Genomic DNA, 144179 nt, shown 5'->3' with positions numbered 1-144179 from the left:
TTACAAAAATCAGTTATGGTTAAATTTAATGTTAAATATGGACCAGTAAGGAGACTTTCTGAATTTTCTTCATTTACAGTTTTACTTTAAATAGTTGTCTAGACCTTCCCTAGAGTGTATTAATCTTTTCTCACTGTTGCTAGATGGAACCAAAAGTATTTGTATCGAAGCTTTTCACAGAATCATAGAATCACTGAGGTTAGAAGGGGCTTCTGGAGATCAGGTAGTTGAATCTCCTTGGATAATACTCCCTTGCTTCTTCTCTTCTTGAACGTGAACAGTCCCAACCCTCCCAGCCTCTCCTCATACAGTGCTCTAATCCCTTACTCATCCTGGTGGTCCTATGCTGGACTTGCTCCAATTTGTCTTGTACTGAGAAGCCCCAGACTGCATCCAGCACTCCAAATGTGTGAAGTCAGGACTGAGCAGAGGGAAAGGATCACATCCCACCCACTATTCATTCATCTAACTTCGGCAATTTGTCTAGAGAGGTGTTATAGGAGACCGTGTCAAAAGCCTTACTAAAGCCAATATAAACAGCAACCTCTGCTTTCCCCTCATCCTCCAAGATGGTCCTCTCATCACAAAAAGCTATCAGGTTGGTGAAGTATGATTTCTACTTTGTAAATTCAGAATCCACCATGTTTTCAGAAATGGTTTGCAGGAGGATTCACTACTTGACCTTCCCAGGGACTGAGGTGAAGTTGACCTCAGTGCACTTTGTGTGTACATCCCAACAGTCCCATGGACTCCTGTATGTCCATTTATTTATTAATCCCTAACCCAGCCCTCTTCTACTGAGGGTAGGTCATCCTTGCTCTGGAACTTTCATTACTAATCTGATGAAGCTGAGATTCCTTAAGGTCAGTCTTGACCTATTTGTTATTCTTTGGCATCAGATCTACTGTCCCATTCATCAGAAGGCTTGCATATTCCCTACAGTCTTTTGCTGGTGATATACTAGCAGCAGGTCTTCTTGTTGCCTTCACATACCTCACTAGATTAGATTGACCTTGCTTTTTCTTACCTGGTCTTTGCATACCCAGACAGTGTCCATATATTCTTCCTGGGTCACCTGCTCCTGCTTCCACCTCTTGTATACTTCCTTTTCACATTTGAGTTTTGTCAGAAGCTCCTTGGTCATCTGTATAGACCTCTTGCTACCTTTTCTTTATTTCCTGTTCATGGAGATAAATCACTGGAGAACGTGATCCCTCATAATCAATGAGATTTCTTGGAGTGCTCTTCTCTCCAAGGCCATTTCATAAGCAATTTTTTCAAGTAGATCCCAGAAAAGGCCAAAGTCTGCTCTCCTGAAAGCCAGGGTTTTAATCCTGCCTTTAGGCTTTGAGGTGCTTAACTTTTAGCCTTGTTATTTGACTTTTCCCAAGTAATTTTGTTTCAATGTCAGGAAAAAGGGACAATGCTTTACAACTCTAAAATGGCAGAAAAATTGCTGTGATTGCAAATTGTCCACAATACAGGATTTTAAGAACACATTCTAGACCAGTAATGACTCAGCAACCTTTCACCACATTAATATAAATACAATGCCCTCTCTTTCATTTCAGTTATGTTTCTAACAAAATGACCAAGAAATCTACACTCTCTTGTTGTTTGGAGCAGGAGATAAAATGGGCACCTCTGTATTGCTTTCTGATCTTAGTACCCAAAAGAGGGATTGAATGCCTTATTTTGGTGCTTACACTTGCATACTAACTTCCAAAATAGAGTTATCACTAGAGTTATAGACACTGGAGAAAACTGTGTATCACATGAGGACTGTACAGGACAGAGAGATGAAGCATTAGTGTTTACCTATGACATGAAGCTGGAACATTTTGTCTACACATACATTTCAGGAGGAAAATACATTTAACCACAAAAATCCATTTAGAAACTGTGATAACGGATGTCATAGACATGACTAGTAGTGTCCTGAAACAAGTTCCACTTGTATAAAAATTTAAATGTCTGCACACACTTTGTCTAGCAATGCCTTTAGTTGATAATATTTAATCGTTGTGTGCAGGGAACCTAGGGATTTGCACAGTTATTTTTTGATCTTACTGTTGATTTTAAATATCATCAGCAGGATGTTTGCCATGAACAAAAGATCAGCCTTAGCACAATACCTTTTGGCTAATTGAGTTTAGCCTTCTGATATCTTCCTGAACATCAAAATGTTAACCATTTGTAACAGGTAAATCAGTATGTCAGGCTCTCTCTCTCTACACCAAGATAGGGGATTGAATATCTGTTAGCCTTCAAAGTTACCTGCTTTGGGCATTCATTGTCCTGCTCTGCTTTGCACTGGGGCAGCCTCACCTTGAATATTGTGTGCAGTTTTGGGTGCCATAATATAAGAAAGGTATTCGGCTATGTGGTAGTTTGGGCTAAGTCTTCCTTGGTGACCAGTTTGTAGCCAAGGAAGGGCCCAGATTTACCCAGTATTCCCTACGATTTTTACGTAAGCCAGGCTATAAGAAGAAAGGAGGAGAGGCCTTCGCTCTCTTTCCTTCTGGCAGCTTGGAGGTGCAGGTTCCCTGCTGTTGAGTCTGCCGTGTTGGGGAGCGAGGCCTGGTAAGGCCTTGCCGACCTTGGGAGACGGAGGTTGCTGGCGATCGTTCCAGAATGACTTTCTGTTGTTCCAAGGAGAGTAGCGAGATAGTCTTTTGCTAATTTCTTTTAGTTGCTAGATCTCGGGCTACTGATTGGGATATATATATATTTTACTTTGATTTTGTTCCTTTTCCCTTCCCCCTTCCCTTTCCCTTGTGAAATTGTATATATATTTCAATTGTATATATATTTCAATTGTATATAACTGTAATATAAGTGTAAATATATCTATATATATTGCTTTAGCTGTCTCTCTCTCATTTCAGTTTTCTTGGTTGTTTTTCTCCCTCTTCTCCCTGACGTTTGGGGGGGGAGGGGGACTTCTTGTGGTAAGGTTTGGAGACTTGGCAGGGAGCCAGCTTCAAACCATATCAGGCCATTAGAGAGCATCCAAAGAGGATGGTGAAGGGGTCTTGAGAGGAAGCCATAGGAGGAGTGGCTGAGGTCACTTGGTCTGTTCAACCTGGAGAAGAGGAGACTGAGGGGAGACTTCATTGCAGTTACAGCTTCCTCATGAGGGGAAGAGGAAGGGCAGACACTGATCTCTTCTCTGTGGTGACCAGTGACAGTTCACAGGAATGGCCTGAAGTTTTGTCAGGGAAGGTTTAGGTTGGATATTAGGAAAAGGTTCTTCACCCAGAGGGGGGTTGGGCACTGGAACAGGCTCCCCAGGGAAGTGGTCACAGCACCAAGCCTGACAGAGTTCAAGAAGTGTTTGTACAACATTCTTAGGCACATGGTTTGGCCCTTGGGGATGGTCCTGTGCAGGGCCAGGAGTTGGACTTGACGATCCTTGAGGGTCCCTCCCAACCCAGCATATTCTGTGTTTCTATGAAAACTGGCCTACACATAAAAGTTCTGTGAAAGTGTGACTTTCATTGGTAACAATATGGAAGTGACACAGCTAGGTGGGTAGAACTATTAGTGTAAATGTAGTTATACAACAGACATAGCCTTCCTGCTGCTTCTTTCATCTACACGTCCTGTGTAAAGCTTCTCAGCAGAACCACTCTTTTACTAGTACAGGTAGATTAGGTGTACACCACTCAGCAAAATGTGACTTCTAATATAAAGCCCAAGTAAGTTTCTGGGTTGGACAGAGAAAGACCAGTGGAAATCTATGGCATAAATATGTCAAAACATAGATGATTATACCTTTAAATGGTGATTAATGATACCATGAACTATGCTAACCTTAGATTTCAGTTTCAGCAGCCTCCAGTGGTATGCTCCCTTTTCGGTCTCAGTGGTAAACTTCTGTAAGGTTCTGTGGGTTATTTGGCTCTGCAGATGTTAGTTTACTATGATGGTGAAAGCCTGAAAAGTCAGAGAGTATCACAGGTGAGCGTCCTTCACTTTTCCTACTGAGTTAAACCAATTTTATGTGTTGGCAGGTGCTGACTGATCTTTCAAAGTAGGTTTGAGGTGATCTCTCAGAGAAAAGAGGTCTTCCCTTATTCTGAAGGAGGACAAAATATTTTGCTAGTCTTGGTACTGACACAGAGCAGCAGAGTGTTGCTACTAATAACATGTTAGAAATTGACATGATTTCATAAAGAGGGAAAGGCATGTCTTGTTTTCCCCTGTTCAGAACAGGAAATTCCACCATGCCTACTGCATACCATCTGCTGCAAAAAATCTCACAGAAAACATTTAAAAGAATTTATTTCTCTTAAACCAGTCTTTGGGTTGATTCTTCCAGGAATCTGCAGCACTACAGATGGATTTCTGTTTACCAGAAGAACTGAATTTGAGAATTAATTCTAAATATTTATTTAAGCCAATATTTTTTTATCCTTTTTATGCTTTCATTTTTTTATAGGTTCAGTTTCTTAGGACTGTTGTAGAAATGGCTTTCATGGGCATATCCAGTGTAGTGCAGAGCATAAGGAGATTCTACAATCATGTTTGTAAAGCTGCAGCAATAACATATCTATCATCAGGCTATACTGATATTTGCAAAATAATATACAATTAAACAACTGAAAAATTATTGAATGTGCAAGCTAAAATTCACTAATAACTAATGGTAAAGCTTTTAACTATGGAATTTGATCATGCAGTTTTTGTCACCGTACTTACTATTATTCCTCTGTGATTTTCTGTTTTAAGAAAAGGCATGGTGGGAAGAAAAAGGAAAATAGCTTACAAATTTCAGAGTTCTTTGACTTCTGTATATATGAGTACCTTATGCAGATATTACTTGATCAGGCACAGCCTGGAATATGGCCACCCCAAACAAGGCCACAGAAGACAAACTGTGAAGCTTAAAAGAAGACTTACTAAGGTGTTCTTAAAGAACTTGGGCATTTAATGAACATTGAACTACTAAGGTACAAAAGAGCAGTGCATCTTTTCTCCAAGAGTTAAAAAAAAATAGTAAAAAAAAGAAAACATTGCACAAGCTCTGTTTTACAAAATCTAATTTTCTCAAGTATTCACTCACTAGTTAAATGAAAGCTATTTGCTATAGAATGAAAAAAACTAGTGCATCTCCATACCATGCCAAATACTGACCTTTTAAATTCTAACCTTTTAGCAACATGCTTGTTTAACCCAAAAACATGACTACTCTATGAGGAACGTAAACCAAAAAAAACCAAAGTATAGGAGTACTAAAGCTAACTGCTTCACATCTCTGTGAAAAGCCTGTTAGTTTTCAAGTTTGTCAGGAAGAGACAAGTGTTGGAAAATTCTTTGTGACTGATTCTAGATTTTCTATATAATTTGGAAAACTGGTGAGCTGAATTTGGAGAGCTTCTAGCCGTTCTCCCTCTTCTTGATTTCTGGAATGCAAGGAATAACTGGTATCTACTGGAATGTTCTTAGATCTGCAGGAGTGGAAAATAAATTCTTGAAAAGATAGTCAGTGATCAGTAGGACTCTACAAGTGGACCAGTTGAACTGAGTTATGTTATTATTGCCACAAGCCAACAATAAGTATTTTTAACAAATGGGGGACACACGGGGGTCTTAATTTCATTTGAAACAGCAGCTTAGCAAAATCCATAAGTGCCTGAAATTGCCAAAAAGAGATCTGAAACAAAAGTAAATTTTCTGATAAAAATCAGTGAATAAAGAAATGTTGGACTCCCAGTTAAGTCAAAAGGATAGTCTGCACCTGCAGAGGTACATTTGGTTCATTTTATATAGCAGCAAATAACACTTTCCCTGCATTAATTTGAGGTCAAAACTGCTTAAGAGAAACATTTTCTACTGACCAATCCCTTTGAGCCACTTTTTCCTCTGGTAATCTTGCAAAAGGACTCAGTGGAAAGTTGCTGTGGTCATTCTTATTGCTCACAGAAAAAGCTGATTGAACTTTTTACCTTTTGGTTATGCTTTTGATCTGTAGCCCACATGATCTCATTAAGATCATATTATTTAGCTTAAACTTCACATACTTGACCATTTCTCACAGTAGCCCCAGGCTGGGTGCAGTGTAATATTGTTCATGCCGGCTTCCTGGCATGGCAACATGTCATAAAGTATCTGCTGGGATATGACAGAAGAGGTAGGTTGGGGGATGGAAGATGGAATAAAGAGGCTCAGACACTTAAGAGAGATTGCAAGGAGAGGTCAGTGCCCATCAGATGGTAGGATACTGAATACCAATTACTCAGGAATGCTCAGCGTGGGCTGCCTGATGTAGATTGCAATAAATCTTATGGCAGGCATTAGGAACACCTGGTTTCAGATGAGAACACTTTTCTTAGGTTCATCTAAATCAATCCTCTTTCTTCCCCTTGCCTGCACTGATCTCTATCTGGTGGGGGGAGGAAGGGGAAAAACAACAGGTAGGTGATCTTATTATGGGTCTTGTCAGCTTCACTAATGCAAAACAGATAAGAGGCAGAAGACACAAAAACAAGAGGGTTTAACCAGTGCAATAGCTCCTGTCATCCACCTTGCGATTTGAGAGGACCTTCTTTAACAACTGCCTTCAAATTGGCACATGTCACAACACTGGATTTTGTCTAGCCCACACTCAGATGTCAGATGAGCTTGATGGTCATGAGTCCATCCATTAAAAGCTTTTAACATTGCTGACCTCCTGGATAGCTTGGGTCCATTGTTCTACCAGGAGAAGAAGCAGAGAAGTAAACATAATTCAGCCACTGTCAGCTCTACTCATCTAAATCATAATAGTGATTTCAGGGAACTGACTTCAGCCACACTCACCATGGTTCTACCCTGCTTTTAAAAGACAAAAGGATAGCTCCCAAATTATGCATATATTTTAACAAGTTCATGAGCATTACAATTGACTGTTTATAGATTTGTATCTTTTTATTTTGCTGTCTGAGAAGGTGTAAGGTCTGATTTAAGCATTTTGTCTGGACTGAAATATCAGTAGGCTCTTTCTCCTGCAACCTGCTCTCATAAAAGTTGCTTAATCTCTCAGATATCTCTACTGTTCCATGAAATTCTGCTGATATTGGTTAACAGACTTAAAATTTACCAAGGCAGGAGAGGTATACACACTTGCACATGAAGAGATAGAAACTTATTTCATGAAATTGTTCCTTGGCAAGTAGCCTGAAAATCAGTCATTGGCAGATGGGGTCTTCCCTTTTGAAGAACTCCCATGAGTTTCCCTGGGAGAATTTCTCATGCAACGGATAAACATACGACCCAGTTACAAATGAAGAATGTATTAATGGATTCACAGTGGCCTAAAGACACGTGACTGTCCCAGCATTGTTGTGTATCAGCATCCATTGCAAACAGACATCCAGTTCCGACCCTGGCAAACACAGCCGTAAATTTCCATCATCAGAAAGGCCAATTTAAGGCCTTAAGCAAGGAAGTAAACAGAATACAGTCCTCACACTTGCACTTAGTGGCAGTTTGGAGCTTGCTGGGTTCCCCATTCCACCTCATGAGTATCCACTGTATTCCCAAGAGCTCCAGGCAGAGGGCACACTTCACGTACCAGCCTGAGGCACATGTAACTACCCACACTAGTGGCTGTGTGTAATAAAAGCACTGGAGACTCTGCCACATACGATCATTTCAGTAATGGTTCTCACCGGGCTACCTCACTCATAATCTTCTCCCCCTGGTATATACAGCGGCACCACAACTCAGGGTACTCAAAGCTACAGGAGCCACTGAAAAACTTCACACTAAATTAAGTACAATTAGCAGAGCAAACATCACTACTGCTAGCCTCATAGTCTTGTAATTATTCTGACAGCACTTATTATTTGGGCCATTTCTCAAATCAGTGGTCTTTGCAAATGAATATCATAATAATTAAGTCATTTTTCAAGTAGAGCATCCCAGGGTACAGTGGAGTTTGGGGAAGAAAGAGTTAGATCTTCTAATTCAAATAAACATTGCAGTCCCACTCATCGGACTCTGTCAGGTGAATGCCAGAAGGACAGTTACAAGAGGAACTCACGACCTGGTTCTTCCTGAATAAGTGTTACTGAATTTTTGAGTCGTGTCCAAATGGCACTGCTACACGGACTGCAGGAGAAAATCTGGCTAGCGATGTAAATAGGCATGTGCCAGACTGCCCCTGTCCAGCAGTAGATCTCTCATATATGTTGGTCCTCAGTGGGTCTGTGAAACTCAGTGTCATTATGGGATGATGTAACTGAAGTGCACAACCTTTCAAGCACAGCTTAAGGCAGATTTTCTCACTGCTTGGCAGCCCCTGTTCCATGCCCATTGCTGCCTATGAAAGCACTCTGCACTTAGCCTCAGGCTTATATTTAACATCCCTCACCTAAAGAGTTTGCTGGAATAGGAGCCAGCCTGGCTAGACTGAATACTGTGTTTTAGTGTCTAAAGTGCATCACTGGAACCACAGGGATACAATGCATTCTTAGGACCACAATTATCTTGAGATCAGATGTAGGATGGGTTAGCACTGTCAGCATCTCAAATTCCTTCTGAAGCCAATTGGGTCTGTCCATCTTTGCGGCTCTGGGAACTTGTTAGCTCTACTGCTGTTTTAGTGTCCAAATATAGATGGAGGTGACTGACTTCAAGCAACAAGGGTCAAAAAACTGCAGCTAGTACAGCTAACAGTGTAATTATTTGAACAGGTTCATCACCTTTCCTACTATATACTGACTTAGTTCTGCTGTGTGACAAAGTGGTGGCAATTTGTTCCATTTTCAACAACCCCAAGAATAAGGGTGAACTGAGGACTCATCTGTTGAGAGCATCAAAATATCTAAGTGTGAAGTGACTAGAAATGACAAGATCTCATCTCAGAAATAAACTCCAACAATAAAAAGATTCACATTTGTGGTAATTCTGAGGCCAGGCATGGATAAGTGCCTGCAGTGATGAGGGGTAAATGGCCAAATAAAAACTACAAGAAAAGCTATCAGAGGATAATCTTCATAGTTAAAGTGTGTAGTTTTGACTCCTCAGCTCACAGTTTATTACTACTGAAGGTTTTCCACATACTTAAAGACCAGAGGCATACAGAGTCTTAGACAAGGGAACACCGGATGTATTTCTCAGAGAGGAGGGACCACTAGGTGGCACAAAAGTTGCCTAATTTAAGCAAATTCTCTGGTTTTGAGATTGGAAAACGACACCTCGAAGGGGTAAACTACAGTTTTATAAATACAACACTGTAATGCAAAGAGCAAAGGAAACTTTCTAAACTGATATTTAGAAGACTGAGATTCCTTAGGTCCATTCTGTACATTGTAAGATTAGTGTAGTTCTGCTATTAATGTCTCCTCTCTCAAAAAAAAAAAAAAAAAAAAAAAACACTGTTTTGTTTTTCAAAATAAGGAGAGAAGAAAAACATAAAACCAACACAATGCTTTTTGTATGACAAACAAAAAAAAATGCATAATCAGAAAGAGCTGACATTGATAGCGCTAAAATGTGTAAGTAAATATGATGTGCTAAAAAAACAGTATTGTGCACTGCTGTGTGGTACAGTCTTCAGAAAGCTGCACTGGCAATTTATACTGACCTCAAGGATGTAGGATTATTTTTGAAAGAGGTGAGAATGACATCAGGAAAAAAGAAGGAAGAAGAAAATTATACATAGTGGAAGAGGTGGTAGCAGTGAGAATTTATAATCTGAGAGGCAGTCAGCCATTGTAGAAGTCATCCTTACCAATCATATCTCTGAGGCACTTAAATATTGCCCTCATTAATAAAACAGAAACAACTGAAGACCAAACACTTTGGCCTCAGAGGACATGCAAGGAACATCCCAGAATTCATCTGACCCTCTGGACATACAGAATGTTGCACAATTTGCTGCTGGGGCTACCAAATGTCTGAGCAACGCTTTATACGCTACTTGAACATCCACGGAGTCATTCTGGTCAAGGAGAGTCAACTTACAATCTGAAATCGGTTTTAATGAGAAGACTTTGATGGGCATTATGTCAGCTTCTTTCAACCTTGGGTTTTTGATTGACTGCTGAGGACTGTCCTTTAGATGATAACAAGGATGTTGTCAGCCCTGCACAGATAGCTGGCACCAGGCTTGAATGCAAAAGCAAGTAGTGTGTACATCATACATGCGCTTTCTACATAAGAATGAATTTCAGCTGGAATTAATTTCACTGTAGTACTATTTACAAAACAATTATGGATGACACTTTAAAAATTAGTTGCTCCTTCTGAGATGAACTATGGGTCCAATCACACAAGTGTAGCTCTTGATATCAGCATTGCGGTAGGCAGAGCCTAGCATGATAATATTGCAGTCACTAGCATTGATTACAGTAGCTTGTGAGCTGATAATATGAAATAAAGGAGAGAAGGTTGATTTCCTGCATTGCTTATGCAATTTTTGGAAGGATTTTCAGAAGCACTTCAGTGCTCTGTCTTTGTTTCTTGAAATTCAATCTAAAAGGGAACTGCATTGCACGAGGAGTTAAGTGTTTAAAACCAGAGGAGAGGAAAGGAGAGAAGGGAAGGGGAGGGGAGGAAAACCTTTGTCAATGACAGCTTTTTCAGAGAAAACAGAGCTTTTATACTGAATTTGTGTTGAATATTCAGAGTCCTAGAAACATGATAACATGTTGGAAAAGAAGTACTGTTTTTATAAAAGGACTTCTACAAATAAGATTTTGAATTCTACAGCAGCACATCTAAGTACATAATTGCTACACTCACCAAGCCATGTTTTTAATGATTGGAGCTTAAAAGCTATGACTGGAATGCACAAAAAACATGGATTCTCTCCATACTTTTCTTCATGACATAAAGAATCATCACATGATCAGTCTGAAAATACCATTTATCTGCTGGGAAAAATTATCCCCAGTTCCCACTAGATTGCATTTGATATTAGCATTCTACTTTTAAGCAGTTTATAAAGGTTAAGAAATAATTAATGGATGTTATAAGCTCATTTCAGATATGATCAGTGTACGTAACAGATGCATATCAGCATGTGCATTTGTGGTTGGTTATGTGCTATTGGGTTGGTGTAGTCCATTTATTAAAACAGCTGCAAATAATTTAGTAACCCTTTCTACACTTCTTGTATCTGGAAGAATAACATGAAGTGTGACCAAAAAAGGAAGAAAATTCTTTCACTTCCTCAGCAGTACAAACCAGTTTAATCAGACTTTGGATTGGTCCTAACTAACCACTCAGCCTTATCATTATTTTAATTCTAGAATCTATTAAATGAGATACAAATCTGTAAGATTTAAAATCTTTAATGTGGGAGAGGAACAATCCTCTGAAACAACAAGACAAATTAGCATTTGACAACAAATCTTAAGGCATTAAACTTACATATTGTAAATGCAGACATATGTAAGAAAGATTTGTGGTACAATGCATCTTGTCCTTTTCCCACTGTGTCACTCACTGGGAAACTGGAACATACAAGAATTTTTGGGAGCTGTTGAGCATGATATAGGTCAAGTATAGAATTTTCTGCCCATTTTTGATATGCCCAAACCTGAGGTGGTTTTTTGTTTGTTTTTGTTTTAAAAAAATATATTCCGATCAAAGACTCTAAGTAGGTAGAGGCAAATAAAAGGGGATATACCTGTCTGGACCAGCTAAAATTATAAATTCTGTCTTATTCAAGCTAGAAGCGAAAAAAATCTTTCTTCTTGAACTGGCTGTTGGCTTCAATGTTGCTCTGCCTAGGGACTCAGACAGACCAGGATGGTGAGATTTGCAAACTCTTTTTTGTTAATCTCCCTCAGGAAAACAAAAAGTGTCTGATATCATGTCCCTCATATTTTTCTTTCTAACCTAATACTTACCTTTGTCTTATTCTTTAGTTCATCATGATATTTAGGATCTTAGTCCCACAAAGGGCAATATCTAAGCTTCTTCTCAATTAAATCCTTTCTGGAAGATCAGGAACTCTGCCCAATGTATTTCTGTGAAACAGGGACCAAGTTTTTCTAAATACTTTTGCCAAACATTAGTCAAAGTGGATTTATTGCTTTCAGAAATACATATTCATTTAATGATTAACAGCAACAACCAGCAGTAGTAGCAGTAGCAGCAGCAGTAGCAACAGCAGCAGTAGTAGTAGTAAAATAAATATACCTCATCCTTGCCTGAAGGTTAATTTTTTTGGGTTTTGAGAAAATAGTAAAAACTGGTTAGTTGAATAGTAACCAGGAAGATGGCAGCAGTGAAGGAGAAAAATGAAATAAGGGCCACTTGAAAATCATTGCCTATTTTAGCTTAGAACAGGATCCAGACTTAAGTCTGAACTGACCAAGTAGTCTGCTTACTTAATTTTGTCCACTTAACAGCCACCAATAATTGGAAATTTGTTTCACTGCTCATTAGGGGCTCATTAAGATTTTATTTTGACCAATACACCCCACATTGCTTGCACGTGCAATTTCTCCAGTTTGAGTTGTTGGAAACCTCAAGTCCCAGCATTTCCACAGGGATTTCTGAGATCCTGTAACACTCTGTTTTTCTGCCATGAGGACTAACAAGAAAACTCTGGCCCCTGAAGCCAATAACAAAACTGCAATTAGCATAGTGAAATCAGAACTTGAGTTGCACAGTATATCTTTCAGATTCTTATCTCTATTTCTTCCTGATTCCTCAGATTTATTGCACTTCCAAAGGATGATGTGTTAATTAACTAATCAGTGCATAGCATTTTCTTTTTAACATAAAAAGCTATTGTTTTACTTAATCATTCACCATGTCAAGGAGCTAAAAAAGAATATGTTGAGGGGCTTGTCCTTGATTAAAACATAAAATGTGGCAATAAATATTTTTTATTGGTTGTAATACCTTTACTTTATTAGGAAGATAACAGACTGCTGCTTAACTGAACATGAAATATTCATTTAAAAGAAAAATATATGATAGGGAGTTATTTCTGTTGTGTCTGCCTGTTTTTTATGTCTTCTTGTCTTCCTTTAAAAATCTGAGTTTTTCTAGTTTGTTTCATATTAACTAATTGATATGGTATTACCCAAGTCAGTGCAGAGAAGCAGCAGATTTTGAACTGATGTTAGCACTTGTTTTACTTGCTTGTCAATGGTATACCATCATCATCATCTCTCTGGTATATAGATTTGTTAAGAGGAATGAAAAATGAAAAATAACTTCCAGCACTGATTTCAGAAAAATCTTAAAAGTATTTGATATAGAGTATATATACCCTGTATTTTATATATGCTCTGTCTACTTTATATCTGATGTAAAGTATTTGAAACATGCACGTGTACGTGCGCTTAGTGCTTATAAGGATGAATTGAAACATGTACCAAAATACTTTACTGAACTGGGGGAGGACAACACACATCTCATTTCAAAAATCAGCTACAAATATGTTGTAATTATTTTGATAAAAATCCATCTAAAACTTTATAGCAAGTTCTACATTTTGAGAAAAACCTTAGTGATCTAAGAGGTTTATTGCATATTAACAGTGCATTACAATATTTATAAAATCAAACAAAAGCTTATTTTTCAAGTATGTTTTACAGGATCTTTATTTCTAACTCCACCAATGCTACGTAGTTGGGTCTCTTATATTCCTACTTCTCATTTAATAAAAAAAATCTTATTACTGTAAAATTCCATTACTCTCATGCCTCCCTATGTAGTACAATGTTAAGTACACTACAATACCGAGTCCCAGATGGAATACAATGCTGTAATTCAATCGAGGGATCCTGCTAATGTCCCACACTGAAGAATATAGCTTAAGGGTTTGGGTATGGTAGCAAACCTCTCAGCCTGGAGACTGAATTACAACCTGACTATTCAATCTGGGCCATTGTGCCATTGTTTGTAATGTACAGGACCCTGATTATGTGTAATACTTCTGTAAAACAATTATTACAATAAAAAGGAGAAAGTAAGAGCACTGTAAATCTAAATTTGTCCATAAGAATTATGCTATTATAGGACAGTTGGAGTTACAATGAGCATAATACAGAAAGAGAACATTTGCAAAATGTGTTAAAAGTTGCATGGAAGGTCTACCAAACAAGGGTTCAATCCAGCCTTCCCCACTTCTATTAGAAAGAATCACGAGTTAACTTCTCAAAGAAGATAAATTAATTGCTGTGGATAGGTTTGGGTCTTGATTTAGTTGTGGACGTAGTCATGAGTATTATAATTTTCTTCCTTTAGATGTCTAGTCTCACATTTGACCCTGAAGCCACCTGCCAAACTTCCAGCTGGCCCTTGTAGCACCCAGAATCTCCAGTCCCACAGTAAAGCTGACTCACCACCAACAGGTCTTTCTCCTGGCACCACCAGAAGCGCATGAGTCATGACAGAGCTGCGCAGCTCATGTTGAAGGCCTTTCTGGATCTGCAGAGGCCAAATTCCTCATCATCACCTCTAAAGGTGTCTTTCTCTTCACCCTGCCAGCCACGTGCTTCTGCCTTCTCTCTTGTACTGGTCCTGGCACAGACCTTGTAAAGCCAATGCAAGGAGCTAAACCAATCAAAAATCAGCCATACAAAACCAAAGAAAAGAGTTTTTGGCTGGCTTAGTTCTTTGAAGATGCCCTTCATGGATTTATCAAACACGCAGGAGTACCAATTTCAGGGTGGCAATGGGGATGTTCATCTCGGGATACAGGAAGAAGTAGTCAAAAACCAATCTGGTTCAGTGTATGGTGTCATCATGCTGCAGTTTCAGTTGCTTTTGTTGCTCCTGCTCTGTTTTTAGTGAAATATTGAAAGACCAGTGGAGCCAGGCATAGAAAAAGTAAGCATAGCTCTCTAGCTCAGCAACTACATCACTGGCCAATGTTTATTTTAAACTGGACAAATTTAAATTGGAAAAACAAAAAAGAGAGTAGTACTGTTTCGCAGCATTTTAACAGCTCTGTGACAGAGTTAGCCAAACAGAGTTAGCCAAAACCTTCTCCATCCCTCAAACAACATTTGGCTGAACACAGGAGCTGGTTTTAAAACTATGCCAATCTGTTAACCTTTCAGTGCAGAATACACTCTTACTAGATCAATACATCCAAGTTATGCAGACACCAAGGAAAAAATGTAATTGGTTAAATGAATGGCCTTCACTGTCACAACAGAGGGGAATGAGACCTGAAAGGAGGCTTGTTATGGTGCACCCCTTTGAGCCAAGGTGCGCTGAATGTGCTGGACTGCTGGGTCATTGAGGTGTCACAAAGTTGTGGATTACCAAGTACCTCTCTTATGTTCTCCTTGTTGTCAAACACTCTGTACCTTCACAGAATTACCAATAAAACAGTCATAGCAGCAGATTAGGTTTAAAAATCTACTTAATGTAGCATGAAATTTAGAGTGTATGCTCCAGCGATCAGAGCTGCAGTGTTGACCCATTATGCTCTGCAGTCACATTCTTCCGTTTTCACCCTTTGAAGCCACAAAGGGAGGGGGAACAAATAACACACACTTGCAACCCTTTTCTCTTGTGTTTTTTTGGTTGTGTTGTTTTTGTGGGTTTTTTTTTAAAGTTGTAGCTCGTACTGCCTGTGAGGGTTTGCTTAGGGCTTTGCTTAACTTTGCTTAATAGGATACATTATGGCCATTTGTTGTGCTTTGTGGAAAAGCAGACTTGGCTTTTCAGACTCATGGAAAGGAAGCACCTTCTTAATTTTTCAGGAACCAGGGCTTAGCAAAACTGGGCTGTCATCCTATGTGAGTTAAGAACATTCAAAGCCTTATCCTTTAGCATACAGTGAAATGTACTTCACTGAAAGTCAGGGAGGCAGAAGATAGCATAGTAGCTTGTGTTGCAAGTCAGAAAGCTGCAGCTGTACTAAAAAGGTACATGTAAGATATTCTTCCCTGCTTTAGCAGTTATGCTATATTATTAAATGTGAATTGTTTTTTACATATTCATCCTCTTCTCTGGGTTGATAAGAAATAAATAACACATATTCAGTAGTCAAAAAAGTTCAACGAGACTGTTTATGTACGTGAAATCTATTTTTAATACCTAATCGGATGTGCCTCTTGACATTAGCAGCTAGTTTAACTTTGCATTTGGGAGCCTAGACTGAGTTGTTTTTCCACAGAAACGTGCAGCAGATCTAAGCTGCAGTATTATTAGGTTAACAGGAGAAGAGATCAATTTATGTCCCTATTAAAAAATTACTAGATACACCATCCTATTTGCAAAATGTAACCAAAGAAATTTCACTTTCACAGTGAAATAAAGAATTCTGAAGGAGGGAGTGGTCTTCAGTCTTTTTCTGGCAGACTAGTATTTTTCTTTTTTTTGGTTATATATTCTAGAGAAAACAGAGACCTTCTGTTCCTCTGTACTTTTTGCAAGAATACAGACCATAAACATGTATCTCACAAAACTCTTATTCCTACACAGAGATACCTTGAAAAATCAAGTGCATTCGTCTCATGTTACTGTTGAGAACAGCAACTTGTACTATTTGAGCCCTACTGCCATGTATTGAAGCCTTCACAAAAGACCAAAAATAGTTCTAATTTCAAAAAGTGGGGCTCAGAAGTGATTGCACCCTGTACATATATTTCTGCTGCATGTTTTTATTCCCTATCACAGAAATAATAGAGAATGTTGCAAAAGAAGGGTGTTACCAGTATCTAACTGTTTATACCACATATACTGATGAAAAGAATTAATACCACCGTTAAACTTTCCAGGGGATTTTAAGAAATCCAGAGCTATGTAGATATGCATTTGAACTGCTGCCAAATTATTACATTTCTTACATTTGGTAGCCTTCTCTAAGCATGAAACAATTTTCTGCTGTATCTTCAACTGTGAGAATACCATCAGAGGACAGTGATATCATTTCCCAGATTCCACTGCCACCTGTGAAACAGCTCCAGGGGTACAGAGCTGTAACCACAATCAGAATCTGGCCTTGTCTACTGAAGTGAGGACAGCACTCAAACATATGTATGATAGTATTTGGTCACAGACTTTGTGATAATAGGCTGGAGAAGAGTTAGAGGAACCATAGTACTTCCATTTGAACCCACTACTGTGACACCTACACTCTAGATCAAGGGATGCTGAAATGACCACACAACTGGGAAGTCCTTTTCACACTGCAGTGGTTCTGAGCCGCTAATGGTCCTGACAGCACTTGCAGTGTCTAATGCTTTTCTTTATACCCCCTCCAGTCATTAAAAGGACAACCTTGGCTGTCGGTGCAAAGAAATTTCCATCTCTTCTCTTTCAACAACCAAAAAGAAAAATACCAAAAAACATGGGGTTTTGAATCTCACAATTTTTAAGACAATTGGGTGATTTTGTGGAGCTTGGATCATGATTCTTCAGTGCTTGGTTATGTATTTTCTTATTAAACACTGTCAGTAAAATCACACAATAGAAGCTGGTGACATCCCTGCTGGGAAACTGCATTTTCCCCTGTGCAACAAGCTCAGGGCACTGTGGAGCCTGGTATATAAGCCAAAAGATTTCTGCATTACAGCATCAGGTTATCATAACCTATCTCCCCCTCCTTCCTACCCCCAGAACTCATCTATATGCTAATTTAACATGACTAATGCCGCCCCACAATATAATGGTTCTAATGTTTTCAGGGGAGGAAAGAGAGAGGAAAGAAGCTGATGCTCCTGTTTGATTAGTGCAGTGTCTTCTGATAAAAATCCCAGATTTTCTGATGACAAGGTCTGATTGCATCAGCACCCTGACTACATCTGGTTCAGCACTTAACTAAGCTTGCAGTTAAGTTTGAGTTTACATTCCTGTTAAGTATCAGTGTATTAAGAAAATGTTAAATACAATTTTCTTACCTGCTTTTGTGGAAATGACTAATCAAGCCCAGCTGTTTGTTTCAAGTGAAAGACACTGTCACTCTTATTGTCAGGGGCTAGCAACTACAATATTTGCATCTGACAGAGGTCCCCCCTGAGTTACAAGATACCTGAACTAGCTGGGATTTGGCTCCTGGGCCTTTCTGACTCAGTCATACAGCCTGGGGAGCTTTCAGTTTCTCCACAAACATGTGCATTGATAGTCCCTCTGCCCCTTTCCCCCTTCCTCCCTCATACTCACTGTAACACTATTAAGATATCAAATGCAGCAATTACAACAAGAAAACCCTAATTAGGCAGCAGCAGCAGCTTCTGTAATAAAGGAATCAAAGAAATCTGGAGAAAGAGCTAAGACAAAAGACAACAGAGGCTTTCAAATCACAGACTTCTTGTTCTTAAAGGACTACTCACTGCAGATAATCCTCCACAAATTTCACTTCACTTGCTTTCTCTGTACTTTTCTAGGACAAAAGAAGTAATACCAACATAGAGTCCTGTGGCCATAATCAAATAATAATTGGCCTCGGAGATCACTTATGACAATCAGGGAAGTAATAAGGTTTCTGAATAATTATGAATAATTAGGCACATTTATGAATAATTACACTGTTAATAACTATCTAACACATCCAGTTTTTAAACTGTAATTCAGTCATTATTGATTGGTTAGCCATCATCTTCACTGCTGTTTCCCTACTCATTAACATCCTGAATCAGCCAGGAGCCCTGCAAGGCTGCATTTATTCTTTTGGCATGTCAGAAAAGTAACTTCTGAATCCCAAGAAAGGGGAAAACTTGTTTCACAGAGATCATATTTCACTGGCCGTATGGGAGGGACATTTATGGAAAGAAAATGTCCTGGTTCCTAAATGTGATATTAAGACAGTGCAAAGATACTATGACAATGAGGAGTGCGGAAAACAGGACTGCAGTTTTGTGTCTGGAGCTTCTGACTATTTAACTTCCTATGTTTGGACTGTGAAGTTTTTGAGGTATGGAGCATCTTGTATGAAATGGACTTGGCAGAGCTGATTCAAGATCCCTCCAGCAGCAACTGGTAGAAAAAAATGGTGTTTCTTTAAGAGAGAAGTACCTGGTACATAAAATTTCTGTCTGGTAAGGAAAGGTCCAGGGAGCAAGGCCAAGTCATTACTACAGTCCCAGCCAGGAACTCCAGCACAGAAAAAGCCTTGCCTGCTGCTCTAGGGAGAGACTACATGCACCTGCCCATCAGCCATGCAGCTGCCACCACCTCCATCAGCACTTCTCTGTGTTCTGCCAGCTCTCCTGTGGCTCAGCTGGAGCCAAAGACAGCAGGATTGCCAGGGCTCTGGCTTTGCCCAGTAACCAGCTTTGCAAGGGAAAGCTACTGCTTCTGATGTTCTCCCAAGCTCCTCAAACATTTGTTTTGTTTATGTCTAGAGCTGCTCCTGGCTACATAAATTAAGTAGCTAAATGAATGCCATAGTTGCTGGGAAAGCCAATAATTAAAGGTAATACTAGGAATACTATCCCGAATAGCTCTGTTTTCAAGGTCATTTTATTGGTTTTACACCAATTGGATGGAGTGAAGCCAATCACTCAGAAAAAGTAAATGGAGCACCCTAGCCTTCAAACAAGGATTACTCTCTGAGCTGTTTTGTTCCTTTACCTCTTATTTACACGGCACATTTCACCCTGAAGATCTGGGTCTGACATGGAACAAATGTGAGTTATGATTTTGCATGATTTCGATACCTTGGACACATGCTACCTGTTTTTGGAAAAGCATTCAGGAGAGTAAAAGATACAGAGCAGGTGCCATGAAGGTGCCATGTAAGTCCCAGTTTGAAAATAAAGTAATGCTGCAGGATGGACATTTTGCACCAGATAAAAACCAAACCAACAGGGGGAAATTCCTTTTGTTTCCAGGACATGTGTAGCATTCTGAGTGGGTTTTGATGAAATGTCTTTATTTATTTGGTGCCTACCAGTCCTGACATGTAGGAGAGCAAATTACATGGTGGACATAATGATAAGTGCTTCAATCATTCCAAGTATTGCTTTAAAGAGTATTAACAAAAAATAGATACCATAGATGACACGCTACCTCTATGATTTTTACATTTCTATCCATTTCCCTGGAGAGAATGTTAATTCATTCCCCCTTTGGAGGAATTTCCTTTTTGCTTTTTCTCCATAGCTTTATGTGTCATTTCTGTGCTACAGTGCACTGTTTTTATATCTCAGATAAGAAAAAAAATAGCAAAACCATCACTTGGTTTTGTTAAGGTTGTTAATTTTGCTAAGGTTGTGGCTCAAACCCTCTGTCACCCGCAAGGGTCAAAGCAGCCATGATAAGCTATCTCTTTCATAATCTTCAAGCATAGTCTTTCTAATCTCCTCCTGAAGGCTCAGAAAGAAGAAAATAGAAAACACTAAAACACTTAGCAGGAAAAATGAGTGAGTGAATGTTGAATGTTTGTTAAACTGGAAGTGACCATTTCTAAAAAGCAGAAAAAGGTCCCAATACATAATTCTGAGAAGGAACCATGAAAGACTGACTAGTCTACTTTGGTTTTGACACACTAAGGTTTAGCATGAAAAATGACTAAGTAAAACTGCACTCTTCACACTTTCCCATGGGCAGAAATGACCAATCTCCATCAAAGATCTAGAAAAGTCCATTATTTTATTTTCATATAATGTCTCATTAAGCTGTGGAACTCATTACCATCAGATGTTGTGGAGACAAACATGCTAGATGGATTCAATAAAGATTGAGAAAGTCCACTGGGACTTTCCCAAAAGACTGGGAAAGGTCCATTAGTGACCTGATGTGACCTCTAGCTCACATACTTCAAATAGAAGGAGATTAAAGTATCCCAGGTTATATATAGGCTTATACATTCCTCCTCCCTCCCCCCCAAAAAAAAAAAAAAAAAGAAAAAAAGAACATTTAGTTTTCTGTAGAGGTATAGATTTTGGCTATGATTCCAGTACCAGTAGTTCATCTTCCATTTCTTTCCCTAAAACTGAACAAACAAATGGCTTGGGAATTCCCTGGTAGGACATCTGCCTCTATCATCTGGTGTAGTAGATGTATTCGAGGAAAGAATTTCCTGTTTTAATCAAAGACAATCACTGCTACTGTGTTTCTGATGTAAACCACATTAATTTTCTCTGTAATGTGTTTCCCTGATTACGTCAGTCCCCTCCACTAGGTGTGCAGCAAACAAAGTTCTTCATATTTAGGAAAAGGGAGAAGGGTGCTCTGAAAGTAAAACAAAGCTTTTGCTGGGGCTTGGAAATGTCAGGTAGCATCCAGAAACCCTGAGCTTCCTTTCTGGTATTTGTCACTCTGACTGAATTTTGAGTGTGGCAAATATTAATGATTGAGTAAACGATCAAAGTCCTGCATGGACTCACTGAGAAAAATAAGTAGGTGAATGGTTGTTCATTTCCATCTTGTGTTGTTTGATTCTGTTTCAAGAGGATTGCTTTTTGCTCTGTGTTGGTTTTGTGGTCTACATGAGAATTTTCTATTTTAATTTGTGCCAACTCTGGGCTATCATTTTATCGATCTCATTTTTCTAGAGTCCTAACTAGGCCAACCCACAGTATATATAGCATTTGACCAAACAATGCACCAAGCTGTCTTTTCCCAGATCTAGCACACACCGGCAATCACCGTTTCACTGAGCTCTGAAGCACCCCTAAAAACATTTTCCTGAGCATGAACATCTCTAGGATCTGTCTCCCTAGCATTAGACTCTACAAGGCCTTTTTGTATATTCCTGCTTTCATGTCACAGAGAAATACCATCTTGCAGCTGGTGTCTGTACTAGGGGGGCAGAGAAATGTGAAAGACCAATCTTCTTTGAAAGTGAAAAAGTCACCTGGCACACAGCCACCTGGGGACCCTGCACCCTCCTCGCCTCTCCCCAGTTGTGTATGACACTGTGCCCCAGGCCATGCTAACTTCCCCCTGCCCCCACACTAGCCCACCCTTTCATCTTCAATTTGTTCATCCCCACTCCATGAATGTCATCGAAAACAAGGGCCAATTAGGTGAATGTAGTCAGAGCACAGTGATTTGGATCCCAGTTTTTTGAAAAATAGACCCAAAAGGGTACATTCGAAGTGGTTCCTGACTGCAAACATCAGTGGTGGTGAAATGCTGGCAACCTGGGGCAATGAGAGGCAGATTAGAAAGAGGACACTGGGGGGGGGGGGGGGGGGGGGGGGGGGGGAACCATGTCCTCGGCATAGCTATGTGGGACACAGTTGTGAGACCATGATGACTTCTAGTGGGTTCTTTGGCTTCCATTAAACATCATTAATGTTTTCAAAGAAGCATGAAATCCACACTCATGCTTCCTCTGTTCCCCCTCCCCCCTCCCTGTCCCTCTTGCATCACAAAGGGGACCTTCTTTTGTTATATTTGGATAATTATTCTGCTGTCTTCCCTCCTGCTACTGACTAAACATCTGTGATTGATGAAGAGAACACATTGAGAATTTGAGATGAAAAACTGAAGAGAGAGCAAAGCTGGGCAAATGAACCAGTGGGTTGAAGCACTTGGGACATTAGAGGGTGTCAAGGATGGCAAATGACTTCATTGAAGTAATGATGATAAACATTTTATCCCTGTGCATATATGTGCATTATACCTAACGATCTCAAGCGTAAGTAAGTGAAGAAAGGCACTAAATAAATCATAAGAACAGGCCCTAAATGGGAATCCCTAAGGAATGGGATCTGAATTGTAAATGCGTGCCTGAATTTCACACATCAAATTACAATAAGGAGATTGATATTTTAAACAGCTCTGTACTTAAAGGGTACTGTATCTCGTCTTGAGGTTTTTTCTTTTGCTTAGGGTTTTTTTTTCCCCAGTTACACTGTGTGTATGTATACACATACACGTGTGTGTAAATTCATTAAAGGAGGTACTTTGCAGATCAGTGGGTTGCTCTGGGTTTCATTAGCATCTCAGAGACTGTCTAAAAAGTGTTTTCTGCTTGACTGAGATTTTTTCAAAGGCATAAATGCTCAGGGACAAACTCTTTTCTGTTACACCAAAAAAAATTTTTAAAAATTCCTTGTTTTAAATGAACTTACTCTAGACTTGGTCTGATGGAACTGAAAATATATTTTGACACGATAATACTTCTTTTATTTTTGTCTCTCCCTCCCTCAAATTGTGGAGCCAAATTCTTAACTGGTGTCAACTGGCAAAACTTCTTGAGTTGTTAGCAGAGTGTGCCTGTTGGCACGAGCTGATTTGGTCCAGTAGCTGCACAAATGGAGAATGGACTTCAGTATTAAAGGAAACAGGCCTTATGCAGAACAAATTATAGTAGAAATATCATCTTATTCCCTTTCAGTCTCAGACGACTTAAAATCATCAAAATACAACTGCAGTACTATAAACACACATTAATAAATCTAATAAGGCATGGGAAAGCTTCCAGTCCAGAAGAAATGATAATGTCTAATTAGAGATAGCAACACTATGTCCTCACAGATAGCCCTGACTCCCACTACATTCTTCAGTGGAAATACATAAGAAGATAACCATGGAGATTTAAAACCTCTGGGATTTCAGCTGTTTTCCAGGTTTTCTCATTAGAATAAAATGTTTTTTCATCCAGTTAGGAAGAGGATTCTGCCCACAGATATCACAGTCACCCCAGGACCTTCACATCTTTCTTCCCAGCAGTTGAAGGAAGGCTGGATGAAGGAGCAGGGTTTGCATGAAAGCTGAAAGTCTTTTCCCATTACATTCCTTGACAGGCAGGAGCACTCTCAGGCCAGGCTTTTGGAAATGCTGCACCTGAGTTTCTCTTTCAGCATTTCCAGAGAAGAAAGAAGCAGTGAATGAACCTTTTAGGTATCAACTCTCCTGGCTTTTTCCCCAGAGGATTGCCAGCCCTGTACACAGATTTCCTTTCCCAGGTCTTCATCTTAACTCAGAAATTACATACTTCATTTAATTGCAATATGCATTGATTCTTTGTGTTGCTGCTAAGGATATGCACTTCCATGTGCTTACATATATGTACATTATATCTGCATGCTTATTTGCATATCTACATGTATGTGTACACACACATATACACATGCAGTTATTTTGCATTTAGGAAATATTTGCACAGCATACCATGCTGTAAGTAAGAAATTTAACTCATCCCCTGATTAAGCTTTACCAATAATGAGAAATCTGGAAAGTGATCACATGAAATACACATTTTCCATTTAAATAAATACTTTCTGCTATAGATACTTATAAAAAACAAACCCATGTATTGATTTGTAACAATTTCCATGTGCTTGATGGTGTATAAAGCATAGCAAGATGTCATGGAGTAGTGTTAGGTATAAGCGGCAGATCTAGAGTTCACTGAAGTCTTTCTCTGAAGCTAATTCCAGTATTTACCCAGAGTAGAGCAATCTTTGAATACTGGGGATGAACTACTTTAACTTTTTTTTCCCCCAAACTGTATATATTTCAATGTATTGCTAAATTATATGTAAGTTTTCCCATCAGCACTGCAACCACTTTTATTTTACTGGAAATACAGAGTGACTTTTTGAAATAAAAAAGACATAATTGCTTATTCTTTACATCAGCAAGCTATATTTTCTATAATCTGGAAAAAAAAGAAAAGGTGTATTATATCCTGTAGTCCCTCCTGGAATGGTCAATCCATCACTAGACTTACTTGACTGTTGATTCATTTTCAGAAATACGTTGACACAGACCCCTCTGTGAAAAAAAGTCTTCCCTTTTCTTCCATTCCTTAACTGGCATGTCATATTTTTGCCTCTTTGCATGATTAATGTTGTTTTGAAAGCTTCAAGAATCAATAGTCTCAATTGTATACATCTGTATTTTAAATATGTTCTATTATCTTAGTTTACAAGCCAACCTGCAAAATCAGTCCTGTTGGACTTAATAGGTGTGAGTGGTGCAGCTAGTGATAATGTAGAAGGTTTTCTGATCTGAGTGAGTCCTTGCCATGAAACCAGATCCTCCTTGCAGATTCAGGAATGTGGTGTATCTGGTAAGATTTCCCACCAGATCTCCAGGAAGCGTGTTTCTTACTAGATTCCTTTTTTCCTTTTCTTTTTTTTGAAGTACCACTGTTTTGTCTTGCTCTTGCTGTCCTGGAAAGATTTTGCACAAAGGTGCACAAGACATAGCTGGTGCAACACATTTCTTCATGTCTGTAGCCAGGAGATACCTCCACGCTCTCAAATTTCTCTGTCTTCCTCAAATGTTCAGCATATCCAGTGTATTGCAGGATCAAACCTTCAGTGGATACCCCTGGGGAAATCAGAAGAAAGATTCCTTGAAGCCAGTTAGCACCATATATATTCAATGAACACAAAGGGAATGAGACAGAGCATAATCCAGTATTTGAGGAGTTTTACTGGCATGATATTGCAAAGATCATGTTAATCCATACTGAGAAACACTGCAGGTTTTGTGAGGGCTAAATGTGTGTTCTCTGTCAATGTAGGAATTTGCCCCATAAGTGCTCACAGTACTCCTGTTTTCTAACTGAGAATCAGAAACTGACTGCCCAATTGAGCCTGGCCTATCCTAATCCTTCAATGTACTGCAGTCTGAAGGAGGAAAATAAATATTTTACTGGCAGGATCCTCTTTTCACCTCTGTATTTTTGATATTATGTGCTTGAAAATTTGAAGAAGCATGGAATATTAGTCCTGATCCCAGAGAAATAGATCAGTGGATGGGACTACATAATAATCTGTAAAATCTATTTATAAGTGTTGCCAGCAACTTCTATGACATCTATGGAGTCCCTGCAACCTTTCATATTGTTATTAAAATTCCTACATATCTCTACAATACTGTGTGTGCCTCTGTGGTCTAAACCATTACTAGAAAATAGTTACACCACTGTAAATTCAGAGTATGAATGTAGAAGAACCAATCTATTTCAGGAGAAAGATGGGCAGAGGAGTAGAAGGGAAACCTGCTGAAAAGCACAGTTGAACCCTTTCTACTGTGGAAATGAATCTCGTTTTGATGCTGGGGGCTGAGTTCATGTTGATGCACAGAAGTAAAACAAGAGTATTCAGACAAGTGGAACATGATCTGATAAGCCTGGAAATAACTCTGTCAGGCTATTCAGCCTGAATGACATCCCTGTCTGTGTCCTTTCAACACGTTTGATTTGAGTACAAGCTTCCCAGAGGAAGGCTTTTCCTGTGCTTTCTGTCCTGCTTCGCTACTTCACAAACTCCCTGATGGCAGAAGCAGCGCAGGCTGATGTGAAAGAAGAGTTATACACTTTTCTAGAAGGGACAATATTTCTTCTGTGGTTTGTTTTTTTTTTTCAGCATTGTAACCTCTCTGTCCTTTCAACATGTACCAGTCAAACCTTTTCCTTACTCTACCAACTTAATAAGGTAATGAAGTTGTGCCTTTCATTTATAAGATGCTTGAACTCTGTGTGTGTACATGAACAGATAAAACTAGAAACAGGTCTACTCAGGTTTTTCCAATAGGAAGGGGATGAAACAATTTTTATAGACTTCCCAGAGTACAATTTCATTAAGGTCGATATTCGCTGAATGAAACTTTTGCAAAATGTATATCCTTATTACATGAATAAAATGCAACAAGATTTGTGCCTGAAGATTCATAGATATGAATAATGTTCACACAATACCAAATTTCACTAAACTTAATATAAAGATTTATATTTGAATTATAGTCTTCAATTTGCACGATTTATGCCCTAGTGGTTACATGACTGCATTTATCAGAAAGGGGCTGTTCTTCAGGGAGGTAATTCTACTTAAGCTTGTGATCATTTGACTCTTGATCAGTGAAGGGAACTGAATCTGATTTTCTGTGTCTGTCTCTTCATGTTTTCCACCCTCATATGCTTTAAATCTGGCAAGAAGGATACATATTTCAAATCAGGATATGAATCACCTGCCAAATACAGGTTCTGCACCTAGCACCATCTTTAATATTTCTCCAAGACATGCTAGTTGTTCTATCCACAGTATGCATGACTTTTAGAAATATGAAATATTTTTTATGGGGAAAAGTAAATACTCCCCACTCTTGTTATTTAATCTTCACAGTATATCATATTGTCTAAGTGTTTACTTCTGAGCAATCAGGCTCGTCATAGGTGGATGGGAGATCAGCAGTCCTTATGCAGTCTTCAGACTCATACTGTTATCTCCAAAGTTGTTGTGTACCCATTACCACAGACTGAATGGTATTGCCTTTGGGAGAGGGATATTGACCAAAGTCAGAAAATTGGGGAAGCATGGGAAAACTTGGATCAGGATGCAAAGGTGAATGAGTTGACTCTGCTGGGCTATGGCAAACAATGAAGATCATCAATATGGTCTCATTAATGTGGCCACTTATACCTGAAAGAAACCTTATTGACTATTGTGATATCAGTTGTATTAATCAATTAACAAATAATGTTTTCATCTTAATAAGAAAGAACAGAATAATCTCGAATAGATTTAGCATACTAGAATAGAAATAACCAGATAATCATCACTTAAAATAAAACAGGACAAAACTCTTCATGCTTTTTTCCAAAAATATAATTCAAAAAACAATAAAAATGAAAATTAAAGGGAAAGAATCACCAAAAGCCCCTTTTATTCATGAATGATGCCTCTTCTGCAGCTGCAAGCACATTTATTTCTGCATAATCCTTAGCAGTGCAGAAGAAGGAGATCCTTCAGGTGAAAGGTTACCTACATTTATAATGTCAGGTACTGAGACTGGTGAGGTAAAAGGTAAATGGTAATTTTATCATTAGCATGCCTGACCCCTTGCCCCCACCATATCTCATAGGGGACGTTAAGAACAGCTCACCTGTCAAGATGCAAACACTTAAAGGTCAATGCGCACAGAAATCTTCAAGAGCTTACAACTGAATTGCTGACACCTTTTATTATCACCGCTTAAATAAATGATTCAAGTGGCAAGACAAGGGTAAGATTGGTTTAATGTCAAGATTTGCAGTAGGAATTCTTGGAGCATTATTTTCTAACCTCTGATTACCTGGATACGATTTTTTAATTCTGGAACTGTATGAACAACCACGTGAATTTCACATCATCTAAAGGAGTTTAAACACATATTTCTCTTTTGCAAGGCTTTCCAGCGCTGCACAAGGAGGAAGTTTTACTTTCACTGGAACAATGAGTGCAGAGTCCTAGATCCACTATCATCCTAGTGTACATTGTTAGAAAACTTGGTTGACCCTTGTGCATGAGAAGTGGATAGTCATGACTTATGGAAGGATATCTTGCAACCTGATGACAAAATTTTTTAAACTCTTGCTACACTTCATTGTACATCTCAAAACATTTTCCAAGTTGTTTTTACATTGAAAAGTTCTGAAGAGTGGATACATCAGCACCAGGCTTTGGAAGTGCACCAAGGTTTACCTATGCATGGAGTATTTATAGGATCAACAAGTGTGATTCTAAGGGGCGAGTGTAATTTACTCCTGACACTACATATTACATCTCCCGTTGTTAATAAAAGGATCAGTCAGGTATACAGGACCCCTGAGCATGACCCATTTAGAGCTGATGCTCTGTAATACTAAAGCAAAAATTTGGTATTAACACTGTAATGGACAGTCAGATAGCAGTGGTGTGTGTTGATCAGGACAGAGAAATGGATCCATCTCTGATTCTGCTGCTCATCAGGCACTGTCAGACATTTCCTGTCTTGGAAATGACTGACTTCAGTTTTATGGAGCTCTCACAGCAACACAAAGAAGAAATTTGAAGCAGAATGAAGGTGGCTTATGTTACCCAAAAAGCAGATCTTACTCCTTTCTGAAGAACAGGTTAAAAATCTCATAACTCTCTAAGATCTTCTAGAATGAATCTCCTTTTCTTACACCTGTTACATTGCTTGCTATTTCCAGTAAGACCATACCAAACCTTGTGCAAGTGAGTTGCTCTGAAGGGAGAAGATATGTTCTTTTGGGGAACTGTCAATGGTGAAGCAAGAGGAAGCAGGGTCAATTTGGCACATATGTGTGGTTACAACTTGACGTTGCTTGAACGGTGAGTGGTTTGAGATTAGTGTACATGTTAAAGCTGCCTTACGTAGAAAGTTACAATACTTCATCAGTAGAGGATACCCTGAGTATCCACCCCTATAAAGTAACAATCTTTTCAGTTTGACAGTACAAACACAGCAACTGACTGTGTGTGATGCAATCCCTCTGCACCTCTCTCTTTTGTTCTCCACACACAATGATCACTGTTCTCATTAATCTGATGTCCTCTGCCTTGTCTCCATCTACTCAATCTCTCCTCAGAAATAATACATTCACTTCCTTTGACTTAGTCACTTTCAAATTTACTTCTCCAGGTAACGTTCTAGACAAATTTCCCATATATTTCATGAAACTTCTTCCTAAAACACTTACACACCACTGAAGCTTTCAAATGAAAAGCTTCATTTTTCCTTCTCACCTATCACCTATATCACTAGCATACTAGTGCATTTTGCACTTTTTTCCTGAATTATTTTGTTCTTGCCATCTTGTTGTTCTGTTGCATAAAGACCTTTACACAAGTAAGTTATCCCAGTGGGACTTAAACTTAGCCTGATGCTTAAGCACTTAGCTGAGTCAAGGATGTCATAAGTGAAGTGCTGGAATTACAGTTGCCGTTTCCTAAAAGGAATCACATAAAAATACATTCTTTTGAAGGCAACTACAGCTTCCTACCTGCAGAGCTGCTTTCATCAAATTTAATACACAGAACAAAACTGTACAAACTGCAATCTTTTTTGCCTTGCCCTTCTCTTGTGCATCAAATACTTCTGTACTATCTTGATTTTGACTATAAGCAATTAAGATAATGTAGAATGGTTTATAACCATTATAAAAATATTTTTAATATTTTACCTGACCACCTGAGGAAGACACCTGCTAGTAATAAAATTATTTTTACCACATGCCTTTCAGGACACGAGAGAAATAAAACACTTTCATTTTTATGCAAGTATTATACAACCATGCTTAACCAAAACATCTGTTATGCCTCACCTTTTTATGTTGCTTGGTTGTTTTTCTTGTTTGTTTTGAATGATTTATTTTCCACATCATCAGAAGTATTCAAAGAGTGATCAACAGGCGAGATTACCCTAGCACTCAAAAAAGCTCAAAGATACAGAGGCTTCCTCATTTGCTTACCATGCAAAGCTATTTCTTTTTGGATCACAATGGTCCCTACTTCAAATCTGATTGTGAACATGTGCAGAACATGCCACTGCCTCTGACACTAGCTGGTTACTTGCATATGTGGAAATAGAGTCTCCTAAATATGGAAAGTAAGCATCATGTTGCTGCTCCTGTCTGGATGTTGACATGTTAGATAATAAAAACAGATAGTCTCGATTTGTAATACAGTACTGCTGATGGAAACCAGCTCCTAACAGGTGGAACATGACAAAATATATCCAACTCACCACCTTTTCCCTGCAGAAGAGGATAACTGATGCACTTGCACCTCTCCACAAAGGTGGAAGATGCTTCTCCGACCATTTCCAAGACACAGAAGAAGGCAGAGATGCCTGAAGGTATGCACACTTTTATATCTGTTGATGTATGCTGCCATAAACCCCACCATGTTGTAAAACATCTCATTCTGTATGCACAAGGAAGTAAAATTGAGAAAAGCCTGGGCTGCATATTCTGAAACATTCTTGGTTTGAGAAGTTGATATTCTATTTCAAGATCAGACACCCCCCCCCTTTCTTACTATGTATCCACAGAGACTAACACGAAGTGGATACAGATCACAAGTAGTTTGATGTGGAAGTATCTGATGCTTACTTTTCCTCAATGGAAGTGCCAAAACAACAGTGCCCAGGAATGAAGCATTCGGCCATAGCGCTTCAGGATGATGGTTGTTTTTAAATATGGTTGTAAGGCTTTCAGGTAGCTCTTTCCTCCATAATTCTGCTCCCCAACAATCCACTTTCTTGTGCACATTTGTGAAATCAGACCTCAGTGCAGTAGAGGAGTAGACAGTCAGATTAATGTATTCTAATACCTCCTAATGTAGACCAATTTTTTTTGTTGTTGTTTTGTTTCTTAACAACCTCCAAATGCAAAATATGTAGGAAGCCATGCATAAATCCTGGTTATAGTGTCATCCCCTAAGAGACAAACACAGGCAGGAGCGTTTTTATGGAAGAAAAAAAAAGAACATTCAATTTTCCACTACAAAACAGGTGCACTCAGATTTTCAAAGTACATCACACTTGTCTCTCTTGTTTATTTAATCCTAATTTATTGAATCAAGACAAAGAATAGTACAGTTTGGTTTTCTGGCATGTTCATGTCCACGGCAGAAAGAAGGTCATTGCATTTGGGTACTAATCTACCAGTGCAGTAAGCCGTGATTAAAATGTCTTGGTAATGTTCTCAGAAAAGCATTACAACTGCTTGAATCCATATCCATCCATGGCCAGAGAAGAGGGGATGCTAGTCTGGTTTGGTTAAATACATATAAACTTATTCCCCAGTCAGTCAGCTAGAGCAGTAGCCCTGCATTTCAGCAAGCTAAATAAAAAGATTGCCTGGGGTCAGGATAAAAGCAAAGGTACGCAGGGCCATGAAATAGTTTTTGCTGTTATCATTTCACTTCAGAGGACCCAACAGAGCTCTCACCAGAGATCATGAGTGACCTCAGCTCTCCTTATAAGTTTTTTATGCCCTTAAATTTATTATAATGTCCATCAAGAAAGTGAAGGGTTAAATGAGAAGGGCAACTGGGGGAGAGGGGGGATGTGTGTTTTGGCTTTGTGTTATGTTCTAATTCTGTCAAGGAGACTGACCTTTGGACAGATAAGCAGGGAAGGATGGAGTCCTTAGAATAAAGTGAAATGAAGGTGCAGTGCAAAAAAGATCTCTCTGTTCAACTTCTAAATGAAGTTCTGTGTGCCTGAGCCTCGCTTCCCCTCCTGCCACTGCTGCAGCTTCTCCTCTTCTTTTTTTCATAATCGTCCCTGTTATGAGTCTTTGTTCACAAAGGTGGAAAACACGGAGGGCTCTAATGATGCATTATCACAGGTCAGAGAATGAACCACATAAATCTCCCTGGCATTTGCCTCCACACAATACCTCTAAAAGGACAGCAGCATTCCTTAAAGATGTAGCTTTTCCCCAGTCAGACAACTCAAACAAGGCAATGCACCTGTGGGCTTTTGCCAGGATAATCACCTTTTCCTCTTACTGCTCCTTGGACATCTCCGACCTTGTCCACTATTCTTCAGTCTTCCATGGTTTCTGTAATGAAGACTAAAATTCAATTGTACATCTGAGACTAATAGCTTTTAAATCTAAATTATTTCTCTCGCAGTTACAGTCAGACTGTCATAAACATGCAAGCAGTGCAGTACAGAGAGGAGAGATGCTTTCACTGTAAAAGCCATTTTGAAAGCAAAGCTTCAGTATAATTTAAAGATGTTATTGTTGTTATAGTTGGAGACTGTTGGAGCTGTCTTTGAAGACAATGTCAGTTCTGCAATTGGCTTGGTTTAAATCAAGAGAAAAGGAACCTGGATTGTAGAGAGGAGTGAGAGTAAGACTATGTGTAAAATATCAGTAATCAATGGCAGTTGCATTATTATCACGACAGTATGATGGCAGTTCAGTGAAGCAACTATGAATTTTTCACAGTACCACTGAAACCAAAGACTTTCAAAGAAATAACAAGGTTTACTATATATTACACAAACAATTACCAAGGATAGAATAGAATAGAATAGAATAGAATAGAATAGAATAGAATAGAATAGAATAGAATAGAATAGAATAGAAAAAATTAAATTTTGTCATACACTTCAAGAAGTATATCTTTCAAACCAAAGACCATTGTACAGGTTCTCAGCTGTTGTAAATGAAATAGCAGCACCACTGAAGTCAATGCACTATTTTAGACCAACTTAGTATTATAAATTTGCAGCTTAATTTTGATGACTCGCTTCACATTTAGACATTACATTAGTGTTGACTCGCTGAAGATATCAATATTGCCATTTTGTAGGAATCCAGGTCCCCTTTCCTTGCACCTTGAATTGGAATGACCAGTTGTACATGGAAAGACAATCGAGAATTGAACACTTGATTAATACTTGTGATATTGCCAAAATAATGGCAGCTGTTTTTAGGGCACCACTGGCCATATGGAATCAAGTGCAATACTGGCAGTTCCTACTAGCTTTGAGTAATCCATTGATAAACATTTATATTGTAGAACATAATCAAGTGTTAACTTAACTGGAAGCCCATTCTCTTGCAAAGAAAAAAGTCAATGCAAACAATTATGGCCTCCAGTACCTGTGCTGGTATTATAACTAAACTCACAATAGGTTCATATTGTATGTTTAGGGAATATGTCTTGTGCAGACTTGCTCTTCATCCTGACAAAGATTCTCCAGTCCTTGTGGGCATTCTGGTAGACCTTAACAAAATAATTTTCCCCTCCTCTATTTCCTTGTGATGGTTTGATTACTTAGCAATAGAAAAACTAGTAATTGGAGACAGTACTCATGAAGTAGTAAATTGGTAAACAAAGGTTGTTCTGTATATGCTATTTTGTGTGTCTGATGCAGATGTGAATTCAGTCACAAGACACAAAGCCATAGTGGACATGTTTGCCATTTCTACTGTTCTCAGAACTAATTTTTCAGAATGAAATCCCATTTATTTTGCACAATGCTCATCTATTTATTTCTCTCTTGGTTCATTTGTGTTTTATCATGTTTCCTGCAGAGCTGTTTTGCAGCTGTTAACATAAGCAGAATCTTTCCTTCTATCTCCAGACTAAAGGTTGCATATATTTCTTTTCTAGGTGTTCTCAGAACAGCATGTTTTCTCATCATGATGCCTCTAGACAGACTAGCAATCATTTTCCATCAAGTTCAACTTTTACTTATGGTTTTAAAACAAATTTATCTAAATCACAAAAGCATTTATGGCTATGTTCTTTAATCTACTTATTTTACATTCTCTTTCATGAACATTCAGATCTGATGATCAAAGGCACTTAATTGGTCCCTCGTTAAAACTCTTTGGGTGCTGGGCTTTGAATTGCTTTACATTGCACTCAGAGGATTATCTGTCTTTTAGTCATACAATATTATAAAGCTGTTGCATTTAGTCAGTTCCAAAGCAGAACTGGAATTTTCAGTGTGTTGTTCCTTTTACCAATACCAACAAGAATGAAGTTGTTCTGTATACTCTAACATGCTGATTGGATTGACTTTTTCATAAACAGCCATAAACAGATACTTGGCATGAAAAATAATAATTCTTATATTGAATTTGCATTGCACAATGCACATCTCTCCCTGCAAAGTAGCAGGTTTTGCTAACCAATGTTTCATGGCAGCTGTATCTTACTTCCTGTGAATGCAGAAAGAGGTCAGCTGAGAGGACAAGCCTTTGCACAATGAATTTAAAGTATATACATGATGAAGTGCATGAAATCATCAGCAAGTGTTGGTGAATCTGAAAATAGACACAAATTCCACACATGAAATTTTGAATCTGCCAGTAAAAATGGTAACAAAAACTGACTCCACAGAGAAGAGCAACATCTGCTGAGGAAACTCCTGTGATGAACATCAAGTTAATGATATTTATCTGTTGAGAACTTGGAGTGAGAAGCAGATTAGAGAAGAAGGTAAGAGAAAGAACAAAAAAAAATTGGGTTTTTGTGCACGCAGCTAAATTACTGAGCATTTTGGTTAATACTTGTCCTAACGAAGACCTAGTACAACTTCAGAACCAAGGAATCTCCAGGATCTAACAAATGAATCAGAACTAAAATATATTTATCCAACAATAAACAAGCTATAAGAAATAAGAAAGGAAATTTTCCTTCATTTTTGTTAACACTATAACTGTAATTGATGAAGCTGCAACTCTTATTCAGCTGTACCAACTCCTGAAAAAGCTTTTATTGCCTGCATTCTTTTTATCCCTGTCATCATGTTCTCACCAGATTTATAAAAAAGATAGCACAACCAACCTTCCACCCAGAAATACAAAAGTGCTGATCACACAAGTTTTTCCTGTGACTCTATGTATAGCTGATAAGAAAATGGTGCTTTGCACAGAAAGATGCCACCTGGCATTTTATTATTGGCTCCAGTGCCTATTGGCAATTTGAAGCAATTCAGATTCACCAAAGTAAGATGTTCTGTGAGCCTGCTCTGTCCTGTCAGAACAGTCAGGGTCTGCAAATGACCTCTTTAGGTTTCAGGTAAACTTCAGTCTTTGAGCTCAAGGTAGAGCTGGGTATCACATCTTCATATCCCACAGTATCACTAATACATTGTCTTGTCTGTTACTCAGAGTCCTTCTTCTAGGAAACTCAGCCTTAGTAAAGACACATAAATAAAATAAAGATAACAGGCAAGGCAGCAAGAGATGGACCTCTGTGCTGTGCTGGTGCTTGCAGTGGGGCAAGACTACCCAGGCACCTACCTGGTCTTTGGGTAGGCAGTGGTCAGCTTTCCCTGGTGCTATTTGGGCTGGGGTTGCATGGATAATGGGAAGTAGACCCAGCCAGGACAGCAGACCTCAACTGCCCAAAGGGATATGCCGAACAATATAACACTGCACTCACTATAACAAAAAGCATGGGAGAAGGAAGAGAAGGGGGACATGTTTGGAGTTAGGGCGTTTATCTTTCAAAGTCACTATTGCCATGATGATGGAGCCATGCTTTCCTGAGGATGGGTGAACACCTACTTGCTGGGAAGACAAATGCTGTAACCCCAAAGGTCCCCTCAGAATGACAGAATCAATTGGGTTGGAAAAGACCTCTGAAATCATCAAGTCCAACCTATGACCTAACACCACCATGGAACTAAGTGCCATGTCCAGTCTTTCCTTAAACACCTCTAGGAATGGTAACCCCACCACTTTCCAGAGCAGTCCATTCCAATGTCTAATCATTCTTTCTGAATAAATTCCTCTTAATGTCCAACCTAAACCTCCCCTGGCACAGCTGAAGGCTATGTCCTCTCAACATATCGCAAGTCGCCTCAGAGAAGGGGCTGACCTCCAGTCATCTAGGACCTCCCCAGTTATCCAGGACCAACGACAAATTATGGACAATGCCTCACTGAGCTCTTCCTAGCTGGAAATTAAGCACCACACAGCTGCTCACTCAACCCCTTCTCTTTCCCCACACACCAGTGGAATGGGAAGGAGAGTTAAAAGTCTAATAATTAATAATTTAATCATTTAGATAAATTTAATAATTGAAAATAAAGTAAAATACAATAATAATAACTATATTATAACTATATTATAATTATATTTTAGTGAAAATCATAGTAACAGTAGTAGTAATAATAATAACATTGTTCTTGTTGCTGTTATTACTATTATTACTATTATATTAAGGAAAGAAAAAACAAACAAGTAATGCCCAATACAATTGCTCATCACCCACTAACCGATGCCCGATCCCCATTCTTGAACCCAGATCAGCCCCCAGTTTATAAACCAAGAATGATGCTCTATGGTGTGGAATAACTCTTTGGCCAGTTTGGGTCACCTGTCTCAGCTACGCTCCCTCTCAGTTTCTTTTGTGTACCTTCTTACTGGCAGACTATGAGACACAAAAAAAACCCGAAAGAAAACCCCAAAAAAAACCCCAAAACAAAACAAAACCCAAACCAACCAACAACAAACAAACAAACAAAAACTAACCAAAAAATTAACTCCTTGACTTAGGGTAAACACGACTTAGCAAAAACCAAAATATCAGTATGATCTCATTCTGAATCCAAAACACAGCATTGCACCAGCTACTGAGAAGAAATTAACTCTACCTCAGCCAAAAGCAGGACGTACCCCCAGCCTCCTCACCAGCATGGCAATGTGAAAAGCAGAAAAAGCCTTGATGCTGTGCAAAAACTGCTGAGCAATAAGAAAAACATGCCTGTATTATCAACACCATTTTCAGCACAAATCCAAAACCCAGCCCCATGCTAGTCACTAAAGAAAATTTACTCTACCCCAACCAAAACTAACACACTGAGCAACAGGTTTTGAATTGATGATACAGAGGGAACAAAATTCAGGCACCAAAGCCTCCTAGCTAGTTCTCATAATAGTACAAAGGGTCATTTTTCCAAATGGTTAAACTTTACCCTCAGGCTTTCAGGATCATGTGCTGTGTCATTATTAAGAAAAATCTCAATGCATTAAGAAGCAGCCATGTCTTTTAAAAAGACAGAGACATTTTTTTTTTGCTAAAAACGACACAAAAATAAGAAAGCCTTATCACATAAGTAGCATGAACTATTTGTGAAAATAAAGTCTGTAATGAAAATTGACATTTCTTCGGCTCCTATAATTAAAAAAAGTATGTAGTCAAGACTATTTTTTTTTTACTTAACAGGAATGGTGTTTAGTTCATCTGCATCTTAAGTGTGTGCCTAACATTAAGTGTGAAACTTAGAGAGCCCCTCACCTGTTCAAGTACCTTTGTAAAATCAGAACATGATTACAAAAGCCTATCTTTTTAGGCAAAATAAAGAAAGAGTTGACAACAGTTTAGGGAGTTATCTTGCCATTCCTACAAACAAACCTCATCAAATATTTTACCCATTTACCATCCGTTCTTTGCCATTAATTTGCTTACAGACCTGTTGTTTATGCCAACTCCTCTGGATTACTGAGGTATATGTAAGAGTAGATAGAATGGAAATACGCTGTAATTATATGGAAAGGGAATGAAGACAAGTTCTTTCCTTTCTTGTTTGCTAGCATTTGGTGTTTATTGTTCGATAAATAAGAGTCAAAGCTATAAACACCAACACTCTCTTCAAACAGTGAAAAGTCATTGTAGTGGTTTTGGACGAACCACTGGAGAATTAGAACTCCAGATAGGTTACTTCCCTTTTGTTTTTTCCTCCCTCCTGCCCCATCTAGTAATGAGGTGGCAATACAGAGAAATATAAGTAAAAATAACAATTTACTGAAGCAAATAGCAGTAACTGCAAAGATATAGAGGAAAATGGTCTAAACCAACAAAGGCACAGAACAATTGCCTGGTCCCCTATGACAAAAATAAAATAAAAAATGGTGGCCAATCCCACTCTGCTGGCTCCATGTGGTTTCTCAGACAAAGACAAAATGGTGGGGGGGGTCCCATGCTGGACCATAACTATGAGCTCAGGAGAACAAAGAAACCAATATGGCAAACTAGTTTTCCATGGTTTAATGCCCTCCTGCAGCCAAAAAACAACGGAGAACAAGGGCAGAGCAAAACCTGGAAAACCATCTCATCTGAAAAGAGCTATGTTACCAAAAGTTCTAACTCCAACAGAAGCAGTGGTGGCCACAGTCCTGGCAGCAGTCCCAGCAACAGCAGTGGCAGAGACCCCTGTGGTTTCCAGTAGCAAAGAGGCATCAAAGTGATGACTTCGGGTTTGCTTGTGGCAGGCTGTGATAGCAGAGCAGTGACCTCGGGGCTGGACTGTGACTCTGGTGGGGACAGGTCCTTCCCTCTCTTGCCAGGCAAATGACAATGGTGTCCCTTCTGCTTTCACCCTGTGGAACCCATCTAATGCTAAACCCAGCCTCCTATCCCTACAACTACGACAGTCATCTTTGGTATCCAACATAAAGCAATTCAGTACAGTTCAACATGCAACAGTAAATGGAGACACTTCAGTGTGCAGATATCAAATGCAATTGCTTTTAACTGGAACAGTACTGCTTCACAAGTAATTGTGCTATATATTAGAAGAAGTCCTGAATGAGAATAGTTCAGCTTTTATATAAGCATGTGTGATGAATGAACAGTAGAATCAGCTGAGTCAGTAATCAATGGTTGACTACAAAATACATATGTCTGGGAATCCAATAAATTGGTTTATTTTCAGAAATCACATCTTATGTTGAATGTAGTGTTTATCAGCATTAATCTTCAATAGTGGCTGCCAGTGGGGCTGTAAGTTTTTCATTTGTGTGAGCTCCCTGATTGATGTTGTTCATACAAACTTCTATTCTCAAAGCAATATCTACATGGATAAAACATTTCACCATGATTAAGGGAATTATTGATGTTTTCATTGTTAGACAGTAACATCTCATCTAGGATTCACAAATAGTAGCAGATTCAGCAGCTACAAGTTTTAGGTATTTGTGGCAGTAAAACAGATTCAAATCATGGGATGAGACCCCAGGCAAAGCACAAAACTTGCAGTGCAGAGAAGCAGGAGATTCAGATAATACTAATACAACTTCATGCCTTCACAGTTCTGCTTAAGGTCAATCCCTTGACACTTGCTGGTATGAAATTCAAGATGAGGTATAGAGAAACCCTGTCCACACCTGGAGGAACAATAACTTCTGACCTGCTCACTCTGCCCTCCTCTACTGTCCCATCCATGATCTCACCTCAAAACTAGAAAGTGTGAAGGGGAGCTTCTTGGAATATTTTAATTCTTATATTAGGGACATTCTCCATATGCCACGAAAGAGGAATTATGTCTCACTTGTCTAAAGAAAATAAAGGAAAAGAAGGCATTTCTATTAATTTCTTTCTTTACATCTACTTTCATATCCTAACCACCCACCCTGCTTACATGTCCAGCCAGTTTTTTAAATTTCTTTTACAATATTTTAGCTTTCTTTCTTACAAATCAGCTTTACTTCTGTATCTTTTTTTATCTGTATCTGTATTTTTATCATACACTTAGCAAGAGGAAATTTCCTTCCATTACTGAAGGAAATCGGCTATTGGTTTTAAGGAATACTTGTTTGAGTGATTGTTGCTTTTTATTGGATGTCAAGAGAAGGGAGACTGAAAAGGGTTTTTTTATTTAAATATACTCACAGTTTGGACTGAAGTGTGAGATCTGACTGACCTGGTCAAATATTAGTATCCACAGGAAATTTAAAGTAACATCAATCTCATATTCCTCCCTTTTAGCTAGATGGTACACCTCTGAGTTCCATATTTTAGCTTCCCAAGGGTTAATTATTTTAGCTTGGTAGTCTAATTCTGAATATCAACCCTAGGTTTAAACCCTGGAGTGTGGATCTGAGAAATTGTCTTCTGCTAATCCAACTCCCCAGAGGCATTTTAGGTGATTACAGTCATTCTTGCTGTAATTTATATAATTATAGAAAATCTGATTTTTCTCGGTTGTCTTTTTTTTTTCCCATTTGTCTCCTGTTGCCTGGCCTGAAATAGAAGGTAGAGACTTCACTTATGCTGCTAGATATGTAAGTGTATGTATTTTCCCCAAGCTGTTGTATTGATCATGGGATGTTGTGGTGATGATTTACCAAGTGGTAGTTTTAGAAAAATATATTTATGCTGAATTACCCATGCAGGTGTACATGAGAGTCAAGATAGGGAAATGAAACTGCATAACATGTATCATCACCCCTGTAAAAGCATGGCAAATTGAAGGATACCACCATGTGGAGGTTACAGTTAGTGTAGGTATTGCAATAAACCAGTCCAGTGAATAGGACTGGAACATGGGCATGGTTTAACAGAGGACTACCAGTGCAGCACGCAGTGTCTTTGCACTCCAGGGGAAACAAGCATTGAAGGGAGAGGACATATTTTGTGTTATGACAATTGATAAAGTTAAAAAGAGTGTAAGCTTTCAGGCTTTAAACTGACTCATTAAATTAACATATATCCTCAGATCATCATTACTTCAAAAACCCTAGTAGGTCATTTCTGAACTCGAGTAGAGGGAAAGGCTTCAGAACTATTTCTGACATGAGAGGGAAATGAACATGGTTTAATGTGAAGATGGCAGTGCTGGGTTAACAGTTGGACCCAATAACCTTAAAGGTCTTTTCCAACTTTAATGAAAGCAAGAGGAATTAAGTGTTTACAGTGCTTTCTCACACAATTCCTGGAACATGTCATTGTGCAGGAAGAGGTATTGGTGCCAGGATCCTGGGGGTACTAATGGGCCCCTATAGCTTTGACAAGCCTCACTGGGTGCCTTCATCCTGTACCCTACCAAAATCATGACTGAGCTTCCTCTGCACCTTTCCTTCTTTGAGCTGTGTAAGAGTAGGACAGTACTTTCCCTCGTGCAGCTCCAGAGAGCACCAGACTTGCCGCATGCACCATGGGCCAAGTGGTGGAGGACAGAAGTCCTGCCTCTGGAGTAAGTAGCATGGCTGCCCATAAGGGCTGGACACTATAGCACAATAGCAGAGGAGAGCAGAAGAGCATTTCATTCATGAAGGAAGAAAACTTGAGTCTTTGATGCCTCTGAAATTTTCCTGTTTTCACAAAAACTTCTTTCCTGTCTGTATCCAGAAGAACCTATCTTGCTGCCATGAGTTGCCTAATCTCTCATTACAGCCTCACATCCTCATTTGAGACCAATTTTCTCTCGTAATACAGTACATGTAAGTAAGTAATGTGCTGGGATTTCTAGATGTCCAATTCAATACTCAAGTTATGCCAAGCGTTAAAGATGTTGTATTGAAAACAAACAAAAAAAAAAACAACTAAAAAACCCAACAACAAAAAACTGAGGTCTACAGCAAAAAAGTTCAGACTCAAAACCCCTAGCAAAGCACAGAAACAACTAAACACAGCTCAGAAGACGCCAGATGATTGACAGTTATTTGGCACTCATTTTTAGCAACTTTATCAGAGAGATAATCCAGCACAGCCATGAAGTTTGATTTATCCTCCTTTGCTATGGTCCATGCTATGGAGGGGAGGAGCATTATGGCAACAAGGTGACATGGAAAAGTCTATTCAGAGTTGTATGGACAAACAGTGAGTTAGTCAATGCTAAAAAAAAAATACAGAAAATGTACATATTTTTAATATGGTTTAAAATTTTGGAAGGGCATGGGTAAGCACCCTATCTCAATTTGAAGATTTTATTCCAGTAACATGTACCGATTTTCCTTGAGAAAGATGCAGCAGATTCACAGAACTGGGACAATTTTTTTCTGATTCTCTTGTGCACCATAGAGTGCTTGGATAGGAAAAGATCTCAATTCAAATCTCAGCTCTCCTGGGAAGGACTTGGAATATTCCTCTGAGTATCCAGAGGAGGATTTATCACCTGCTGAAAGGCTTCCACTACTTGGAGAACAAATGTTCATTAGAGCACATGAAGGAGAGTGTGAGAACAACCTGATAGCTATTCTCCAGGAAATCCTGCCAAGAAACAGAATTGATTGCATTATACAGATAGAGAGAGAGAGAGAGAGAGAGAGAGAGAGAGAGAGAGACAGATAGATAGATAGATAGATAGATAGATAGATAGATAGATAGATTGATAGATTGATAGACAGATAGATAGAAGCAATCTCTCTCCTCTCTGCTGTGCTGTTCTGCTCTGAGGATGCAGGCAGAGAGGATGCAGGAAGGACTTTAGTAGCCATTTCTAAAAGCACAGGATCTGACAGAAGAAGGAAGGGAAAGAGAAAAGCTACTTCATGCAATTTTTTTTTGCTCTCTATCCAAGTACAGATCTATCCAAAAATCTTCTGAAGAAAAGAGATAACATTTTTTTTGGGAGCTAGACCAGATCCTCATAAGTGAATACATGACAGAACTGGAAATTTTGCCCTGGGAAGGAACTCATGGCTGTAATTCTCCCTTGTACTCAGTTTCATGGCAGTGTGACACCAACTACAATGGGTCTTTGTTAGTACAACAGATAAATGACTCCTGTAGTGGTTTAGTCACTTAAAATAATCAAAAATCAACAAATAATAGTAATGGTTGCTTTAATGCTAGACTTCAAGGTGGTTTTGCTTCACAGTATCTTTGTATTTATCAGAAATTAAATAATATCATGGTGCACAAAGTAATTAACATAGCTTTAAGCCAGTAGATTTAGTAAACTTCTGGGTTTCCTCCCACTCTCTCATTCCAAGAATGAAGAGGTGAATGAGATATTTAATATATTTTTTCATCAGAAAATGTTATTCCTTATCAATTTGCTTGTATTAAGAAGCAGATAATATGTTACAGTCAGAACAATATTTATTTGTAGCAGTTCACCATCCATTCATTTATATAAATACTTCCGACTCACATTTCTTGCCTTGTCCATTCTCTCCCTTCCCAACAGCTTTATTTTTATTACAAGTTTTTATATCTGTTATTAGTTGTAAAATACTATTAATCAGATATTTAGTTGGTGTCAACTGTACCTGGCCCTATAAATTTTAGTTGTCCCAGTAAAAAATAGACAGGTATCACTGAAAAGCAGAAGAAAAGTAATAACTGTTAAATCATCAAGTAGGCTATTGCTTTTCTTACTCATCCCTCTCCACCTCAACCCTACATACTAAAAAAGAATCAAGACAAGCAAGGTTTTCAAATCATATATTCCTTCAGCAATAATAAGGTGGTTGATGCTTAAAGCCTCTCACCAACCTTAATCCCCTAAATCCCTTGCATGCCATAGCAAATCGGAATTCAGTTGGGGCTGTCCAGCCTTGTAAAGACAAACCGTCCTTCATCAAAGAGGTGTCTGTATTGATAAATTGCTCCCTTCATACACATGACACTATCTCTAAAAGTGATTTGTGCACATTAGGACAGCAGAAATAGATGAAACAACAAAACCCTTAAGAGTAAACTAAGATGAAAAATAAAAAAGATTACTTGGAGCAGTCAAGTAGCTTTTTACAGAATCAAATTTGGGGAAGAATCACTCATTGCAGTCTCTGTAAAATACAATTCCTGCATATAGGCCCAGCAGATATGACTTACCATGGATGTAAAAACCACTGTGGAATTGCTCTGATGTGCTTGCAAAGCTATTGTGGGGATGGAGTTCAGGAGGGCAAAACACCGAGCAAATAGAATGAATTCTTCTGTTGTCTGATTGAAAGCAAACATATTACAACATTAACAAGTATTTTGATTCCTGCTGTTCTAGTGCAGCTGGGATGAAATCTTAAGATGTTGTTGTGTTTTATCCAATGCACAAGCTCACTTTACTCCTACAGAAGCACAATTGTGGCTACTGCTGTTGCTGCTATCTTCCAGTTTGAACTTGACTGTCCTGAGTAGCTATTCTTTATCGCTTTCTCATAACACAATTTGAGAAAGGTTTGTTCCTGCCCTAGATTTTCACAGCAACTGCTGCTTAGGATGTAGAATGCTGTGCTGCTGCTGGTGCTTCAGGTGTCTCTGTTTTTCAGATTAAGGAGTCTAAAGAAACAAAAGCTAAGGGAAAGTGAATATGCAATAAAGTAGAGGGGTAGTAGGGACTGGACAGTAGGATGGGAAAGAGACAAATATAAGCATCTTTAAGGAGTCAGTTCAGTAACACATTTCAGAATATCTGATTAAATGTATGCAGACAATTAAGAGATTTGCTAAATCAGAAATTGAAGCTTAAAACTTCATTGCACACCTCAGCTCTTTCACTGAGCATTATTAAAACTAGAAGTGACCAGGCAACTCTGCTACTTAGGAAAAATGTGTTTTTCTGGAATGTTTATTTTTGTTTTCACCTGAGATAATTATACTTTGGAAGTAAATTCAAGATTCCTGAATTTGTTTTTTTTCATATAATCTTGTTTTGTAACGTGGTAGCAAAAAACCCCAAATTGCGTTGCTATGTAAAACTGTCTGCGGCATATTCTGCCCTATTTAAAACGCAAGTGTAAAGTATATTTGAAGCACATCCTTATCCAAACAAATTTCAATGGAATTGAAAAGCAATAGTCTGATAGCATCTGTTTTAGCAGTATCATTGTGTATTGCAGTGATTAGTAAGTGAATATCTATCTGGCAGCAATTAGGAGAAAAAAAGTCTTGTTGAAGAATCTACTCTGTAAGTTTTAAGCTTGATATCATAAGGAGTAAAAAAATGTTATTAGCATTTCTGTGTAGAAAGTCCACTCTTGTCTCCTCTCACAAAAATCTCTCAGACCTCAGGCTCTGTAAAAAAGAATGGTGACAATTTACAGTGGATCAAATTTTTCAGCTGCATTTTGAACCTATTTCCAGTCTTTTTCTTTCACTTCTCTCAGCCTTCCCAGTGGGCACTTCACAAGACTGGCCACCAGACAGCATTTGCCTGCCTAAAACAGTTCCCTGAAGAGCAGCAACAGTGAAAACACCAAAAAGAAATCCAAAGGAGAAAAAGATGATACAAAAAATAAGAACCCTTTTAGAAATATGTGGAAAGTCTATATGTATGTCCCTGAATGTAATCAGATCAGACATAAGAATTGTGCTGATCCCTACACTGATCCTTTATCTCTCCTTAAGGTTGGTAACTCACAGCTCAAAGAACCTTGACAAACAGAAGTGATTGACACTCTCCTCACTCAGACCTGATGTGCCTCAACCATTTTTCTGTGATTCAATTTTGTATGCATGATCTGAGTTCTTGTACAATGTGTTGTTCAGAGAATTCAGATGGCTTTGCACAACTGTTTAATTACTTAGCTAATCCAGCAGCCTTTTCTTTCCACTTTGCAAATCAGAACCGCTATGTGGGTTGCTCAATTCAGATGCTTATTTTAAACATAAGTGGAGATGTACAAACTAATCTATAACTTATATTGTCTGCCTTCTTAATTTGCTATTGTTATAAAAACAAGGAAAAGTAAAACAAAGCGATAATGGTGTGCAAGAAGCTCAGCTCGAGAAGAGGGTAGAAATCAGGAAGGAAGAAATGGCAGCCTAAATGTGTGCATGCTTGAATGGGTGAGACTCAAAACCACCCATGTCTTCACAGCCTTGTCACCTTTGCACTGTCTTCTATTTGTACATATATGTGTGTATGTGCATATGTTAATATCTGTAAGTAATTAAATTATGCAGTTCAGTTATTTCATTTATTTTATGCCTCTGAAAATGTTTCTTCTGATGTAGAATTTTTGCCAGCAGAGAGTTTTCACACCTACATCTTCTTTCACCTCTATTTCTGTGAAGAGCAGACAGCAGTGAGAAACCTGGCTTAGCTGTGCTTCATCTGGCTGTGCTGTGACTCCAACACTGTCCGTCTACCTGTGTTTTTAAACACAGGATGCTGCGGATGCTTCCCATCCTTCTCTCCCAGCCTCCATCTCTTTTGATGATTTAAATTATAAGATCTTCAGGTTGCAGATCATCACAGGTCAAATCAGGTCTGTGTGGAGGATCTGGTCTAACAAATCTCTCTTTGCTACCATAAAATGACTGCTACTAATGCATGACACAAAATAAATCAACATCTATCAATAGGATCAACATTTTAACTAATTAATTTTCTGAAGTTCAGTAAGAAATCCTGTGGGAGGACTGAAGTAATCTGAATATCAGAATTAAATTATAAACTAAAGAAACGAAGTTCGCAGAAGCCAGATCAGCCTACCTGAGATCTAAGTCTCTGTTGTGAATGTCTTCCCATGGATTAAACAGAGAGACAAAGGCAACTGTGCTCCCAGACAGAGAGGTTTCCTTGAGAGGCTAGAGGACAAAATTGTTTGAAGTTACATGATTGGTGAAAGATGCTGATAGCTCCACAGGGGAGGGTTCAACATAGCCCTAATTCTCCTGGAAATAAAGTAGCTAGATGGCTTTAAAAATCGGGTCTCACACTCCACCTTTCAACCATTTCTTATTGCCATAATGTTTACAGCAAAACCAATTTGCCTGGTCTTCTTTTGCCCCTGAGCAGTAACTCTCCCACTCCCCATTCCTCTTGACCTTGTCAGGCCTGCTTTAACTCTGTTACTCTCATAGTTACCTATCCCTGTTCACTCAGCCTAGGGGTTCAGCTCCAGGACTGCTCAGGGACTGGGCAGACAGCCGGCGGACCCCCTTGGACTGGCACCCATGGCAGCAGCCGTCAGGAAATGTTGAGTGGCTTGAAGCCTTCACACTTCCCAGAGGCCAAACGTGCAACACCCGCAGCCTTTTCAGTGCCAGGTATCAACAGCCCTTTCTCATCACCAAGCATTAGCCATGCCAGCCTCCTGCGATACAAACGCTTCCTCGCTGGTAGGTACAAATCCCTGCTGAGGTCTCACATTCACAGTCACTCCCCTGACAGAACTGCCCCCACCTACTCTGATATCTTGGAGTAGTAAACCATTTGTTTAATCTCTTTGCTTTTCCCTGACTGCCAGTAATGAAATGCTGCTCTTTCTGAAATAATTTCCTGACTATTTGCTAAGATTCATCTCCGACATTTCATTAAATATGATCATTTAACTGTACAAGTACAAATGTATTTTTAATTTAGCTTACTGCAGATATTATAGATGTGGGGAAATGAATTCACATTGCTCTAGGACAAATATATCATTCACATATGAATGCCACAAAAGAACAAATTATTAAAAATTACTGAAACTTCCACAAAGATTTATACTTAACATTTCCATTTTCAATCTCAGTGCCAGGGAAACATATAGCTTGTCACTATATCACACATGATATTATGAAGAATGTTTGGAAGATTTCCCTGGGAATCTTTATCAACTTTTCAGTCTTGAATTTCATGCCAAGGACCAAGCTCTGCTTTCAGGAAGAAAGGTGAATTCAGCTGTGGTTTGTTTCAGAAAACTTGGCTTTCATCAAAGAGTTCCCTGACCACACATAAAAAGAGATATTACTTTAATGATAAACCCAAAAGAATAGAAGTAGATTAAATATTGATTAATTTATCCAATGCATCTTCCATCCATAATATTTTGTCAACCATATGTTTATAAACTCAGTCTAAGTTAGAAAATAAAAACACATAAAAAATTAACCCCAGGTTGGTCACAAAGAGAGATTTGGACCCCAGTACGTGTTTCAGATATTTTTGAATTTCATGAGAAGCTGGAACTGAACCATTTTATGTTTGATTTCTTGGATTTTTTTCCTGTTTCAGGACTAAATACTGTTGTTTAGTTCAAATAGAAAGTAAAAAAATTAAAATCAATATATTGTGTGTTTTAATACTAAAAGTGTACTATTATTTCAGCAAAACTTCCAAGCATCTCGTTTAGAAGAGTGAAGGGTATATTGCACTAATCTCTATATAAAGAGGAAAAAAAGAAAGCAATCTCTGCTCCTGTAGATCACAATTTGCCTTTTAGAAGGTAAAAAAGTTAAGAATAGATTAATAAATAACAGCAGTTTACTCAACACTTCAAAGTGGCGCAGTGAAATTTTAATGATGTATTTCAGCCTGTCCTGGCCTTGATGACATGACCAAACTTACTTGAATCTTGGTCCATCATTATAGTCTTTTTTTTGTACAGTATAGGGAGCTCTTGATTATGACTCTTATGTTTATATATGAGAGGAATTGTAACAGTAACACAATAGAGAAAAAAAATCATGCTGGAATTTGTATTTTATCACGTTCTACTTCCATGAAATGTAGCATCTTCTTAACTGTGTTCCATGAATTGCATTTGGTTTTTTTTCCTGTACCTATATTAGAAATTTATTAGTATTTTGGACATATTTTCTCTACTTTCACAAAACCCAACCTTACAACACAAATACTTCTGCTGTTTTTTCCAAGCTTGAAGCATAATATTGAATTGCAGACTGGTGCTCCCTCTGTGACTCAGAGCTTCCAGTTTGCCTCTTCACAAACTGAAAGCCATCCTTTCACTGAAAAGCTTCTCTGCTTGGCTTACAACTATGTGTGACGGGTGTTTCTGAGGCTATTTTGCACAAGGGAGAAAACAACAAAAAAAGGCACTGTCCATAACAGCACAATTGCTGAGTCATTTCATCAGTTTTTTCCTCAGTTTTTCTAGATTACTTTATACCCTGTGCATCTGTAGTATAACTGAATCCTATTGTGGGTGTTCAAATGCATTTTAAAGTCTGGCCTTTTGTGTTTAGTAAGAAAACTATTGAGTTTGCTTACAACTTAACTGGAAAAACAAAGCGGAGAAACTTAGTAAGCAACCTAGGATTCAGCTCAACTGTATTTTAATACATTTCTTCTCTAAGAAATCATAAAACTGGTGTCTTGCTGGAGTGTCCTCCCAGCCTTTACCTGATATGGAAAATAGATGTCTTATCTGACGTTCCAAAGAGATGCTTGAAGAGTCCTACCATCAATTTCATTGACTGTACATGAACGTATATATCAGCTGGAATGAGAAGCACAGCCGCACAACTGATTACGTTGTTCTTGTCTGAGAAGTCAAATACCAACAATATTGACATGACGGGAATTGGAGGTAATAGGTAATGAAGACAGGATCCTTACATTTTAACTAATCCACCTCTTCCAGGGGAGATTTGCCAGAGTCACTAGTTCTGTGTGTAGCTGAGAGAACAAGCAATGCAGCCAAGTAGCAAATGTATAAGCCAACATGAGTAAATGTTTATATTATACCGGTGGATGGTTCTGGCCAGCAATAGGACCGTGTTTTGCAGTTCAAAAAATTCACTGAATAAGGAGAAACCAGAATAACAATGCTGTGATAAATTAGGTTTGTGATTAGAAAGATTGTAATTCCTAGGTAGTGAAAATAGCAGATGCTTGAGGAAATGCCAAGTTAAGGAGTTAAGTACCAAATCTCATTGAATTTCACCTGCCGTGCTAGTTATCTAATTGTACTGCAATAAGAAAGCTGCTTTTAAAGGCCCTACAGCAGGGGTTTTTTTTACATCAGAAACTTCTGACCAAGTTTACTCGGGCAATTTTTTTTCACTTTTTTTTCCCCAAGGATGGTCTTTTCCGAGCAGTGAAGGAGGAGTCCTCATGCCTGAAGTTTGCCATGGCCTCTGTTACTTCCTAGTGTTACACTTTTTTTATTTTCCAGTGTCAGTTTATTTCCAATACCAGCAAGTATTCTGCAATATGTGAGTCTGTTTCAAGATACATGGAATAGAAGAAAGCAGAGGCTCTTTTTAAAGTTTGGTTTTTTTTTCTTAGGATGGAGCTAGTGGAAGAATTGTCTTGATATTTGACCAAGCAAATTACGCCAGCTAGTAGGTGCTTTAATTTGTATGCCTGAGGCTTAAACAATGCCACATCCACTTAGGGACCTGAGTGTTACTGTTCTGTTCCTGTTACAGTTAGTGATATCGAATCGTGTTACTGTGGATGTGTGTCTGTAAGTCCTACTGGCTACGTGCGTACTTATGTGTCTATTTCTAGCACGCAGATGGGAGATGAAAAATAAAACTAAAGATTATGGAGAAGAAGTTAATTTTCTGGTTTAAATAAAGTGATCCATTGGTACATGCTTGTGGACCAAATAGACCAAGATGTCACAAGTAATCAAAAGTTTAGGGTCAAAAATCCCTGCTAATCCAAAGTGATCTTGAATGCAGGATGTCAAAAGCTTTAAAATTGATAAGAGAACAGCCCTAGATCAGCGTGACATGGCAAACAACCAGTTGAAGTGCTGAGCTAAATAAGCCACAGGAGACCCTTTTTATTTATTTTAAAATAAATTAGTATCTATAGCTTTTCCCATCAGGATATTTCCCCTGAAATGCTGTGGTTTGTTTTATGGATGTCCATCACATGAGCATATTTTAACAAGACATAGATCATCTAATTACATGTTTGTTTCGAGCACATCATGTGTGTTCTTAATATTCTGATTACCAATTGCAGCATCACAGCAGCTCATAAGTTACTCCCATCTTCTATGAAAAGTTATCACCACATTCTCTCTCACCCTCTGAGGGTAGTACTAACTGTATATTATCCATCTTGGAGAAGCTCTCTGACTGGGATGCTGTGAGGCTCCATGCATTGAGATTTTTTTTCAAAAAAAAGATCTCGACATTTAAAAACGTGCAGGTGAAGTTCCTGTGGAAATCTGATTTAAATGTTTGTCAAGCCAATTTTTTTTAGCGACAATGCTGATGTTCAATTCAGAGGCCATGTGTATGACTATGCTTCATACTGGCCCTTAGTAATGGTTGCAGTTACACCAGTGACAACAGCATAGTAACAGTATTGGTAATAGTTGAGCATACTGACCTGCACTGACGCATAGAATCCTGTCAAGTTCAGATAATTAGACTCCTTTGCCTTTTTCAGTTACTTAATGCACTGTCACACAGACATGGCTTGCATAGTTTAGTTATAAATGACCTGTTAATCCATATAGCATCATTTCAAAAGCAGAAGCTTAATGGTGATGGTAAGAGTGGTAATAGCAACAAGATGGTCAAAGAGGAAGGACTTGCTTGCCAGGAAAAAATATCTGCGCATGGCTCATAGTCAATAATATCAGCCAAAAAAATGCCAGTATTTTAACTAAGTATGCCTTAAGTGGAAATGGAGAATTCTCTGACCTGAACCATCCAAGTTACCATGCAGTTAAAGCTGAAAGTATCCATAAACTGTCAAGTTGTTGGTACTGTATTTCTCGCCAAGGTCCTCATACTCTGCCAGAACTGCACACATACTAGTTCACACCCAAGCTTTGGGGAACCCAGGCAAAGAGAGGACAGACTCCAACAGAATTTGAATGTATTGCCTTGTCATCATCTATGTGGATGATAAAGCCTTTGTAGCTGTGATCTATAAGACCATAAAGTAAGGGAGATAGAACCCTAGTAAAATTATATCAATATTTTCATTAAAAAATTGGTGAGAAGAAATACTTGATACTAAGCACAACTCTAGATTAAACATTAGCAAGGAGCGCTGGATCACCTCAGGTGTAAATATAAATATATTAGAAAGCAATCTATTTTGTTGGGGAAAATGGCTCTTATACTTTGCTGCAGAACCAACTGGGCTGAAAAGCAAGTAATCACCAGCTAAAGAGAAAGTTTTAAACCATCATCAAAGATTTGAACTTTCAGTGGTCTTGCATGCCCCTCCTTATTTTAGAAGGATCTGAAATTAAATTCTGAGCAAAATCACCTTATTTTTGTGAATGGCCTCTGGTAAAACAACAAAGAAGATACTGTGAAACCTCTTTAACATCCTGTAGCAAGTGCCCTTCAGGTCCTGCATAACAAGTCGACAGGTAAATTGTAATGACAAAGTCATTTTTAAGGGGCACTTTTTTTGTGTATTCACTTTGGTACAATTTACTTCTTGGAATTTTTTTGAAAAGTATATTACTCATCACTGATGTTTTTCTTTTATTTATAGTGATACAAGAAAATACTTTCTGCATATATCCTGCTCTTTCATAACACATGAGCAGTTCTTTTTCAACATGCCTTTCTTGAAATAAAAAAGTCATATGTAAAGTATTATTAAAAAAATCACCCAGTCTAATCCATTGCTGCAGTAACTTTACCATGTTTGCCCAGCTGCATGTTTCCAACAGAAATCCTGTTAAAATGTAAGCTGGAACTATATATTAATTCCACTAATGGGTAGCTGTGTTTTTCTGAAACAATAGTCTGACCCAAATTTGCTAAACTGCTACTAGAGTAGCAGGTAAGTAAAGCCATGGTAGCTCAAAGAGAAGAATGGGGCAGAGAAGACAATTCTACCCCAGTGCTTTTGCACTCTGCCTTGGTGACTTCTGGCAAGCCACATAAGCCCTTTTGCCTCTTTCTAACCATCTTCAAACTGTTAATTCAAACTGATGTTTAGTACCATCAGCAAGGTGACATTAAATGTATTAGAACTCATGAACTGTGCCTCTTGAGCAAGTCTGCATTGTAAAACAAAATTGTGACACGATGGTAAATATGTCTATCTGCATCTTATGAATTCTAATTTTACTGTGAAATTACACTATCATCAAACATACCAGTGTAAGTAGGATCTCCTATACACTATCTGTGCTGCATCATATATTCATCAGCCTTAAGAAAATATGACATTTTGAATACCAGTGGTCTCCTACTGAAATACACACCCTGTGTAACATTACCTGGTTGAAGTGAAGAGAGTAATCCATCCAAATTTTCTGTGAGGGGAGGAATTATAAAATACAAAACCTCTTGTAGGAAACACAAGTATTGGGTGTGAAACTCACATAGCAAGATTGGAAGCACATGTCAAGTGAGAGGATGAAAAGAATATATCCTTGTTATAGGGAAAGACTTTTAAAATCAGGCAGTAAATAGGTGCAGAGCAAGTTTACTTGGAACTCAGAGATTAAAACAGAGACTTAATGGTCCCAAAAATGCTGATTTGAAAAAGGGATTCAGGTCTGGCCTGACTCAAAAGGTCTTTTGGGATTAATGAAAAAATTGAGGTGTAAAATGTGTATAGATTTCATTGTATACAAATCTGAATTCTTCATGTTATATAGGAACAGAATAATTGGTTTTAAGATCTTGTGCAAAGTGTCTGTGTGTGTCATGTCATTTTCTATTGCTTGTCTTTGAGGGGTTAAATTATAAATGCAAAGTGCCTGCTGTGTACTCACTCCAAGAAAGAGTGTAATTAAGCTGCTGGGGAAATAGCACCTGTCTGTAAGACCTGAAGCACTCAGAGCCAAGGCATCAATTTCTGTGATAAGGAATAGGAGAACTATGTGCTGGAAATATGATGTGAAGGCAATAGGAAATGTTAGTAACATAATAGCCCAGCCTAAAACACCAACACTATTCGCCTGTCTAGCTACAACTTTGACAGGTTTTCCACGTATAAGAAAAATGCTCTCTTAACCGAGAGCATTTAAAGAGAAAAGTTACAAAGGAAGTAAATGTTTGCTGTAGAAATCTTGATTTGCATATTATAAATGCACCTCGATACTGTGTTTGATTGTACTGTTCTTTTCTTTTACTGTATCTTGCTCTATCCAAAACAGTGTAAGTAAAGCAAAAAGGGAAAATCTTTTCCCTCCAACATAGAGTGAAAGAGAAGAAAAAATTATTTTAGAAGAAACCAAAATCATTTCCTTGGTTTAACTACCAGACCAAAACTTTATCATTATCCTAGTTTTAATTTAGGTTTCCTACACAGACAATGTGCACTTGATACACACATGGTTTTAGAAGCTGAATGTAACAGAGAGGACAATAACAGAAGCAGATTTCATAGACTTAGTTAGGCTACAGCTACATTATCACAAGTGAACAGGGAAATCAGACCCCAGCAGCAGCAGGGGCAAAGGAACCCACTCCCAATAACCATGGGAACAGAGTATTCATAAGTAGTTAATATCATATGTAGCTTAGATCAAGGTGAGAATTCATGAGGCTGGTTTCAAGCCAAGGGGAAAGATTCACTTCCCACACTAAATGTAAGGTTGATGTTCTGCACTCATCACATCAGATGTACTCCCCACTGGAGCACAGAGTGGTACAGGTCCTATCTAGATATGCACACATACGTGACTGCTTTTCTGTTGAATTAGCCTGAGTACATTATACCGAGTTTATGCAAGCTTTATTTTTTATGAATGTTGGATTAGGCTGAGGGAGATCAGCAGCTAGTTTAAAGCAAAAGTTTGAATGAAGCAGGCAGACAGTATGTAATTTGGCAGAAACCCCAGCAGTACGAAATTAATACATCCAAATACTTTTACCACATTTAAATTGCTGGAGTGAGATTATCCTGGCTCAGTGCTTTAAGTCCTATAGCCAAAAAGTTTTTGATGTGGAATTAGCGCCCTATTGTCAGATTTACTGTGGCCACAAATTTATTCAGCTAATAGCTTTTCTTCTCTGCCCTGCTGGCTCAGTGTAGAGCTAGGGGGTGACCACCACCTCAGCACATCTACACACATTAAAGTGTCTTCTCTAAGGCAACCACCAGTGATTCTGGTGGGTTATTTTTTTGAGAGGAGCCTTTCAGTTGTCTCGGTTTATTATAGGGGTTTGCTGAATCTCAGGTTGCTGCTGATATTCCTGATGATACCTAAAGAAGGGGAGAAGTTAGTTGTGTAACAATAAAACAACAATTTTGTGCTGTTAATCAACTTGAGCATTGCTTATGTGTAAGTGCACTCCACTCCCATAAAAGCTTTTATCTGCTTCTCAACAGAGTTACTAACTCAGATGGGGAACTCGTTAGGCTGCCACAGCTAACCCCTTAGAACATTTGAAACTAACCTGGGTAAGCCCACGAACTTGTCCATAGAACTGATGTTCCCCAAGATATTTCAAAAGCATGGTTAAAAAAGTAAACTTTCTACAAAGCTTGGCAAAAGTTAGTCAGTTATCTTTTTTTTTTAAATCTTTCTTCCAGATGGCTAAGTATAGTCACTCTGTCCAGAGTGACCATGCTGTAGTCAGAACTCTTATATTTTTTTTATCATAAATTCGTTGTAAAAGGGACAATTTTAGTCTTATACAACACTGGGTTTATCACCTGTGATTAAAATATCAGGTAATAACGATAATGATGATTCAGCTGCATGGCAAGAAGTTTATTCCTACCAGAGAAAAGTCAGGAAAGTAGGAAAAAGAAAGCTGATATTTGGATTTATTAAATCCATTCAGATTTAATGGATGCAAAAAGATGCAGCCCTGTATTATACTCAGACAGTTAGCAACTCAGGTGGAGACAGACTGCCAGATGCAATCAGCTGCAGTGGAACCAGATCCAGCAACTTGACTTCTTTTTCTTTGCCTTCTCCTCAGCATCGGCCAAACTTTTCATAATCACTAATATCTATCATCTTCCCCAGACCAATGTGCACAGTTTCAATCAGCCATAGCCTTACTTACAGTTAATTTAAGAGCAGAGCTATCTCATTAGTTCAGTCAAGGAATGAACACATTGCATTGGGAACATTGTTTAGTTTAAAAGGTATTAACCTTATTTTCTTAGGGAATTTTGTTTGTAAAAGCCATCTTTGATTGGACTTAATAGCTGTCTCACAGTAGGAGAACTGCCAATGTGAGAGGCAAATTATGTAGAAGAACAGAACATTTAAGGAAAATATTAGGACACGCAAGGCATTTCTGTTTAGTTACTGGTTTATATGGATAAGTAAATCATCTGGAGTTCAAGATTTTGAAAAATCTAGCAAGTTGGTGCCCTGGTTGTGCCTTCCATGTATACTTAACACTTCCACTGACTTTATTAGTCTCTACTGTTTCCTTGAGTTTCACGAGTAGAATCCATACCACGAAGTCTTCCAGCAACAACAGAAGCATGTCCACCTACAGAATCTCCAATCTCTTGAGGGTAGTCAAACAGTGAGAAAGAGCATTTGCCAGTTCTCAAGCCCCATTAAGGCTCTGGTCCTGCAGTGCATTCACCCACATGGACAATCACTGAATTCAGCGTGTTCTCTATGGATATCAACATATGCTTTCAAGCCACTTTTCACAGGAGGAAAAGTTGCAGCAGAAATGGCAACACCCCTATCACAACCTGTTGGCTACACAGCAGAGAAAAAAGTAATTGAAACCCATTTTGCAGCAATGTAATTAAACTCAGTTCTTAGATTGAAGAAAACATATATTTAAGCCTTTTAACTCTTAAATTACTTCAGTTGTTTTTTATACCACATTGACTTCATGACCATGCATTTCCAAGAAATAAATTATAAGATTATTTAAGTAAGACTGTACAAGCATTCTCTTTTTTCCTGCCTCAGACTAAAGAAATGTCAACAGTTGGTGCAAACGGTCAGCATGAGACTGTGTCCATAACAGAGTATTGGAGTGGTTCTGGTAACCCCCAGATTATCCAGCTTTGCCTTCTAAAATAAGCATGAAAAGACCCTACATAATCTAACAGCAGGTATGTAGATGTTACCAAACTAAACCAATACAAACCAGGGTTTCATCCTTCATTTTTAATTCAAACCCATAGGGGGGTGTCAAAAGTCTGGTTAAACTTATATTTATTAAGTTGCATTTACTGACACTTGCTGTAAGATTTCTAAAGCTTTGCTATTGTGTTCTAGATTGCAAGAATAGACAGATCAGAGCTGAAAACAGGAATTTTCAAGTTAAGATAAGCAATTGGTAACCTTAGAGAAAAGGTAAAAAAATTGATCCCCTGCATTACCTCCTTAACTCACAATAAGAAGAGTGAACAGGAAGAGAAAATTACTCTTTTCTAAACTACAAAAGAAACAGATTGTGCACAGCAGTTGCACTGGATGGCTCTGGCAACCACCCTCACCAGTGAGAAAAAATATATACCTTTCAGATTTTGGCAGGATATACCAGCCCTGGGGTACGTTGTAAAGGCTAATCAGCCAGTTTGACAAGAAGCTGAGATGCTAAATCAGCTAAGAAGGATACTTATTAAGTATAATCTTAGTAATACATTTTCTTAATTCATCTATTTGTAATTTTATTCTATTATTTCAAATGTGTATTGTTTCCTAGCTAAGTGTAGGCTTTTTTATCCTTAAACCTTTTCAAAGGATTTAAGGATCTGACAAACTACAAAGCATCCCAGTTCTTTGTCCCTGAAGTTAGAGAGATGAAAAACTCTTTGTTGTGCTCCACTTCCCAATACCTTTATCCATGTTATCCGGAGAACATCAGAGTGCTGAACTTCTGCTTTGGCCAAGCTGAGAAAAGATGGTTTAAGGGGCACGTGAGAGAATCATCACCAGTGGCCTGCGTAAGGGAAATGTTTCCTCATTCTCGCAAAGAATTTGAGAAACTGTCTAAACAGCAGGGTCCTTATACCATCATAGAACATAGTTTATATTATAAACTCTGTAGTATGTAACTACTTCCTGGAAAAACAATTACAAAGCATTTTGTGCTTTAATAATCTATTGCTGATTGCTTTGAACAACCGTTTTAAAAGCAATACTGAAATTACTGTACTAATGTGACAAAATTGCTGCTGGGACTGTTTGTGATCAGAGGGGCCTTTATTCCTTCATTATTGGTAATAGCTGGAAGTACCAACACAGGCATTTTTCTTAATAACAATAATCACTATACTGCACATTTAAGATCTTTCTCTTACTGAAATTTGAAGTCTTGTTCATGCACACATTCTTGTCACAAGCTCTTTCATTTCTCCACTAACCACTGATAGAATCAGTGTAAGAATCTCTGCTGGCATAACCTGCATGAAATTATGTCCAGTAGTCTCCCTCATACATCTGCATGCAGGTTATTTGTATGGGTGTGCTGTGGAATAGTACTAGGTAGCCTCAAGTCTCCTCACCCATCCATCTGTCTGAAGCTGCATCAATGGGGCACCTCAGCATCCTGAAACATATGTCTCTAGGCCTTTTGGCTCTTTGGTAATGCTGATGAAGTATCTCTCTCTCTTGTATGTGCATAGGAAAAAAAGGAAAAAGAAGAGACAATGTGGCGGTTCAAAGATGCAGCACAGCTGGATACTTTTGTCCAAGTAGGGAAAGCAGTGAGAAGATATGTGCTGGCCAGATCTTTCTTGCAGATTTCTAGCAAAACTGAAGATGAAAAGCAAGGGTGAGAATGAGTAGCAATGTACAGGGGCCAGGAAACCTCAGTCACTGGATTCAAGTGTTATTCTTCAATATCTTAATTCAAGTCATAGAAAAACAAATCATATAAATTTCTTTACATTAATTTGAGCAACACATTTTTTATCTTTTTTTTAACCTTGATAAGCAGTTTACTATAAAATACTTATTGTAGGCTGTATTTGCCATAGAAAATGTTGTAAAGGAGATGTACAGAGAACTGGACTTACTAAGACTGGGGTCTCTCATATCTTCCATCAGCTCCCAGCAAGCAGCAGCCTTCTCTGGTTGGTGCTAAACTAACAACAGAGAAGAGGTGACATTAGAGACTCCCGAGCGGCTTTTGCTACTTAACTCGTTGGCAGAAAGTCACAGTACACATCAGCAGGAACACAGCCACAAAACAACAGGGGAAGAAAGCATGCATCAGATGATTGGAGAGGCCCATCAAAGAGAAAAATGAAAGAGAAATAATTGCTAGGAAGTTTTCTTGGTGCGTTTCCAACTTAGACACATGTATAGAGCTACTGAAGACAAAGATGACAACCAATAATAATGCTTTGCTAGAGAGGCAGGTCTAGGTCACTGCTGCATTCATGCTGGTCAGATCTGATTGTCTGTGACAAACAGTGCTGAGTAATTGCTCTAATCACTCCGGTAGGCATTGTACCTTGGCCCAACAAAAGGGTGATGCAATAGCAGCTTCAGAAGCCTGCCAGCCCTTCAACCTGACATCTCTGACAGCAGCGCATTGGTTTTAATGGGAGGGTTATTTGGAGTTGCTGCTGTTCAACAGGGGAGAGCCCAACGAGTATTCCTAAGTTGGCCAGAGATAAGGGCCTCATTAAAGTGCTCAGGAGTACTTATTTGCAGGTTGACTTGCTGTGATGATCAGTTGGTGGAAAGCTATAACAACGAGAAACACAAAAACATGTCATAGAGCATCGGCTGCAGGTTTGTGCTTCTCTAGAGCAGTGAACAATTAGGGTGGTATGTCGTCAAAACTTTCACGTCAACAAAGCAACACATTTGCTTTAAATGAGACAAAGTCAAATCTACTTAGAGGAAACAAAAACTGGAACATTCTTTTGAAGCGTATGCCACTTCAGGATGCCAGGCTGCTTGAGAAGAGTACTGGGTGAAAGACTCCATGAGGAATCTGTAATTCCCTCCTGTAATTCCTGGTTTTTTCCTCCTTCATGTTTGCATACTCTCTACTTATAGTAACTAGGTTTTGTGAAATCTACTTTCCCTTCTAAAGCAGATGAAGCAGCCTGAGCCATCTTCCTCTTTCCTATTACAGGATGTCTTCAGAATGACTGTTGTGTAGAAAGGAGCAGTTCGTTTGCCTAATTGTAAAGGGATGCTACATTTCTTAAACCCTTCAGCCATCCACTCTCCTAACCACTTGCTGCCTCTGGAAGTCAAGTATGTTCAGGGCTCTTCATAACTGAGCAAGTCTGATGCACACATTAAGTGCCTGAGATGAACTTGAGTATCTGTTTTGCTGGCTGCTACAAGACACATCTGCCTCACAAACCGTATGCCCTGCATGATTTTATTGCCCACTCTCTCGGTATCAAAAGCAAACACTGCTTGCTGGGATGCACTCCCAAGTATCTCATCTGTAAACACTAAGTGAATTGTCATTGAAATATACAGCATAGCCTTCTATTACAAGAGCTAAAATGTTTAACACATGGGTGAGTCCCCTCTGGGGGACTAACACTTGGCAGAGCTGGCCTCCCTTAATAACATGTTGTTCTCCAATGGAATGACTACAATAGATAATACTAAGTGGATGTAAGTGAAAGGCACGCTGGTAAATACTTTGTTTATTTTTACTTATATCTGTGTGTGTGTGTGTGTGTGTGTGTGCGTGCACATGCAGCAGTGTGTCTGCAAGGAGGTCAGGCTGCTTGACCTTCAGAAAATAGGTGGAGCTGCAAATTCAGCAACACTGTTGTTTGCACTGCGTTAAGCATTCATCCCCCTGTAACAGAGGAATTCCAGAGCTGACCCTTAGGGCATATTTATAGTTTATATCACCTAGATGCTGCCAGGCAGTAGGAGTTGTGGTTCAGCTTTATATTTAAAATGCATTTTTGTCTTAATTTTTTGCTTTTAAATTACGTTCTCATCATTTTGCAGGAGTGTGTGCATGTGCATATGTTAGTGTGTGTGAGAGAGAAAAGACTTGGAGTGTGAGACTGAGCGTCAGCCCATTTAAGGAGGGTTGTGGCTTCCTTGTTGGTGGTCAGTGCACAGGAAAGCCATGATATGCTTGGGAAAGTAGCCAGATTTGCCTTCTCTCAGAAGTTTTATCCAGGAAAGGTGAATTTGAACAGATTGGCCACTCTTACTAGAATTATAAATCATTACTGGAAGTCTGGAGAATGACCTGCAGGATCATTTTAGTAATATCACAGAATGGTGATATTACCCACCTCTTTGCTGGGTTTGATTTTAATTTCTGTTTCGCAGATATTCAAGGACTCCTTCAGCAGTCCTGAAAATATCTCTTTGAACCAAAGTCTATTAAGTCAGGACTTTTTTGATGAAGGAAGACAAAGGAAGAAGAAAAGCCTCCAAAGGTATACAGATCACAATGCAGGGGAAGAAACCTGAGGAAAAGCAAAGTCCTAGAAAAAGTATTTTTAGATCTTCTGGCGTCTGTGGTTTGTTTTTTTCAAAAATGGACTTTGCCTAGACTTTGCACTCCATATTCCATATAAGCAGACATGGCAGCCTAATCACAGGATTTCAGGAAGAAATCATGGACTTGCTGAGGAGGCAGCAAAGGCAGCGCTTGCAAGTCATGCATATAAAGGGATGCAGTCTTAGCCTATGCTTTCTTCAAAACTGCCATAAAAGCCTTCATTAAATTAAACTTAAATTAAAGGTTGATCACCCAAAATACAGCCTATTAAGCTAGTGTGCTCTTACTGTGGCTTGTCACGGGTGTTCTTGGGCCACTGAAGCCACTCCTGAGCTAACTACTGAAACACTACTATCCTTGTATCCAACTCCACTTAATTTTATTTGGTTACATGAGGGGAGGTTTAGAATATTGGAAAGTTTTAAAAGTTTTGTATCTTCTGTCAATTGCTAATGTGAAAGGTAATTTATTTTGATTTATTGGTCCTATTTTTTCCTTTTGTCATACCAGTATTTATGAGTGAGTCTATTTACTTCATTGAATGTAGTTATATCCACAGCTGGTGTTCACAGATGCAGCTCCAGGGACCTTGATTTGCACAAGCTGTGGATTTGGTCCACGTTCTCAGTGGACCTGTTCTGGATACATATGAAGGTTAGAATCCAACTCAATAGGTATCCAGAATGGTTACAGTTTTAATTGTGGAAATTACTTGTGTAGGGACATTACACTAAAATTTGATTATAGCTGCTTTGACAAGTGTAACACTCTGTAGGAAAATCAATCCTGTTTCTGTAATGAAGAAAAACAAGTCATTTTGAAAAGGAAATATGATTATACATTCACAGCTTAGGTTGAAGAAACAGAAGGCAGCTTAATACAGTGCAGGCTTGCTCAGAGGGAATATCCACTCGCTGAGGCCAGCATAACAAGATTGGATTCCAGTTTAATGTGGTTGTGACTCAAATCCCTTTGGAGAGTTTGTTTGACAATCTGACAAAGTTATCTCAAGAAAAATAGGTTAAAAAACATAAACTTGACTTCAGTAACTGCATTTCCTCTTCAGCATGTAGAGTATTTTGCCTGGAGGCCCCTGCAGCCTGAAGCCCCATAGGTAATACCACTTTGTGCCTTTACATAAACCAAAATGTTTTAGCAGGCATTTTGCTTCAAGAAAAGGTTTGCCATGTGATCTTAATACGGGGAAATAAGGTCTTTCTGATCTCTCTATATGAAAAAGAGAATATGAAGGAGATGAAGTGTAACTGTTGTTACTGCAAGGACATGGGCTCATCTCCAGTAATTTCTAACTACCGTTTTAGTTATATTTGAGTAGATGCCTCGTTCCCTCATGATGCATTTCAGAAATTCCTGTTTAAAGTTGAATCCTCACACTTAGTGTCAAAGCAGAATGTGCTAAGTGAAAGTGAATGCACAGCACTGTTCTACTTCTGCAGATGGGAAATGGAGGCACAGAGAAATGTGCCATGTTGCCTTTGGGGCTAATTGCTTAGTCACTGGCAGAGTCGAGTCACTCCCACACTCTGTCTTTGGGCATAGTCACAGAGTCGCACTGGCAGTAATTGGAGCCTTCAAGATATTACAACCTCTAACTATTCATTACTGTCCTCAATTGTCATTTACCATCTTTCAGCTGGTGGTTGCCAACTCACAGTTGAGCCACCAGAACAGATTATGTAAATCCTAAAGATTCAAAGCCTAATCAGACAGGTCTTCTCAAGTCACCTTTACCTCCTATGAGGAAAAGCTGAGAGTTGAGTTCGTTCAGCCTGGAGAAGAGAAGGTTCCAGAGAGAGACCTTATTTTGGACTTTCAATACATAAAAGGGGCCTATAAGAAACACAGACACAGATATTTTAGTAGAGTCTGTTCCAACAGGACAAAGCCTAATGGTTTTAATCTAGAAGAGGGTCAATTTAGATTAGCTATAAAAAAGAAATTATTCTGAATTCTGCGCCTGGGACAGAGGAACCCTGGTTGTGTGTAATACAGGCTCTTCAAACTCACATATTTTACAAATATTGCTGAATTTTATTCCTTCTGGTACAATTGAGTTACTTTTATTTAGTTTAGGATTAACGTTTGTTATTCCTGTCATTTTTCATTACAGAAGTGGGCAATCAACAACCATATGAAGTTTAACAAGGGAAAGTGCCAGATTTTGCACCTGGGACAGGGCAACCCTGGTTGTGTATAGACTGGGGAATGAGAGGCTGGAGAGCAGTGCTGTGGAAATGGACCTGAGAGTCCTGGCCGATGGCAAGTTGAACGTAAGTCAGCAGTGCCCTGGCAGCCAGGAGGGCCAACCATGTCCTGGGGGGAATCAGGCAAAGCATCACCAGCCGGTCAAGGGAGGGGATTGTCCCACTCTGCTCTGCACTGGTGCGGCCTCACCTTGAATATTGTGGCAGTTTTGGGCATCACAATGTAAAAGAGACCGTAAACTTTTAGAGACTGTCCAAAGGAGGGCAAAGAGGATGGTGAAGGGCCTTGAGGGGAAGCTGTATGAGGAGTGGCTGAGGTCACTTGGTCTTTTCAGCCTGGAGAAGAGGAAACTGAGGGGAGACCTCATTGCAGTCTACAACTTCTGCGTGAGGGGAAGCAAAGGGTCAGGCACTGATCTCTTCTCTGTGGTGACCAGTGACAGGCAGGACTCAAGGGAACAGCATTAAGCTGTGTCAGGGGAGGTTTAGGTTGGATATCAGGAGGTTTTTCACCCAGAGAGTGGTTGAGCACTGGAACAGGCTCCCCAGGGAAGTGGTCACAGCACCAAGCCTGACAGAGTTCAAGAAACATTTGGACAATGCTCTCAGGCACATGATGTGATTCTTGGGCTGTCCTGCGCAGGGCCAGGAGTTGAACTTGATGATCCTTGTGGTTCTTTTCAACTCAGCATATCCTATGATCCTATGAAATCTTTTATGATGAGGTTGGTGAAGCCCTGGAACTCTTTGCCCTGAGAGGTGGTAGATGCCCCATCTCTAGAAATATTCAAGGCCAGGTTGGACAGTGCTCTGAGTAACCTGGTCTAGTTGAAGATGCCCCTGCTCATTGCAGGGGAGTTGGACTAGATCACCTTTAAAGGGCCCTTCCAACCCAAGCTATTCTATGATTCAGCTATCCTATCTCTGGTTTTGGTCAAGCTGGATGAACTGAAACATGACCGTGCTGGCAGTTCAGTCTTAAAATTAAGAAGTGTTCACAGAGAGCTGGGAGAGGTAATTTCTTAAACTTCTCAAACTTCGCTAGGTACATTTGCAGTAGTAAATCTGACTACACCCTTTTTTTCTCCACCAACAGTGCATCCCATGTTTTAGAGCACCTAAATCCAAATCAGAAAAAAGATGATCAAAAGTGCAAATCATTGTCATTTATTTTTAAAAAAATGGAACTGTAACTTATCAGAATATATAATTTAACTGGGTATTAGCTGATAGCCTTACTTCATTACAGATCCCTCTGTAGTCTCTAGAGCATTCACCAGTCCCCTTTTCCTTACACCCTCTTCCCTGCACTTTGAAGTGATAAGCAGGCTGAACCCATATCTTGTTCCATGTGTTTGGAAGTTTACTGATGCTTGGTATGTCCCTTACCAATGCTGGTTTTTTTCACCACTACACTAGTCATCATCATGATCTCACTTGCCCAGCTTATGACCTCACATATTCTCTGCTAGGACATGCCACAGATTAGGATCTTATTTTTGTTGAACCCTATCACCTTGTTTTTCTCTCAAGGTCGAGCAGTTGGACACATAAAATGCCAACGGCTGTAGCTTGCTCCCTTCTCACCTGAAGTGATGCCAAGAAAGGGACTGACCCAGCAGATCACTAAGGCTTTGCATGCTTAAAATTTGCAGTAGACAGACCCTGGAAAGACAACCCCAACTAGATGCAAGCACTGTGCAGTAGGATTCTCAGAAGTAAGTGTGGCAGGGGATATTTTTGGAAGCATGAAATTACATGAGTGGTTGACCATGACAGCAGACTGTCCTATCTCCAGGGCATCAGTTAAGCAGCACAGAGAACACAACCCTCCATGAGGTCTCTGAAACCAGCTGAAGATGATCCCAGCACAATGCTGCACTGACCCAAGATGTTGATGCACAAACAGGACAGGTCACGGGATGGAGGGAGAGGATACATACTCAGCTGAGCAACTTTCACTCTGAATTCCTGCATGTCACAGATCATGAACTGGGGCCTTTCCAAAGAGCATTCTGAATTTCAGCACTATTTTAATGCCTTTTAAACCCCAAATTGACTGGGTCCCAAATATTAGGAGTCAAGAGCTGCCACCTCACAGATACTTGAAGACCCTTTCTCCTCAGTGTTCAGTAAGCATTGCTGGTTGGGTGGGCACCTTCCTGAGAAACATGTATAAGCCAATACTTGGGAACATTTCCTTTCACAAGCTCCGATCATATTCTGGATCTCACCATATTTCAAGTGTAACCTTCTGCTGGTACTCATAGCTCTTCTCACAGATCCAGATGCCTCAGGGAAATACAAACCTGTAATTCCTTGGCCTTACTGCACTCAGTTTTATCAGCAATGAGAAAAGGTCTGGCAAAACAGTTATTTCTGTTCTCTGTTCCCTCTTCCCTGCTAATGCAGCCCAGCGTGAAACACCATTCTCTGGACATCACATTTACACTTCTCTATCACCAGCCTCTAGCAGGAAATGGGCACTTTAGCAGCATAGCCAGCAACAGATCCACGTTGCCACCTGCTGCACTCTGAAAACCTCGATGCCCTGACATGTTGTGACATTCAAACAGTGCCTTGCTTGGGATACTGACATTCTGGAGCTGTTCCTGTGGTGATTACAGCCTCATAAGTAGAAGCTAACTTTCCTTCCACAGTGCAACAGGCCATCATCCCAAACTACACTTGAGAGATGAAAATGAACGGCATATGGGATACATTGTACTCTGGGCTATCTCAGGGCACCAGCTGACATAAGCACTATCTGATGTGCTGTGAATAATTCAAAAGGAATGCATGCCTGTCTGCACCAAATTTGTATTGCCAGGTGATCCAGTAATGCATAAATCCAATCTTAGTGATCATCTGACCACAGCCTAAACGTTCAATGCTTGGCTCTATCATTAATCTCACTGTGTGATTTTAGAAAAGTCATTTTCCCTTCCCTGGGAATCACTTTCCCACAGCTGGAAAATGGGACATAACAGGTTCCTGTAAACCCATACTTCTTGGGGGCTTACTGTCCCACTGTAGGATTTAAGTAAAACTGCAAGGTTAGAATGAGTGTTTGTAAACAAAAAGAAATAGTAATCATTTAAAAAAATAAAAAAAAAAAAAAAAAAAAAGAAGATGAGAGAAGTGAGGAGGAGAACAGCTGTGTTTTAAAGGTTGGTGGGAGGCCGTCATCAAAATAAGGAGCTTTATTTTCATTCAGAAAACAAGTTTTAGAGAAATAAACTGTTTCTCTGTCCATCCTGTATATTCAATTATTCCAAAGGAGCCTTTTCTGAGGGCTGTAGTCTGATGCACAGGCCTCAGCATTTACAAATGCTGGTAGTGCAAGAATCCTTCTGCTTCTGTAATTAATTAGATTAAACTGAAATAATATTTGCAGTTTTATCCACCTGCTCATTTTTCTGTTTTCTAATGGATACTTTTCTTCTCTTTATTAGTAGACTGAAATGCTCCTGTGAACAATATTAGATGATTTCACATGATGTTAACTTGTGAATCATCACAAAGTTAAAAAATAGATGTGTGGGAATAGTATGATGAAATTCATCTTTGTTTAGCCAAATAATTTATTTTAAAAAAACTGAGAGAAAATGGCATAATATGGATCAGAAGTCATTCTAAACCATACTTACTATCTGTTCCAAAAATGCACCTTTTAACCTTCTAAAAAAAGTTATGCTAAACTAGTTTGTAATGTTGAAGAAAGTATTGCATTTACACAGAGTATTTTCCTCCCACTACCAATATCTGCCACACAGTTCCACTGTTACTACTGCCCTTAGTGATTAATGGGTTTGCCCATGTTTTGGAAGAAAAGCAGTTTTAACATTATGGGCTAGATTCAACAGTGTACTTGAATGCCTCAAATCTGTCTAAAGCCTGTTTTAAGCTCATATATCCTTTTTAGCTTGTTCCTTTGGTCCCCTTTTCTTAAAAATGTATATCCCTATTGCACAAAACTGAGACTTACTGTAAGTGAATTAGTCCTCAGTTTAACAAAGCTGTTAAAGTTAAGAATGTTTAAGTATGTGAGTGATCAATAGGATCAACTCCAGGGACATGAAATAAGTATGTGAATACACAGTTCCACAAATACATGCCTTGGCATGGCTGAGAAGCAGGAAGTCTTCTGCATAAAGCTGATCCCAGAGCTGCTGAAGAGTGAGGAACCGCAAGTTAAAGCAGTGACCCGTGTACTGAACAATCTTCTCTCTTAACACAACCTCCTGAGTTTAGTTGTCATGCTTTGCCCATCATCATAGTACCTGAGCACACTTGGAAAGTTAAGCTGATCATTTTACACTAGACTTTAAGATCAAAAATGTTTACACTTAAGTTTTCAAGCATGGAAATTTACTTATATTACTTTCTGGTCACAGAGGGAGAGCATATTTCTTTACACACCCACCCAAATGTTACTGATGATTTCCAAAAACCTCAGGCCTAGAGAATGTGAAGGAAATGTATTGTTCAAATCAAGGTTAAATTTATAATGCGCTTTGATCTTCTACTAAAAAGTAACAAATTAAGAACATTATCCTATGCCTACTACAGATTTAAAAATATTAAAAATGGAGAAACTCCTTTTACTCATAAAGATCTAAAGTCTTTTACTATTGTGCAGGATTATTTCTTAATTAATATCATATTTACTAGCATTTTATCCAGCAAAGGTTTAAATGTCTCAAAGAAGGTATTTTACAGTTTATATCATTCTGTCAGTGCTGAGATAATGGTCTTACTGGTATTGCATAAAAATCACTAAGTAAGTATTAAAAATAAGAGGAAAGGTTCTTGCCATCTCCAGTGAGAAAGTCTGCCATGTGTTCATCCATGTGTCTGAATTTCAGCTGCTATTTCAGACTGTGAATTTTAGTAAATCCTTCAGGTAAAATAGAGAGCTAAGTCTCTGCCAAATTACTGAGTCAAAAAAACCTAATTACCACCAGCCCCCCAAACCCGCTTTTATTTCTGAATTATATTTAGGGCAGATGTTTTCAGACAACAAACCTGACCCCAGTGGTCAGTCAAAACCCCTTCTGTGAAAGGCTGATGTGCCAAAGATTTTTTTTTTTTAAGTTAAGCTGGTGTGCTTTTTATTTTTTTATTACAATGAAAAATGGGAATCTTTTTTCTTCTGTTTGTTTTTTTTCCCTATCCTTGTTTGCTTTAAAAATAATGGGTAAAATCCAGCCTGGCTTAAGCCCCTGGGAGACCTGCCAAGATATCACTCATCTAGTGCAGCTTTTGCACCGCAATGTAAGTATTATGGATGTTGAATTTTAAATAAAAACATCCTCTTTCCAAGTGCTTTTTAGCCACTAAAATTAAACAAAATGAAAAAATCAAAACAGTCAAGGCTAAAAACCCTTTCTCTCCTAAGCACTTGACATTGTTGCTCTTGACTCCTCCAATGTTATAATTTAAATACTTTTTTGGTTCCCACAGGCAGGCAGGCAGGCAAGACATGACCTGAACAGTGAACATAAAATCCCTGCTTTCTTCTCACCTCCTTTTAAAAAATGCACATCAGACAGTCTTTATATGAATTAAATAAAAAAACTTTTAAAAAAGCAAACAAATCTATTCTTTTTATGGGTCGTTATTAAAACTTCAATTGGTTGACTTACTCAGTTAATTCAACTTTTAGCTAACTTTTCATTTTTGAGCAAGAGATATTGATTCATTCACTGAAGTTCCTAACAAGCAGTTTCACTCTATTCTTTTAAGTAGAGGTTTTTCACGTTTTTTTAAATCGTATTTTTTTCTATAACAGGGTATTTTAGTGTTTGCATATGCAAATAGATCAGAGACAATGTTGATTTAGGTGATACCTACATGCAAGCGCCAAATGATACTCCCTTTTTCATCAGATGGCAAGGCATTTCAAGAGCATTGGGGCAAGGCAAATTTAAGTTGGGACATTGTAATAGGAATTCTTGTGAAGCACCAAGTGCTCAATAAATGACAAAGGCATCTCTTGAGAAACAGCTGAAATCCGTCTATACTCAGGCATTTCTACAGCATAAGAAAAGCAGAATGAAACAAATTTGTTGTTGTTATTTTTATTGATTAAACTTCCTCTTAAATTTGAAGTAAGTGGCAGTGTAGTCTCTAGAACCCACTGTCTAATCCAACTAACTTGAGGATAAACTCACAGTTATACAGACAATGTGTATTAAGCAGCTATTAAGTGTGACACATACACAGTGATACAGCATAAGAAAATTTGGGAGGGGGAAGATTCTTTATGCTGGAAAGAGGCTTGTAATGTTTCATGACAGGACACGCAAAATACACTTCTATTAAATAAAATTAATAATATGCAAGAGCTAGTGAAGGAGTAGCTGGCACATGAACAAATGGGTTATAAATCTTTCTCTATCTGCCACATGCAAGGCTTTAAGAATACACATTCATGTCAGGGCACAGAAAGGTATTGTCTTATCATATATATGTTGAAAAAGACTTGTAGATGAAAGGAAGACAACAAAACACAGCATTACCTACATATGGCTACATGAGATGGATTTCAGAAAAGTTGGTCACTTCTTTATTAAGAGATTTTACCTAAGTCTCCCCACTTTTTTTTCAAAATTATATATGTCCTTGTGCCTCTCAACGAGGCAATGCATCATTCACAGTACAGTGTATCCATAGACTAATCATTGTAGCTGTATTCATGTTTCTTTCCATGAGTTAAGCTAAAGAGGCCCATGCCACAGCCTCGTGTCCTCTGTTAAAGACAGCTATGGGCTACTTAGGCTTGACTGTGTCCCCTCCATTAGTGGCCTAAGATCCTCACTTACAGACAGACAAATACAGGTGGGGCAAATCTCATTCCACCTGATCATTCCCTTAAAGCACGTGAAGGACATTTCTTTTGCTTCAAAGAGAGCAGCTCCTGCCCTGGGGAGTAATCCTGATCTCTTTCTATGGGTTCTTGCTCCTTATTTTTACTGGTAGAGTTTAGAAGTGACTTCCTCGCAAACACAGAGGTTCTTTCCACTCTAAAAGGTATCATCATTTCAGTGTCCCACTACTTTACAATGTTCTTCACAGCCATGTAGTGTAATCTCATTTTTGTTGTCCTGCTGTGTGTGACATCAGGGGAAAGGCAGGTAACTCTCTTGCTTTAATCTGGTCCTTACCTCTTCAGTGATGGCAGATCTGAGGACTGGTGTCAAGCTCTCGTAAGGAGGCAGAATATGCTTGCCTCTTCCAGAGGTCGAATGTAAACTTCTGATACATTTGAAAAAGGTCTTTAATAGCAACTGCTCCTAGAAGGGCTGTCTGATCTAGAGAGGACTGTTCTGAATTGGATTTGTCCCTGAGCTGTGGATTATGCTTTTCTAGCTATTCAGTAGTTTAATTTTCATCTTCTAATATCTTCTCTCTGAACTGTTTGGGAGGATGCAGAGGACAGAAGGTCTTTCTTTACAGACCCTTAAAGTTCCCTGTATGGAAGGAAATCTCCTGCAGATCCAGTGGTTGGCTTTGTGGTGTCAGTTTAGATTGGTGGGCTGCAGGATTACCAAGCGTGAAGTTCTGACCCACAGAAGGCATTTTTGATGTTTCCTCCCATCTCCCTATCTCTTCCCCACTCCCCACAAGATTTTATTGTTACTTTAGAGCACCAGTTTCCAGTGCTTCCTGTACACTATTTCATCCATCTGACTGTGAGTCATTTAAGTTAAGGATGTGTCCCTTGCAGACTTAGTCCAGTGAGTAAAAGACCTGAACTTCATACAGATCAGCTATATGGTAAAGACAAAAGTTAATGTTACCTACTAGTTCATCTTCCTAGCCCAAATTTACTGTGTTTAATGGAACAGTGACAAATTCAGTTACCCGGTATAGCAGATCCCCTCTTCTTTCCCAAACATCCATCAGTCCCCACTCAAACAATTCTATATTTATGGGGACTTTAGGTATTCACCTACAGCCACGATACAGGAAGATATAAATGGGGACAACTGCAAGAGGGAAGACAAACTGATAGATTGTTAGACAGACTGAATCAGGTTGTAGAGTTGACAATTATATTCATTAACTCAATCAGCCTTCCGTTAATAGTGTGGGTTTGATTGCCGTCTTGCCTACAGGTAAATCTCCATCAAAATTACAACCATCAGTTAGTCCCCATTTTTAGAAACTATATGTGCTGGGGAGAAAAAAAAAACAGTCGAAAAATCTGTTGCTGTATCCTTTCTTCCAGCAGCAAAAAGCTGCTCCCAAAGCATCGGGAGGTGCGGAGCCACAGTGACCTCAGCCGGCGCTGGAGAGACCGTGCGGCACCAGCGCCCCGGCAGCATCCACTGCTCTGCCATGCCGTGCTTCCAGAGTGAGGGTGCTGAGCATTTTCCTGCCCTCTGGTACTGCTTTTGCTCCCTGTCACAGATCCAGATGCTGAATCTGAGTGGGCTGAGATCTCCAACTGGCATTCTGACTCCCTCCTAGAAACAAGAGTTCAGGATAGCCACGTCTCCGTTGTCACTGGGTAAGGATGTGTGACAACAACTAGGCAGATGTTAGCTGGTACTGGTGAGAATTGTTTATTATGGGTTAAAATTAATTTTAGACTTTTTCGCAGCCACTTGTAGCAGACTTTTTGAAACTGTCCCCAACATTTAGTAATATAAGCAGCATACATCTTATGCTGATGTCAGCATCAAATTTAAGGGCTGTGGTGACTTGAAATAAATAATTCTCAGTAAAACTCTCTGTGAAGTAAACCAATGTCATAAAAATTTCTATGCTTTACAAAATTATATGCATCATATTCTTATATTGTTAATTCTCAAGTCACAGCTCATGAAAAAAACATTTTCATAAAAAAATGCTGAAAAGAGCATTTGCATACACATTTCAAGGTGAAAGGTGATAATTTCTGTCAAAGAACTCATTTTCATATTTCTGCACACATTTGGTGCTAATTTATTATGTTTGCAAATAACAGAATCATCAGTTTCACCAAAGAGCATCTTTTAGTTTCTCTCTGAAGTTTCTATCATTTAAAAATACATCAGGTGTTACTAAAGCCATATAAATAGGAGTGAATCTTAGTTTCATGGACAGTAGAGACCTATATTTTCCACTGATAAGGAATAAAACCAAGATTTTATTCTCACCACAGCAAATGAATCCTGTGTAAACCCAAAATATAGAGATTGTACACTCAGCTAAAACAAATGCATCTTGTTCCATATTACATGCATGAGGTGATGTAGATTTCCACTAACCCAAGAATCCAACTTCCTGTGTGTTCGGGGGCAATGTCTCTGTAGTCCACAAGCCCCATAAAATCTAACCCAACTTTTCCTGGCCCAGGTTCACATGCTGTGAAACAGAAAGCCTGTTATTGGGAGCTGGAGTAGGTCACAGCACCAAGCTGTGCTGTAAGAAAAGGTCACTCAGAGGGCTGGGGACTGAGGGCAGTTCAGGTTAACAAGTGAGAAGAGCAAGATGGGAATGGGGCACAGCCAGTGTTCACAGTGAACTAGTTCACATCAACTCTGTGACAAAGTTTCCAGGGAGCGACAATTTCACCCTCAAGCTGCTTCTCATTGCAGGAAGTTTTGAGAAGGGATTCTGTGTCCATTATTCAGAGGAAATTCTCCTAAAAGTGGTGCTGTAGACAGAGATGACTTTTTTTTTCATCTGTTTTGGTGTGTCTGGGTCATTTGTATCTGACTACTTGTGTCCAGAATCTTTAAACCTGAACTGCATTTATTTTACACAACCATAAGCAAGTAGTGCATGTTTCCTTCTCCCTTTTTGAAGTTAGGAATCTATACGTGCCCTTGGCTTGTTGTTTTGTTTTTTTCTGCTTGTCATATGGAGAACCGGAAACACTCCAGAGGTTGCCCATGTGTCAGAAAAATATCATTTTTTAGTTAAATTCCACCACTGCTATCAAGAGAGTAGACATTTCCATTCTAGCTGCAGCCGGGAGTCAGTTTTCTTTTGCATGCTCTAATGTGCTTCAGACCAGCCAAGGGTTTTTTTGTTGTTTTTTTTGGCAGGGTTGGATGTTGGCTTATTGGTTATGAGAGCCTGTACAATCATTGCAGTGGAAATAAAAAGCCCTGACACTAGAGCAGTAGAAATAACAATGTTGGTTTCTTCCCACTAAGTGGAAATAACATGCTTTGTTCCACCAATTTGAGGTACAGAATACCTGACATGAGATGGTGTACAACATTTTGTGGTTTTTTTCTGGGAAAATGTCTCAGCATCAGTGCACCATGCCAGAGCAAAACTGCACCAAAAATGGTCAGGTACAAAGTCGGTGATAATAGGCCAGATTCTCAGAGTTGAGGTAAGTGGGAAGCATGAGGCTACAGGATTTCTATTAACTGATAATATTCATTATAACATATGTTTCACTGGCCAGCTGAAAGTTGTTCTTGAGTATTGGGACCTAATACCCATGTATGAAAGTCTTCTAAAAGGCTGTCTCTAAATTCCAATAAATAAATATATAATGAGTGACAGGCACTTGCAATAACTGATCACATATAACTGACAGGGAGAAATGGTGAGCCAGGGTTAATAAATCATGCAGCTTGCTGAACTCAATAGCATCATATATTTTTAAGGTAAGCCGCCATAGATTTTGAATAAAAACGGAATTGCTCACAAAAAGGCATACTTTTGCCTGTTCTTTATCTCCCTACATTAAGACAATAAAAAGCCAGTAAGTTGCCAGATTCACCTATTTCTTCCACTGGCCACTTTGTAATGCTGCATGGTCACTGATAGATTGAAAAGGAACCAAATCTTTCTAGTAACCACTTTTAACGTCATTGTTAGTATATAATCTATCTTAAAGGACTTAAAAATATCTGTTTAAATGTAATCTTCAGTTTTAGAGGGACTCTAGATGTGCATTTATATTACAGTTTCAAAATCTCTTGGTAAAGTTTAACACAAACACAAGGAACTACAAATGTCTGCTTCAGTGGACAGTGAATCAGGACTAACCTACTGTGGGAAAGGCTGAACGGGCAGAAAGTGTAGTTTTCAAATACATGAATCAGAAGTTTCCATAAGGAAATTTGAAAACACAATTATGAAAAAAATAAAGGACACATAAATCCTTCTTTTTAAGGTTTCTCCATTCCCTTTTCTCCACAAATATTTTTATAGTCTCACTTAGGGCAATTCCTACAAAGTTGTTGTCCAAGACTTCTTTAACTTTCCTTCACATTTGTCATCAATTTATAGTGAAAACAAGTGTCACTCATCATAACTGAATATGCACAGGGGTCAACAGTACCTTCCTTCAGACACTGAGACTTCATCCCACCTTTGTGAGCACAGTTGGGGCTGTACAATGGAAGGGGATCAGCGTTGCTACTTGACTGCCTCTGTCTCGCGTGACTGAGAACATGAGCAGGGTGCTGGGCTGTGCTGGTGAAGCCAAGGGGAGCACCTTTAAAACTCCCTGGTCATTGGACTGGTCGCCTGTTAATGGCATGGTAACAGCAAATGTAAAATCAGTTGCCTTTATATAACACCCTCCATTTGTCAGCTCACGAGACAGACGTCTCCACTTTTCTGCATTGGTTAAGCTGGAGTATAAGTAACTGACTTTCTAAAGATTATCGATAGAGTCTGTATTAATTAAATAACAGAAGGTGAACTAGGCAGGCAGAAGTGGTCCAGGGACTGGGGCATGAGCCCAGCATGAGAAAGACTCACGCTCTTCTGATACATCTTCCCTGTGTAGCCTTAAACAAGTCACTTACTTACCCTGTTGTGTCCTGTTTGACGAGACTGGACAACTAGCCCTTCCTTGTTTCATGAGGAAGCTTGATGTAAGGACAAATATATCAATGATAAGAGAACACAGTCTGTGTAATGGAGTGATGTACCTGTCTTACAGTACAATTACAGTTACGAGCTTTTTTTGAAATTTGGTCTGATTCCTTTCACCTTCCTTGAAATATACTTTTTTCTGTCCCAATGTAATTCTATTGAATCTTCATAAAAATCTGATCAGAGTATTTGTCTGAAATTTTTCCCAGCACTGGCCTGAAGTAAAAGACATTCAAGGGGAAGATGAAGCTATATATGGATGCTTTTTTAACTGTTACAGCTCCTGGATCAGATCAGAACTACAGGGTAATTAGATTACAGTTATTGTAAATTTCCTAAATGACACCAGCTGACAATCCCATCTTCTAAAATCAGTCACTTTTTAAAAGGACTGTGATACCTACAAGGTTTTTGCTGCCTGTTTGTTACAAGATGTAATGAGAAAATAGAAAGAGCTTTAACAGTGAACTTCTGGGCTTTTCTGAATTTCAGTTTACTCTCACCGTAATACAGTTTTTTATGTCACAACTAGACGGCAGATAGAAAGGCTGACTGTGTCGAGGGAATTTGGTGTTTTACATTTAGAAGGAACATTTAATGAATTATGCTGCCCCCAGATAACCCCTATTTCATTTGTATATAATGCTCAGGGCTAAGGATTGTCTTTCTGATCCTTCTCAGATGTTAGGCAGTACAATTCGAGAGTGGTCAAATTACTGCTCCCATCCTTACTTCAGTCCTGCAAGTGCTGAGTGCTTTAACTCCCACTGAGGACATAAAATGGCTTTAATACAACAATAATCTTAGATTTATCAAAGGCATGAAGTTCAGAGTGAAATCAAATGCCTAACTTTTTTTCTCTGTGTGGCTATTATGTAAACATGACGTTTTAATACTCTATTATTTAGTGCTTTTTATATTATTACCTAATTGCTAGATTCCATTTTTTATGAAAAGTACTCTAAAATATTATGTTGCTTATAAATATTCTCTTCCCTTAATCTCTGCAGGTATTACTGACACTCAGCTGCCACTAACTGGGCTTGTTGGTTTGCGATTCCACATCTTCAGGAGGGAAGGTACAGGTATTTAAGTTGATGTAAACAAAGAGGAATACATCAAATGGCATATTGATAAACGAAATAGTATTGGTCTTAGGAAAAACTATTTTATTACTTAACAGCCTGTCAGTAAAAAACCTGAAAAACTAATCAGACATCAGGCTTCAGGGTGCAAGTTTGTTGTCTGTCAGGGTCAGCAAAAAGATTTCTCCCCCTCCCCTCTGTCAAGACACTGGTATAATTGGCTCCACGCCTTAAGGAAAGTAATGCCTTTCCCTATGGCATGAGGCAATTGTCAGTAGCCTCTGGAAACTGGGCTTTACCTCCAACACGCTACACGTCATACGTCCCTATTGCGTGTTTGCTTTCATTTTGTTTGGTTTTAAAATATGTAAATTATTTGTAGCCTATAAACACATGTGCATACTTGTATGTATGAGAGGTATCAGACCAGGCGAAAAGTTTCTGCCTTTCATCTGTGAGGTTAAGCAAGTGGGTGGAAGCCAGTATGACTTAGGTGTGGCTGAGGAGACTGATCAGCTGCACTTGCAAAGCCCTCCAAGTGACTGGACCCTTGCCACAACTGTACAGTTTAACCAGTACAAGCAGTGTCCAGCTGCAGCTACACATCTCTGTAAAATTAGGTTGTGAAAAATGAACTGAATTAATTTCGTTTTCATTTTCATGGCTAGGCTTCTCGAAGGGGCCGTCCCCGAACTGAATTCACTCTGAAAATAATTTCCTTTTTTTCATACAAAATGCAGACAGTCTTCTGTAATACTTCTGAAGTGTCGTCCAAGGACTGCATTTGGTCTCTGATTTCTATCCCACCCAGATGTACAGATAGAGCAGCATCCTATGGAACAATGATGTGCTCAAACACTGTCAGCCTGAGCCTTGAATAGGAAAAATTGGTATAGCTTCAGTGAATACAGTATATATCACCAGAAACAATGGAACTGGGCTAATTTAATTACCTCAGGACCTGCCCTGTGTTTCCTCAAAGAGCTCTAAGTACTTCTTCTGTTCTGTTTTAGCATTGTTTTGCTATCATATGAATGAACACTAGAAGAGAAGAAGAATCAGTGACTGCAGAAGGCTTACCCCAAGTGTTCTCAATTGAACCGGTGGCAAAATTCTCCTTGTCAAGCGTGGAAGTCCATCTGGGTCTAGAATGGTGTGTTTTCATGGGATTTCCTTCTTCCTGGGATTCTGTACAAATTTTGTACAAAACTTTACAGTTGATATGGTGATTTTAATAAGAACATTCAAGTCCAAGTATTGCAATAGGGAAGGAATGTTTTTGAGTGGTACTGATGATTTTCTTCCACTTGTTTTCCACTTGCATTCCCTCTTCGGTAGACTCACAAAATAAGAGCTTTTTGACCAGCAGTACTTGTTGTCTCTCCAGGGCAGAGAGCATAGGACAGAACCAATATGTGCTCCATTGCCTGTACGGAGTCCAGATGTTATAAAATGCAGCAGAAGCAAGACAAGCTGTGGAATAGAAATCCAGAGTTACTTTCTTCCCCAAGGACTCTCATACACTTGTTTCTCAAACAAACACCAACCTGATGTGTTGGAACTGAGCTTTTGGCATCAATAGGAGCAGAGGATGGAAAACAACTCTGCCAAGGCCAGCAGAGTTGGGTGCCTCGATTACAGCAAAGTCCTTGTGCATGCAGAATGGCAAAAACCTTCTCTTCATGCAATCATGCATGAAAGAACCTGAGGGAAGCTGCAGATCTTCAGGTTTCTCCTCTTTGCTATTAATATTGACCCAGATGCCTTTCAAGGTAGGAATTCATGGTGTCCATAAAACAATTTGTGTTAGGGCAAGGTATTTTTTTGACAAAAAGAAATCTGTGGGAAAATATCTGCCTGAAGTTCTTGAAGCCTTCCATCTTGACCAAACTTAGCCAAGTGCTGATGAAACTTTGTCAGGAAAGTTTCAATGATGGTGAGGTTGCTACAGCAGACAACCATAGTATTTTTTGCAGGGTATGTTGTTGGATTCAACCTCGTAAATTGTTCCTGCTAGCGGATATATTCATTTACACACAAAGATTTGGATACAGAGAAAAAAAATATGTTACAGCCAGATAGATCACAGAATTACAGAATATTCTGAGTTGGAAGGGACCCAGAAGGGTCATCAAGTCCAGCTCTTAAGTGAATGGCCCATATAGGGATCAAATCTGCAACCTCAATGTCATTAGCGCCATGCTCCAACCGAGCTAAATCACATGGGATATAGAGCAATCCTTTCTGTGTATAGCCCATTTATCCCAAAATGGTTTTGCCAATGACCAGAAGAAAAGCTTTGTTTGGAAGTATGAAGTGGTATTCACAATACTTACCATTCATCTGTGGAGCTTTCTGATGAGTAGTAAAGACTGATTTTTTCAAGCCCATGAACTAAGATGTTTGTGAGCCCAGTCTACAGTAGCTTGACACATACCTGTTTTCTGAATGCTTTTAAGATAGCTTAATTCCTTCAGAAATGCAAAGCAATTAAAGATATTTTGTTAGCTCTGTTGTGTGTTTGACAAATCATTACAAACTGACAACATGATCTTCAAGTTGCATAGATAATCTTTAAGACTGCGTCTGAGCCTCTTTGATCTCCTTACCTAAATGCTGCATCTTTGTGGAAAGATGATGCAGCCCAATCCTAAGGCCTCAAAGGGATATGCATTAAGACTTGTAGACCCACATAAAAATAAAAAAAAAAAATCTCAAGAGGAAAAGAGCTTTGCAGTGCATAAACTAGGCATGTGAGGAAATGCTCAGCAGGATCTGAAAGGGTTTTGATCTCCCATATAGGAATAATGACAGCTCCATTGTAGTAGTCCACCCTTATTCAGGCAAACTTCTTCTCTGTTTAATGTCATCCAGAATACGAGGACTGATGAATTCTAGTGAAATAATGAAACAATATGGTGTTGTTCTGTCTGAGAAGGAACAGGTTTACTATGTCTTTGAATAACTGAAACTTGCAGGTTTTTGGTTGCCATGCCCAAGAATTTAGAGCAAGACCATACATACACAGCTATGTAATCTGAGAACATGCAAGCCACTAGTTATTCTGCCCTGATTCTCCACGTAGATGCTTTTAATAATGAAATACATGATATTTTATTCCAATCCATTCACAAATAGTTCCTTTTAAAACTTTTATGTCATTATGGCACCTGCCCTATGCCTTTGACAGCAGTTTTCTTCCCTTAACTGGGGCAGCAAACCAAATCACGGTTCAGTTCTTCAGCCTTCATCAAACACCAGCTCAGCTCATTAACGCAAATCAATCTTCATGGCTAATTTCAACTAACACAGCAGGCTGTCAAGGAGGATGGTGGAAGGGTGGCCATGCTCTTCTATCTCTGCTCAAATAGGGGCCATAGTCTCCAGCAAAAGGACAAAGCAGATACCCAGGGAGGTGACCCCTTAAACTACCCCAGTGAGCACTGGAGCCACCTGATGGCAGAGGCCATCTGAGCAGACCCTGAGGGCTCACCACTCTCCCTGTGAAGAATGAGCGCAGACAGCTACTGTACTATCAGTTTTCATCCTACCTTACCCCATGCTGATTTCCCCATACAAACAGGCCTTTGGTTGCCCTTTAGGGTCTGCTTGCTCCAAGGATATTTGTTGGTCAACTTTAAAACTGCGAGGAGTAAGAATTGGCATGAAAGATGCCCCTGTTATTTACAGAGACTGCTTCTGGACCCTGACCATATTACAAAGCTAAACAGAAAATCTTGCAGGCATCTGGGAACCAAAATTTTTTGGGTCAAGCCGATTTGTGTTCACTGCAACCTACTTATGATATATTTAATTAGTCCATACTTCAGGGCTGCTGTCAATCAATTTCCTCTGTCGATTGGCCACAGATGGAGCTGCGGTGCTGGGGGAGGTGGTAGATATTCTTGGCACTGTGGAGGAAGATCAGCATGTCTTTTTCACACTCTCAGGGTTAAACCTGTCACCAGATTCAATAGTAACAAGCTAATGGTCTGATAACACATTTCAGGACAGAATTTTACTTCAGGAAATTAGCTGGGAATATCCTTCCTCCTCTGGAGTCTGGGACGTGGCCCATGGTCCCACAGCTTCCTGGGAAGATCTGGAAACATCACCCTAGACATTGCTGCTTCACTCAAAATATGATGTCTTTTTATTTCATCTCTTCCTTACCTGTGGCCACATATTCGAGGTTTAAAATCATTATAACAACTGTGAGGTCTTTGACTCAAAGGTCTCAAAAGGTGTTTTACAAATTTGGGTTAGTCTATATTACAGGACTGTCTGCAGATGTAAGACACTGAATTTCATGACACAGTTGGTCCATTTATACTCCTCCTTTCCTAAATGATTAAGAGGTCACAGACGAACCTGGGAGGCACTTCATCTTTCCCAAACTAAAAGGAGCTTAATTTCTAGGTTTAGAGTACCTCAGACAAACAATGCATGTTATTTTATTTCCTGTGGTAAATGGACGGTTGATGTTTTTCTTCACCAGGTCTTTTCCAAGAAAAGACCTCAGAGAAGCACCCTGGATTATAAATGGTAGAGAAAAATGATAATCCTAATGCTGTCTCCTGATTCCAAATAATGATTGCAAGGCACATACATAACTTCTTGGCAAGGATCCATTTGTCAAAATAAAAGAAGCCAACTGCGTAAGGGAAAGAGACGATAGGTCTTGACAAACTTGTAGATGCTAGCAAAAATGTAAACAAGAAGTTGCTGTGACTGATGTATTAATGTAACACTGCCAGAATACTAGCTTCAAAAATTAACAACTGTTGATGCTTTTGTGACTAGTCGAAAGAGCAAGTGTCATGATTTCTGCTATGTTTGACATTTTCTACAGTTTCTACTCAATTTTAATCTCTGTGTAATACTCAATGCTTGGCTTTCTACAAGAAAGACAGAATAAGTAAGATTCCCACAAATGGGATAATACATTTGAAGACAGCTGACCTAAGAAAAGAGATAGCAGAGATGAAAATTTCTTGACATTTTTATGAACTCATCATTTTTGCCATTTAATATATAAAAAGAAAAACCTATTTCCACTGATTGATTACTTTAATGAATAAATGTACTCAATGATTTGGTGGGTTGAGTGGATTAAATTTCCCTTGCTGGCAGGAAATGGCCTTGAATGAAAGTGTTTTGAGGGTTTATTCATTTTTCCCGCACCAAAAAAAAAAAAAAAAAGGTAGAAAATCAGTCTGAATTTCAAACCACATTGATCTCTGTGTAAATTTTATAAACCATTATCTGAACCTCTGTGAGCTCCTGTGGGCTCAAATAATTCTAAACCAGATTTTTCACATTGTCACCAATGTGTTGAACAACACCCAGCAGCTTATAATCATAACCTTCTTCCTTTCCATTATACTTCCTTGCTGTAATAATTTCAAATTCTTATCATCACATAAGCCTTGCTCCTCACCTCCACAAAATGCTTTCCAAAACAGCAGCAAATAAAGAGTCAATTAAAAAAAAAAAAAGTCTGTCTTGCCATGTATGGTTTTGACAAGTTTTGGATGGAGAGAAGAAGCAAGACTGAAGATCACTGCAGGGATCAATGGGGAAAAGGAGAGTTCATTACAAAAATCTAAATTAAAAAAAAAACAACACCCTAACACCTCGGAAAAGGAGGAACTGTGTCATTTTGCAGAGATGCTGGATGACAGGACAATCTTCTATTTGCAACCCTGTTTTCTTCTGTTAGATCCATTATCAAACGCATGGGTTATGGTGCAACATAACCTGAAGTGCTTAAATTCATAAGCTTTGTGTGTAATTTCCTGCTGCAGTCCTGGGTCAAGCATCATGTGCCTTAGTAGCAAAGTATCATCTGACATCTCCATGCTAATACAGATTTTCCTTTGGGTGATGTATGTGCTAATGTCAAACAAACACACTTGCCAACAGCTACATTTCTTCTCACTAAGGAAGCCTCTCACAGAGTTTGTGTTGGCCTGTGTCTGTAACATATATCCCAAACACATTTTACCTTTAAGAGTTGCTTTAATGGAAAACAATGCATTAAAAGTTATAAAACGTACTGCTTTAATTCCAATTTTATATTTTGAATATGTTTGTTTACTTTGTAGATGTAGGTCTCCAGCAACTAAACATTGAAAGAGACTGGATAAAGAGAAGCAAAGAAGGAGTGTAACATTTACTTTCACTAGCAATACCAGCTTTAAGGGGCTTCGCTGCAGATAAACCTTGTGACTGCACATATATGAAGAAGAACTAAAAGTATGGTGAGTCATTAGCTCTATATTTTCATTTGTCTGGTTGTGACCTGATGTTTTCTCCTGTTATCTTCATGCAACTTGTTTCAAACCACATTTGCAGGAGGAAGGGTTTCTAAGCTTGCCTTTGAGGCTGGCTGCTGCTCAGTGAAGGGACTCTTTCCTCGTTCATGTCTGTATAAATACACCTGCCTATTCATGCTGTCAAGTCTCTGTGGCTTTTTTTCTCATTTTCCTGTTCTGCAACACTTCATAGTGAGTGGTCCCTTTTAGTGAGCAGTTCTTCAATGACTCAAAAAAAATAAAAAGAAAAATGTGCTTGTGTGTAATATTTGACCATCCCTGTACAAATGTACAAATACTCTAGCAAGTGTCAAATGGTTAGATTAGAAATGATTGAAGCCTGACTCCTCTTTTTTTTACTCCTAATGTACTACTGTATTCTCTAAACACTAAAAGATACAACACTGCAGGTTTATTCAAACTGAGATTTTTCCCATTGCCCTTCTCAAGAGTCCAAACTATTCCACTAACTGATTCAGTAAGGCAATTGAAATTAAAGCATTTGCTTCCCCATAACTCTCAGCTTATACAGAGACACAAGCAGCAGTAGTTTAGAGAAAAGTCTAGAAAAAAAACATGTTTTCCACCATTTGTTGCCTAGAGATATGCTGATGGGTTTAGATTAACTGGCAACAAAAACCATGTTGCTTCTACGGAAGTGCTCTAGCCCTGCAACAGATATGATAAACTCTCTAAGATCCTTAGTATGGACTTGTTTTATTTGTGCTAATAACTCCATTAGAATGATTCTGACTGTAGAGTAGCTGTGTCCTTAAAATCTGAAGAATACTTGATAATAAAATAAGAAGAGGTGCACCAGTTCGGAAATTCCCATACCACAGCAGGAATCCTAAATGCATCTGAATCCAACTCAACACTGAAGAAACTTTTTGTTTGAAAAAGAAAAAGCAATCAATGACCACTCATGGCCTTCTTACAACGATCACTAATGGAAAAAAACAACAATAAAAAAAACCTATCGGAAGGACTATTTTTAAAATGTGGTTTATTCTTAGAGCCGTGTGAGACTCACCTATGACATTAGCATAATCTGATAGTGAAGTGACATCTCCTTTCAAATCCATCCTTTCCTCAAGGACATCAGGAGAGGTGAAAGCTGACAGCATTTCTGTTACACTGACAGAGCTGTGGGTCAAGCGAGCACCACACCAGTTTACATGAGGGCTGAATTTGACCTTGTGTCACGACAGCTCCCAAAGGATCCTGCAGTAAGCACTGATGTATTCAAGGCTGTACATACTGGCATTGCAATGAGATCTTTAAGGGCAACGTTGAGGACATCTTTCATCCTGGGGCATCACAGAGCATTGGAAAGATGTTCTGCTACAAAAAATTTGTGACAAGCTGCCATCGTCTCCTGCGGGGCAAATACAGGAGTCTACAGTTGAAGATAAGCCATCAGAGCCTGCCTCAGGTGCTGACAGCGCTTCCTTAACACATCCACTTCTCTAACACAAGCCTTATTCTCAACAACAGCTGCTACTGATCGAGCTGTTACTGATCGGGCATCTTCTTGTCTGCTAAAAGGCAAAAGCAAATCTGTCAGAAACAACATGGCCAAACATCTTGTGGGCAGAGGGCTAGATCAGCTTCTAGTCTGCTGACTGAATACTCGTTTTGAGTACAGAGAGCCAAACGTGCTTTTGTATAGGCCTGAGGAAGACCAATTGATCTTTTGGAGGCAGGAGAGAGGGCTGCATGATGAATGGGCAAGGCTTGCTTCCAGCCACCTGACCCGCCTGCCACCTAGTGTATGTTCAGGACACACTTCCAGCTCAGAACAGCGTAGCTGGAGAACAAAGAACAGAATTAGTCCGTTCTAACATGGCATGTTACTGATAGCATATGCTGAAATAGCTTAGCCTTTTCATCCCAGGACTCTGTATTTGTAAATAGGGCAAACCCCCTAAAACCAGCTTCTTGCCAGCAGCGATTCACTTACAACAATCGTGTTCTCAAAAGCACAGCAGACTAAACCCAGCACTTAACAGTAAAAGAAGCAGCGGATTATATTTTCAATAACCAAATGTACCACATTTACACATGATAAAATAGGTATAGTGTTCTAGGTATACTACTTTTAAAATCAGTTACCTACTTCATCTATTTAGCTGTCAGGAGGAGAACTGCTTGTGCTGCATATGCACAACTGCTGAACAAACCAGTGGTCTTCTGTCACACCAAACCCTAGCATCCAAGTTGCTATGTCAGACAGACACCAGTTTATTCCCTTTTGTGCCAATCAGCCATTTTTTGTAAGTTTTAATTTCCACATACCCATCAATGCTGGTTGTTTTTCTTTAATGACATCTTCTAATATGGAAGGCGAATAAATAATAAAGGACAGCAAATTTGACTTCAGAAATGAGGATGGAACTGAGAGTAGAATATGTCTGTACAGATCTCTCAGTAAATTTTCTATGCAGGTCCATATTTTCTTGTCTCAGGAAATCAAATTTGTGGCGATCGGTGCCTAAGAGTTGACTCTTTCCTTATAGAACAATAAAGTTACCTGGGCTTTCTATCAAAAAAACACATGCAAAGGAGTATTAGTGATGCATTCTTTTTAGATGTGTAAGAATACATACACACTCCGTTGATTGGTCTCCAAATTCATAGAAAATAGTCAAAGTTATTCTGGAATTATCAAGCCCAGTCAGTCATCCATGTTCAACAGTTGTTTAATTCCAAATCTGAATCACAATGTTTTTCAGATCCAAATGCAGACCTCCTTATGAGAGACAAAGTTCAGGGAACTCCAGGCTATGAACAAGTGAGTCAGGTCTGGGAATGCTCTAAAAACAGCCATGGCAGTGCAGAGCTAATTGCCTCCTACGTGGGCTAATTAGCTTTGATGCAGCAGTGCAGTAAAGCAGCTATCCTGCCTGTGGATCTGGCCCTTAAATCACTGTAGTGCCCAGACAGCATTGTGACTTGCAGTAATATTCCAGGGAACAGAAGTGAAAAAGAACCAAGTCAATTTTATAATGGTCAGCGATGAATCCTGTTGTCACTTCACCTGCAGTGAATATACACATATGCGTTCTGTCACTAAATTAAGACATACATGTGCATGAGATCAGTCTTCTCAGAAGCATGAAAAGTCTCCCTTGCCCTACTTTTGCTGGTGCACTATCACAGCATTATTATCACGGCAACTTTCCCTTCCATGTTTCCTCCAATATGCACTTCAGCTGAAATCAGCTGCTGGGACAGTAACTGCCTGCAGAAAGGCTTTTAACGAGAAGCCCTTTTGTTAGTGTAACCTAGTGGAAATGAGACAAAAAGAAAAAATTGTCATGCCTCTTAATTTTAAAATATTGCTTTGGAGTTGTTTGCTGCCTGACACATACAAGAATGGCTAAATTTTAACATGGGCCTGGGGCTTGTGTTTCTGTTATAGAGCATGGGGTTGAGCAGAAGAAAAGGGAAGCTGAAGCAGAGGAGAGATGGTTGTTACAAGAATCATTCTTTTCATGTGTTTGATTTTCCAAGAGCACTTGGGAAAAAAAAATTCAATTTCATCTTTACTTCATTCAGCCACCGCAGGAACCAAGAACAAATCTGGATCTCTTAGTTTGGCCACACACATTCCCCTCATTTCAGTGAGAGGAATAACAGCAGCAAGGTCTCAGCCTCTTTTTTGGATTTTTTTTTCTTTTGCTCTTAAGCTAAATGATGAATAGCCTGATCACGCAGGCTGCAGATCAGGCAGTATAAACAGTATCACCTACAAACATTTAGCCACTTTGTTACACACATTTAAAAACTAGTCATGAAACCTTGCTGCAGCGCCCCTCTATTAAACCTTTGCTTGGGGAATTTTTATGAGGTTTGGATTAGGAAGGTCCTACTGGCCTTGTTAGTGGGAAATAATGTGGTATACTTACATTTTTATTTCAACAACTGTGTAAAAGTGTCCATTGGGCAAACCTGCCTCCTCCACTTCCCCAGGAGTACCTGTGAATAAATAAGTGTTAAGGCCACTGTAGTTCATTTTGCAAAGCAAGGACACAAAATGCAGAAAGTGAAGAAAGATCTCTTTGCTTCTGGTCTGGGGTAAGGGGATGAAGGTGTGAAAAAGGGGGTCTCCGTGTGCTGGGGCATTGGGCTGAGGCAGGAGTGGTACATGCAATTATAACCTGGGCCTCCCTGAGGAAGGGTACTGAGGGAATACAGCTGCTGTTGCTGAAGTTAAGAAGAGGGAAGGAAAACTGGATTAAAATTGTAACTGCAGTGGGTTCAAGGCACAGGGCAGAAAATGTTTTCCATTTGTATAAAATATAGATTTGTATGTAAATATTCAGCAATAACTTCTGTAGTAATGAATAAGAAATAAATTGCTTATTTGATGTATGATAAAACCATTATTCTGCACAGATGAGGCAGATGACAATTGATTTATATTGTCTTGCAAAAGCTTCAGACAATTAAGGAGAAAACTGTTCTGAGACTTATTCCATCGACAAAATTCTGGTACAGCTAACAGCAATATGATTCACACAAGGATCATCTGGCATGTAAAGCTCGTTTTAACAGATACCAACATGACATACATAAAGCTGTCAGACTTTCTCTAAAGGACAGTCATCCACTTCATGTTTCAAGTGCCAAATTAATTATATTTGACATTTAATTTATAACCTAAGGTATTTTAGATTTGGAACTTGACTATGATAACAGTAGATTAGAGCAGGCCTCCATTTGACAGAATCGATTTTTCAATTTATTTTCCTTGTATGTGAGGGCCATGATTCGGATTTTTGTGTATCGAGCTTGCAGGACAGTGATACCTCTAAGCAAAGAGGGCTTCATTCACCTCCTCCCCCAGCCATTCCTTGGTGAATTATTTTGCACTTGGTAGCAAGTTTCTTTTACAGCCTTAATCACAAAGCTCCACCTAATGGAACGAGGGGAGAACTGTGCACAGAAAAAGAAAGGGAGAGAGACACTGCTAAACTCTGCTATCAGGGGAAAACATAACAGTTAATCTCCTCCACCTAATTTATAATGTCTCCCTTTCCAAGGTCTTTCAAACACCGAGGTGGGATGAAAGTCATAAGGGGGGAAAAAAAACCCAAAGCAAAAAACCTCACAAGCAACCTCATCCTTTACCTTTTCATCTGACTGAAATTGTAACCTTTTTATTTTAACTGATAGAATTTTCACTCCATTAATACTAGTCTTTCACACTGGTAAGTTGCACCTTATAGATCCCAAAGCATTTAAAAATTACAAATATATAAAATAAGCTGTAAATGTTGGTATGTATTTACTGCTAGATGGTTTATAATCAAAAGTAAAATCACTCATTAATGGAGCAATCAACGAGCTTTTTAAAAAATTGGCAAAATATTTCTTTCAAATTCCCCACCGAAAATGAAGGCTTTCTGTACAGTTTTAGATCACTCATTGATATCACACAGCTGGAACACTACTGGAACATTAACATTTCAAAATATGAGGGAAAGGAGCTGAAGAATTTAAAAAATTTTGCAAAGATCAATGCCATTTTCAAGGTGGAGCAATTTTTTTAAGTGCTTTGCAGATGTTAATATAAAAGATCATACAAAGTCCTCCAGAAGCTTAAAAATTCACTCACAATCTCAGATTTGCTCTGCAGCCAGAGGAAGGCTCAGTGACCACTTTCAGACTTTTTCTGCAACAGAAGGTACAAATCTAAATGTCACCTTGTATCAAGATAAAGCGTTTCACTGGAGAAACAGGACATTTGTCAGGATCATCTTATTTGAGATGACTAATGCAGTGACAGCCCTGAGTCTGTATTGTAAAATTGTCAGTAGTAGGACAAGACTAGCTCATACTTTCTAGTAAAAAATGTTAGTTTGGTATTCAATAGTCTTCTGTAAAGAATTGCACTTTGATACTCTGCAGAAGTAGATCTGCCAATCTAAAATTGTTTTAATTCCTAATATTTATGATCAGATGTAGAAGTATGACACTGCAGCAGAATAACTTCCATTGGAAAGGTGATTAAATCATGTCTTCATCAACTTTCAAATACAACAATGTGCAGTTCATGGCCAGCTGAGATTTTGTGGGATTTATCTCTTAACTTCATTACTACCATTAACAATGGTGATTAGCATGATTTTCTTAACCCTACTTCTATCCCTCCTCTTCCTTTGATGCCCTTGGGTAGAGGCTTGGTTCTGTCTGTTCTTCCTTGATTTCACAAGATCCCTAGTGACAGAGCTCCCCCCAAAACTTTAGCTTCTCTGCTAAATTTAGCTACACTTGGACAATGAGCTCACGATTTACCAGGTGGAGGAAGGCAGGACTGGTGTATGGATGGATAAAAGCAGCGCTATCTCATTAGCCCTGATTCCTGAAAACCCCGGGAGAAGGGTCTGTGTGGGTAACCTGAGGGCATCGCCCAGGGGCACATCAGGGCAGCTCATTGCAGGACATCGAGCCAAAGGATCTGGAAAGCCAGGACACACCGAGAGCGGGGGCTCTCGGGAGCAAAGCTGGTTTCCAAAGAAGGGCAACGAAGCTGGTGAAGGGTCTGGAGTGCATGTCCTGAGAGGAGCAGCTGAGGGAGCTGGGGGTGTTTAGTATGCAGAAAAGGAGACTCAGGGGAGACCTTATTGCTCTCTACAGTCACCTGAAAGGAGGATGTAGCCAGGTGGGGGTCGGCCCCTTCTCCCCGGTCACAAATGAAAAGACAAGAGGACATAGTCTTCAGCTGCGCCAGGGGAGGTCCATATTAGACATTAGGAGGAATTTCTTCACACAAAAAGCGAATACACATTGGGACGAACTGACCAGGGAAGTGGTGGATTCGCTCTCCCTAGAGGTGTTTAAGGAAAGACTGGACGTGGCACTTTGTGCCACGGTCTAGTTGACAAGGTGGTGTTCGGTTGTAGGTTGGACTCCATGATCTCAGAGGTCTTTTCCAACCTAGCTGATTCTGTGATTCTCTGAGACCGCAAAGCCAGACAACCACCCCGCGCACCCCCGTCCCAGCCACCACCCACGGACCGTCAGGGGGTGGAGGTACAGTTGGCTCCGCCCCCTCGCTGAAGCCCCACCCCGGGGGCGTGGCTTGGCGAGCGCGGGCTTTCCCGACATGTGGGGCCCGTGAATGTGCGCGACTGCGCATGCGCCACCCGTGACCCCGCCGCTCTTCTTCCGCCCCCGAGGTGCTGCAAGGCGCAGCCTCCCTCGGCGCCTGATTGGCTGGCCTGGCCTTTCTAGCCAATGGCAGTGGCGCTTCTTGCGGCAGCGCGGCGGCTCCGCCCGCCAATGGTGCGGGCGGTTGTTGCCTCCTTCCTGCCCTCTCCCGCGTGTACCGCGCTTCAAGATGGCAGCGGCGGCGCCGGGTGCGGCGGAGCTGGAGCTGCTGGAGCGGCTACTGGGGCTGCCGGCCGGGAACAAGTACGGCGTCCAGGGGGAGCGGAAGGTGAAGGGAGCGAGGAGGGCCGGGAGCGGGCGGCGGCGATGCGCGCGGGATGGCGTCCCTGGCCTCCCTTCCCCGACGGCTGCTTCCCCCTGCGCTTCCCCTCTCGCCTCCCTTGCGATTCCCGCCCAGCACCCGTGCGACGATGACTGCGACCCCCCGGTTACCAGCCTGCGTGTTCTCTTTGAGCGGGATGTCGCCTGTGCTTCCTCCAGACTTCCTTCATCGTCCCCCATATGTTATGGATGTTGTAGGCCCTCGCTGTCTGTTTATCTGTGGGTTCTGAAAACCTCATCCCTCTGCCCGTGGAAAGGGCATCGTGTATCGTGGAAGGGATGTCTGTTTGAAATATATCTGTTCTTGCACCGCTCTCCTTTTCTCTGCCTTTCCCTGATGCCTGTGCGAGTTACGTCTGTGCAGGCGTGGTTAAATTACATGGAGGGAGGGGAAAGATGCTGCTTTAGTGTTGGGATCGTGTCTGTGGTGAGGAACTGTTGCTCTTAAATATTTCGTTCTTTTAAAATACTTCTGCCTGAAAGGAGGTTGTAGTGAGATGGGGGGTCGGTCTCTTCTGCCATGCCTGCAGTGAGAGGACCAGAGGAAATGGCCTTAAACTTAGACAGGACAGATTCAGATTAGGTATTAGAATAAAAATTTCACTGTTAGGGTGGTCAGGCATTGGAATAGGATGCCCAGGGAGGTGGTGGAGTCACCGCCCTTAGAGGTGTTTAAGAGGCATCTGGATCTAGTGCCAGGTGATGTGGTTTAGAGGTTACAGTGGCAGTGCTGGACTTGATGATCTTGAAGGTCTCTTCCAACCCTGATGATTTTTTGATTCTAGATGTCTTGATGTTTTTAAGTTTTGTATGGAAACATAAAGTTCCATGGTTTGAGAGGCACCTGAGGCATGAAAAATGTAATACTGAGGCTGAATGTCACAAATTTTGTGAGGCCTTTTACCTGATCCTCCCTCCTGGAGAAGGTGGATGGAGAAAAAGGCTGTGCAGTTGCCTTATAGTTTGGGTTTTTTTAATTGAGTATTTATAATTAAGAGTCCTGAATATATATATCCTTAAGTTGCAAAAGCTGTCTTAATTATTTAGCAACCTCATGAGTATTTTAGTGCTATTTACTGTAAAGCATAAGGCTGAAAAAATTGAGTAACTAGATCTGTCTGTAGTTTTTCTGGCTGCATGTTCAGTGGAAAAAAAAACCTTAGTAGTAAAGACATTAAATTGTTTTTGTAGTTTTATCAACTTGCACCTTAGTTTAAATAAATCTGAACATAGACTCCTCTGTGTGGCCAGATACTTTAAATGAAAAGAAATGTTGCATTTTAATCAATTTCTGTTGTTTGATGTCATAAATAACTGAATGGACTTCAGCCTGTTGCAGTGAGTTTCAATTCATTCTTTTATTTATTGACTTAGTGGTTCGGTTTTCTTTCCTACAGTTTGACATGTGCTGCTGTCACTAACAAAGACATGGTTAAATCTAGAGGTGTGTTGCGTTGTCCCCTCACAGTACTAGGGAGCTCCTGGCTTCTGTCAGGACATTTGGGATGAATAAGCATTTCAGGAGGTGTGGTCACTGCACTTTGCTTGCTCAGAGAGAAGTTGGATACTGCTTACTTTACAGTCTTAAGGAAGAGTCCTGAATTTGAGAATGAGTTAAAAGTCAGTTAATAAGATTTCTGCCAATGTTGGAGCAAACAATACTATTTCTGGCTAATATTGGCAGAATTTGATTAATTGGAGCTAAAGATGTCTTGCTTTGTTCACGTTCTTCTGTAAGAACTGAAAATAAACCCCAGAGAGTGAAAAGCAAACATACACTTGGTTTTGATGGTACTACCTTTACTATGAATGCTTCTAAATTCTGACTTATTGCCTTAAATATCCTTTTGAGGGGCTGTAAAAAACCACTAGCTATCCATATAGAGACGGCTTTTTTTAATGAGTTGTTAAGTCTTACGCTCTTGTTTCCGCTTCCAGGTTCCTGTTCTCCAAACCAACAATGGCCCCGGGCTGACAGGGTTGATGACCATTGCTGCCCACCTTGTCAGGCAGGCTAAGAAAGAGCAACTGCTCGGGAACACTGCAGAAGAGAAAGCTGTTGTTCAGCAGTGGTTGGAATACAGAGTGACTCGAGTAAATGGAGGCTCAAGTAAGGAAGATACTAGAATAACTCTGAAGGTAAGGAATACTTAATTACCTTGCCACTGAGTTTTGGAGTGACTAGACCTAGAAGAAGGTTACAGTGCTAATGTGTGTGTGAACGTGCAGTTAATAAAACTAAGCAAATGCTAAAAGCTTGACAGTATTGTTAAGTACTGGCTTTTATTCTGCTTGCTGCTTTTCACTTTTAGTAAGCTGAAACAGAAGGGAAAACAGTTAAAACTGTAAAACATATGAAGCAGAGCAGGCTGTTCAATGTAGTTTAGAGATTGTTCAGCTGCCTGTGTAAGACACCAGTTTCTTATTATCTTCATAAACCCTTGGTTATAAACGAGTTGGCCTTGTATTTCAAGGTAACACTTCTCTGATTGTTTTAAGAGCTGTTCTTATTGACTTGGCAGTTATGGAATACAGGCGATACTTGATGCTGTGGTAATTGGCATTGATGCCAAAAGGAGTTATTGGACAGAATTGTGTGTGAAAAGGAGCCTCTACAAAACTGCCCTTTACATCAAGGTACTTTGTATGGGGACCTTGGTCTGCTGTTACTAAACTTTTCCTGCGGTCTGACGCTTACTTCCTGTTAAACAGATGGAAGCAGAAAAGAAAATCTCAAGGGTCACCCTGTTATTTGAGCAGCTAGATGGCAAGGAGTAGATAGTAAAACTTACTCTATATATCTTCTTGCTCCTTGTGACTGGTAATTAGTGTTTTTGCAGTGTTGTGGGAACAACTTGAAGAGAAAACTTGCTTTACACTGTTAACTTCTAAGGGCACTGTTTACTATGCATGTATAAAACAGCAGTGAAATTCAGTCAGTTTTTAAAGTGGTTATTTTTTCTAACTTTGAAAGTATGTTTTAGATGGAAAGTTGAACTGCTCAGTCCTACTAGTCAGTATGGGTTTAGAAATAGCTTTGGTTGACTTTACTTTGACTCTGGTTTGCATCTTAAAATGATGCAAAGCAAAACTTTGTTGTCTTCTTCAAGCTGACAGCCCTCTTGTTCTTGAGGACTTGGAATATCATGTCTGCTTTACCAACCTGATGAAAGTCCTCAAGAACCATTTCTCTCACTTGCACCCCAAATAATATGAGTTATCTTGATTTCATAGCATCTGGGAAATATTTTCCATTAGTTAATTATGAGTTTGTTTACATTACTTCTCTTTTTGTAATAGCTCTGCACTTACTTTCTATGTGTAAATGTTATCAAAACCTTCACAGTCATGGTTACTCTACAGATATCATGTGAAAACTGTCTACCCTTTGGGATTTTCTGAACTTGATTGAAGGAGACATTGACTAACCTGGGTTTTAACTTTAGCTTTATGACAAGTGTCATATAGTTTCAGTCATTTTTTTAAACGAATTTGTGATGCTTTTTCTTCTTCTGAACTGTGAGAAGACCATATGAGAATAGATAACTTTTATTCACCTTTCTTGCCCTTCTATCATATAAAAACCAAAAGCAAGTTTTCTGTCTTCTTATAAAAAAGTACATCTGCTCTGATGGCTTCAGTGATGATATCTGCATTGTCAGCACATACATGTCAGTATTTGCAGAACTGCATTAGAGTATGAAAACCAGATGCAGAGATATGGCAGTTTTATGCTGAATCTGGTATCACTCTTCAGTTTTAGGCTTAGGAACACTGACCATGTAGAAAAGAAAATATACTGAAATACAAATATGTGGATAAATCAAGTGTTTCCAAGCAAAGCAAAATTTTCTTACTGAGAAACAATCAGTGTCACTTGAAGGAGAATCTCTGCCTTTAAATAGTTTAATAGGTATTACCATTTTAAAGTTTTCCTGTGTTTTTTTTTTTTTCTTAGCAAGTGTTGAATAACCAGAATTTATTTTAACACAGGGCTGCTGTGGAATTGTTCCAGCACTAATAATTTCATAGTATAGCAATTAAGGATTTTTTTTAATTTGTTCTCTTGCTACTAGGATTAATCAGAAGAAGAGGCAGCCTACCATTAAAGTATACTGTGCCAAAAGGGAGTACGGTTTAAAAAAAAAGAAAAACTAAAATAGGGAGGGAAGTCTGAGGCTGTAGTTTTACAACGTGTCTGGAATACACAATGGCAGTCTTGGGACAGTTGCAGCCTAGAGCCACAATTTATAATAAGCTGCACCAAAAACAGCTCAGTCACTTCTGCTATAAACTTTAGGCTGCCTCCATTTAACCCTTAACTGAGGTGATGTGATTCTACAAAGTGTCAGTAAATAACTGGTTTAATGTCTGTTAATTTGAACAGGAAGGATCTGTTTGCCCTAGGAAAATAGGTTCTTAAATTGTTCTTACTGATGTGTTGCCTAAAGCTATTACTTGGCATGAAACAATGGTGAAACAGACCATCTCAGCCAGGTTTTTTATATTTATTCAGAGCAAATGCCATACTGTTCACAACGGGCCAATAAATGGGCTTGTGAAGTTTTGTCTAATTTTGATCTGTGCTTCTCTACTGGACAGAATAAATGGGAGCAATACTTCTGGACTGTTCTATAGTAGATATGTAGGAACGATGAATGTCAATAGCAGTGATAGCACAATATCCAATGCATTATGTTAACTTCTTTACACAGGATAAGAGAGTATTTTCTTTGTTTCTTTGATGTTTGGTTAGTGGTAAATTAAGCTGCATATGGGGGGAAAAAAAGCTGAAAATTACTGAGCCTTCGTGCTTGATAACTAGTAGTTTTTCTACTCCTCAGGGAAGGAATTGAGAACCTTTGTGAAACACTTCTGCTATCAAATGGCTACTTAGACGTTAGTGAATTATGTTAGGAAGGTTTTAATGTCTCTGCTTTGTCAATTTTAGGTATGTAAAACTTGAGCATGTTCCTCCCACCCCCCCCTCCGTCTTCAGGCATATTCAGCATCTGCCAAATAACTGGGAGCTTGTACTTGAATTCACAAGAATGTAGATACCTCTGGTCCCTGAATAATAATTATAACCCAGAATTTTTGTGTACTACTTTGTGTCTTATGCAAAACAGTGTTCCATGACTTCAACTAGCTTTATCCCAATCTCCTGTGCTGTCCAGCTGTAAGCATGAAGTTCAGTTAGAAATCTGAATAAGAAAGCTTCAGTTCCTATCTAATGTGCTTGCTTGAAAAAATTACTCTTTCCACAGATAAAAAAGCAGGTTAATCCATGCTCTGCCCATGCCATTAATCCACAGTTCTTGTACACTCTTTTTTGGTAGAGTTCTAAATGGGATGCCCACCTGCTTTAGCAAGCTTATCCAGCAAGTATCTTTTAAACTTCAGCCTTCTGTGTTCACTTCTCTCCCTCTTCTTTTAGCACCAGGATATGTTTTTGTGCTTACAGGTTAAAGGATTGAATTTCAATTATTGGAGCAATATTTCTTGATTATTTTTCTTCTCTTTTTTACAAGAAACTTGGTATGTTGAATATAATAGTCTTCCAGACCAAGTGTAACTCACAGTTTGCCAGTTCAACAGAAGATTCTTGCATGAGAGTTAAAAATACAGCTATGCACCAACAGTGCAGTTCTGTTTTTCTTGGATGTGGCTGCAGAAACCCTTTCTTGGGTTCTGCATTGTCAGGGGCTTTCCTGGGGCATTTGAGAGTGCTCAGCTTTTTGTCTTTGCATGGTGTGATAGATAAAAAGGCACTTAGGGCATAAATGACCTTGACAATCTTGCTGACTGAAAGGATGTGCTTCTGTGTGTAAGGGAAATACATACACCAGCAGGATGTTGTGGACAAAATATCCAAAATAAAATCGGAGTATGAGTAGGTCCATTGTAAGCTACTGAGTCGTCACAAGAAGCAACTGTTGCTTATCCGGATTGCTGTTCCAGCTTGCGGTGACTGGAAGCGATTGAGTTGCCTTAGTGGATTAAATGGATTACAGGCAATTATATTGCATACTTAGAAGATAGTGAGGAATAATGTGGGGTCGTCAGAAGTGTGCCGTGGATGGGATGTGTTGAGCTGTTGCTAGATATGGACTGTAAACGGATTTTTTTTTTCCATAGAACAAGCAAATGAAAATCCATCAGTTAGTCTATAAATAATGCAGCGTTTGTTCTTACGTCGCTTTTTCGCCCTCATACCTAAAAATGGAATTTGAATTGCTGCAGTTGTTCAATGTATATTAGTGCATCATACTGCAGCTATGCCATACATACCTGTTTGAAATTTGAGAAAGAATTTTCTGAGGGATTGCAACAGTAAGTTTATATAGTTACAAGCAACTTCCATCTTTCATGTATTCAGTACATGAAAGACGGTGATACAGAAGACAGCTAACAGACCTGAATTTCCTGCATGTAATAGAAATTCAATACAGTTTCATATTCGTGTTTTCATTAATGTCTCCAGGACAGAAACGCTGTTTCACTTTAATACCATGGTCACTTCAGAAAACTTGACTTTCAGGAGTTTTAGCACAGTTGGCTATTAGCCAGTAATGTAATCATCCACGAGAAGGATAACCCATGAGGCAAGATTAACTAAATGTGCCTAATGCACATGGAAGAAAACTTACTGTGGTGCTTCTGCATTATCTTGACTTGCAGAATGAAATAGGAATATCTGTCTGTATTTTATGGGAGGAAAGTACATGTTCTAAACCAAAATTGTAAACTGATGCTAATTTATACAAGACTAAACCATTTTTGTCAAATTTAATTTACTCAGTTAACTGACTTCATAAAATTTGATTAACCAGAATAAATAATTGTTCACGCTGTAATGGCTTACTTTGCCTTTAAAGTTTTAGGATTTTTTTTTATTGATGACTGCTTTGAGTGTACACATACAGTATAAAACTCAGAATTAACATGCTGTAATTTTTTTGATGCAGAAATCCAAAATTTTGAGCATAAAAATAACTGTGGTAATTGTGTCTTTGGAGATAATGAGCTTTTTACTTTACAAAATCCCAATTCCATAGCCTAGGCTAAGAAGAACAGAGATGGGATGTTGGCATATAGTTCTAGTGGTGTTACTTTTCATTATAATGCATGCAGAATTTCTGGTTAGTTGAAATGAAAAATGCTGGTCAAAGATCTCTGTCAGAACAGACAAGTTTATGGGGTTTTTTTCTAGTAAACAGATCTCTAGGTTGTTGGGTTTTTTTCTTCCTACAAGTTTTTTCTTCTTAACATTGCATTTGCCTTTGCGTTGTGTGTAGGAAATTCCACAGAACTGTAGTTACATGTTTAAAGTAATTTGAGTGCTAAGTAACATGAACAAAGGAGTAAACCAGTCTAAAGAAAAGAAGCTAGGTAGCCAGGGGCAATTGACCTTACAGAATTTTAACTATGCAGGGGTTAATCAGGTATTTTTCCCTGATTTGTTCTAATAAAAGAAATCAAAGCAGACAGGAGGATGTTTAAATATTACAGAAGTACAGGAGTCCTGTCATGAAGAGGTTATCAAAGAAACAGTAAGATGGCATAATGTAGTCAAACTTGTCAAATGCAAATGCAAGGTCAGATGTCTTCAAAGTCTCATTATTTCAGTTTTGTGTTTCAGTCTTTTTTTTTTTTTCAGTATGTGTCCTGTAGGTTATCTCTATATTGGTAAAATTATGTAACCACAAAAAGTGCAATATGCTTAAGGCTAAATATAATTTTTTTAATTGTTCACTAATTATTAACCCCCTTCTCCTTGCCCTAGACGTTTTTTATTTCTTTTAATAAAAGGTTGTCTTAAAATGGAGCGTGCTGTAATTGAGACTGAAAAATTTAAATTTTTTAAAATGTTAGTTACATTTAAGCATAACTAACTGTTTTGGGGGGGGTGTTGGCTTAAGGAGATGTCTGAGGGGGAGAAGAGGAGCACACAACTAACAAGGAGAGTTTCCAAATCTAAGGAAAAGCTGGGAAACTTGGTTTTGTACACTTCTGAAAAGAATACTTTAAAACTAAAGCTTGCTTAAGCTGGCATCAGTGTCAAGTAGGTAATTTTCTTTGTGGTTACGTTTCTTTCTTTAGAGGGAAGTAGAGGGCAGAAGGATGCATAAATTGGATGAGAAGTAGGTAAGACGTAGAGAAAAGGAAGGAAATATTTCTTTGGAGTCAGATTAAAATAAATTACACCTGTATTTACAAAAATTTGACTAGATGTAAAGCACTTTTTTTAGACACCAGCATTTAAATTTTACCTAATCTCGCTGTCAAAGAACGGTGATATTTTAGTTTCTTATCTTGTCATTCACTTCTTAGATTTTTTTTCTTCTTTTATTGTTGTTCTCATTTGCTGAGTTGGGATAATTTAAAGCTGGTGTTTATTTTATATGCATGGTCTCCAAAGGAAGTTTCTATTATTTTTAACAATTGCCTTAATGTATTGTTTCACAAAGTCAATGCTACAGCAGTATAATGACTTTTTCTTTTGTAGGATCTTAACATGCACCTTGAAGATAAAGTCTACCTTGCAGGAAACATTTTTACCTTAGCAGACATTTTGATGTACTATGGATTGCATCATATCATGGTAAGCATTACTTGCCTTATTTTTATATGTACAACTGCCATGATCGTTATTTATCTAAAGGGCATTTTATTGTTGTAGAAGTTGACCTACTGAATTGATCAATGGCAGTTATGGAACAGAACAGAGAAAAATAAAACTCATTTTTAAGTTGTTTGTTTTATACTTTAATATTTAGCTATGGATCTGTCAGAAGAAGTGTATTACCTGTAATGTCCAGAATGCTTTAGTTTCCTCTGTATAATGTAGCAAGGATGATACCTGTCCCTGTGTTTCAAGGATTGATTGTTTGATGCTTACCTTTTCTAGTCTGAAATATGACTGCTTACGGAATTACATGAAGAAATAGATAAATGAAACTGAAAGGATATGTCAGAACTGAAAGCACTAACCTTTTAGTATTAGAGGAGTACAGATGCATGTAAATTAAGCTCCTGAAGGATGAATGCATATAAAAAAGTTTGAGCCATAACAAATTGTCATTTGTGTTTCAAGACTTGAATGATAATACTTGATGAAAGATACATAATATCAAATAGCATGGGGAGCTAGTGCTTAGGAGCAGAAAAAAACCCACATAACACACCCCCTGCCTCCCCGCAAAAATAAGTTTGTCCTGAGTGGGGAAGATGTTGAGATTCCTTGTAGTCAGCTCAGGTTACCATGAAGTGCTCGAAAGTCATTGCACCTTCAGTTCTGAACCCCAAGTGTTAAATTAAAGATAGAGCAGCAGAAATTATTTGCATTTCGTGCTGGAATGTGTTTGTAAATGAGCTATTGTCATTCTCTGGAGTGGGTGCAACTAAAGAAACCAAAGGACTTACAGGAGAAGGTCTACTAAATTCTTGGGAGAAGATGAAATCCATCAGTTTTGCATTAGAAAATCATGGGGCTGGGGGGGGAGTGAGGGGGGAGAGGACAATTAGAAGAAGATGCCTCTGACGGATGCGCATGTGTCTGAGAATCAGTGAATTCAATCAACTGGGTGAATGGTTACTTTTATACAATTAAAAGCAGAGCTCTTGGAGAAGAGTGGAAGAATGCTACATTTCAGAATGGAGGCAGAGGAGAGGAGGAATCAAGTTGTGAAATACTACCAGAAGTGAAGGAGAATTTATGTATCTGTGTCTTGACTGTCCGGGAGTAAAAGTTCAAATGAGAGAGGGTTGAGCAGAGGAGAGGAAAGGGAAGCTTCATTTCAGAAGGTTTTTGAAAACATGCTAGAGTAAGTCACTTAGAATTAATTCTGTTAATTCATATTTGCCTTGTTAAAATATCCTAAGTAGTAGGATAGATGTTTTGACTAAAGTGTCAGAATGGGTTACCTTTCACATATGATATGCAGATGTAGAAAAAATGCTTAAGTACCTTCTAAAAATATGACTGTATATGCTGTAAGAGAGTAGGAGTTCAAATGAGATTTTTTTTAAAAACTTAGGGGAAAATCCAAGCATTTTTAAATTTAGAGTTTGCTCTAGAGTAGACTACCTAATCAAGAAGAAAAGATACAAGTTATTGCTTTGGGAAATAGAACAGATGGTAAAAACAAATGACTTGGTGCTCCTGGGTGCCTGCAACCACCCAGACACTACTTGGGACAAGTTTATAGTATAGCATCTGTTTCTGAAATGTTTGATTTCGCAGAATATAATTTGGTGTAAAGGGCAAGTAACGAGGTTACTATCCTAAATAAATATGAAAATCTAGAAGCTACTAATTAGGAATTACATATATTTTGAAGCTTTCAGAATTGATTCATATTAGTACTTAACTATATAGGTAAGATCTTGAACTGTAGAATCCTGTGATTTTAATTTTTTTTAATTATTTTTATTTTCCCTGTAATGAGAAGAGAGTACATCCAGGACTGCTGTTCTGCCCTAAGCTTTATGAGGGAGACAGGAAGAGTTGCTGTATCTCTTCATGTGATGTGGTCCAGGGCAGCAGTTGATCATATCCACCACTGCTTCAGCCAAATTACGCAAAATATCAATAAATGTTTCCTGTAATCCTTTAAGCAAGGAGGTAAAAATGGGACACATGGGGAGACCCACAGATCTTGCTGTCCATCAAGTTGTCTAGAAAATTGATCTGAAAATGTTGCTGATAATGACCTTTAAGGCTAATGTCTGCACTTTTGATTAACTAACTGTGATGCTAACACAGACATTAGCAATAGAATACTGGAAATATTACCGACATATCATAATCACCCTAAATAAGCCAAGTAGTAAAACTTTAAAATCCTTCTGATGCACGTTTCATTGGAAAGGTTTTAAGACCAACCAATCCTTTTGCTCAGTTCTTCGCTTGTGGTATCATCTTCCTTTCTTAGTGTTCCTGAGTACAGATAATGTGTCTTTGTATTCATTCACTCCTTCCATCTTCATTTTGCGTTCCCATAATCCAGGGAGAGTTCTGGAGTCTGATTCTTTACTCTCCAGGCTCGTCCATTTGAGCTGACTAGCTGAGTTTGTCTACTGACCAGCAGCAACTTTTAATTCTGCAGTTGGGTGCTTTTCTTTCATTCTCCTTGTCCATTCTAGTTATCTTAATAAGTAATATTATTAAGTACAATAGTACAATGTGTTTAAAAATCCACGTTGTGGCACAATAATTAGTATTTTAATCAGTGAGATTCACAGGTAGTGTTTCAGGATTTTTGCAGACAGGATCTATTTTGAGTCTATTAATTAGAAATACACACTCATAATAATAAGGCAGGAACTAAATTGTATGCATTGTTGTTCTGCATCATAATATAGGTCACAAACACCCCAAAAATGTAATGCTTGATACTGCCTGTTCAGTCAATGTGATCTACTTTGTCATATGTAATTGATGTCTCTATGTATGTAATATAAATATTGTTGTCTTAAAGAGACTTCAATTGCTTAAATATATATGTGGATAAATATGACGAACAATGAAGTTCCACTAGGTTAAAGCACAGATTGCAGAGAAAACATGAATTTGGAAGCATTGCTTGAGGATAGCTCGGGCAATCAGTAAACATTAAATTCCCCCTATGATAATAAACTTGTTTTCATATCTGTTTTTTAATTTAAAATTATAAAAAAAAAATTTCCCAGTGTCTTTATTCTTAAGTATTTTTGAACAGCAGAAGTCCAGTTCTATTTTAAGAGAAATAATCAATATGAAGATTGATCTGCTTTTATACTTCAAAAAGTTGTCAGAACCAAAGAAGTGGTCTCAAATCTATATATCTGACTTCAAAATTTCTTTAATAAGGTCAGGAAAATAACTTATGGGTGAAATTTATGTGTGCAGATGGAAGAAGAAGCCTCAGTCAAAATTTTGGGGTCAAATCAAAAACAGTCGAGTACAAAAACAAACTAAGCTGTTCTCCTTGAGTCACAACTACTAATAGTGAACTATAATGAGACTGCAATAGTAGTTTATTTTGTAGGGGTTTTTCCATAATGAATATTTCCTGTAATAAAGAGATTACCACGAATTTTTGTTAATATTCACTCATATGCTGCTTATTTTAGTACTGAGATGAGGCTTTCCTTCTAAAGAATGATGCTAAAAATGGTTCTTCAACTGAATTACAAAAAAACCCCCAGTTTTAACTTAAAGGAAAGATTTACTTTTAAACCTATTCCTTTAACAGCAGTAAAGTAGTCAAAACAACGTGAAAGCACGTGTATGTCATGAAATACACCATCCATCTGTTGGGGATTTTCTTTTTCTCCCGTATTTAAAAGCTAAAGTTAAAAAGTGTAATAGTATCTTAGCCTTTCCTCATACTGAAGAGCTTCAGATGTAGCCATGTAGAGTGTGGGAATGAGAGTTTATGCCTGCATCCCCAATGCTGTGGAAAGCAAATATAATTAAAGCTTGTGTATTTATAGCCCTTGCAGCAATTCTTAGAGTTGCATTATATGATGACCACCTTGGTTCCCCTTTGTGAGCTTTGTGGTGGAAGAACAAGACTTTTTTCCTTTTTTTTGTGTCATGGAAAAAAAAAAAGCCTGTCAAATTGAGTGTCTGCTTCTTTGCTATTAAAATAATTGCTTTAATAGCAAATAATTATTATAACAGCAGAACAGCAGCCTTTCTTAACTTGGGGGAATTGTCTAATTTAATGAGGAAGAACAGAAAATACCCATCTAACAAAATGTTGTAAAAAATGCCATGGAAGTGATCTCTAAACAATTAACCTAAGAGTTATGTTCTGAGTAAAAAGTAGAGCATGCCACAAAGTGCTTTTTAATATATTTCACTGATAGAGTACATTATGTAAATAAGTAAAAATATCTTGCTTGTTGTGCCTAGAGTACAAAAAGAGGTTTTATTATTAGAGTAGCTGTCTGTTTTGCCCTTCAGATGTTTTTTCACTATGCTAACAGAATGAAAGAGGACTAGTTTTCCAGACATCGTTGATTTACATTGGAGAAATGTAAAGATTGAAAATTTTCAGTGTAAAATTATTCGGAGGAAATACTGTATCTGCTTCAAAACCTAAAGTTTCGTTCAGCATTTTCATAACCAAGTGCTTACCCATTAAAGACTTTGAAAAAGGGTATTGTAATCTCAAGGAACTTAAAGTGTCAGCATTTTAGTGTCTGCTTATACTTTAATACTTTTTCTTCACTTTGAGTAATTTTAGATGGCCTTAGAGTACACACATTGTTCTTTTCATTCTCTGTGTTACTTTGTTAATGGTTCTACAGCTTCATATCAAGCATCAGCTTCCTACTACCATTAATTATAATGCACTGCAGATGATCAAAAGCATCTTCCCTTAAATGGTACTGCCTTTTTATTTTGGTCCTGAATATACAGCACTTGCAGAAACTCAGGCAATTTGTGAAATACTCGGTGTTATATTTGAGTAGCTTCCACTTTTTGTTTGTAAAATTCTGGACAATTTTTTTCTCACTTATTAGGGTTATTCTCTTCCACTTACCTAATTCAAATAACTCTTATATTTCTAGATCAGAAAAAATGTGGCTGATTTTAATTGATTTTTCTGTGCATTTCTATCAGACTATACAGCTGTAGGAATAGTATTTACATTTCCATGCCAGCAGCAAGAAAAGCAGATTTTCTCATACTGCCTGAATTGAGGTTCATAACAGTTCAAAATTGCAGAATGTGTTGTGGAAATACATGTGTAGTGCCCCACTTGTAGGCAGGTAAGTTCTATAGGAAGAGCAGCTACTTGGGTTTAGGAGCAGCTGCAAGATCCCTGCTTTTTGGTTGTTGCCACAGTTACTGTGCTCTTAACTTCCTGTTAATAGAGCTTTAATGCTATGTGCCATTAGTTTAGAATTCCTTCCTGCAACTCCTTGAATTCTTCCTTGGTATATTTCCATTGGTTCATTTTCCAGTATATTTCCTTATTTTCTTTTTCCTGCTACACATTTAAATCTTCTAAGTCAAGTGTTGGGCTGTGTGAGAGAACAGCTAGGAAAAGTAGCAAATGTTAGAGAATCGAAAGGCTGGTGTGTCACAAGGTCAAATTTAACATGAGGCTTGGTTTTAAACAGCAGCTTTTCACTCGTACAGCTGACTGAATATGTATAGTTCTCACTGGGATCTAAAGTTTGTTGAAACAGATTTGTTTCTAGCTGTCCTGTGCCCAAGACCAAATTTGGAATGAACCTGCAGCATCCATAAAATCTAGAATTTATAGAACAAAGCATAAGGAATATGCCATCTGTTTAGCTTTTGAGGAGAGGATTAACCTTGGGTAGCTTTAGAAATCTAAATGTGGAAAAATATTAGGCATGTGTGGGTAGCGATTTTCTGTTAAAACTGTCCTCTACAGATGTGCCCTTTTTAATTGACTGCAGGCATTGTCAAGACTTAAGTTAAGCTTGGCTAACTGAAAATGAAGTGAGGTTAATCCCGCACTGATTGGTTTCAGTACTGGTGAGATAAAATAGGGTAGTTAATGTGAAGATCACATTTTGTTCTTGATGTAGGTTTTGTAGGCTGTTTTGAGGACTACCCCATTTGTAATTCAGTTGTAGTAGGTTAATGTGAGGATTGTTAATGATAATTATCTAAACTGATAAACTAACTTGATTACAAAGCCATAAGGAGAGATAGAATTGCTAATCAAGGAATAGTAGTACAGGTGATACAGGATGGGAATAGATCTTCTGCAGCTGGCTTGAAAGACTGAAGGAATTACAGACTTTTTAGTGAAGCTTTGAGGATGCTGCTGACCTGAACTTATTTTAAAGGTAGAGTTTGGATCTGTAACTGTAGATGACTTTATCTGAGCCAGCCCTCTGATTAAAGGTAGGCTTGAAGTTCTGCATGTATATTAGCCAATTCCTGTGGCAAGGTGTTGTTGCAATGATTGTGTGTGATAGTTGGAAACTTCTTCCTGACTAATTTTGCAGCTATTTAGATCTGGGTTGAAATAAGCAGGTAACTGTGCTCTTAACTTGAGAACTCTTGTGAACAACAAGATCTCAAACTGTAGGACTAGGTGATAGTACTTCAAATATTTTTATGAAGCATGGACAGGTTTCCAGTTTGTTTTACTGTGGTAATTTGAATCATGCCACTGCTATCTTAATAATGTGAGCTAGTACATCTGAACAGTTAAGTGTTAAACTATGCTGATTCTTAGTAACTATGCCATATTAGGCAATAGTCATATAAAACAACTTCCAATTACCTATCCAGTCTCAAATTACTTGAAAAAAAACTTACTCCTGTACTTACAATACACCTGGAAACACAAAGTAGTCAATTTGTCTGTGAGACGATACTGTCTGTCTTTTAAATTAAAGTGAAAGGGTTGTGCATATTGTGGAACTCTTTCCCTGCATGCCTCAATACTGTATGCCGATCCGAGGAATAGAAAGATGCATTAAATTCAAGCAAGCTTTTTTCCCCTCTTTATCATACAAATGTATATTCCACCTGCAGGTCTGTTCATTTGAGTAAATTACAAGTTCTTACATGTTTGGGGCTTAAATATTAATATGTGAAACTAATATGGAATACTGCTGGACTGCAACAGCTTACTTGAGTTTAAATCATTTGTAAAACTATCTACTTTCATTTTGCTTTACACTAGCGATGCAGTGCCTGATATTACTTGGTGCCTTGTATTTATTCCCCATGCAGGTGGACCTCACAGTGCAAGAAAAGGAGAAATACCTTAACGTGTCTCGTTGGTTCAACCACATTCAGCATTACCCAGGTGTCCGGCAGCATCTGTCTAATGTCGTCTTCATCAAGAACAGATTATACACAAATGCTCATTAAGGAGAATCCTAATGTTGTGTTGGAAGGAGGTTTGGGAGTTTAGAAGTTATACTGTCCAAAGCCACTAGTAGCAAATATTGTTTTGTAACCTTCTGTATGTGAACCAAAACTGTTAATGCCTCAGATAATACAGTTGCATTGAATTGCTGTTGTTCATTCAAGAATTTGAACTGAAGAATTGTATCATGTATCTGATTAAATGGAGCAATGGTAGAAAGATGGAAATTAAATTTTTTTTTAAAATAGTGAATTAAAACTCAAAGTTCCTTTAATTAAACACTTAAGTGTAATGACATGATCTTTATGGGAAATAATTGGTTATTTTCCTTCAATTACCCACTCCTTTTGCTATTTATTGAATTTTTATGTATGTCGTCCCACTTTCTTTTCATTTTGTTTTCCATGAATGTTTACACTAGTTTTGTAAAAGTTAAGAGCTATATTGTGTGCCAAGGATGTGAAAAAGGGAACATGCAAATGTTACAAAGTATTTATGTGACTGAATAAATTATTTTAAAACTGTAGTTTTAATTTGGCTGTGAAACTTTCTAGTTTTTATTCAGTTAGGAATATGAAGATTTTAAAAAGTTAGTTCACTTCCTACTTCATTTTGTGGTATACAGTTTTGATTCTAGAAGCATTTTCTTTCAAAGTGAGTAGAAAAGTTAGTGTTCTTAAAAGATTTTCTATGTGCTTCACTTCATTTTTTACACAAGCGTGAATGCAAGTTTCAAGATTGTAAAAAAACAGCCAAAAAAACCCACCCAAACCCCACCTCAACAAAACCAACCAAAAAACCTCAGCTTAAGATAAGATAATGAGCTGGTCTGTCAAGTTCACTTGCAGTGTTTAAAGTTGGTTTTAAAAACAGCAACACTCTTGTTGAGTCACACATTTGGACAGGTCATTTAACTGTAGAATGTGGTCCCTCTGTTTTTAACAAATTTAAGAGTGCTAACTTTAATTGGTTAAATATCTTCTGCACAATTCAGTTAATATTTCTTTTAAAACGTGAAAGAAAAAAATGATATTTTAATTGATAAATTGACTTCTGTGTTGGTTTCTACAACAGGGTTTAGCAGACAACTTCACTTGTACATTCTTTAGTCTTAACTTGTGTGCTACTTTAGGAACTTCCCACCAGGTAAATATAAATACGAAGCTATCTTGGATAGATGTTTGAGCATTTTGAATGTTACAAGTCCTTTAAAAAAAAAAGGTGGGTAGATAATTAAAGTACATCCTGACACACAAATGAACACAAGAAAATTGTAAGGGTAAGCATAACCAGGACAATTCTGGGCTCTAATAAGTGTTTTCTGTATATGTGTAATTTTTATAGAGGGTTTAAAGGTACGCCAAGTTACTTTTACAGTGAAAATACTTAATTACAGAAATTTCTCATCATTTTCCAGGGGGCTTAAATCTCTGCTTCTGCCATGTCTCACGTTAGGTAGTCTTGTTCCTTGCTATTTAGAAGCTCACCTTCCGTACTTACACAGATCTCACTGAAATCTTGAGATCTGTTCGAGAATCGTGGAGTGGGCTTTAGTACAAACATACGTTAGAGACTTCACGATCCAAATTTTTCGCATTTGACTACCTGAAAGCTTCAGGTGTTAGCTGTCAGTGCTTGCACTCTTAATTCCCAATTTATTCAAATATTTGCTACCTAGTATTATGTATACAAGTGAGTTTGCTTTTCCCCGCAATTATGTGTGGGACCGAGTGATGGCAAGACTTAAAAAAATAGCTACACTTCTACTCCACTCTACTATAATGTTTTCTGCTGTTTTCTGTTGCAGAAGGGGAGCATGGGTGTGAATTATCAGTGCATTTGTTCAGGGTTTAGGGAAGTTTCACATTCATCTTACAGATTTCTTGTTTTTATCTATGCTATTCCAAGTAAGAATTATTTGTGTTTTGTAAAGTGTATGTGCAAGTCGTCCTCTGTGAGAACAGCAGCTTGTGTTACAGCTGAGACAACTGAAATGCAACCAGAGCTAAATACTGCTGAAAACAATACTGTCATCTTTTCAGGCAAGTTTTGTATAGATGTTGCTACAAAGTGTCTTTTTTTTTTTAATCCCAAATAGCTGCTGTTTCCAAGTATTGGGATTTCTCAAGTTGCCTACATGCTGCTGCTGCAGTATCCCCTAGCCTCTTGTGCCAGTTTTATTTTCTCTGGTGTAGAACAGAAGTGTTACTTGCTTCTGAAATACTATTAAAAAAATTTCACCTAGCAGAAAGATGAAATGTTTAGAATTGGATTAGTAATATTTAACTCTTCACAATCTAAAAGGCATTTGGTCATTATCATATGGTGACTTGAGCATATTTCAATTTTCTCTCTCCTGCACAGAGAAACTTAAAGGGATAGAGGGTTAAAAGCAAAGAAGAGTGGAGACTTTGCCTTTAGAGAGATAACTGGGAAAACCAGATGGTATTGATTTTTCTGCCGTCTCCCCCTTTCTGTCTAATGCCTTTTGATCAAGGACAACGCAATCTGTAAAAGAAGTTCTGAGAAATCACACAAATATAGCTGAGTCTAGCTGAGAGTGTATGGGGTACATTTTTTACAATTATACTTTGTAATTTATACAGATGAAGTGTACTGTAGCGTGAGCTTTCAAATTACCACTGATGGTATAAAGGGCGTGCATGGGCAAATCTTCGGCTGTTTTTAATGGTACTTCCACCTGTCTTTCTGTAATATTTTATTATACTTTCACGGAACATTAGCAAAAGAGACTTTCTTCCCTCACAACCCCTTTCTCCTTTCTTAAAACTTCAGTTGCTGAAGGGCACTGTGATGTTTCACTTTTGTTGCTTAGCAGTTTGATCATGATGATGACCACAGTGATGTGTGGAATTTATTTTCACAGCATTTTGTGATCAGCAACGCTTTCATTTGTTAATGTATCTCATCATTGCAGTATTATTATTTTGCATAATTGTTCTAATTTATTCAAGGGGCCTGACGTGTTATGGTCTTTTAAGTATGTGCCTCTGGGACTTGAGGTTGTTGCCATATGGTGAGATAGTGCTGCATGACAACCTTTCAGCAACTGAAGAATTCAACAGTGAAATAAATATGATAATTTTAAGTGTTCAGTGAAATCTTACACTTAACCACTTTGACTTGTCTTTTTCCTCTTAATGCCAAGATGACTGCTTGCAGACAGGCCAGGTTGAAACAGGTGTTTGACTTTTGCATCAGATATGTTAGGACTTTGCTGATGATTTTTAGTTGTCTTTGTATGTGTAATAACTTCATTTTTAAGTGAGAGTTCATGTTGACTTCTGAAGTCTATAGGGGTATTTATTGCTCTGAGGCTTATAACTGAGCAACAGTGACTTACAAGAAAATTCAGGTTTCATATGGGATTAGAAAAGAGTGAGTAGAAATAAGAAATTTGGAAAGATTACTCTGAACAAAAAAACCCAATAGTTCCAGTTTAGACATGGGTACTAAGAAATTCTGACCATTCAAATGGACCAAAGTATAGGCTTTTCATCAGCAAAACTGTACAGAAATTATTTATGATAACTTAACTGTACAACATGTTTTCTTTCAAGTTCCTGTTGATTTACCTACCAGGTTGGCATTATATTTTTTATACAGAGAAAACATGTTAGGAGATACTACTTCTAGTTTAAAATTAAAACAGTCCAATCAAACAGTCCAATCAATCACAGTAAGTACTTGCTTTCGGGAGGTTTGCAACTATTAAATTGCTAGAGATTCTATGTGTAACTTTTGCCAGTGAAGTCTACTAGCTAACATCTTAGTTGTTTGCCTGTAAGGGGTGATATTTTCACATATTTCTAATATTTTTTATTTTGTAATCCTTTTCTAAACCCACTCCACCCTCTTCAACATATTTTTAAATTGAGTAGCCTTTCTCCCAGGAATTTCGTACTATTGTCTGAATCTTTGGAAGCACATAGGCCTAGAAATAGGGAGCCTCTTTTTGTGAGGTACATCTTAAACTTCCTAATAGGTGTTACAGCTCATCAGAGTATTTTTATTAAATAATTCTTCAGCATTAGTTTCTTTCTCTCTTACACACACTTACATTAATTTCACTTATAGCTGATGGAAGACTAATCTAGACTCTTCAGTGTGGGTGTGGATCCTGAGTTATTACAGGGAACTGAGGCTCTGAGTAAGGTGTAATATAGATGTACTTTGCAATTCAAATAAGACACTCCCTTATATTAACTATTTCATATGAAAATGTGACTCAGAAGTGCTTTTGTCCATTAAATGCACCCAAGTAACATTATAGATGAAGAGGCAGTAGAACTTGGGTATCTTTTTTCTCAGTTAAAAGACAACAGACGATCAAAAATCTGCTTGTCAGTACTGTTGATTTGGAACAAAGTATGTAAAAAGATACTAGCTGAGAAAGATGGAAATAAAGGAATAGGACTGTAAAATCATCAAGAAATTCAATGTAAGCTCTTCTATTCAAAAGTCTGGTTCATATTCTTTCTGATCTGTTTGCATCTGTGCAGGTGATTTGTGGGTTGTCTGCTACATGAATGCTGAAATTGGGAGTAGATTTTTCTCCAAGTAAATTTGCTTGAAATAGCCATGAATTGATTTTCTTATTGTATGTGTATGCAGAACCTAGTATGTAATTTTTTCTAACTTTTTTTGATTTTTTTTGCTAGGAAGAGGGATCAGTAGGCCTATTTGTTGGGGTTTTTTTCCCTTTTGGTTTTTAATTTTATCACTTCTTTTAATCTTTGGTGTGTTTCACAGTCTTTAACTTCAAAGTGTAATTGCAATGATGCAGCTGCTTAATGGATTGCTACATTTAATATTTTCCCCCTAGGAGCAGTATTTCTTCTTTGCATCTATAATTGGATCATGCTGCTGCTGTCCCTGATGGAAACACCAGGTTTCATATTCACCATACACCTGAGCACATGCTTACTCACTTGGTAATCCTACTTTTTTTTTTGATTTATCAAAATTGAATTGTATTATGTGGGGGGGGATTTTTGTGCTTGAATTTTATTGCAAAAGAAATGTGAGAGGAAATGCCATCATGCACCTCTTGCTGCTCCAAGCTTTCAGATCGAGACTGGGTCTTTGTACCCTACTGCTGCATGTCTTGAATGTTAAATTTATAGTACTTCAGAGCCCAGCTCCAGGGCGATTATATAAAGATACCACAGATTTGGGAGGGGGATTGATTTTGCAGCAAGCATTAGTTGTTGCTACTCTGTGCACATTCCTGCAGGCGTGGCCTTTATTTTCCATGCTGGTAGTGACTACAGCCACCGCAGCTGCCACGGAACACCACGCATCCCATCTCCCACTCTACAGGCAGGCAGGAGGTGAGTAATTTTTCATTGTTGCTGCATCTGAAGGATTCCCCTTTCCCCTCCCACACTACCTTGGCCCCTTTAGGAAAATTTTCATCTATTAAACTTTCCCTCCTCTGTTGGAGGAACTAAATCTCTTTCAGCATTTTCAGGCTGGTGATCTAATTTGACAGCTCGTAGGTGATGTCTATTCCTCTTCAAAGAGGCAGGTAGCCCCGGGCTAGCCAGCTGCATTGTGGATTCTGCAGATTTGGCTTGCTGTTCCTGCTGGGTGTCATCTGTCTTCTTAGTCTTGCGGTGGATAATTTTTGTCCTCCCTAGCATCATCTGCCTGAGCAGTTTTTGCCTGGCAGGCCTGTCCATACAGGTTGAGCATCAAATACAGTAGCCGCACGGCTAATCTGACAAGGCACTCCTCCAAACAGCGCAGCCCCGGGCCTGCTTTGGCCAGCATTGGCATCGCAGCCCGCAAACTTCCAGCCATCATGATCGTGGTCTTGGTCTCCCATCACGGGTGCAGCCCATGGACTTATTCTGCTGGCGCAAAGTATGTCCCCCGCCTCGCCCTCTTAAGGGCCGTCGCTCCAATTCCTCCCATCTGGGCAGATGTCTGCCTCAACAGGTTTGGGTTTCCCTGCCTGTTGCCGGCATTTGACTCGGACACCGCCACTTGGATGAAATAATACTTTAGTGGATTATCATTGCTAGACAGCCTGTGGGGAAAATGACAGGACTCGGCACGTTCATCTGAAGATTTTGCAATTCAGAGTGCTGCTAACGCTAATGCGAAGTGGCAGGGTGATCCCTAAAAGAGAAAGTGGGTTCCATTGCACGGCAAAAGTGACAGAGGTTGTTTAGCCTATCTTCCAAAAAAATACATGATGACTACATATGTTGATTTTCATGCTCCAAGCCATAGCTATTTCCATATTTTTGTGACTTGATGACTGCTTTCTACAAACTGACAGGTTAGGGGCTCCACAAGTATTGTCTTTTTATAGCCATCACCTCTTTAAGTCCTCCTTAATTTTTTTGAATATGTTTTGAAAATAAGCTTGATGGGGCAGTGGGAGTAAGCGGGTGGGGGGGGACAAAAAAACAGACATAAATGCAACAATAAAGCATATTTTTTAAAAAACACAACTATTCAAACAAAGGAGGAATGGTTTCAGGACAGTAGTCCTAGAAACCAATGCAGCTGTTTGTCACAGGATTTGCCCTTGTTTCATTCCCATAATGCCAAACCTGACATTATTCATGATGTAAGAACTGTTTCCTAGAAATGCAGTAGTTGCAAAGCCCCTTAACTACAGGATTTCCTCCTTAACAAATAAAAAGCTGGAGCATAGGGCTTAGAGGGGGAAATAACTTGTCTGAGAGAGACACTACAAAAGGATGGCAGCTAGGCAGAGGAAAGGGATAAAATTAACATTTCAACAATTCTACCCCAAATTATGAGTGATGATGGAGCAAGCTGGAATATCCTACAGATATTATTAATATATGAGCACTAGTGTAATCTAATGGTGATTGTCAGTTGCTTATGTGCTTTATATGCTTATATTTATGGGAAAATATAAATACTAATCTATAGGTTGCAAGTGAAAAAAAATGTGGAAGGGAACTATTTTTTAAATAATTCTTTGTGTGCTAATTGTCTAATTAATATTTACAGACTACGAAACAGCGAAGGAGTGAAAGACTTTTAGATTATGTATTTATACTGAATTTAGTAATAATGTTAGTTAAGTATTGAACACTTCCAGTGTGAGATGCATTTTGTTATTTAAACAGATTCTAGCTGTATTTTGACTGACTTTGGAGTAGATAGTTTCAACAAAATCAATTCACTCATTTTTAACCCATGTTTAGAAGATTACAGGTTTTGTCAGAAAAACCTGTATAGTAATTTCAGTGAACAGTTTCTGAGCTTTGACGATGGGACACAAAATTCATAATAGGATCATTTTTTGTGTCAGTTGTAATAGCTTTAAAAAGTCTCTTTTTTTTTCTCAGCCACACAATTGCTCCTCCACATAAAAGCTATGGAGAGTAGAACATAGGCAGAACTAATTTCTAAAAAAGAAATATATATTGCTCCTGTTTTTTACGAATAAACTAGTAATTGCTACAGCTAAACTGGCTCCTTTGTGGTATTCCAGGTCAGGACACCGAAGCTGCAGCAGCTGTAGCAGAATTTGTAGTCCAGTTCTTTCTTCATTGCAATGACACTGTGTGGTGTGTATTGCAAATTTAAAAAAAAATGTATAAAAGAAGAAACAAACAGTAGATGCAATGGCCTGACTAGGATCAACCTATTCTAAAAGTATTGAGTTTATGTGGCATGAAAAGTCACAAGCAGAAGTTAATATACTGTAATTTATAAGGGGGGAGGCTGTCAGGGGGGAGATATATTGAAAATATTCTGGTGCTGTCAGAGTCACAGAATGGGGTCAGTTTGAAAGGGACTACAGTGGGTCATTTGCTCCAACCTCCCTGCTCAGTCAGGGCCATCCTAGAGCACAGGGCACAGGATTGCGTCCAGACAGTTCTTGAATATCTCCGGTGAGGGAGAGTCCACAACTTCTCTGGGCAATCTGTTCCAGAGCTAGGTCACCCACTCAGTAAAGTTCTTCCTCATATTCAGGTGGAACTTCCCGTGCATCCGTTTCTACCTGTTGCCTCTTGTCCTATTGCTTGGCACCACCAAGATGAGCCTGGGTCTGTCTTCTTGACACCTTCCCTTCAGATACTTATAGACACTAATGAGGTCCCCTCTCAGTCATTTCTTTTCAAGGCTGTACAAGCCCTGTTTCCTCACCCTGTCCTCATAAGAGAGATGCTCCAGTCCACCGGTCGACTTCGTAGCTCTCTGCTGGACTTGCTCCAGGAGCTCCATGTCTCTCTTGTACTAGGAGCCTCTTTTGTACTCTCAAATAGTTTTAAAAGAAATGTATAGGGACTTTACATAATTTTTGCCCTTTTTTTGTATAGTTGTAAAAGACTGCTGCTCTTATTTTTTTCTTTCAGCAGTTCTTTTCAGCCGTTGTTACTCGTGTTTGCTACACGCAGAAGGCAAGTGGGTTTCCTGAACGCACGTCTCTTACTACATTATCTGAATCACAGAATCAATTAGATTGGAAAAGATCTCTGAGATCATCAAGTCCAACCTATGACTGGACACCACCCTATCAACTAGACCATGGCACTGAGTGCCAAGTCCAGTCTTTCCTTAAACACCTCTGGGCATGGTGACTCCACCACCTCCCTGGGCAGCTCGTTCTAATGTTGAACCACCCCTTCAGTGAAGAAATTCCTCCTGTTGTCCAACCTGAACCTCCCCTGGCGCACCTTGAGGCCTTTTCCTCTCGTCCTGTCGCTGGTTGCCTGGCTACACCCTCCTTTCAGGTAGCTGTAGAGAGCGATAAGGTCCCCCCTAAGCCTCCTTCTCTCCAGGCTAAACAACCCCAGCTCCCTCAGCCGCCCCTCACAGGACATGCGCTCCAGACCCTTCACCAGCTCCGCTCCCCTTTTCCAGACTCGTGCCCTTCTCCTAAAACAACACCCACCAAATCACCAAAATCCCGGGTGTGTTCGGGGTGTGTTTGGGGGCGGTACCGCAGCGCGGCGGGCGCGCCGCGATGACCTCACGCCGCGGCACCGGGGCCCTGCGGAAGCTCTGCGGGCCGGGCAGGGCCGGGGCCGGGCAGGTCCCGCCGCGCTGGTCCCGCCGCGCTGCCCCGGGGCCGCCGAGCGCCATGAGCGGGGCTGGCCCCGCGTCCCCCGGCCGCAGCACCGCGGCGGCCCCGCCGCACGGCGACAGGAGGCGGGAGGCGCCGGCCGCCGGCTCCCCTATTCAGGCCATCATAAAGGGTAAGGAGCGGGCGGGGTGTCGCCGCGGCGTCAGCAGCCCCCCTTCGGCCGCCTTCCAGCCCCCCGGGGCTCCGTGACACGCTCTGAGGTTTAAAGCTGGACACCTGCTGGCTTTCACCTCTCGGAGTTTGAAACAAGGCGTTCTTCTGGGAAACTGAGTCTGCCACCGAGGCCCTGCCGCCGGCGTGTGAAGTTTTCTGGGAAGCTCCTACTTTGGAGCCCCGAGTCTTGCCCTGGTTCATCTGCGCACAGGAGCGTTCGGACTGGGGAGTGGTTTAGCCTGTGCTTTATTTACTGCAATCACGTAATTACCCAGATTTGGAATAACCGTTCTGCACCTTTTTTGAACGGGGTGAGAATCGGGATGTTGAACAAACAGGTGGATACAGTAGCGAGGGAGAGCCTCTAGGCAGGTCCAAACAGGTGGGGCAGGAAGACATCCTTTACATGGCTGTGCCAGTTTAAAGCGTTTGTTGGCGTTACGCTGTATATTTCTTGAAATAGTCTTTATTTGCTGTACTCTCACACTGGTTTTCGATTTAACGGGCTTTTTCTTTCTCTGTGACAGACGAGCCTGATTTGCACACGCACTTATATTGTAAATACTCTTTTTCAAGACTTAAATTTCAAGTCTGTGGCCCTGGAATACAAGAAAATGCTGACAGTTTTCCTGTGTAGGGAGCGTTTTGCTTCTCTTGCAGCAGAAAACTCCCACGCCTTAGTATGTAAATCTCTATTAAACTGCAGCGTTTAGTTCTGTTCTTTTACCACTATCAACAATCAGATACAGAAGCTTGTACTGATGAGAAAGAGGATTGAAACAAAGGGTGCTGAGGCACAGAGGAGAACGTTCAGCCTTCCCAGAAAGGTGTCTTTGGGATCTGGAATACTGATTCATTGCATTTCATCTAGGTTGGTGATTTGCTGAATAGATAGGTTACCCAATAAACACTGTTCTGATGCTCTTTTGGTTTTGTATGTATTTTGTTGTCCTTCTTCAAACTGAGGTATGATGTGCTACCGTGTGTTGTGTAGCCTGGTGTAGGAGTGAGAGAAAAACTAAAATTCTGGCTTTCGTTAATATTCTAGATGTTGGGGAAATCTATTCAAGACTCCTGGATCACAGACCAGTAATTCAGGGAGAAATACGTTACTTTGTTAAAGAATTTGAAGTAAGTATTTGTATCTTACTGGATGCTGTCGTAGTCTGATACTTTCAACAGTCTTAGCATCTCCTTAGAGATCTCAGTATGTACATAAGTTTCGTCAGAAGAACTTGACGTGTTGGTTTTTTTCCAAAATAACACACTTGAAGTATACATCTGCATCTTTAGTAAACAAGGCAGTAATTTAGGCCTTTTTCTTTTGAAAGTTTCAAAAGGGACATAATTTCTTTTCCTGCAAAAGACTGGCAGGAACACTGATGTTAGACAATTATGAAATCCTGACATCTTAGAGAAGTCCGATTGGTTCAAGGAAAGTATTGTTGGCCAGTGTAGGTTTACATCTGACTGAGAAACTGCTTTATGCATCAGGCTGGATTCAACGAGCACAGCTGTAGTTTTATTTTGCTTTAATATTTGTTACACAAAAGAAAGTAATATTACTGGAAGAGAAACACTTTATACAAAGTAAGAAAATCATTAAAAATTGAATGACTTTTGTCTGATTGGCTGCAAATAAGGCTTAAGTATTGAAGGTGCAAAAGTGTTTATATACAGCTTTCCTTGGAAAGTATAATTTGGTTTCCACAAGATGGCAGCAAAAGTTTAGAGAAGTCAAATCTTATGTCAACAAAAGGCTGTTTCTGAGTAGATTTTCGTTCTTACAGAGTGTGGAATTTAAAATTAAAATCAATCCTGAAAATGCAGCTACACCTCAAGCTTCCAGCAAGCAAACCTGATTTGAATGACATTAAGAATGTCTTCCCACCTCATCCCAGATTGTAGCTTATATTTGAAGCAGGTCTTTTTTGTCTCTACTGGTTTAGCAAAATACATGCATGAAATAAACTCTCATCAGATCTGTAACGCATGGGCTTGAGAGTCATAAGAAATTATTTATTTTCTCTGCCTTCCCTAAGTAAGATTTAGAGTACAGTAAGTAATTGTATGTGGCATTCCATAGGAAGGAAAATTTTAAGCTCAATTACAAAATTAGAACTCATATCTTTATAATTATAATTAATATATTTCTCTCATTGCACCTGAAGTCTTGTTCTGTTTCTTAGACAAATTTAATATATTCTTAGATCTTTTATTGAAATTCAGTTACTGGTTTTTACTTTTAGGGGTGGAAATAGCAAAGCAGAGGATTGTATAAATCTTTGCAACTTAGAATTTTTTCAAAAAATTACACTTGTTTGTAACTTTGAGATATCAGCTATTTTTTGGTTGTAGTAGGACATATGCTTATTCTTTCAATGATGAGCACCTAGTGTGTAAAGAATGTAGATTTGCATTCAGGAAATCTGGAGCCTGTTTAATAAAGTGGTTTTACTTGTCTGTGCCTCGGTTTCTGAAATTTTAAAACAGATATGTTGATATCCAGTTGCCCACTTCATAGGATACAGTATTTTTTGTTTACCTAGAGTAGTCATCTAAAGGAAAGTGTTGGTGAAATTCAGAGTGGAAGTAGTGCTATAGCTTCAGAAAAAAGATTATTTTTTTAAATGTAAACAGTAAAGCAAGATCTTGTTGTTCTTGTAATTAATCATGATCAGCAGTGATCCAGAAGAAGGGCTGCTTCTTTAGTCAGCTGTATTATATTATTTTTTAGTCTTGATTTCATTGCTTTACTTCAGTTAAAACAATTTTACTTGGATTGTTTTAATCTCTTCCCATGCTAAGTGTGGGTCAGACATCAAGCAAGCAGAATCACTGCTGTTATCTTTCGGTAACAATTGAGTTATAAAAGTGCAGTGTTTTCAAGTTTTCTTACTCTCAGTTGTTTTTGATATGCGGTAAATCCTCTTTACAAAATGGCACATTTTTCCACACAGTGTTTTAGCTAGTCAGTACTGACTTTTTTCACAAAGACCAGAAGGGTCATTCAAAGAATTCCTGTATTTTAGTGTGAAGAATGGAACATTGCTCTTCTTTTTCGCAAAACAGTTTTATTAATCATGCTAAATAAGTAGAGTAACTCTTTAATAGACAATAGTATAGTTTTTTGGGATGAAGCTATTAGTTTATCAACTGGGAAACCATCTTTATTTTGTAAAGTGGAATTCCTTGTTAGCCACTCATTTTCTTTCGTTTTTCTGGCAGGAAAAACGTGGCCTCCGAGAACTGCGAGTACTTGAAAATCTAAAGAATACAATCTTTGAAACGAATGAACATGTTCTTCCTAAGTGTGAGCAGGCAATGCATGACAATTTGAATGAAACATTCAAGAGATGTAAGCACATTGCTTCTTATTTCTCTTGTTGCATCATTTTGAGGAGTAATTTAAGTAGTTTGAATTCAAAATGTAGAAAATTCGTAGAAAACTTATCATAGTTGGATAATTTTCTACTATTTACGTGCTTTTTTCTCATTTCTGTGAAATTTTAAAAGGGAAACAGCAGGGATGTTTTTTGATACGTATCAGTCCAGCCACACAGCTCTTGCTAAGGTTACATTAAAGATTTTTGTTGATTTAAGTAGAAGCTGTTTCAGCTCAGTTGTTTGCTACTCACTTGGAAATAGTGCTCCATGTTGACCAAAGCCATGGACAAAATTTCAGTTTTCTGAAATTTCAGGGGTTTTTTTCAGTTTGTTGCAAGCATGTTGTGGTGTGACCTTCAAGTTTCTTAATTTTCCCACAGGAGCGCATAATACTGTCCCCCAAGATTTAAAACAAAACCTGCTGCTGTATAGCTGTGAAATTTATTGTTGTTATTATTATTATTATTATTATTATTATTTCATCATCATCAACTTAGTCACAAATAGTGAAATAGGAGTAATTGCATGCTAATCTTAGTTTCATCATTACAATAATATATTTTTTTATTGCTCAGATTTTAAAAGAAAATTTAAAATTTTTTGTACTAATTTTTCAGTATCTTTTTTTTTTCTTACTCATTCGGCAGGATGGCTTCTTAAAAAGAGTTTCCAAGAGAGTGTGGGTACATAGCTTTAGCTGCCAAATTTATGCAGTTGGAACTTGCCAGTGTAGGTTGTGTTATGTTTTATGTGTGGCATGTTGTATAAGCATTTGATTTCTTATAACTTACTTATACGGCATCTGGCATATGCAGAATAACAAATGCTAGATGATACTATACACATGAAACAATTGCAGGGAAGTATTTTAAATTTTAAATTTAGTCATGCAAATAAGACGTATGTTCTAATACCATCTGACTGGAGTGAACCTGTGATGCTGCTTCCTGTCTTTCTAAGGAATCAGCTGTGCAGTACATCTTTAGTAATACAATCACAGAATGGTTGAGGTGGGAAGGGACCTCAGGAGGTCATGTTTTTAAGCCTCCTGCCTGCTCAAGCAGCAGCAGCTAGAGCCAGGACTTTGTCCCATTGCATTTTTAATACCTTTACAGGTGGAGACTCCACAGCCACTCTGGGCGACCTGTTCCTGTCCCAGTGTTTGACTACCGTCACAGAAAAAAGTGTTTTCTTGTGTTAATTTGAAATCCACAAAATGTATTTGATTTTGTGCTCACTGCCTCTTGTCCTGCCAGTGAGCACTACCGAGAAGAGTCTGGCTCCCTCATCTTCATTCCATTCAGATATTTATTCACATTCTCCCCTGGGCCTTCTTTTCTCCACACAGAACAGAGAGAGTCCCAACTCTCTCAGCCTTACCTCATACAAAAGATACTCCAGTCCTTAATCATTTTTTTGGCCATGTGCTGGACTTACTCCAGTAAATTAATCTGTGTTTACTGGAGAGCCTAGAAGTAGACAGACTACCTCAGGTGCGGCCTGTGTTGTTGGCCCTTGTTATGCCTTGCTACCTGAGATTATTCCTTCCCAGATGCAGTACTTGACATTTCCCTTTGTTGAACTTCATTAAAATTCCTGTCAGCCCAATTCTCCTGTTGCACAAGGTCCCTCTGAATGGCAGCACAACCATTTCCAGTTTAAGTGCCTCCTAACCTGGTGCTCCTTCACAGACGGTAAGTCTGCTTTGCTCTAGACTTTCCCTCTGGTTTCAGAAGCCTGGGATTCCTCAAGGCTGGTCTTTATGGTAAAGACTAAGGCAAAGAAGGCATTGAGTACCTTGGCCTTTTCCATGTTCTTTGTCACCAGCTCCCCTACCCCATTCAGCAGAAGGCCTGCAATTTTCCCCAGTTTTCCTTTTGCTGCTACATACTTATAGAATCCTTTCTTGCTATCTTTTGTACCTCTCACCAAATTCGACTCCCAATCAGCTTTTACTTTCTTCATGCTGTCTCTGCTCGATAAGACAGCAACTCTCTACTGCTGTGTGACTTGCCCCTACTTCCACCTCCTATACACTTCCTTTTTAAGTTTGAATTTAGTCAGGAACTCCTCGGTCATCCATGCAGACCTCCTACTGCAGGAAACATCCATGCTTGTTGGGATGGACCTTTCTTGAGCTTGGAGGAGGTGATCCTTGTTACCATCATCTCAAACCTACCGTGTCCCCAGCCTCTTTACTTTTTTTTTTTGTGAATCACTCCTTTGCCTGTCATTTCTAGTTTAAAGCTGTCCCTACCAGGTTGGCCAGCCTTCTGGCAAAGGTACTTTTACCCGGTTTAGTCAGGTGGATCCCATCTCTTCCAAGCATCTGCTGATGCTCAGAATGGGTCACAAGGATATAGAAACCAAACTCCAGCTGCCAACACCAACTGTGCAACCAGCTGTTAACCCCAAAAATCCACCTAGTTCCCCTCAAAAGGAAGGTTGGGGTGATCATTATCTGGACTCCCATGCCTTTGACCACTGTCCTGAGATCCTTATAGTCATTCCTGTTATTTCTCAGGTCACCCTTGCAGTACCACTGTTGTCTACATGGAAGAGCACCAGGGGTAATAGTCCAAACTTATAACATCCCAAATGTGAGCCCCTGGCAAGCAGCAAACCTCCCTAGATGACAAAACATATTGAAAGGTGGGGAGCCTCTGTCCCCTGCCATAGGGAGTCTGCTACAGCTGTCACTTGCCACTCTCTTCTAGTGGTCCTGAGCAGCTCAGGCTCAGCCACCAGATGCTCCAATTTACAGTGCTCCCAGCTCCTTATCAGCTATGTGGGCAGTGAACCTGTTCTGTAACTGGAAGTCCTCAGGGTGGCAGGAGCCTGCCTCCTGTTTTGGAAAGTCACCAGCTTCAAGATGGTGATAAATAAGTAAGGTATTTCTCAATGCCAGATTGTGTTAGTGGGCGAAGTGACTGCTTTGGGGAAATTAGTTTATTTAAATCTGCATTAATTAAGTGTTAAATAAGTTAGGAAGAAAAAGAGCATAGGAATACAGTTCCTATTTCCATTGAGTTTTCCCAGGCTTAGTCTCATGAGAGAAGAGGCTGGCTCCAGCATAAAGATGTTCTCCATGTAAAGTCTATGCTACATCACTTTTTACAGTTGATGGGGAAAAAATAAGAAAAAAACTGAACCAAGTAAAACATAGAGCTTGGTCACCTGTTTCTACTTACTGACTTAAGAGTGTTTTTTGATGTCTTCTGAGGTGCTGAGTAGTGCACTCTAGCTCATCAGCCACACTAGGGAGTATGGACCCAAGAGGACCTAGCTGCTTTTCTCATTTTGGCTTCTAGAACGCTCAAAGGTTAAACTCGGTGATAAGCCTACTTACAGTTGTAAGTGTAAAGCATTTTTTGCAAGTACTGACTACTCTTGTGCAGAGTTAAGTGGCACAGTGGAAAATAATCTTTGATTTGTAATAATCTCACATCTTCTAAATCCCTTTCAGGCAAGTTTCTTTGATTTAGAACAGCAGACTGATCTACTGCAATTTGTTGTTTCAGTGCAAGCTGCCAACAACATGATCCACAGACTCCAAGAGAAAGAGAGTGAAGTGAGAAAGGTAAAAGAAGGGTGGATGGATACAATTTTATAGTGTGATCTAAGTCGGAGTCTCGTGCTTCACAGCAAGTTCATCTGCCTTCAGTATAGCAAAACTTAAAAACATGTTTTCCTATACTGTATATACTTGCAGTAAAACTTCTTCTGGGGTGATTTCTGCACTTACAAAATGCACACTGCAGATGGATCTAGCTAAGTCTTCCTACAATCTCCTGATGTATGGAAACTATTTTTTTTATTTCCTTCACTTTATTTTCCCTCCTAACTCAGACTATAACATTTGTCACATACAGGGAAAGCTTAAATATAAAAAAGCCCTTATTTTCTGTGGAACAAAAAACACCTACTAACCTACCAGAATGGAAATGTAAATCTTTCCTAGTTAGCTGAGAACATTGACCATATTATATATATTGCTTTATATATATTGCTTGTTGAAAAGGAAGTGTGTTTTTCACTTGTGGATGGGTTATTTAATGAAGGGCTATATTATAGGAACATGCGAATCATTGGAACCTTTTCAGTTGGCTACATTTTGCTTATTTGAAATACATGTGCTCTGAATCTAGAAGTTGGAAAATTATACAAGAAATTAGTTTCATGTTTTCCCATTACCGCTTCGTTATTGTGTTCCTGGGTTATCTCTTAACTTGCAAAATGCTATTTATAATAATTTAGTCCAGAAAAACTGAAGACGTTTCTGTGGCCATCAAGCAAAACAGTCCGTGCATTGATGTATGTAAGCTGATAATCATGTTTTTCTTTCCTTTTTGCAAGCGATGAAGATGGGCAGTTCGGTTGCAATTGAATACTGGTACTGTGCAAACAGCACACTGCTGAACCCTGACAAAGTTTGCTTGTGTCTAACACTGGTGTAGATACTGGTAGAGAGGTTAAATAGGAAATTCTTACAGTTCGGCTACTGTTTGTTTGAAGTAAAACTTTAATAAAAAGTTTATAACTTATAAAATGAACACTCAGTAAGAATTATGACTATTCTTTTTTAAAAATATTAACTATGTTTCCACTCTTTGGTTTTTTAATATGTAGTGGAGGAATAGTAATAGCTATTCAGGATTTGTAGCATTTCTTTAAGCCAGTATAGTAAGACTTTTTGGCTTGAAACTTTCAAATGTGAGTAGTAACATTCTTTTAAAATTATAGATAAAAGTTGTCATTGTAGTGCAACCACTTGAGGAGAAATACTTTTTCCTTACTTTTCTGAAATCGTGTGTTCTGAAAAAATAATGGGATTTTGGTAGAATGTAGTGTCAAGTTATTAGTATTAGCAGCCCTCAGTGAAATTAATTCAATTTCTGCTGAATAGGATGAATTTTAAGATTATTTACTTTACTAATTATCTTTTTCTTGCAGTTCTTTTCAGCTACTGGCCAAGTAACAAAACGGAAATTATGTTGCCCCTACCACAGTCTCACTTAGGATGTAAAGTAATATGTGAATCTGTGAGTGTCATTGAAAGAAGGCATACTATCAAATTCTACATGGTTTGTTTTCCAGAAAACAAACCTTTTCTAAATCTATAAGTTTGGAAATTATGAGTTGGTAGTATAAAATACACTCAGTATTGCCTCTGCAGATCACTAATTATGCTACTTTTGGAAACTGTTTTTGCTCTTTGAAAGTGATTTTTGACTTAACCAAGACAAATCCATGCCAAGTTGTCTGTACATCTTGAAAACCTTTGTATTTTAAAGATTTTTCATGACTGTCAAGGGCACATATAACAAGAGAGATATGGACCTCTATACTTTCTAGCTATGCTGCAGTTAGAACACAGTATTTTTTTACATAGTGTCTTGATTCATTAGTTTTTCCTCCTGTGTGTCATAGTCAGTTGAATAAAGTGTGAAGTTAATAGTGCTGGATATGAAGAGGATGTGGTAGTAGTGGAGAGCACTGTGGTAAGATAGCACAATATATATTGGGAAGACCTGATGGGTAATTGCAGAGCTACAGTGTGGAAGTTGTCTTTTTTGTGCTGAGAAACTGAATTTTTTGTGGCTGTAGCACAGCCACAGGCGTCAGTGAAAGTAGTTGCGTGTCCTGCATTGGAGCCTGGTTCTCAAGAGACTCTTAGTGACACTCTGCTAAACAAAAGGCTGTACTATGGTAGCAGCTGTCACAAGAGAGCAGAGAAGGCTTGGATGAGGGAAGCCTTTTAGTACCCTTAGCTTCAGGGATGGTGTCTGTGGCAGCTTGGGTCTTGCAGTTGGATGTGGGCAAAGGAGGAACCTGTCTTTGGTTGGATGTCTCTCTCATTGCTCTGTCATGCTTAACAAGACTAAGTGCTCATTGAAGATTATCCCACAGCAATAGCATTCATAGGTCTCTCCTGTGTGGATTCTTTAACTTCTAAACCAGCAGTTTTACACTGCAACATGTTCTTTGATTGAAAGACCTGTATCCTAAGGCACTCATCCTTTAAGCATCACGCTTTATTATATTTGCTTGTTTGCACAGCTATTTGTCTGGTACAAATAAGAATATTGGTTTTAAGATTGTGACTGTCTCACACCCACAAACATACCCACTTGGCAGCAGTAAGTATTAATGATCTGGAGGTGCTGCTGACAACAACTGGATTTGAATTTGTTTTCTATGAAGGAGAGCTGCAGTGCTCAGGATGTGCACTGAGCTTCTGCCATGCGGTTTTCCACGTCATTGCTGAGATGGGAGAGTGAAAACAGTATTCAAGTCCTTAATGTCTTTTACTTGGTATTTCTTATCATTCTTACTTGCTTGCGCAAGCATATCTTAATTTTATTTTTCATGTTCTAGAAATGTCTTAGGCTGTTTTACCAGGCAAATCATTTTATATTCTTGGGTAGAAATGGTGCAGTGGAAAATGAAGGTAGAAAGTAGCAACATCAGTTCCATGTTCCTTGCAAACTATTCCTATTGTGAGAGTTAGTCTAGATGAAGTGTAGTTTGGGTAGGTGCTCTGTAATCATGTCAAAAAGTGTGCGAAACACCAGCGTTTCAAAGCCTGTTGAATACAAAGTAGCGCACTAGTCAAACTATTAGTTTTGTTAGTAGCTGTTACTGCAAGTGCTGCAAACAAAATGGATCTTGGTATAATGTTGTTGAAGTGCATAAAATGCTGCACTGCAAAACTGGTGTATTTAGCCCATGATATGTGACCTTGAAGAACAACAGAGAGGGTGTTTAAGAACACATAAATGGATTCTCAGTGCCTTCAGTTGACAAAAATGCCATATATCTATTAAAGCTGCATGATAGTGTTTATTCCTACACAGAAGTACTGTACGTAGTAAACAGTCATTGTTGGTAGACCGAAAAGGAGAGGGGGGTAAAAGAAAAAAAAATTTAATCCTTTCCTTTGCTGGAAGATGGAGCAAATGTAAGAACACCTGCCTAGATTTATTTTCGCTTCTGCACCTATAATATAAGGAGGCCAGACTGTTAATACTGCATGCAAGCAATCCACAGAAGTACATTGCATTATGACATGTGCATTGGATGTGTGTATTATTTCTCTTTCTGGATATCTAGACATTTTTTAGTATTTTTTTTTCAAGATAAGAGAGTGAAAGGAATCAGACTTACCAGAAGCCAAGCAGTAAGAAAGTATGAGGGAAAAAATAACTTATTTATAAAGGAAGACATTAATCACAGTGAGAGCTAGCTGGCTAAAACAGAAACACTAGCTGCCAGTTTCAAAACATTTAGTATCTGTGTTGTTATATTTTATAGAAATAACATAGAAAAGCTATCATTGCTAATGCTGTTACGTTAATAGTATTGCAGACATTTTACCACTTGTTTTGGATTGACTATAAAAAAATAGATGTTTTCTTTTTAGTCTCACCTTTCCCTATGTTTTCTTGCTAGTTTCCAGTTTCTCTGATAGTTTAAAATTATGTAGCCCTCATTAAACCTCCTGTTTTAACATGGAAATGACTGTTAAAACTTCACATTTTCCTCCTCTCAGCTTCAGGCAGATAAGGTGATGGCTCGAGAAGAGAAATGCGTCGCCCTCTGGGAGGAATTTATGAAAGAACAGCAGAACCAACGTGCAGAGGTGGATGAAGAGCACAGAAAAGCTATGGAGCGCCTCAAAGAGCAGTATTCTGAGATGGAGAAGGAACTGGCCAAATATGTTTCTTTTTAAGACCTTTTTTAATAATGATAGATTTGTGCCATTACTCAGTTTATTCTGACTTAAATTGAGGTTCTTTTGGAAAGCTGAAACAGATAAGAAAAAGGAGAATTTCCTCTACAGGCTTGGTATGGGAAGAAAAGGTTTGCATACTTTCAACTTAAGTGCCTATCTCTGCTTGTTTGGTTCAGGGCAGGTGGAATGCCAGTATTTCTTTGTTGGGAAGTGGAAATGAAAATTTTGTGACTACATCAGCTCAGGGAGTTGCAAACTAGAATTCTCTTCCATCAGCAGAGTATCATATCATTTAGGAAAACAGAGACTAATGTAATATTAACTATCCCAGTGTGCAACCACAGCCCTTTCCTAAAAAGTAGGTTAGTAGGTTCCAGCCATAGTTGAGAATTCACTGGGAAAACTATATATCCTGCTTGTAGATTTCAAGAAAATAAACTTGTCTTATGGAATATTTTACTTTGAAGTTTTAGCAGTGAAAGATCTCAACAGAGTTTTAAATCCAATTGTAATTCAAACTTTTGGGTTGTGTGTTCAGTATTATGAAATAGAGTTGTGATTCGAATGGGTTTTGCTAGCATAAAAATGGCTAAGTAAGCTTGGACAACAATTTCTTTTTTTTTCATCATGTAATTGTCTCAGGCCTCTCTTTTTAAGCTTTACTATTCTAAGCAAAGCCAAAACAAGCTCAAAAGTAATCATGAAAAGCATATCGGTCCTTGTATTACCTTTGTAGCTAGTACAGTATTTACCTTAAATATTTATCATGCTGTTGGTTTACTTAGGATAAGCTTGTCAGAACTTTATGAAGCAATTGAGGTAAGCTTTTTGTTTCTTTATCAACACAACAAACAAGCAGATTAGTGGTAAAATGCCTGTAGTACTGATCTGCTTTCTTACTCTTACAGGATACATGAAACTCGTTTTATTTGAAACTTGCAGTTTACAGCAATGTAACTGAAGAAGTTAACTTAATCAGTTCATTAACCAAGGAAAATGAGACTTAGTACCTTAATGAAATTTGCTGCAAGCTAACCGTTAGTACAGGAAATATCTTTCCATAATTTAGCTGGTGTCCAATGTAGAATGGAAACAGGCAAAAATAAACAGAATTTACGCTTTACCTATATTGCAGCAGTAATATACCAACAATGGTTGCTTGTATAAGATTATGGCTTGGTGTCAAGGCTCTGCTTCTGGCAGCATGTTGATAGTGTGATTAAAGTTAGTAGAGGAGATGGAATAAGTATTTGAGATTTCTTTCAATAACACTGAATTCCTGCCAAGCTGCTCTGCCTGCTACTGTAGGCCCAACAGCTTCATCAATCATCATCGTGTGTCTGGACTGAAAAGAGGACTTGCCGACACTGGGGCATGCTGGAATGTTGTTAATTCTCTGTTGTGGATGGAAAAAACATAGATGTCTCAAAGGTATCCCACACATGAAAAATAGGAAAGCCTCTTTTAGAACAGCTCCTATCTGAATAGAAGGTGACTTCTGTAGTATTTCTCAGCTTATGTACCCATGATGAATGTTGTAACTAAGCTCAGAGTTTTCATTTAAAAAGAAAAAGTTAGGTTTTGCCTCTCTTTAGAATCAGGTGTGGAATAATTTTCATTTGGAGCAGAGATTGGAAGTGGCTTCTCTCTTACCAGATTATTTGATGTATATGTGCTCAAAGCTCAAATACCTTTGTAACAAAATGCATTTAACTGCATACTGAATTCATTTTTATTTTTGCACTGATAATTTTTATTGAGATTTAGATATCTAATTAACTGTGCACTGGATTCTAGTATTTCATCAACTTGAAGGCTCTTAAGCAATGATGCAAGTGTTACAAGTTGGATATTCACTAGAAAATAAAGTGGTATTTCCAAAACCTTCCGAGCTGTGTGGTCCTGATTTTTTGGAAAGCGTCTAAGTACTAACACTGAAGATGTGTTCTTCTTTTAGAATGTTTTATGCTGAGGAATTTTTTATGCTGAAGGTCATTTGAAAGCAGTTTTCTTCAGTCCATATCTCCCTCTTGGCCCATTGCTGTTCATTGTGGGGACTGCAGTGAAAACTATCTTTTTCTGAAATATTTCATTTCATAACTCTTACTTTTTTGTGTGTGATATGCTGTAGGTTTTGAGGTACCTAGAAATGCTTAATCATCTTTGAAGCAACTTGCCAACAATAATAGGAAAACCTATTTTTTCTGTCCAAATGCTTAAAAAAATCCCAACCAATACCTGATGTGTCTAATACTATGTCAAAACAGAACATATCTGACTGATAAAAAAATATTCCTATCTTCTGCAGTTTTTTATCAGGGTGGGATTATGGTCTGTCTGGTCACAATAGTTCTCCACAGTGCAACTTTCTTTGCACGATTCAAATTCTTGTTATTCGTAGTCTCTGCCATTTGGGAGAAATAGAAAAATGAGTAGTTAAAAAAAATAGTTTAAAAGTTGGCTTTATGTCATTGGTGCGTGAAGGAAGTGTTTTAATTTATAGTTGCAATTTTACATGACTGAACATCATAGTTTTAAAAATCTTGAGGATTTATTTAATCCCAGTTAAACTTGATAGAAGTTTACATTGGATTCCAGTAGGAGTTGGAAAGGGCCCTCAACATTGTTAACTTCTAGTATGACAAGTGAGTTTCTGTGTCTTTGTACCAGCCTATGTGTATAAGTTTTTGCTTAGCTATTAGCACTGTTTATTATGCTGAACCGTAGGTGTAACTGTTCGTTGTAACTGAAAGTGGGGCTGGGTGTCATGTAACCACTGGAATATTTTCTTAGTTTTTCTGTTCTAATGAACACATAGCAAGAAGCTGGTATCTTCCTTGGAACTGCTGTATGAAATCTGCTGCTGCTGTATTAAGAAGTAATAACAAACTGAGGAACTGAAGAGATACTTAAAGGTTTGGGGTTTTTTAAACTGGCTTATGTTAACAATGAATCTGCTGTTCTTCTTGGAATGTTTATCTAAGGCCTATCACATTGTTTTAATCTTAGGAATGAGGGAGAATGCCTATTTATATGACCTTCCTCTGCTTCTTTCTATAGTGACACTAGGTCACTGTGGAGTTTTTTCGTAGTCAAATTAAATAGCAAATACGTGGCATAATCGGCAAGTAAATTGAATCATGTATAGTTCACTGCCGAGTTGAAAAGCCTGATTGTCTCAAGGGTGTGCACTGGAGATTGACAAATGTTCCCCAGCAGGTGTCAGTGCAGGCCAGAGAAGGAACGTGAGGAAGCCTGGTTTTATACGAGGTATGAAATGTAAATGCTGCTGTTCAGTTTAACACGATGTTTTGTGTAAGTAAAAGACATTTCATGGATGAAGCCATACTTTTAAAAGTGGCACTAGTTATCAACAACGTTTTGCCCCATTAGTGCTCAAAAAACCTTAGAACAGGTCACTCTCAAAGTTATTTATGTAATGTGTGCTGACCTGAACAATACTGTCTGCAGTTCTTGCGTGTTCTAGTTAAAATGTATTATAATATGATGTTAGACTCAATGCCAGAGATTAAAAACTCCAAGAGCTGCATTCTTACACTGCTGTTTGTTTTAGTGGATCAGGTTTTCTGAACTTTTGAGGCAAAAGTTTGTGCTTATTGATAGAGATTGCACCTTAGTAAGGAAATGGGATCTCTGCAAATAAAATCTGTGAACAAAATCATCATACCACACATTTTTAAAATAGGACAGTTATTTTATTGCTTATAATCAAATGAACTTCTCAAAGTAGTAAAGATGCAGTACATTCAGTGCTGTGAGTCAAACTTCTGGTCTGTGTGTCAAGATGCAGCAGAATCTACAGGAAGATGAAATTGCAGCTGCTCAGTTAGATTTTAGTGAATAACACAAGTTTCATAAATAGTTAAGTCAAAGATTATTCAAAAATTCCATATAACGTAGACATTTAAAAGAGAAGGGAGAAGTCAAATCTGTTTTGAAGCACTTAACAAAGGTAGTTAATAAGGGTTGAAAGAAATCTTGTAGAAATACGTTGCTCCACACAAACGTACCTTCCAGTTCTGCCGAGGTGCAGAGGTACGGTATTGTGTGCAACACCTTCGCAGTTTCAGATTTACAAGTAATGAGCAAAGTAGGAACAAAATTACTCAAGACAATGCTGAGCATTAGAAAGAAGAAAAGCTTACAGAAGTCCAGCCAGGGATTAAAGCTGTAACTTTGAAAATCCAGGCTCAGAACTGAGCTTCCTAACTAGGAATCGTGTAGACCTATCCACCTAGTTTTCGGTTTGCTGCCTTAAATGCTCTGTCTGGGCCAAATCAGAACATGGATGGCTCCGATTTTTATTTAACATCATTTTATTGACTATGAAGAAAAAGATAACACTTTCAATATGAATTTTCAAGACAGCTGCACTGAAGGGTGGATGATATTGTATTTTAAAACTGTAATTTAAAATAAAACCTTACATTTCCTCAATCTTCTCCACTAATGACTCACTGGGTGGATACAAGGAGACCTGCAACTGAATATCTTCTTTTTTTTTTTTAACAGACATTGCGTTTAATGTGATGTAATGGAATTTAGTGAGAAGCAAAGCACTATTTATGGCTTTGGCTTGGTACTCATTACTAACATTTTGAGATGGACATAATATAAATTTACCTAGCATTTCATGACACATTGTTGCAACATTTTGCAATCTGGAAAAAAATAAACTTTGTTCTTGCTGCAGCAAACATTGCAGGACCCAGATAAGCATTTTTAGTTGTCTTTCAATTAATTGTAAAATAAATTTGCAAGTTTGCTTCGCAAAGCCTGTAGAGTGTTACCTAACCAGTGCTCTCCCAAACTAGGATATGCAAATATGCCTCTTGCTGCAACGTGTTCTAGAATATGCACAGCACTTTTCAGTAGCTTTAGCTCCGGGAAATTTAGTTCCGGATTGCTCGAGGCCATAGGAAGTCCTTTATTAATGGACCCAAGTTTGTCCTTTCCAGATGTTTTTAGCCCTCATTAAATAAATTCCGGTTCCTGAAAATCCTCTCTCCAGATGGCTCTAAATATGTTCCAATATTTACTCTGTCAACTAGAAAGCTTCTGAGCTGAATTACATAAATAGGAAATACTGTCCATCCTTCCAATGTACTGATTTGAAAGAAAATTTTAAATAATTTAGAATTTATTTATCAAACAATGTTTAAAATTGTAAAGTGGAATTACAGTAGTACACCTACATAGCAGCTTGGTTTCAAACAGCTAATTAGCTTTTGGAATCCTTAGAAGGAACTATCCTTTAAACTGTCAGAGTCTTAAGGGTTCAAAAATTTTTTCAGAATAAATAGCCTGCAATACATTGCAACAGTGGAAACATTTTTTGGAATCAAGAAGTACTTGGAGCTTGTAGGACTTTGATATTTATGTCCTGGACAAGGTTAGAGATCCTCATTGCATCAGCCAATGTAATGAATTTTTTACCTAGGGCACCTTGAGTGCAGAATACAAATACTGCACAGATACCTAGTGTAGGACAGTATCTTTCTCCCATTTTGTTTAACACTTTCTGTGTATCCCTGTATCCAGGAGAAGTGGGCCTAAACACTGACTGCCATCTCTGGTTGTGGAAAAAAAACCAAAAACAAAAAATGAAAAAAAAAATTCGAACTCCAAAATATCTACATACATATTAAAAAAAAAAAAAGCGAGGTGACCAAGATGCATTGTGTTTTGAAACTTTCTTGCAGCTGTGACTTGCAGATGGTACAGCAAATGCAATTTCCTTTAAAACATCCATAACAGATAGAATTTTATGTAATAAAACTGTCTAATTTTTGACTTTTGTTTCTTAGCCAGATGATGAAGTAGGGAGGAAATGGACAATGCAGCCCACTGTTGCAGTGTTGCTGTTTGCAACTGAGGTGGTCACCATCAGCACAAGGTCACAAAAATGCAAAATCTTTCTTCAGTTGGTTTTTAGAGGATGCAAGTCCCAGAGAAATGTGTGGTGGTCAAACTGGAGCATGGAAAGTCATAGCAGAGTTTTTGCATACTGCCCCTTTGTCCCTTGAAGCCTCCCCCTAAGAAGAAATAGTAGTCCCCTCTTTATACCCTTTCCAGGTCCAATTTTGCTTTTATCAAAAATTAAATTGAAATTCAAAAACTTAGTTGAATTTTTGCCATTATCTTCAGTCAAAATAAGAAAAGGCTCGAGAAAGAGACCCTATTGTTAAGAGTTTCAGTCCTCATTATATTTTGCCTGTTGACATGTAACTGGACTAAGACCACATACCTCTGCAAGGAGGTTATCCAGCAGCTATTGAATTAGTGCTACTGTAGGTCATTGCCTCAGTATGATCCCTTTGAAAAGGCTGCCATAAGGAGAAGCTTTAGCTGAAAACTATTTCCAATTATTTTCACACGGTAAGGAATTATTCTTCATATATGATGTGATTTCCACGTGCACCTTCCTTCTGCTTTTAAGTTCCCAGGCTGGTTTGTCCCACAGAATCCAATAAAGAAAGTGTAATTTCTCCCTAGGGTCTTTTCTGGTCATGTTTGATATCACTTAACATAATGAGCTTTTTACTCTCACATCATAAAAGGTTTTGTTTGAAATGTCTTTTTTTTTTCTTCCTTCAACAAAAAGTGTTGCTTACATCCCTTCTAAGGAATGCTCTGAGTTATGTGAAATGTGGACATGTTGTCTGGGCCAACCTCTTATCTGTGCCAGATTCAAAAAGTCTGGTTCAGTACAGTGGCTTAGACTGCATGTTTTTATTGTGTTTTGTTTCTTTTAAAAATATGTATGTATGTGTCCTGTTAAAAAACATTGCTGCCCCTGTCTAGGAACAATGCAACACTCACATCATTTCCTGAAAGAATAGAGTTGGAAGGCAATTATCTACTCACCAAACAGGCTAAAAGAACAGTTCCTGATATTCTTCTCAAATATTTCAACTTCCCAGGAATCCGGAAAAAATAATTCCATGAGACGGTGTTGTGAATGAAGGTATGACATTTCAGTTTCCTTCACTTGGAATCAGACATCCAGAGGTAATAAATTACCATGCGCTTGGCACTGTTGGGAGTGGGGTCTGGCTGTGGCAAATTGTTTTTTCTTCAGAGCGGGAACAATGAAGTGCTTTTACATCCTTTGTCCGGTGACAGGCAAGGCTTCTTTCTTAATAGACTTTCATTAGCATTCACATGGATTACACCTAGAAGAAACAGGAACCTGACAGGAAAGTACCTTGAATCAAATTTATTTAGAGATAGGAAAGTATCATCAAGATTATTTTTTTTCCATTTTACCTCTGTGAAGGAAAACCAGTAACAGGGTCTGAGAAATGTACTGTAACAGGAAAATAGATGGGGAAAAAAATGAGTGGTGTAAAAGCACGTTTACCTCTTTCTCATGTATCTCAACGAATGCAATTTTTACTAGTATTATCCTGGTCTCATTTCTGTCACTCTGAAATTACTGCATCTGCTGTCTGTATTAATTTTTCATTTTGTTTTGTTTTGTTAGGGCAAAGGAAGGAAGAGTGAATACATGGAAGAGGATTCAGATACTGCCTTTGCAAGTTCTCTGTCGAAGTAATCTTCAGCTTACTCATTAATTTGTGATTGAATAGTTCTTAGAGGGGATTGCAATTTGGATTGTATGATAGGCATGATATTGGCATATAAAAAAAGTGAAATGCTGCTCATGGGAAAAGAGTTGATGCTCTGGATCTCTGAAGAAATCACTTTAGGTGGTTAAAAATCAAGCAAATGGAAAATACATCTGATAAGTGTTTGTTTGGATCCAAAGTGAAGGATTTTAGTAAAGTAGCAAGGCGAACCTTGCCCTATTAAATTTGTGATGTTATAGCAAGAAAACAGCAAGTCAATGCAAATAAAAAATGAAATAGTATTAAACCAGAAGCTCTTCATTGAGCTTGCCCTCATTCTTGCATCTGGGTGGAGTTCAAAGAAAATACTCTTAAAAGGGAAAGGTATAGATTCTCTTTAACTGATTAAGAAAAGAGATAGTTCTGATTTATTGAGAATATATATATATACATATATACTCAAAACTAGCTTTTTTCAAGCATCTAAAATTGGAAGGCATCTCATCAGTAATGAGGTCAAACAGCTTCAGCATGTTTCATGGCTCATGACATGTTTCATGAACATTAGACTGGTTTGTGCTGCCTGTAAAGGTTAGGTAGTAAGGCTATCTTGTCTTCTACACAAAATGTCACAGTGGTTTTGCACATGAACCAAAAATAATAAAGTTTAAAATTAGTTTATTGTTTAATAGATCTTTCTTTTCCTACCTGACAGCCCTGGGTGCATAAACAGGCATATATAAAGGTGAACTTCTTATTTTCATTTTGCTTTCTCTGCTCTTGGCTCATGGTAAAGAGATGATAAGCTAATAGTTTCCACAATTGCTTTAGTAGAGCCCAACAGGCTTCACCTCCCATCCTTTTCAAATGGCCTGATAGCTGCCACTGGTGATAGGATTCAAGCCTGCCATAGGACTTAATGCTCTGCTTTTCACCAGTGCTGTCCCTTTGGCTTCATTTCAGCTCATTGCTGAGCTGGCAATGTAATCCTAAAGGAGTACAAGGCAGTAAATTATTTCTGTTACTAGAATTAGTGGCCATTAAGTCAGTAACAGATGTTCAACTGAAAGGTCAGATAATTTACAATGGGAAACATTATTCCTGTTGCCACCTTTCACAATTAGAAGTATGTAGCTTACCTACCTAATACTCAAAGTGTTTGTGGCTCCATGCAATTATCTAAAACCTGGCCTGAGAATCAGACCCTCACTCCATTATAGGATCATAAAGAAGAAAGAGTGAAAAAAACACTTCCAGAGAGTCGAGTAAAGCAAACTAAAATCAGTATGTCTTGGTATTCTATAATATCTATATTGATATTTTGCTAAGCCCTTTGATTAGAGAAATTGAACTGAGTGGTAAACAGCTAAAGATTAGATAAGACATAAGAAGTGTCAGCTTGCTTGGAAACAACATGTATTTTAGGATATATCATCTAGGAACCTTAGGCAATCTATTATTTACATTTTTTTAAACATGGAATTTATTAGAGAAGTGTGGAATTTATTATCTGGTTTTTTAACATCTATAGAAAACAGGATTGTCACCTTTCTTACTGTGCAAGTAATTGAGTCATAAAGGCTCCAAAATTATTTTCTATAAAATTGAAAGGGAAAGAAAAGGTCTCAAATTGTGTTTCTTGCCAACAGGTAACTACACTGTGCATCCAAGGGTAGTGCGGGCTTTTTTGTGGAATTGTTTTTGCAGTGTTTTTTTCCTGAGCATGTTAGTGGAATAACTGTGTTTTGTGATAAGTACAATATCTTGTTCCTGGGATCTGTGTAACTAATGTGTAATTAAGGAAAAGGAGAAAACCAGAACTGTAGAGATAGGAGTACTATGCAGATAGATAAAGCACTTGCAGTTATATTATTTTCCTGTATTTCTTGCTATTAAGTGCTATAGGCAGAGAAAGGATGAAAGGTTATACATAATCAGAAAAAAAACATTTCTTTTGCCTATCAAATGGATATTCATTTAATTTTTAGATCGGTGGTTGAGCCAGCATTTAAAATAATTATTAAAAAAAAAAATCAGAATAAAAATTGACTTTCTGGAGGCTGTTGTGTTGTCTACCAGTGGCCGGAGGCTCAGGCAGACTTTCCCCAATTAGCAGGTTGCGTGCCCGTTCTGGTTGGCCAACTTCACTGTTTATGCGTCCTACACGTTACCGCAGTCGAGACTCAAAACAGTAAACACCTCAGAACACCAAAAGTGCCAAAAGCCACCTTATTTTTGTTGTTATTTTCTGTAATTATACCTGGGAGGACTGGAGAGTTTTAGCACACTTTTTCCCTCACTTTTTTTTTTCTTTTTTATGACTTGGTTTTTGCATTTCATAAACCCTTGGCAATGGGTACAAGAGCTGCCTTTGGACTTGCATGAGACGAGGTCCTCTGGGACACATAGGTTTCCAGCAATGATCAGTTCCCTTCTTTCACCCTGTCATGTGTTGGTGATGCGACCAAGAGAGCCGACATATGTGTACAGCCTCCTTACCTGATATGGGACTCGCCCTCAAGAGTTGTTTCCTGAGGGTCGCATTCACTTCTGTGATTTCCCTCATCTAATTTCTGTTTTGTGCTTGGCTTCTTGGTGAGCAATGATGCCCTGTGAACTCTAGCATTTGTCTTTACCAACCTTGTCCCTGACGGTGCTTTTCCTCAACAAGCCTGTATTAGGAGTTGCACAGTTTCAAATTTTTTTTCCTTCTTTTTTTCTTTCTTTAACACGAAAAGGTCAGTTTGGTTTACTTTAGGGTAGAAGGTCTAACACTTTATAACAGAAAAGGTGGATGCAAGTTGTTTTCATAGAGTTTAAGTGAGGTTAAGTGGGTTCCCCCAAGGTTTGTGCTGGTGCTCTCTAATGTTTAATTTGGAGGAAGGCACAAGCAGTGGGATGGTAAAATCAACACATGCCCCAAAAATTACTCAGTTACATTTAGAAAGGAGGTGAAGGAAATGTGGAAGGACTTAACAAAGATCAGGCAATCTGACATAATGATGGAACTGCAACTGCAGTGTAATGTAATTTAGAGAACAATGTTGACCATTTATATATAGTAGATATTAATTCACTGAAACCAGCTGGGTGGCTGTGAGGAACTGAGTGAAAAGATCTTTCCATGCACTGTTGGCTGAAAAGCAAATAGATATATGGGAAATAAGGTTGTATGAAGAGAAGAACAAAGAACAGTACTATAAATAAATAAACAATGATCTACAGTATGTACTCACATGGACTACTAAATACAGTCTGCTTCATCTCAGAAGGGATATGACTGAGAAAGGAAAAGAAAAGGACAGTGAAAATCAAATGAAATTTGGAGAAGTATGTACGTAGAGAGAAACTTTTAGAGGTCTGAAGTGGAGGGTGCAGTCTTCAGTACAGTAAACAGTACAGAGAAAATAAATCACACCTCTATTCACATCTCTTTATTATCTAAGAGTAGACAGAAAAGGGATTAAATCTATTGGACTTTTACAACTGATTAAAGAAATTGGTTTTTTTATATAACACAAATTATTTTGTAGTCCACACTACAGGTTGCTGTTGACCAACTGCTTTGTAGGTGAACTTTCCAGGAAAATTGTTCGCACTTCATTGGAGGACTCCACTTAGGAAACTTTCTGTTGGCTTTCTTGGGTGAATTTCATCGTGACCTTTTCTAACTCTTGAATACTTACCCTTTGCACAACACTTTCTAACACAGAGGAAGGCATCTTATCAGACACTAATCTTTAGGTATGTGTTTTCGATGGATTTTAGTTCTTCAAACAATCTATTTCACACTTTTTGTTATGTAACAATTGCTATTTAATTCTTATTAGTTAAGGAGCTCTAGGAACATTAATAAAAATACTCCCATGTTTTACTGAAAGTAAAAAAAAAAGTTGTATTCTTTTTTCTTTAAGATTCCCCCATCCTATTGCACCTTGCTGTTTTTTCTGGGTAGGTAAAGATTTATGTGCATTTCACAAAATTTTCAATGAGGATCACGCACGTGGCTGGTCATCTTTGGTTTATTTCCAGGCTTAAACAGTGAATATTGGGCAGGATGAACTATCAGTGCTGTTTGTTAGATATATGTTGTGAGAGGCAGGGTTACATTGGATCCTGCATGGCTTTGCAAGGTGCCATGGGGGAAACTATGTAGTGCTTTGAGTTAGGGGAGAGAGAGAGAGGACATGCTTTTATTAGGAAAATACAAAGAATGACATCTTTTCCTATAAATCAAATACATCCATGCCACTGGAATGACTTATGGGGCTTTTCTGACGTGTAATCTTGATTTCTTTTAACACCACTGGAATAGTCGTGTGCTTCTGTGGGGACTGACTGTTGAAGTGTCTATTGGAGAGAAAGATCAGCTTCTGATTGTGAGAGAAGGGCATGTGGCTGTGGACACCTTGCAGATGAGGAAATCGTGAGGTTTTTCTGGTACTGGCCCAAGAAAAGCAGGATTGCTGTCCTTAGGTGTGGTATAAGGAGAACCAAGAAAGCTGAGCCAGGCTTTCCTTTTACCACTATAACGGTAGTGCTGAACTAACACTAAGGCCCAATTCAAATTAAATCTTTTCTGGCCAACAGTGAGCTATGAACAAGGAGAATACACAAACATCCTCTCCTAAAAAAAAAAAAAAAGCACACAGAGCAAACCCCACCAACCCCTTTGCCAAAAAGCAGCAACACCCCTCCTCCAAGTCCCATCTCATGTTCCTGAATCTGATCACATACTTCTGCTTCAGCACATAAGAGAATTCCATGAGAATTTAATACTTCAGTCTTGAGCTTCCCACAGGGCAGCTGGCTTGGGCTCCTTCACAGAGACAGGGTAAGCAGTAGGTGATGGAAGGTTTTCCAGTTAGCACTGGCATACTCCACAAAGCAGGGAAGGTACAGAAACAGATATAAATTAATAATTAAAAATAACCCACTTTCACCAGTAACAACAGAGGAAAATACTTTCCATGCTATGTAAGTAATATATCGGCATTTAAGCTGATTAAAATTTGATAAAATACTAACTTCCATGTTTTCTGATAGGAAGGCTGGGGCCCAAGATAAAGCAGTGTCATGCTGGGGAGGACAAACACCCTAGCATCCAATAACTTTTAAAGCATTTATTTTGTTAAGACTGATCCCTATTTCCTTTGTAACTCTTTGTTTATTAATGAGTTGACTCATCCAGAGTCCAGCAGCTTGTTTCCGCACCAGAGAGATGGAATTGCACCTCTGCCAAGTGGAGTCAGAGGCAGAGATAACAGCCAGCAACAACAATAGTCTTCCCTGGTCCCTTTGCCAAGAACAATTGGCAGAAAGGACTCGAGGAGTAACTTATCACCAGGGTGAGGAGAAGCTGAAGCTCTGGAAGCACAGGGGTTGCAGCTTGCCTGCCACAGATAAACAGCAGGATGCAACCAAGAGCCAGGCATGCTTTGCAGGCTTTACCTGGCGGAGGAGGAGGAGGCAGGCACCCATTGGTTAATGTAACATTCTGTGGTAGCCAGCCAGTTATTTTAAGTAGTCTACTAATAGTATCAGCCTAATGCAGCAAGCTTTTTTAAAGTGCCAAAGCCACACTGACAAAACCCTGAAGACAGTTCAATGTTGAGGTAAGTATTGCTCACGAATGCACACACATCCTGGAGTTGGTTAAGGTCTTTTTAAAAGTAAGATCCCATATGATGGGTGATGTGAAATGAGCTCACAACAGTTTGCATTTGACAGTTCAGCCTGTTTCTCTCCAGTCTTATTCTGCAAAATAGGAATCACTTGTTCATATCAATGCTACTATGGTTGATCTGGATGACTCTTTTGCTCGAGAGTAAAAAAAAGTAGGATCACCTGAGGCAAATTCTCTTACAAAAAGTGTTTCAAAATTTGACCTCGTGACTGTGTTGTGGTTCTTTTTGAGAGAAGATCCCTCTGCTAGCTAGTCAGAGAAACTCAGACTTCACAAATATGATAACTCTAAGTTACAGCTGTACAGCTGATATTTACATGGCTTTTTGGACGAAACAGATATCTTACTAAATAGCATTTTGAATCTAATTTAAACACCTCTAAAGATAAATTTGTATGTGACCCGAAATTCATCATGATTAATGAAATATGACTCAATATGTTTAATTTAACAAAGGAATATAGCAAGTTTTGGGGTTTTGGAGTGGGCAGCAGTGGGAAATGGTACGTTCGGGATTGTCCACTAAAGGTGGCCTTCATACTAAGATTAAGGAGACATTGGAACCTATTATTTTGTTCTGCATCTTTTATGTGTCTTAAATGAAATTTGCTTCTTGATCTGGCTCAGTGTCAGAAACCGCCTTTCTAGTCCGGCTTGGTAGAGATTATTTTCTGTTATTCTTTCCTCTTCCCTGTCTATACAGCTAGATTGTATTAAGATCCTTCCACTTCTTTTTCTGCAGAGCTGTCTTTACCATAACTTCATCCAAATCTCTCATTTTAGCTTTTATTTTACCATGTGTTGCTCTTTAGCTCTTGCAACATGCCTGTGTCACAGAGGCACATGCTTCCCCCCTAAAATGGGTTCAATTCAAACAATTTATTAATTTCATCATGCCACTTCTCACTTCAGATCTCAGAGCTGGTTTTCATGCACTGTCATATCCAGTTTAGGGCTCTAGGTCCTTCAACACAAAGACACAAAATTACTGCTGATTTTTAAACTTTAAATTTCCTGGTATTTTGAATTCTAAAGTTAGGCTTTACTGAACCATTAACATTATTTTTGTTTCACAACAGAAAGGACAGGGGTACAAAACAACATGAAGATGGCTTGCAATAAAATTTTTCATAACCACTAGACCAAGATATGAGAAAGTTACTGATTTCTGAGGTATGAGTTCAGGGTGGGAAAATAATGACTTCCTGTGAATCAACAATATTATTATAAAATTTGAACATCCCAAATGTACTTAAACTGTAATCTTTGTCCACGAGCCTATCTCAACCTCCTGTCTTCTCACTCCCACTTTATCCTATCACATCTAAAGTTAGACTGTTAGCACTAGAGGAAGAGATCACACCTTTCACATATCTCTTTTCTTTTTTTTTAAGAGTTTAGCCTATTTTTGTTTGCCCTATAAATAACTAATAGCTAGTGTGGTGCCAGGAAAGGAAAGAAAAAAGCTACATTAGATCACAGGGCAAAATAAGAAATCAACAAACTTAAAAATAAATATTTCCTTTACAAAACGGAACCACTCTTGGAAGAAATCAACGCATCCAGTGTTCTGTGAATGAAATCGACCTTTTCAGCAGCCCTGTTCCTGACTAAAGAGGCTGGCATGCCATGCAAGAGCATTTGGGGCACCTAAATGATGAGGCAGACTAGTGCTATGGGCTGAGAGCCACCTTGCAAGTTGCTGGCAGGCAGTGCCCGCAGGGCCAGGGCTAGAGGTGCTCTGTAGGCTGCCAGAACTCTCAATGGGGATCAGCAGTGACCCCCACCTTCAACTACTTGTTGCTGTGATGCCCTTCCCTTGTGCCGGCTGTTTGCCAGCAGGGTTAGTGCCCCAGTGGGCTCTGTCAGATGAAGGTATGCACAGCTGTGCCAGCACAAGAGGAAAGGGAGGAGCAGAGAGGAGTGGTGGGTTCAGAGCTGCTCACTGTCATCATGACTTTCTGCTTTTGTCAGCAAGGTAAGTGGTAGTTGAGCATCTCTTTGTTCCCAGTGTTAGCCCAGAGTCAGCATATCACCAGCTTTAATGACTTTAAAAACACATTGATATTCATTCCCCTTAAGGTATTGGGGTGTTCAGCTCATAATCTTACCTGATGTGTTTCTAAGCATTCAGCCATACAAGCCTTAGCACTGCTGCAACTTGTTTGTCATTTGATGTAAAACAACTAGTTTTATTTTAATGATGTGCTATTGATTTGATTTGCCTTGAGTTTTCACTGTGCCTCTTTCCTTCCCATCTAATACCTACTTAAGCTTCCTGTTTATGATATCATATTAACTTTGCCTAAGATCTAATTCTTTTAAGTGTTGTAGTTTTCTTGTCTTATCAGTAGCAAAATATAGATAAGGAACATGAACCACACTGGATTCCTAGGACAAATGTAGGAAGTGAGGAAGTTAAACACCTTCTCATGAGATCAGAAGAGAGTGTTGTCAAAAACATCTTTTTAGAAAAACATCAAAATGTATGGCTACCTTAGGTGCAGCAGGACTCTGACTGTGTAGAAGCATGCTTGGAGCTCCAAAATGCTTTTGCGAGCTTTCTGACCTGGAAATGCCACAAAACACCAATTAGTCCCAAGTGACAGCAGGAAGGAGACCACAAGAGAAATTGTGTTTCAAGATGGAAGAGATTTGGCATTGTGGTGCCAAGACCATCAGTGTTCTCCACTGCAGTTGTGATTACCAACGTATTGGACTGTAGTTTATAATATCTCCATCTGTACCCTCAGGATACATTTGGTAGCTGATAGCACTTTTTATCCTCTCATAGATGACTGTGCTGTATTCATACCAGATTTATCTTGAAGAACTTGAGAAACTCTTCTTGTCACTACTAACATTGGCAGCATCCCAGTATTTCACTTTTGGTGAATGCTACCAGTGAATCTTCCACTGGAACTCTCAGCTTCTTCTCCGAGTGTCTTCCACAGAGGACTCTAAGCAGTCAGCTCATCTTTCTTCACACCCTTTCTCACCACAAATTAGTTAAGACAAAACACCCAACATGTGTAACTAGTAGCTACACCAGATAGTAGCCATCTATTTTTTTAGAGAGTTAGGGACTCTGGAAGTTGGGTAACATTTCAGCTGCCATCTCACTTCCTTCCTACACAGGCAGACACAGCTGTTTGTGGTTTTTCTCCCCTCCCTGCTGTGTTAATCTACTAACACCTGGCAAATGCACCTGTAGGCATTTCTGAGACTGAGGAGCAAACAGCACTGAACGTGCTCACTGAGCTGGCTGAGAAAGAGCACGATATTACTTAAAAATAGAATTTGAAAGTGACAAAGGCAAATAACCCGTCCTCAGGCTACAGGTCAAGCTGAGGACTTTAAATTTAGTCTAGCTCTGTAGGATCTGACCCCTAAAGAATTCAAAAGATCAGAAACCTAGACATCTAAGAGAGTGCTTAACTTCTCAATAAATACTGCTATTCTGAGCTGCCTGTGGACAATTCCTTCCTATTAATAACTAAATACACTCATGAAAAAGCTATTTTATTTCTTGATTAGGAGGACACCAAAGGCTTTCCCAGAGTTTGAGAAGTTGTGCATGCACAGCACCAGGACAGCCCCCAGCATCCCATGTGTGGGATGGCAGTTTGATTGGGAGGGATGGTTCAGAAGATGGTGGCTGGAAGCTGCTGAAACATCAGCTTGAATTTGGCTTCATTTCAAAGAGCTTTTGCCTTTAGTTTGGGGAAGGCTCCAGTTCAGAAGCCACGAGTAGCCCAGAATTAGGAAGGATACTATTTTAGAGAGTTAAAAGGTGTTTAGTTATTGTCATCGACTGTGCAGGGCTCAGCACAAGAATAACCTGTCTACATTGTTCCAAGAAATGTGTAATCTAGTGCCCTGACAACATATGGGAGGCCAGTGTGATGGTTACATTTCTGATACTGGATGTAAGCACTTGCTGTGGTACCTGAGCATGCAAGGAGGAGAGATAAAAACCTCAAACATCTCACTCACTTCTGAAGAGATGAGATCCCTAATGTTAGGACTGCATTTATAGGGCTCTCTTGAAAATGACCACTGTGGGTAGGTGAGGGCTGCATACTCTTCCCAGGATATCTCATGGGGTGGAAGGGAATAAGCTCCCTTGAGGGAGCTCCTTGAGGAGTAAGGGAGATGCTACTTTGATTTCTCTGCAGGTGTTCTGAGACACTGCTGCAGAGTTCAGGGTCTGTGATCCTTCACCTCGCTTTCCCAGAGTATAAAGGGAGAGTATGAATTTTCCACCTCTTGAAGCGGCCTTCACTAGCATTTGAAAACACGTTAAAGATTAAAAATAATTGCCGGAAAGACTTTTATTTAATATTTAGTTTGATCCTTTATGGAAATTTACTTTTGTGGCCAGTGCTTTGCCCTCCTGAATATTAAGGCAACTGTGGTATATCTGTATATATATATATATAGTTAGTTAAATATTGGGGTATACATCAATATACCTAAATAAGCATTCTGCTGAAGTCCATTAAATGAGATATTCCAGGTGCCTGATAATTAAAAATATTCCATTAATTTAAATACATGCACTTGTCTGAAAAAAATTTTAATTAAATTCAAACCAACTGATTGAAGCTCCATGTGACCTTCTCTACTCTTTGCTACTTTAAGAACATTTGTGCCACTTGCAAATTTTACTGCCTTAGAATTCTTTTTTTCCAGGCCATTATTTTAAAAGTCCTATCTGGAAGCTTTGCAATGTTGACACTCCCGAGCTATCCATGTCTTACCAGTGGTTTATATTGCTTATTGTTTGCACTACAGTCTGTAATAGCATGTATAGCTCTGGCTGCGGACTTTAACACATCTGTAACACATGCTGAACATATGCATAAGTGCAGGAGGAAGCCTCTGCCTGCCCACCATTTCTC

At 38.8% G+C, this 144179-nt stretch overlaps 2 protein-coding genes and 1 long non-coding RNA gene across 5 annotated transcripts; 2 read left to right on the top strand and 1 right to left on the bottom strand.

Moving 5' to 3' along the window:
* Positions 1-77011: 77011 nt before the first annotated feature.
* LOC120324321 lies at positions 77012-90055 on the bottom strand. Its single transcript, XR_005565554.1, has 3 exons — positions 89871-90055; positions 86171-86240; positions 77012-77415 (listed from the first exon to the last, which is right to left on the bottom strand). It is a non-coding gene; the product is annotated as an uncharacterized LOC120324321 (long non-coding RNA).
* EEF1E1 (eukaryotic translation elongation factor 1 epsilon 1) lies at positions 89593-106145 on the top strand. The gene is made up of 4 exons (XM_027745076.2): positions 89593-89706; positions 91698-91898; positions 98269-98364; positions 105481-106145. The coding sequence occupies exons 1-4, from the start codon at positions 89608-89610 to the stop codon at positions 105619-105621; spliced, it is 537 nt and encodes a 178-aa protein (XP_027600877.2). The 5' UTR covers positions 89593-89607; the 3' UTR covers positions 105622-106145.
* A 4207-nt stretch (positions 106146-110352) lies between these two features.
* Positions 110353-127885, top strand: BLOC1S5 (biogenesis of lysosomal organelles complex 1 subunit 5). Of its 3 annotated transcripts, XM_027745067.2 has the most exons (6): positions 110353-110574; positions 110877-110973; positions 115924-116006; positions 118104-118233; positions 121784-121842; positions 125815-127885. In XM_027745067.2, exons 1-6 carry the CDS (start codon positions 110560-110562, stop codon positions 125992-125994), a joined length of 564 nt encoding a protein of 187 aa, XP_027600868.2. In that variant the 5' UTR covers positions 110353-110559; the 3' UTR covers positions 125995-127885. The 3 variants fall into 3 exon arrangements, with proteins under 3 accessions (XP_027600868.2, XP_027600867.2, XP_039242489.1); XM_027745066.2 differs by lacking the exons at positions 110353-110574; positions 110877-110973 and adding an exon at positions 114643-114834; XM_039386555.1 differs by lacking the exons at positions 110353-110574; positions 110877-110973; positions 125815-127885 and adding exons at positions 114643-114834; positions 124463-125806.
* The last annotated feature ends 16294 nt before the right edge of the window (positions 127886-144179 follow it).

This window comes from Pipra filicauda, unplaced genomic scaffold, assembly GCF_003945595.2.
Source record: "Pipra filicauda isolate LSUMZ 115617 unplaced genomic scaffold, ASM394559v2 scaffold101_size5749837_pilon, whole genome shotgun sequence".
Classification (NCBI taxonomy): domain Eukaryota; kingdom Metazoa; phylum Chordata; class Aves; order Passeriformes; family Pipridae; genus Pipra; species Pipra filicauda.
The sequence above is the reverse complement of the archived record's forward strand: the minus strand, read 5'-3'. Positions and strand labels throughout refer to the sequence as shown.

What these genes read in the sequence shown, in the direction of transcription:
- BLOC1S5 (XM_027745066.2), top strand. Translation starts at nt 114,720, where the DNA reads ATGAGCGGGGCTGGCCCCGCGTCCCCCGGCCGCAGCACCGCGGCGGCC. An exon ending in ACTTTGTTAAAGAATTTGAA is followed by an intron (nt 116,007 to 118,103) that starts GTAAGTATTTGT and finishes TTTTTCTGGCAG; the next exon opens with GAAAAACGTGGCCTCCGAGA. An exon ending in GAATGAAACATTCAAGAGAT is followed by an intron (nt 118,234 to 121,783) that starts GTAAGCACATTG and finishes TTGTTGTTTCAG; the next exon opens with TGCAAGCTGCCAACAACATG.
- EEF1E1 (XM_027745076.2), top strand. Translation starts at nt 89,608, where the DNA reads ATGGCAGCGGCGGCGCCGGGTGCGGCGGAGCTGGAGCTGCTGGAGCGG. An exon ending in GCGTCCAGGGGGAGCGGAAG is followed by an intron (nt 89,707 to 91,697) that starts GTGAAGGGAGCG and finishes TTCCGCTTCCAG; the next exon opens with GTTCCTGTTCTCCAAACCAA. An exon ending in ATACTAGAATAACTCTGAAG is followed by an intron (nt 91,899 to 98,268) that starts GTAAGGAATACT and finishes TTTCTTTTGTAG; the next exon opens with GATCTTAACATGCACCTTGA.